The sequence below is a fragment of the Pholcus phalangioides genome, unplaced genomic scaffold (assembly GCF_987345545.1).
Source record: "Pholcus phalangioides strain wild (caught in Gottingen) unplaced genomic scaffold, Ppha-v1.0 ptg000003l_1, whole genome shotgun sequence".
Lineage (NCBI taxonomy): Eukaryota > Metazoa > Arthropoda > Arachnida > Araneae > Pholcidae > Pholcus > Pholcus phalangioides.
Window position 1 is genome coordinate 45,592,099 of NW_028301596.1, and position 121,896 is coordinate 45,713,994.

The window sequence follows — 121,896 nt, forward strand, 5'->3', positions numbered from 1 at the left end:
ATTTAATACATAGTAACTTTGAGTAGTCGCGGGCCGCACGAAATCACCTCAAGGACCAGCTGTTGACCACCCCCTGATCTAGAACATTCTTCAATCGTTGATCCAAAAAACAACGAGAGAAATAATTTGTTAACTTGCTGACAAACTAAGACAGAAATTAAAGCTAATATACAGGGTGTCCTGTAAGTGTTAATACGGCCTTTATCCTATAAACCGTACATCGTTTTAGTCTTCATCAACGTCCATTCTTCATCCGTCCATTAGGTCTTCATCAACGGATTTGCATGTGAACAATCATCGAAAAATGTTACTGAACGGGAATGATTTTCTTTTATTCGTGATATTCATATCCAGCAAATTCCTCATGTGTTCTAATTAGGGCCGTCACGGATCCCCAGGGCCAAGTGATTTTTCGGAGGACCCACCAGGCAAATTTACATTCATACTCCTCAAAAATTTCAAGTATATCTAATTTTTGTGAGGTTTCCCCTCTTCTCTTGAAGCCCCCCGGGCCGTGACAGCACTCAACCACGGCCCATACGATGAGATGGCACTGATTTAACACATTATTCATTCATTTACCAGCATACAACCACGACATAATCGATAGGAACCGGATCGGTTCGTATCGAACTTCCAACGAAGCCCACGGGGAACCAACTCATTTCTTTTATTAATTATCAATTCTGATTTGTTCTGAAATATATTTTTTTTCACTAATTCTGTGTAAAAGTCGATGAAAACAAAAAGATCGAAGAAATTCTAACCAATTTTGTTTGAAGCAACGGATGTCAGAAGTTGAGATGCGGTTGTTTTCAATTAAATTCACAGAAAATGAAGAGGGTATTTATTGATTTATTGTATTTGCCTAAGCCTCTCTCGAGTGAGTTCCTTGAATTCTGTCTCTTGGGAGACAGTAGGGTACACGAGAAAGGGGTCCTCCAATCTCCACTGGGGCGACAACTCTTCCTATTTCTCTATTTACTTTTCCTTTTCATTCGTGATAGCGACCGTTTATTTTCTTCAGTCCAATTATTTTGTTATCGCATTCGCTTCGTTCGCCCTTTTTAGAATCACCACTGTGTGGCCACCTAAGATACATACTGCAAATTACGGTGAATAAATTTGAATTTAAAATGAAACCACGTCATTCAATGGAAACCAAAAAAAAAAAAAACGTTCCAATTCTTCACTCGTAAAATTCTTAGAAAAATTAGGAAATAGTAAAATTCGAAGTAACAGACTCCAGAAGCACAGTTGGCCAATCGCACCCGACGTAAAGCGCTGGCGTGAGTCGTGTTGCGCTCTGTACAATCGTACTGCTTTTCCTGCTGGTGAGTGGACGGCGTGTCGCGCTGGGCAATTCGCGTTTCACGCGGCACAGAAAACGCACTCCTAGGAAAAGCCGGTTTCAAAAGCGATCTGAGAAATTTTTATAGAATACTTAAGCGGCTTTTGGTACATCTTTTGATCACTTAAATTGTGACACATTTCGAAATCGCTCAAATGGCCCACGGCACATTTTCAAAGTACTTCAGTGGCTCCAGATGATTAAAGTGGCCCGCGATGGGTTTTCAAAACCAATGAAGTGGCCCACACTCTCCGAAAGGCTGAGCTCCCTTAGTGCAATGTACATGGATGTTTGATCAGCTATACAAGGCACGGGTTCCCAACCTTTCAGACACGGCGAGTCCAAATTAAAAACTTCCAACGACGGCCACCAATTCATTTTATTATTATCTTTTATTATATAATTATCCTTTCTCTCTTTTATTAATTAGCAATTTTTTATTTATTCTGAAACAATTTTTTTCACTAATTCTGAAATTTTTTTTGATTAACATTTGATTAAATTAGTTAATTCTGAGATGAACTTTAATCTGAAATTATACAAATATACAAATACAACGCCACAACAGGCAAATTGCCCAATGAGGTGGCTGACTTAAGAACATCATGGATCTCAGAGCCATTTTTTGCAGGCCCTACCTACTACTGCTACACCACACATGCACCCCATGTGCATACATGTAATTCATTCATTAATTGATCATTTCAGCTATTAAAATAATCCACTCTAATTAATCAAATTGCTGTGGTGATGTATTTTTTCAACTAAAAATATGCCAACAGCACCAGTTTACATCCGGTTTTTTTTTGTAAAAAAGGAAGTTTTAAATACGTTTTTTGAGGGGTTAACCACAGAGGGTTAAGAACCCCTGCCATATAAAAAAATAGGAACAGTATATATATATTTATACAAGTTTTTCAAATTTTTCATTTTAAAATCAGTTTTCAAAAATCTAATTTCATTGCAAAAACAAAGTTCCACAGAAACAGAATAAAACAGAATCTTGATATTTCCAGTTAACTCTAGATAAGTCTTATTTCGAACTGTGATAATTGTGTAAAATATTTTCGCACCTCAGCTCAAGGTGGATTCAAATCACGTAATATTCGGCCACATTTCCGTGAAAATCTCAACATATATAACATTACAGAAGAAAAAGAAAAGTGGTTCGTGCCGAGAGTTTCGCTTTACCGTGTGATGGCGGCGCTGTTGTTTGGATGTTCGAAAAATCCAATATTACGACTACGAGCTTCGTTTTTACTCCAAAAAAGCCCCATCCCGACTTCTACTATATCACCCATCATCACCATCACCCCAGCCAGTGTGTAAACACGATGCGCTTTCACAAACTTGTGTGGAAAGACATTCGCCACCGCAGCCAATTTTAATTCTGCGTGCGATGCAAAAAAGCAAAAATTAAAAAAAACAAAAATAAAATTCAAAAAATTCTGCTCGAAAAAACTCCACCTTCGTTATCTATATTTGGTGCCGAACAAAAAAGAAATTAAATTAATTTAATGTCATAGAAATTTTAAGAAATTTAAATTTTTGCTTATGGATTCATATAGAAAGGTGATTCTCGTGTTCTTTTCGTGTCTTCTACTTATTAGGTAAGAATATTTTCAGTAATTTTCTACCTTGTGTTTGAATGCCATAAATAGCTATAAAATTTGAAAATTTTGATATGAATTAGATAATTTATAATTTTCGGCAGTAATTTGACATAATATTGCAATTTTCTGTGTCGTATAATTGAATTTGTATTCGTGTTTTAATTACACTGTGTAAATCAAAATGCTTTAATTTTCGACAGTAAATTTATGCTTAGAAAAAAAATTTAATTTGAGACTTAATTAACTTTACATTTGATCGGTATTATTTTCTTTGTTGAAGTCTTAAAGTTTATCTTTCTAAATTTCAAAATATTAATGAATTTAAAAATATTGTTAACGATCGAAAAAAATCTTTTCAACTCTGAAGAGTTATAAAATTCACTTGAATATAAATTTTCTGGATTTTCAAACTATATAGTCGGTTTATCATTGATAATGACTTGATAATAATTAGAGTGATAATAATAATGAGAAATAGTTTAGAATTTTTGGCAGGATAAAATTGAAAAAATATTATAATTTCCTATCTCGTTTATATCGTGCAAGTTTGTACGAAGTTTAAATTTGGAGTTCTAATTATACTGTATAAACAGAAATTTTCTAATTTTCGACGGAAAATGTATGCTGAAAAAAATTTCATTTGATATATATTATTGGCTTTGTTGAAGTCTAATTCAGCTAATTTTTTTTAAATTTCGAAATATTAATGAATTAAAAATATTGTTATTAATCAATTACAATAATAAATTGGAGTGTTATAAAATTCATCTGAATATCAATTTTATGCATTTTCAAAATAGGCCCCATATAGTCAAGGCTCATCATTGATAATTAGTAGTTAATTAATTATAAGTTTTATTTCTTATTGAATTATGTTGTTCTTTGGGAACTCTTACACTTTCAAGCTGAATAGTAAATTTTAATCGAAAAATAATTAATAAGCTCATTCAAATTTAGGCCTGTCTATGATATTTATATAGTTGTTGGCCTCAATTTAGTTGTTAGGTCTCAATTTCGATATCAATCTATATATATAAAATTGATTTTCTGTGTGTCTGTGTGTCTGTGTGTGTGTATGTTCTCTATACAAATCTACAATTTTAGATCGATCGTCGCCAAATTTTGCATATATACCAAATGGGACCCGACTTGAACGATAGGCTACTTTAAAATTTCGTCAGACCAGGGCAAGTGCCCCAAATGGGCAAAAAACTGTCCGGCAACAATGGTTTTTGGGCCTCAACAATCACTTTCCGAACGTTTACTTTGGTTACCGTGGTTCCCTAGCAATGCGTTCCAGACGTGTATATGCCTTTACAACGGTTTGTCACTTCTTTAATCCTGTTAGTATATGTATAATAGTTTATGCCTTTATAATGGTTTGCCACATTTTCAATATACTCTCAGTAATGAGGCTTTTTGAATAGACGTCATAATCATCATCAGCATCGCTTTGAGAGTCAGGAAAAGGGTGATCCTCATAGAAATCAGTGCTAAAATTGTCGATTTTACTGTAGAGATGCGGAAATTTGGTGGGTTTTCCGTCACACATCAATAATTTCAAAAATTGTATTGAATTCTCGATTTTTGAAATATTCAGTTCGCTTAGAGATATACGAAGCCCAGGAGATTAAATATGAAGTAATTAGCCAAACCTATACTTTTGAGTTGGATATTCGAGCAATATCATTGATTTCATTTATATCTTCTCAAGTATGAAAATTAATGTCTCCATATTGTCTCTTTTGATATTTATTTGCATAAATTCATGTGGGTTAGGATATTTTAAAATTATTTATGAGCCCGTGAAAAGTGCATCGAAAAAATTCCACAGCTTTAACTAAGGATTTTTGATTTTTGGAAGCTGGAACAGACAGATGGATAACTTGAAGTTCGGGGGGGGGGGATCGAATACCTAGCGCTCCTTAAAAAAAAAAAAAAATTATATTCATTTCTACGTTTCTGTGTAAATCTAGATTTGTTTATTTCATGAATCGCGCAGGTCGCCATATTGGTTAACTTGGACACGGTTTGTATGTCCCTCAAGAAAAAGAGAGGGAGATATCACGTGATCCAAAAAAGCCTCATTGAAGAAAACCCGGGCAGCGCCGGGTATTATAGCTAGTGCATTATAATAATCTATAATTTCTGGCAGTAACTTGAAATAATATTAAAATTTTTTTTTCTTCTCCTATTTCGTTTATATCGTAAAAGTTGGTATGAAATTTAAATTTGTATTGTAGCTTTAATTATACAGGGTGTCCTGTGAGTGCTGACGTGTTTCGTCGTAAAGTTATAGTTTCAATTTAAAAAATGCTCGAAATGTGTTCAAAAATTACCCTGTACCAGTTTTGAGAGTGAAAATACAGTGTGTAGCAAAAATAAAAAAAAATATCAAATTTTTCATACGGTTCCTCTTGTCCTCAAACTTCCAATTGGAAAGTTGTTGCTTGAGGCCAACAGAAAAATTCCATGTTTCTTAGTGCAATGGACAAGAGGGGATCGTGAAAAAATTTCGATTTTTTTTTTGTGGCACACTGTATGTTCACTCTCAAAACTGGTACAGGGTAACTTTTGAACGCATTTTAAGCATTTTTTAAATTGAAACTACACCTCTACGACGGACGTTTAATAAGATAAAGGCCGCATTAGCACTTACGGAACATCCTGTATATAAAATTAAACCACATATATAATTGCACATATATAAAATCAAAATTACTGTATAAATCCAAAATTTCCAGTTTTCGAAAGAAATATTTATGCTCTAAAAATTTTTATTTGATGCATATTTAAAATTTGATTTGATCGATATTATTGGCTTTGTTAAAGTCATAATTCAGCTAATTTTTTTAAATTTTGAAATATTTCTTGAATTTAAAAATGTTATCATTGATAAAATCTTTTAAATTGAAGAGAATTATAAAATTCACCTGAATATTAGTTTTCTGGATTTTCAAACTATGCAGTCTTTCCACTATTGATTAATGATTTGATTGTAATAACACTGGTCAACAATTTTGAACTTTCTCTAAGGCCGGTATTACACTATAAAAATTTTGTAAAGCTTGAAAAATGCAAATAATGAGCATATAGGTTACATTCGAGCAAATGTAACCAATAAACTTATTGGTTGCATTTTTCAAGTTTTATAAAAGAATTTTTTTTAAAATGTTACAGTGTAATTCCGGCCTTATAACATGAGTGAAATAAGGTTTATTAAGACTAATTTTAGGTAGCTGAAATCAAATATGAATGCAAAAAACCTCTATCACGTATTTTTTTCTGTACGCATGGTGGTGATTTTTTGAAATACGCTATGAAATACTTACGCATCTTGAAAATGGAGATAATTGGCATTATTCTTAATAACTAAGGCCGGGATTACACTATAAAAGTTTTGTAAAACCTCTTTGATAAAACTTGAAAAATTCAACCAATATAAGATCACCGGTTGTATTTGCCCGAACGCCACCGATGCACTTATTGGTTGAATTTTTCAAGTTTTATAAAAGATCTTTTATCAAATTTTTATAGTGTAATCAAGGGTTAATTGTGATATATTTATTACGACAGTTATTTTATCATATCCATACATTGTTATGCAGGGTGTCTTGTAGGCTTTATCTCATCAATCTTCCGTCATACAGTTGTGGTTTCAGATTAAAAATGCTCAAAAGGCGTTCAAAAATTATCCGGAACCTATTTTGAGAGTGGAAATACAGTGTGTGACAAAATAAAATAAAAAAATCTGAATTTTTTTTACTGTTCCCCCGTCCTCCAACTTCTAATTAGAAAGTTTTTACCCTGTCTTTTTTCTGCACCGAACAAAAGGGATATTATGTTTTTAGCTCTGATATTCACTGAGATATTCGAATTCAAAACTCGGAGAAAAGTTGGGAAAGAAGCGTTGTGTCAGGTAATTTTTGCTGTTCTCTTTCATAACTTTTCTCCGATTTCGAATTCCAATATCTTACCGAATATTGCACTTAAAAACGTGGAATTTTTTGGCTCAGAAGATATAAGGCAATAACTTTCTAATTGGAAGTTAGAGGAGAAGGGGAATGTATAAAAATTTAGATTTTTTTTTTATTTTGTTACACATTGTATTTTCACTCTCAAAACTGGTGCAGGGTAATTTTTAAACGCCTTTTGAGCATTTTTTAACTTGAAACCATACCTCTACGACAGACGGTTGATGAGATAAAGGCCGCATTGCCCCATGCACAAAAATACAGTGTTGCATAACATAGCATATAATACATCCATACACAGTGCACATGCATACGCGCAAAATGAAATTTATACTCATTTTTTAAGTATTTTATAAAAATTCATTCCTTTCTTTTTAAGCCGGTATTACACAATAAAAGTTTGATAAAATCCCTTTTATAAAACCTAAAAAATCCAACCAATAAAGATCATTGGTTACATTCGAGCAAATGCAACGAATAAGCTTACCGGTTGAATTTTTCAAGTTTTATAAAAAGACTTTTAGAAAACTTTTATAGTGTAATACCGGCTTTTTATGTATTGTGTTGTTTTCTTTCTGCAAGAAAAGCCAACAGTAATCACTCATCATTGAAAGCTCCCACCTGCCTTTACGCCCTAAAAATCCCTTCATTGCACATGTGAGCGATTGCCATGCAGCGTGTTCTGTGTGAAAACAAAATCGCTCGTAGTTTCCTTATTCGAAGACTCAGTCTTTCTTCATGTAATTACGTAAAACGTGTGGCACATTTCTACGAAAATATTTTCTTTTCCCTCCAACCATTTTTTTTTTGTTGTTGATGTGGCCACGGACCATGGGCGGAGATATTGTGGGGGGAGGGCGCCCTCCCCCCAGCGTCAATGGAGGAGCCGACTGATATAATGTATAGTCATATATATCAGGCATATTCAACCCGTTCCTCGCGAGCACCACGGTGCTCCCTGAAGTACTCAGAGTGCTCGATGCTCGTGTCTGATTTCGTGCTCGCGAGCACTTGATCAAGGTTCCAATCAAACACCAAAGAGGAATTTTAATCAAGGATTGAAATAACCGTCATTTCATGCATTCGTATGTTAAACTTGCTGTAAGGGTGCTCTTCTTTTGATGATGGGTACAGGCAGTGCTCGCGACTGGAAAAAGGTTGAGAAGACCTCTAATTCTGATATAAACTACTTCACCGAACACCAGCTCTGGCCATATCGCTATATTGCAATTTACTGCCATTAGTGAGATGGGTTGGAAGTGAAGGCGCTGTCTATCGGTGGTCGCCTCGAGTTCGTTAGGGAAAATATCTTATCTATATCCTCCCTTGGGTTCGAACCCTGGACCCTGACAACAACCTTTACGATGGTAGACGAGCATCTTACCACCATGCCACTCGGGCAATATATATATAAACTGACATCATCTCATCACGCTCTCCCCCCACAGCTTTCCTAGTACATCCCCCAACCTTTAAAGTCTATCTCCGCTCATGCCTCGGCCCCCTCCAAAAAGGGGAGGCTAGGATCAATTAATGTCGTTCATAACTTTTTTTTACATGATAAATTTTCTACAAGATTAATATTGCCGATGGGCTCGATAAAATTCTTTGCTCTCGGTGGGGATTGCCATAAATCGCCCCGCTCAAATATGTGGGCCCAGGGCCGTAGTTTATACATCCCGATGGGCTTGTTTACTGGAAATTGTTATATTTAATTAATGAAAAAAAGGCTATTGATTATATCACCTATGATCACTCACTGTATCATAGTCTATATTCGATTATACTCAATTATAATACATTGTAATTACATTTATACTCATGATAATCTTTTGTTTTTATTTATTGTTATATTTAAATCTCACAATTTTAACAAATTACTCCATATATCGAGACAATATATGATATTTTCCAATATTTTAATTGGAATACTAATGTTTTCTCGATAATATATTTTTCGGAATATTAATACTAATTATTATAATAATAACTTTTTTAAATATTAATATTTTTATACTACTATTTATTTGGAATATATAAATATTTCTCCATAAATACTAATTTGGAATACGAATATTTTTCGATTACCTTTCATCTATAATATGAATATTGTTAATATTTGTTTGAAATATGAATATTTCCCCATTAATATTCATTTGAAATACAGTTTAAATATTTGAATGTTTATTTGGAGTACGAATATTTTTGCATTACAACTTATTAATATAATCACAGTTATTAAATATGTACTCATTTTGAATGTAATCATTAATATTTATTTTTAAACAATTGATATCATAAATGTTTTTGTTTATCTAATTATAGATACAAATATCAAGAAAAATATCAAGTTTTATATCATTATTTTTTTAAATATAATTAAAGTATCCGACTACCTTTCTTGTCACTTTTCTTTAAAATGGTTCTGGAGTGAACTTTAAATACATTTTTTGATAGAAAGTGTCTCGAAATGGCGAAAACAGTGACAAATTTTGGTCTATCTATTATATTTTCTATGAAAAAGTCGTTTTTATGTCAAATTTTAGGCGAAATTCATGTGATATTCGAAACACGATTGCAAAAAATTTTATTAATGAAATGCTTTGTGATTTTCACAGTGCATTCAGCTAGTAATGTTGCAGGTTATGAACCAAAATTTAAAGGATTGCATGATATGTTCATAAGTTACACCAAAATATGTTTAAGTACGTGTGAATTTTTTTTGAAATTTCATCCTACATTTTGTCAATAAAACAATGTAATTCAAAAAATATATGTGATAGACCTTAGATTTTGGTTCATAACCTCAACAATATATAGCAAAATATCACAATAAAATTTCGTGAGGATGCAATGAATCAATTTTTACAAATCATGTCACAAAGTCAAGTAAAATGTCAAAAATCGCATTCTTCGTAAAACACGTTTAAAGTCTTTATTCGCGTATTACTTGTAGGTAAAAACGCAACACTAAAGTCAACATAACTTTGATTCTATAAGCATCATATAAACAAAACAAGGCACGTTTTGGAATTACAACAAATAGGGCTTTTATAAAAAATAAAAAAATGAAAATCCATATTTTTTCTTCCAAAATGGCGTTTTCAACGTAGTCTCGGATACCTTAAGTTTAAAATAATGAAAAAAATGAAATAAATGAATTAAAAAAACTTTCTTAAATAATTCATGATTTTTAATAATAATTTAAATTTGTTATTTTTACGATTTTTTTCTAATTTAAAAAAAATGAAATAAATAAATTTTTCTTTTAGAATGTTCTCTATCTATCTATGTGATAGATTTCACAGTTTTCAAGCTTCCCACGCCGAACAATAAATGACCGGATAAATTTTTGGCTCGAAGGTCATCTGGTCATTGCGTGATTAATGACGGAAAAATCGAACTTTCGATAAGAATGATATGATTTATGTTTTCCCCAGGAAATGGGAAAAATTGGTAAATCGGAAATATATTATTGATATTATTTCAGCCTTAAAATAAAAGGGAATTTACGAAAGTTATAAATGCAAAATTTTCCCGCGTTACTTTTATATTACTCACGACTGCAAATTCGCGTTCATTAATCGGAATATTGAAAATATTTCCAGTATTATTAAGGGTAAATTTTCGAAATTGATTCCAAGATTTTCAGAAAGATGTACCAATTGTTAAAACAAGATATAATAAAAAACTAGCTAATTATGTAGAGATACTGAGATTTTCGGAAAAATTTCACCTCTGCTGCTTACAGGGGGACGCTTATAAACAAACCCTACATTCATAGCTACATTATAGAAATTTAGCGTATCGTGATTGGCCGAAATGAGTGATGAACCATTAGGTCACTCATAACGTAATTTTTCCAAAAATCAGTATCCCTACATAATTAGTTAGTTTTTCAGTATATCTCGTACAGCGGTCGAAATCATTGGTGGTCCGCTGGTCCGCGACCACTGATTAAACAATCGGACCACAGGGGAAAAAAATTGTGGTGGTCCACGTTACCAGTAGCGAAAAACTTCGCGCTCCCCTCCCCGCGTTGATACATTGATCGCGGAAAAATCTCCTATGAGAGAATCACCGATCCGCAGTGGATTTTTTATGGCTTTTTTTTGCACCCCCTTGGTTGTATATCACTCTTCTACATGCTGATATATTTGGGAAAATTAATTATTTAGAACAGATTTCGTTTAGCGGACCAGTCACGATGTCTGTGGACCAGTAAGTTCTCGAATAAACAGGTCAGTGGGACCAGTGACTTTAATGTTCTAATTCTAACGCTGTCTTGTAGTTCCAAGATGTTGGCGCGCTTACAAATCGGTGTCGAGACAAGACTTTGCGATTGTGTTGTTACCGTGGAGCCCCACTCCCCATCTTTGTTCCAGAAGTGTTGGTAGAACCTTTAGAAGTTCCACAGAGGAATATGGACGAGGTGCATGTCTGGTTTAGCAGTACCCCTGGCCGCCACAATGGTGGTCGGCTAAAGTTGATTTTCAGTGGTTCCCAACTTCGAGGCGCGAATGTAAGCCGATCTGCCCGTTAAATAGTTTCACCACAGAAAGTTAGAACAGGCCTACACCGGTACAAATATTTAGTCCCTAGCTGAAGTACCCGGCGTTGCCCGGTCTTTACGGGTGACGTAAACCTAACATGGGTGACGAGTGCAGAAGATGGGTGTCGTAAGCGTAACGTTATGATATAAACTCCCTGAGTGTGGACCCCGTGGGGGTAGGGTCACTAGACGTCCCCTTTTTTGATGTCATTTCAAGCGTCCTCCTACATTTCGGGAAATTCGCCCCGTTGTCCCCTTTTCAGGTTTCTGGAATTATTTTCCTTCTTTTCTTGAAGAAAAAAAAAATTCTCTCTCCACTCTTTGAAACATATATCAAATGGGGGGGGGGACTTGGGGGTCTGGCTTCCCCCCCCCCGAAATGTGAGAAAATGACCGAAAAAAGGGAAAAAGATGGCCAAATCCATTGTTCTGATTTTTGGTCCCCCCCTGAAATGAAAGCGGTCCCCCCCCCCGAACGAAATTTCTGGCTACGCCCCTGGGCTGACCCTAATTTCTCTACTACTGTCACATCTCACTACTACTCTCCCATAGACGCTACTACGGCCCAGACACGCACATATCGTACACCGCGAGTCTCGTTCTTTGCAGGTAATCTACACATTACTTACTTTTTTCATAGCTTTCCAAACGCTATGTCGTGTCTCGAGTGTTTTGTTTAGCCCATATTAGCTTCTACGGCCCAGAAACGCACAATTCACTACTACTTTTGATAACCCTAAGTTGGGGGGGGGGTGGTTTTTCGAAATCTCGTGTAGACAGTGACCTTCCTCTTCTTTTGAAGGTAGTGTGAGAAATTTCATCAAGATCGGAATAAAACTGTAAATTTGTATGAATTACACACAAGCGCGAACGAACAAACAAACAAACAAACAAACGGACACGCTTCCTTATATATACATAGATTCCACTTCACTCATAGTTCGAAAAATAGATGGCAGCACTAAAAACATTTATGCACAACACTAAATACACGCACTTATATTGTTAGGTAACCACACACACGCGGCGCAGCTCAATCTGTAGTGAATCGCCCATAGCGATAGCTCCTAACCAGATCATTGCCCGCCGCTCTTTCTCTATGAGGAAATTTTAGAAGGTGACATCGTTTCTGTGTAATGCTTGTTATAGTGGCAGGGCTGGAGCCCTGTTATCTCCACTCTTATGGGGGCCATGACTGGAACTGAGCGAGTTTCGATCTTTTGTTGACCTAGGCTATGTAGGCCTACCCTATATTGTTGAATCAAATATTTTACGATTTTTTTTCTCTTGTTACACTAGTTTCAAAATTTCAAGAATGCAAGTAAGAAAATTGAAGAAAATTACATTGTGTACAATAATTAGTTTTCTTCATAATATTTTTAATAATTTTCCAAATAAAAATTGAATCAACGCTATCTATAGCGGTAGTTATAGGAGGTGTTGGCATAACCAACACGAGAAAGTACGCCAAATTGACAATGATCCCGAATCATGTCTTTTGTAATCGGACTTTCGCCAGGCATCACCAGCCACTTCGTGAATTGGCAACCACTTCATGAATCTGCCAATATTTAACGAATTTGGCCAATTCGTGAAGTGGCCAGCCCCGTCACGAATTGCCCGATTTCGGGCTTTGAGAGTAACATATATATGTTGGCCAATTTCGTTTGCCCGGCCATTGCCTGAAACTCGGACATTGGCCTGCCAGTTCGATAAGTGGTCGGTGATCCCTGGCCCGAAGTCCAACAACAAAAGACATGATTCTGAATCATCGTTAAGTTGGCGTTTTATATATTCCCGTGTTATGCCATGAAAAAATGCCTCAAAATGACTGAAAATAATGAAAAAATGGCTCTATCGTGAAAAAAAGTGAAATATCCAAAATGCATAAAAAATATCCAAAGTCATACAGAAATCCTAGCCCTACTCGTCGTAACATTTCAGATTTCCATACCAATAAAAAACCGGACCGAAAACGGGACAAAAAATGCCCTGAAAACGAGTTAAAGTATCATTAAACCTTATTTAATACCGTATTTCTCCAGTCAGGACGCATATAATAGATACAATACGATACCCAGTATCGTAACAGAAGAGAAATGGCTCTCTCTTCCACTTTTTCACGAAACTTTGACATCCCCCCCAAAAAATGAGAGAAATATATTCAATATTAAACTTCTCGTGTTTCTTTGTAGCGAAGGGATTTCTGGAAAATCCACTGCCATATTTTTTCCCGTGAAAATTAATAAAGTTTCCTCTTAGGGGGAAAAAATATATACACCCGGAAGAAGATATACACTGTATATAAATAAATACAGTATGAAAAGGCTTACAGGAGAGGAGATATTATGACGAAACTTTGAAAAATTGCTTTTAGTTACATCCCTCCGTAAATAACGCGAATAAACTGAGGTAACAATTCAATTCTTGCCGGATGATGGCTTTCACCAATAACATACATTGCATATTCTCTCGCGTCTAAAACCATGTAAACATGTACATGATGTGCTCGTAAGCGCGTATGTTTTATTGGACATTCTTGTTTTTTTTTATCGGGAATCACGTTTGTATTCGTACCGTAAAGCGGTGGATTTAATCACTTTTTCCCTGGCTTCGTGTTTTCCCGTAATGCGAATTAATAGCGCGTGTCATTATCAGAAAGCGTTTAAGATGTATAATGTGTATGTATTTATATACATGGGTAATGTATGAATATTTACATGCAAACGAACATTAAGCTTGAAATATTTCGGAGTAGAAAAATGAATATTGATCGGAGTGGCGTGAGATTAAACGTTGCTGATTTGATGCTTCTCGTCGATATGCTTTACCTGGTATGGATTTTTCAAGTTAATTCCGAGTTTTCAAATATATCAAAGTTACATTTATTTATAGCATATATTCATAATTTTTTTTCAATATATCAATTCTCATGGCGGTGTTCTAAAATACACTTTTTTATTCGTTCCCCAATATACTGTCTTTGATCGTGTTCATTGTTTTTCATGACTCAAAAGAATTTCACTTGGACCCATTATTCACACACACGCGCACACACACACACACACAAAGTGACGTTTCTGGAGAATTTCTATTTTACACGTAGAACTTGGCCAATTCAAATTTTGGATAATTCGAACTTTCGCGCGCGCGCACCCCCCCCCCCCTACTTGAGTTTTTCTATTTAATTTTATGTTAAAATTTCTTAATTAATTCGAACTATTTTTGAATTGTTTGGATAATTCGAAGTTGGAGGTTCGTTGATTAATTCATTGTTTGCATTCATTGTTTAACAGCTTGATCGAGAAAATCAAAGTTTAACTTCCCGTACAATTTCCCAATTTGACAAATTTAGTTTTGGGAAATTCTATAAGAAGCTAAACTTTGCTTTTCTCGATCAAGTTGTTGAACAATGAATCTTAAAATTGAACATGACAAATAAAAGTTTGAAAATTTTGTTTTACTCTACTCTTTTTTTTTGATAATTTAATACTCATTTTCACATTGCTCAGCTACAGCGCATCGAGACTGTACACCTCTTAATACTGATTATGCTTTCAACCCATAGGGGCCATTCAAGTATTACGTAAGCAGATTTTTAGCCATTTTTGACCCCCTCTCCCCCCCCCCTCGTCAGCAAAATTTCGTCAGCAGCTTAGAATATTTCATATCCTCAAAAAGGGTGGTTGCTGACGTAAGCAACCTTCAACCCCCCCCCTCCCCCCTTGTCATCAAAAGTCAGCAAATCCGAAACCCCCCCCCCCCCCTCGATGCTGACGTAATACTCGAATGACCCCATAGATCGAGGTGTAACATTCAAAATCTAAATGTTTTTGTCGTCATTAAGAGTATAGAAAGTATCGGAAAGTTCAGATTGTGAAACGTTTATGAAAGTATATTTCCTTGATAGCATAAGAATGATAAGAAAAATTTTGGAAACAGTTTGCTAACGGATGATCATGAATTGTTTCGGTAAATAAAGCTTTGAACATGGTCAAGAAATCCTGCAGTTATGCTAATTCCAGAACAGTGGAAGCTAAGATCAATTATATACATAATAAAAAACTAAATTATTAAAATTTGGGAAACAGTTTCGTAACTTATGATAAAATTTTAATAATTGATAATTATTATCCAATGTGAATGTTGACGATTAAGTTGCAATTTGCAGTCATTTTACGGATCCAGGATAGATTAATTGGATAATTCGAATTTTAGAAAATTTGAACTTTTTTTCCAATGATTTTGAACTACGAATTAACCAAGTTCAACTGCATTTTTTTAACCAGATTTATGACATTCTTTTTTTTTAATTGCCGTATTAGAATCCTAAGTATTGTACCTCAAAACCAAGCGTATACGGTGAAATTTCACGAAAAATGACGTATCTCGGGCAATTTCTTACAACTTATAGTATAAATCTATATAGAGCATTTTTGATACACAATTCTCGTATGAAAAGCATTTTCCTAAAAGAAAAAGTTATGTACACAGAGTTTCGATTAAAAAAAAAAGTCTGAACGTACTTTTATATAAAATTTCCGTAGTATGAAGCATTTTGTATAAAAAAAACTACTGTACGCAAAGCATTTTCATAAATAAAAAAAAACTGGTATGCAGAATAATTATATTTTTTAAGAAAGTGACGCTTACATTTTGATTTTAAAAAAAAACAACAAAAAACTGTCGTATGCAAGGCATTTTGATAAAAAAAGTGCCGTATGCAAAGCATTTTGATTTTGAAAAAAAAAGTGTCGTATGCAAAGCATTTTGATTTAAAATAAGTGCCGTATGCAAAGCATTTTGATTTAAAATAAGTGCCGTATGCAAAGCATTTTGATTTAAAATAAGTGCCGTATGCAAAGCATTTTGATTTAAAATAAGTGCTGTATGCAAAGCATTTTGGTAAAAAAAAAAGTGCTGTATGCAAAGCATTTTGGCTAAAAAAAAAGCGCCGTATGCAAAGCATATTGGTAAAAAAAAGTGCCATATGCAAAGCATTTTGGTTAAAAAAAAAGTGCCGCATGCAGAGCATTTTGATTAAAAAAAAAATGCCGCATGCAAAGCATTTTGATAAAAAAAAAAACTGGCGTACTGAAGACTTTTCATTTACAAAACTGGATTATCCTAAAAATACGCGTTTAACTAAAAATTGGAGTTAGAAACGCATTGTCCTATAAAAAACTGGCGCATCGTAATATTTCCTTCAAACTGACGTACCTAGAGCATTCATTCAGCTACAGCATTTTCTTGAAACTGGCATATTGAAAAACAAACGTTATTTGGAACATTCCTTCAGAACAGACGCATGCGAAATATTTTCATCAATTTGACGGACGTAAAATTTTTCCTAAAATTGCTGTATCCGAAGATTTCGTCGTCAAATACTGACGTATCCTGAAATGACGTTATCTTTAAAATGGCGTATGTAGAATATTCTTTAAAGAAACAATAACAAAGAATGGCCATGTTGGTAGCATTAGACTGGCGCAAACAAAACATTTTCTTAGAGTTTTCTTAATATACATATATTTTTTAAATTCGTGCATCTAAAACATCGAAATGCCTATATAGACAGACCTCAAGGACATTTTCTCAAAATTGAGGTATATCTATTATGGGGATCTAAAAACACCTGAGAGAGAGAGACACATTCGGAGCAATATTAAATAAAAACAAACTTCGGGAAAAGGAAATACTTTTTGCTTCTCAGATCAACCACACAGGTCTGCAATGAAAAAAACTTTCTTAAAACTAGTGTTTTTTAGTTTTTGGATGCTATTTACTGGAAAAATAATTAAAAAAATTCCATGACTTCTAGTTTTTGAGGTAAAGTGAAAATTAAATTTCAATAGTAATGCATAGGCAGCGTATAAACCACATTGAAACTGTGCATTATAAACAAATATAGTGAATCATATCCAAAGATATACAAGTGATTTTAGGATGATTTTTAGGCGCTGATTCCAAATCTGACATTGATTTTGTTATACTGGCTCTATTTTCTGAGATAGAGTGAAAATCAAATGTCAATGGTACTATATAAGCAGTATATAAATCCAATTGAAACTGTGTGCTATGAATAAAATATATTAAATCATTTCCAAAGATATTTTATTGATTTTCGGACTTATCATTATAATGACAGAGCTAGGATATGTATTTATGAGGTGATAACAATAAAAATTCCAAAATATTTGAGACAATTTGAGTTATTTCCCCCAAAATATGAAATCGTTTTGTGAAAAACCCTTACGTGATAGAAAAAAATGGGTTTCATTTTTGTGGAATCAGCACTGAAAACAATATAAAAATCCCTTCTTCCTTCTTCTTCAAACCGAGCACAACTCAGGTTTATCGCCATTGGCAATTTACTACCTAGTGAGTTGTGCCGGAATTGTGTGTGTACCTAACAGTCTGAGTGCGTATCTAGTGTTGCGTATGATTTTTCAGTGCTGCCATCTATATCTCAGAAGTGAAGTGAGTGATGTGTAGTGACTGAATATTTGTACTGTTTGTAGGCCTGTTGCTCTCTGTGGCGAGACTTTTGAACGGAAAGATCGGCTCGCATTTGCGCCTCGAAGTTCGGAACCACAGAGAACCAACTTCGGCAACCAACCAACCAACTTCGACCACCACAGCGGCAATATAAAAATCAATGACCAAAACTAAACAATTTTTAAAAAGTATTTTTTTTGTAGAGCTGTGCTATCTTAAATTAGTTAATCAAAAATAAAGAATGGCTTGATTATCATCATCACAATAAAAGATATAGATTCCAGCAATATTTTAATAGTCATATATATGCTTATAATTCAATATTGAGCCTTAAAGAAAAAACATTGTTTTCCCAGAGGGTATAACTGATTCGAAAATAATTTTGTATCCTGAAGTTATAATCTAATTATAAGTCTATATTTACGAAAAAAAGAAATTGAAAAAAAAAATCCACGTAAGTTAATATATTATTTTCAATGTTAGAGGATTATTTCGAACAAATTATTGCCAGAAATGAAAGATCTTAACAATATCATTATTTTCAAAAAACTCAGAGAAAACGTCGAGGTTTTTAAGCTTTTTATTCAATGAAAAGAAATTCCTCTCCGCACGGTTACATTTCACTTCAGTATAATTACGTCAGATGTAACAATTGAACTGTAAAAAACCCTTTTAAGAAAATTGTAAAAATTCTGAAAGGTTTCCTTAAACGTTTAAACACTGAAATTTTCCCATGAAAAAAGAAACTTCTCAAGACATGAAACCTTTCAAATAACGGACTATATCGATATCATGGTAACAATAATAGAATTCAAAAGCCCATTGTTACTCTGCGCAGTCTGGAAAACTATTTACTCATTTTCTGTATCATTATTATCATGGAATGATCAGTTTAACAATGGTTATAGTGTATGCAATATTCTCGATTGATATAGCCACAGGATTTTTGTAGAACACAATGCATAATGCCGAGATTACACTATAAAAGTTTAATAAAAGGCTTTTACAAAACTTGAAAAAAAAACTACTACAAAGTCTATTAGTTACATTCACTCAAATGTAACCGATACGCTAATTGGTTGTAATTCCGACTTTAGGCGCAATCCTCTGGTAAACAATGTCAGAATCATTCCTCTAGAAAACAATGCGTAACCACAATTCTCCGGTAAATAATGTACAGATACAATTCTCCTGCAAACAATATCGAGGTACAATCTACCTCCAGACAATGCCTAGACAATACTTCAGCAAATACAATCCTCCTGAAAACAATGCGTTAGACCATTGAACTGTGTCTAACTGTATGATAAATTGTATACTGTATGATAAATTGTATACTGTATGATAAATTGTATACTGTATGATAAATTATAAACTGTATGATTATTGAACTGTAAATAAAGCGATAGACACAATCCTCCTGCAAACAATGCGTTATGAACATTCCCCCCGGCAAAAAATGTGTAGATACAATCCATCCGGCAAGCAATGCATAAACCCAATCCTCTAGAAAATACTGCATAGATGTAATCCTCCTGCAGACCATGCATTAGATCCAATCTTCTGAAAAAGACTTAGACGTAATTCTCTGGCAGGCAATGCGTAACCACAACCACCCTTCGGACAATGCGGAGACAATCCACCGACAAACAATGTTTAACCACAATCATGCTTCAAACAATGTTTAACCACAATCATGCTTCAAACAATGTTTAACCACAATCATGCTTTAAACAATGTTTAACCACAATCATGCTTCAAACAATGTTTAACCACAATCATACTTCAAACAATGTGGACACAATCCTCCGGCAAATAATGCGCAGGTACAATCCTCCTGCAAACAATGCGTTAGACACAATCATGTAGCAATCAATGCGTTACGCCAATCTTATGGAAAACACTCCATTAGACACAATCTTCCGGCCAACAAGGGTTGACACAATCCTCCTGCAAACAGAAGCGTTAAACCAAATCCTCTAGAAAACAATGTGTTAGACACAATCCTCTAGAAAACAATGTGTTAGACACAATCCTCCTGCAAACAAAAGCATTAGACCCAATTGACTGCAAATAATCTCTAAAGATATTCATATAACGTTGAGGGATTTTTGAAAAAATTTCATTCCTCTCCCGTATTTATTTTCTTAAGAAAAGCTCCATTGATAATGTTTTTCCATAAAATGCAATGCAAAATAATTGTTTTTAAAGATATAATTAATCTCTAATTAAACTAGCCTTCCACAGACCACCAGGCCGAAGAATCAATTGTAAAGTCATCTTTATAAATAACGAATTTTTCGATAAATTATTTCCCAGTCAAATTCTAATTAACAATATTAATCATTGTAGTTGTTAATTAGCTCGAACGAAGCCTTTAACCTCCCAAGATAATAATAATGGCGATGGATTCGGAAGATGTGATTGTCGGGCTCATAGGGGAGTTGTCTAATTAGAGCTTGACTCGGCGTAATCTACTGAACTAATTAACGTTGATTCTGATGGATTGGTAACCATTCCCGTGTCCAAAACTTTGTTTTACGGAGAATTATTCATATATTCCGTCACTAATTCATAAATCTTCTGTCCGTTTGGGAAATTCACCCCGAATTAAAAATGCGCATTTCCCTCATTAAATAAGTAAGATGAAAATTCTGCTCAGAATCAATATTGGATTTTAAGAATAAATATATGATTTCCATTCATTTAATTTTTAATGTTCGGTGTTGTTTGTGTTTGGATCCATTGATTTAGAAAATAAATATGCTCAACAGATGACCCGAGGGCAAAATGTGACCCTCGGACTCATTTTTTGATGTGGCGCGTGACCTCAAACCAAATTTTGTGAATATGAACCAAGTTTGGGACATTTACAGATACTTAAGTGACCCTTGGCACATTAACAGAGCACTTGAATGACCCGTGGCAAATTTACAGAGCACTTGATTGACCCGTGATAAATTTACAGAGCACTTGATTGACCCGTGACAAATTTACAGAGCACTTGATTGACCCGTGGCAAATTTACCGAGCACATGAATGACCAGTGGCAAATTTACCGAGCACTTAAATGACCCGTGATAAATTTACAGAGCACTTGAATGACCCGTGGCAAATTTACAGAGCACTTAAGCGACCCCGAGCGCAGTTCCACATCACTCAGGTGGCCCGCGACATATTCAAAAATCACTTGAGTGAACCCTGGCGCAGTTCCAGAGCACTTAAGCGGCCCGCGACACATTTCCAGATCATTTCTGTGATTCTGGTCACATCCACAGATCAATTAAATGGTCCGTGGTTCAGTTTCACATCACTCAAGAGGTCAGTGGGACACTGAGAGATCTTAAGTTACCGGCGGTACATTCACGAATCACCAAAGTCTTTCACGACATATTTGCAGATCACTTAAGTGACGTTTGGCACAGTTCCAGAGCACTCAAGTGGCCTGCGGAGTAGTTGTACATTGCTTAAGTGGCCCGCGGAACATTTCTCGATCACTCAAGTGTCCCATGGAACGTTTTCACGTGACTTAGAAGGCCCGTGGCGCATCCCCAGATCACTTCAGCGACCCACTGCATATCTGCAGTCAACTTAAGTGATCCGCTGCGCATTTACAGATCCCTTTAAGTGGCCCGCGACAGGCTTTCGGATTCAATGAAGCGGCCCGCGCTCTCCTAAATGTCGATCATTCTTGATTTGGAATCAATGTAAGAGAATGCCTTTTCACAAAGAATTCTGAATAAAAAAAAAAAACCAACCAAATATGGAAATGGATTTTCGATCCTTTTATAAAGCTTTCACTTAACATGTCAGACACAGGAACAGGTAATCGATGGAATTTTCCGGAAAAGACGCGAATAATGTTGAGAAATAATTTATGGTTTTTTTTTGTTCAACATTCAATCATGGATCCCACGGGATTGGACGGTATATTTTCTCTAAATGTCACATACATCAAAGAAATGTAGGAAACCTTCCGAAAACACGCGATAATATTATTTCATTTGTTCTAACTTCAAATATGAATTTTTTGCACGTTTCAAGTCACGAAATCACGAGGAAATCGATGGCGTGCCTTTTGTTCTCCATTTTGAATATAATCCTTCTTTCTTTTTGTTTAAAATCTTTCCTTTGTACAGTGTTTGGATATTCTTAAGTTTTTCGTGTCGGACGTGCTATTGTTAATATACAGGGCGTCCATAATTAAGAGACCCTATTTTATCCCACAGGTGAAACCAGTCATCAGAAAAGTGTGAAATTTTGTGGAGGACTTCGTGAAGTGTGACGGGAATTTGTTTCGGGGGGGGGGGAAATTAGTTGCACATGTCGACACCAGAAGGCGTTTCACTTTGAATACCTGCAGTAAACATGTAAATTTATGTGATGTCACGCAGCAGCTGTTATAAAACCTAGAAACATTCGCGGAGATCTTGTTCCTCAATGTGTTTGCTGCTCACACTGACGATAAGTTTACTAAATCGCGCTTTCTTATACAAATACAAATACAACGCCACGCCACAACAGGCTAATTGCCCAACGAGGTGGCTGACTTAAGAACATCATGGATCCCCGAGCCCCTACCTACTACTGCTACACCACACATGCACCCCCCCACGCGGAACCCCCCAACGAATCGGTACATGCGGGAATGTGCGTGTACGTGTAGTGCAACCTGACGTAAAGTTTGTTTCTGTGTAATGCTTGTTATGTGTAGTGCTGTCATCTGCTCCCAGTTTTACTAACTATGAGTGAAGTGTCATGGTTGAATGATTTACCGTTGTAGGACTGTTGCTCTCTGTGGCGAGACTTTTTAACGGGGAGATCGGCTCGCATTTGCGCCTTGAAGTTGGGAACCACAGAAAACCAACTTCAGCCGACCACCACTGTGGGGTTCGAACCCGGATTCTCGCATCACGAGTCCGGCACTATAACCACTCGACCACCACAGCGGCTATACTAACCACATCAATAAAATCACCAGTTGCATGGCTAATGCATCACAAAAATGGTCAAATTGTTTTACCAGAACAGCAATTTCGCAGTAAGTGCATTACATAAATATCGGACTTGGAAGAGGATTCGAAAAGGTCCAATGACTTAAAAACCTTCGGAGTATGATAACGAAATTTGAAACCACAGGATCGTTGGCTGTTCGTCCTGAAAGAGGAAGAAAACACGTATCTATAGACGCAGTACAGGAGGTTTCGCTCATAGACTAAAGATATAAATCTTACTCTGTGGTTTCGCTTCAGGTGGAAGAGGACAGAGCTTCAAATTCTCGTGGTAGCACAGGTGTTGGATAGGCCACGTTCAACTGTCCATGAGATCATGCGGCATATCCTCCGATATTATCCGTACAAACTTTCACTTGTACAGCGGTTTATTCCACATGATTATGACGCTCGACCCCCGGTTCTTATTGCAGTTTCTAGCTCGCGTTGAGGTCGATTCAGAATGGCCTTGGAATATCCTCTGGACAGACGAAGCGCATTTTCACTTGGATGGTGCAGTCAATACTCACAACTGCCGAATTTGGGAACCAGAAAATCCGCACGCTATCTTAGAGGTTCCGTTGCATTCACCAAAAGTGACGGTATGGTGTGGATCATTTATTCTCGGTCCCTACTTCTACGAGCAGTTACGTTCTACAGGTCCAGTGACATGTTCGATCATCGGGAAGCGATATGCGTTGCTGTTACAGAACGAAATTGTTCCGGCTCTGCAAGCACGTCACTGCCTTGCAGACACGATCTTTATGCAAGACGGAGCTCCTCCACACATTGCAGTGTGTGTTAAGAATGTTCTTAAAACACATTTCACAAAAGAACGTGTCATTAATTCCCTTATCCATGGCCGCCCCGATCCCCGTACCTTAATCCATGCGATTTTTGGCTTTTGGGGCATTTGAAACGTCTGGTAAATCGTGACAATCCAATAACTTTAACTCACCTTAAGGGCAGAATTTCACGCCACGTGCTGAACATTTTCCCGCACACACTTCTGTCAGTTGTGGAACATGCCATCTTGCGATTTCACATGGTATCTGAAAATGGTGGTCATCATGTGGAACATGTTTTGTTTCAGTAACAATTGTTAAAATTGTAAACGTTTGCCTAAATGTGTCATTTCTTAATAAAATGCCTTCTGGTGGAGACATCTGCACCTAATCCCCCCCCCCCCCGAAACAAATACTGATACCGTACGAATACATAGTACTGTGACCATCTTTGGCCTTGACCATGGATTTTACGCATCCAAGACATTGAATTTATGTCTCCAGTACATATCTGGCTCGGACCTCAACCCAAGAATCCCATCGTCGCTATTTTTGAGCTGATGGCAGCTGGTTTGGAATTCATTGGCTTTTTTTTCCTAGCACAACTTTACAATCTTTGAATAGGATCAGCATCAGGTACAATCATCAGATATTACGAAGCCATCGAAGTATCGATGATGTTTGATAGACATTGCCGAATTCTTGATCCAATCTTCGTTTTCCATATTCAAGCAAAGTCTTCAGCTGCTGGAACCAAAAAATATAGACCAATGAATCAGAAGACTTCTCTGGTGGAGGTGTACGTTATAATATTCATCTTCTGATCCCAGAAGTTGAAGACTTGTATGGAGATGGAAATTTCATTTGCCATCAAGATTTTGTCTATGTGAATTTCTGCAGCATTGATATACCTTCTTAGAAATACAGTGGAACTTCGGTTAACGAGCTTAATTCGTTCCACGAATGTGCTCGTTATACGAATCGTTCGTTATTCGAATCGAACTCCCCCCATAGGAAATAATGGGAACACGGATAATTCGTTCCACAATTATTCATCCGCATAAAAATGACTAATAAGAACGGCATTTAATCAATAATACAATGCAACAATAATAATAATAATATATAATACAATAAAATATACGTAATGTAATAACGCTATAAACAAACATGCGATACGATAATGTATACAAATTATACAAATTAACGTACTCTAAACAACGAGAAAGAAGAGAACTGTTTCGTGTTGGACGATTTACGGACTCGCTGATGTTTTGCATTCTTATTCTTTTTGTGTGATTTTAAAAAGAACGTATCCAATGACACTTGCTTTTTGCCTCCTTTTTAGGATTTCTCGGAGATGGGAAATTACATTGTCGTTGGACAGATTTATTGCTTGCTTTTCTGTGCTTCTATTTCATTGGTAATTTTCTACAGAATTTTGCACAGATTAACACATTTTACACATCTCGCACTAATCACATTTCGAAAATGCGGGACTTCTCTCTTCCTCAGAAAAAGATGCCCTCAATATAAACTCTTGCTGCTGCATACAATGGAGGACCACCAGTTCGTCTATGGTCAACTCCTGGCCGAGCGGAATTTATATAAAAAACAAGAGCACACCTACGCGCGATTGCAATGCAACGTCTTGTTTCTTGTAGTAGTCACACTCAATTTTTCCAGTGAGGCACGCTGACCGGACACTGTAGGAGAGAATATTACCTACAATTCCACAGTACGTGCGTGTGTGTGCACGAAAGCGAAAAATCATCAGCGTAGTTGTGAAAACGCGAAAATAAATAAACAAAGAGCAAATTTTTACTCGTTATGCGAATTGCTCGCTAACCCAAGCGCTCGTTAACCGAAGTTACACCGAAATCTTGATGGCAAATTAAATTTCCATTTCCATACAAGTCCGTTTCCATACTTCAATAATCCATTTCAAGTCAAATGTTCTAATTTTTCGAAACAACTTTCGGAGTGTTGTAATTTTATGAAACAATGGGAAAAAATAATTTGTCTCTTTAAGAAGCATCCGATGTACTTTATGAAATTTTTTGCCGCCTATATCCTCAAGAAAAATCTCTTTTAGGGGAAAATACAAATTACAACAGTACCCTTAATTTGGACTTTGCAGCATTTCGTGAACTGCTTTCGTAAATTTCTGGGGGGGGGAATGTTATAATTTTTTGAAAAGGGCGTGTACATTTTTTCTTTTTTACAAAACCAATGGTTTAAAAATTTTAAAAGTAACTGTTAGGAAATAGCTTTAGAAAAATCTTCTATAGCAAAAGTGTATTTTTTAAACTCCGTTCTTGTAGTATATTCCCTCCCACGTTCTTATTTAGAAACAATATAAGCAGCTTCCAGTAACCACGTCTTGTAGTGACAGTGCTTTGAAACTTTTTCTCCAGCCAAATCCTTTTCCTATATTATCTAAAACCAATGGCTTTAAGTGCTTCCTCTGTGAATGTTTTTTTAAGAAACACTTCAGCGACAATGCTTTCGAAACTCTTTTCTGTCTATAGTAGTAGTCTTTCTTTCTTTCTTCCCGCTTTCTTTAGGACTGTCGTTTTAAATAATCCTCCAACAAGCAATGAATTTCAAACAAACGTTAACGAATAATGGATTATTCAAGCTTCTCTGGCAACAATGGTTCTTAACATCTGATCTAGAGACAAAGAATTTTAAAGAACGCTCCAACAAACAATGGGTATGTGGTCAAAGCTTTAACCAGCTCGGGGTATAAATTTTTTTATGACATGAACTTTATTATATAAACAATATATAAACAATCAAAATTAACAAACAAAATATAACAATAACAAAACAACAAATAACGATATTTATATAAACAGTCCTTAAAAAATTTGTGCGTCTCCACTAACAAAAATTTATTTGAAACTACCCCCGGAGAGGGACGAAACATTGGGTTTTAATATCTTCTCCAGTGAAATTGGGTTTAGGGGCCATTCAAATATTACGTAAGCAGATTTTCAGCCATTTTGACCCCTCCCCCTTGTCAGCAAAAGTCAGCAAAACACTGACCCCCCCTCCCCCCTGTCAGAAAAATTTCGTCAGCAGCTTAGAATATTTCATATTTTCAAAAAGGGGTGGTTGATGACGTAAGAAACCTTCAAACCCCTCCCTCCCCCCTTGTCATCGAAAGTCATAAACTCCTTTGATGCTGACGTAATACTTGAATGACCCCTTATACATATTTTCTGGTTATAATGGTTTGAAAAGAAGAAAAAAAACAGTTCTATAAATAGGCCTACTCTAGAAAACAATGCGTTCGATTCAATACTCTAGAACAGTGGTTCTCACCCTTTGGAAGCCCGCGGCCCGGTTTCATTCATTTTTGTAAGTGGAAGGCCCGGTGAAACACATGATTAACGGAATGTGAATGCGGGAAAAGGAAACGGCAGATCAGTCGCGGCCCGGTACCGGGCCGTGGCCCGGCGGTTGAGAAACAATACTCTAGAAAACAATGCGTTCGATACAATACTCTAGAAAACAATGCTTCGATACAATAGGCCTACTCTAGAAAACAATGCGTCCAATACAATACTGTAGAAAACAATGCGTTCAATACAATGCTCTAGAAAACAATGCGTTCGATACAATACTCTAGAAAACAATGAGTTCGATACAATAGGCCTACTCTAGAAAACAATGCTTCGATACAATCCTCTAGAAAACAATGCTTCGATACAATCCTCTAGAAAACAATGCTTCGATACAATCCTCTAGAAAAACAATGCGTTCAATACAGTCCTTTAAAAAAATGTATTAGACACAATCCTTTAGAAAAAATAATGCATTAAACCCAGTCCACCCAGCAAACAATGGGTAAGACACAATCCTTCCGTAAACAATTCCTTTGACACCATCCTCCGGTAAACAATGTGTTAGACCCAATTCTCAGGTAAACAATTCGTTTGACACCATCCTCCGGTAAACAATGTGTTAGACCCAATTCTCAGGTAAACAATGTGTTAGATCCAATTCTCAGGTAAACAATGTGTTAGACCCAATTCTCAGGTAAACAATGTGTTAGACCCAATTCTCAGGTAAACAATTCGTTTGACACCATCCTCCGGTAAACAATGTGTTAGACCCAATTCTCAGGTAAACAATTCGTTTGACACCATCCTCCGGTAAACAATGTGTTAGACCCAATTCTCAGGTAAACAATGTGTTAGACCCAATTCTCAGGTAAACAATGTGTTAGACCCAATTCTCAGGTAAACAATGATGTGAAGGTGACATGACCCTTCATGTTGAGGATGAAGTCATCCTCTTACCAAATAGTAGGAGGGGGAGGGGTTGAAGCTATTATCTATATAAAAAACAATAGTTTTGAATATTTCAAGAAACGACCATTTTGAATTTTCTATTTTGTATAACTGCGGTTTAACCCAACCACTAGCGAACGATGTGTCTAGAAGCAAACCATCTCGCAAACAACAGATTTTTGAAAACATTTCTTAAACAAAATTCACCGTTCTATCAATAAAACAGCAAGCTCTTAAGAATATATTCCGATCTTCATTTCTAGATAAAGATGAATTTTCAAAAATGCATTTTTCTCTTGCAAATTTCTTCCGCATGCGATTATTTCAGTGAGTGACAATTCATCAAGCATATATGACTGTCGTAGTTACAAAATTGGCGCCAACCGGGGTTTCTACAATGATTATCGTCAGTCCTCCTGCTGCTGTCTGGGGATACCGAATTTGGCAATTACTTGCGTCATCTTTACACAGAACAGAAAAGAGAAATTTCATTTTAAAATATAATAACACCATTTTTATAAAGCAAAGGAAAAATCTTATATATTTCGAGCTAAAAATTACTTTTTCTAAGTGAATTATGAAACACGTAATCTCATTATAACGAGTGAAAAGTAAACTAATGATAATATTTCGTTAATCTCGAACACAGACCGCATTTCGCCGCCATTTTTTTTTTTTTTTTTCATCATTTCATGTGAATTTTACGTTATCACCAGTAAAAAGAGATTCTATTGTTGAGGGAGAGAAAAAAGAGAAGAGCATTTTTGCCTTGAGATGATAAGATCTACAAACATTCACACTCGCTTGGTCTTATATTTGTTTCTTCACCATATTTTTAATGCAGGAATAAGATAAAATGCCGATTACGTAATTTAAAAACAGAAAATCATTAAAAAAAGATCAATATTTAAAATTTAATTATAAAATAATTCCTCCGAAAATCGTCAATATTTATCTGGGACTCATCGTCATCGATTATTAATTGCAAGTTTTCAGCCAGCTTTTAGTATCTGGAGTCAATATTAGGGAGACTGTTTGGTCACCGGAGGCTACGCGAATGATATTCGGTCAACATTATCGATAAACATGGCCCTTCATGTGAGGATGAAGTCATGTTTGAATGCAGCCGTAGTTAGAACCCCCTTTGGCCCTTTATATATAATGTATATATATATATATATATATATATATACGAAGGCGTCTTAGCCGTAGTCAATTGCGGGTAACTAGCAGTCCATATTCCCCCCTCGAGATGAGAGAAAATGACTGATGAATATGAAAATCGAATAAGGGGGCCATTCAGGTATTACGTCAGCATCGATGGAGGAGGGGTTTGGATTTGCCGACTTTTGATGACGGGGGGAGGGATGTTTGGATGATGCTTACGTCATCAACCACCCGTTATAAAAATGTGAAATATTCTTAAATGACATCTTTATACTGGGAATGCCAAAAACAAGAAAAACCTTTCCTTAGTTTGTGGACACCTCAGAACTAACACCCCCCCCCCCCTAATGACATGTCCTGTATCGACCTTCTCTAGTAGACCTCTCAGACCTCTATAGATCGCACCTCTCACCACGTCCTGTCCCAATTAACGGGGGGAGGGGAAATCAGAATCAGGCTGAGAGAGAGAGGGAGAACTGTTTGTATCAAGACCGTAGCAAGGGGGGCTTGAGAGGTCTGGTCCCCCCCCCGAAATGTGAGAAACCTATTGTTCTATCACTTTGATCCCCCCCCCCCCCCCGAACGAAATGAAAGGTATCCCCGAACGAAATTTCTGGCTACGAACCTAGTTTGTATCTACTCAGCACGTTCACTCATCGCTTGGGCGATTTGCTGGATTCCCGTACATATGTGGACACATGCTCTTCGAACGGAGGGGGGGGGGGGAGCCTACCTATGCCAATTACACAATATTTTGTAAATGACGACCGCCACTCTCTTCCCCCTCCCTCCTACGCTCCCGTATGATGTGGACGAGAAAACGGGCTGCGTTGATTTACGGGATAAGCAAAGATTCTAGTGTTCGCAAAAGGGGATTTTATTGTATGATTATAAAGTTGCGACCGCAACTGTGGTTTGTGCGTAGGTGGGACATTGAAAAAAAGAAGCAACCGTTTTTGTGGTGTAGTTATTTACTATTCCCCTGAAATATACTTGATCACGCGTGATGTGGGGCCCCACCTTGCACTCGGAAAAAAAAATTGTTAGTTCTCAGCTGCTAAATATACAGGGTGTCCTGTAAGTGCTAGCACGGCCTTTATCTCACCAGCAGTCCGTCGGGTAAAACGGTTCTTCCCGCATTTAACGGTGTTCTTTCTCAAATTTCCTCTGTTTATCAAATTCGAATATCCCTATGAATATTGCACTTAGAAACATGGATTTTTTTTTCTTCATCAGAAGAGACTGGGCAACAACTTTATACAATCATGTGAATAATAATCCCGTGCATGTGCATAGCAAAGTTCACTACATCAGTGTCAGACTCCCCATGTATATTCTCGAAAGGTACTCGAATCAAAGGAGTACGCAGGATCGTACTTTGGAGGTGGCACAAAAGGCTTTGGGGTGGCATGGCCCCCACAAGGGGGAGGCTGACAGGGCTCCGGGGACGATTCTCAACATTTTTTTGTTTTTTCACGCTATAAATTAACTATAAAGGGGCCCATGAAAAGTCTGGTCTGGGGCCCGCCAAAGGTCCCATCCTAGGGGCCCCGCATCAGGATGTGAGGCCACGGGGGTGGGCATAATCGTCAAATTCATCGCAATGAATATCTTAAAGAGAAATTTTGAGTCCTTAGACTTCAAATACCATTGAAATTAACAGAAATTTGTTATAATAACATATAAAGGTATTTCCTTCCGATATTTTAATTTCTTGAAGAAATTTCATTTTTTGCATCAGAAAAATAAATTTTGAATCGTCTGGGTGGAATAGGGGGCTCGTGCTCCCCCCTCCCCCGTGTACTTTGATTTCGATATGCGTTTAAGGGGAAGTGCTGACGAAATTTTGCCGACAGGGAGGGGGGGGGGTCAGACTTTTTGCAGACTTTTGCTGACGAGGGGAAGAAGGGGGGGCGGTCAAAAAGGGCTAAACATCCGATTACGTAGTACTTGAATGGCCCCCCAGGGGTGGCTCGAGATTACCTGCCGCCCGGTTGCAAAGCCTCATGTGTGCCACCCTAAATACGACCATGGCAGGAGGCGCCAGGCCTGACATTTTCAAGTACAAAGCCATACATCATGGTTTACTGGACAAAAATTCATGTGAAAATACATCCCGCTTTTAAAGAATTGTCCCACATTTCGGTCTCGAGGATTATTTCACCCTTCTTAACTACGCCAGATTATTTGATCAACATTACAGCTCTTACTGATGAGCAATCATCACCAATCCCCCCCCCCCCGCCTGCAACAGGGTTCCTGGTCTGGGACCTTTGCCGCCCCCCCCCTATAGTTTGAATATTTATAATAATTATATTAATTGAATAATTTGTATCCAGGTTTCACAGTACTAAAAAATTTCCATTTTTGACAAAAGTGTCCATTCTATTGTTAATCCGGAGAACTTTTTACATTGAAGTTTAACTATTAGCGCATTAAATATGAAATTTCAAACGCTTAGTTACTTGGAACAGCTAACATGAAAAAATTCAAAATAATGATATATTTATGTCTCATTAACATTCGTTGGTATGTAGAAGTTCGGGTGATGTCCTCAAAACAAGCTTCGTAAACGATAGAAATAAATCACTACATATATTTTATGTGCACCCCTATAAAACGGAAACCTTTCTGGAACGGAAAATAGTTTCAGTCTCTTGACCTTCCGTTCTATAGAGGTTTCACTGTATTACGATTCCAGGTCCTGTCTCTGTCTCCCTCAAGTTTTCTCAACATCTTCATCGTCAAGGTATAGCTCAAAAGCGTTATGCCGTTCGTGTGCGTTTTTAATGTCGGAAATGTTTAAATTTTTTTATTTCCAACTGGAGCCCAAGCTGCCACCCACTTACAACCTGCCGCCTGGGTGCACCGCACCCCTGGCACCCTTGCTTAAGCCGCCACTGAACGGCCTCTAAGTCTTTGCGAAAAAAATTTCCTAGCTACTGCCCTGGATGCCAAAACTCATTGTCTGCTGGAAGATTATGTCTAATGTATTGTTTGTCAGAGGACTGTTGATTGTGTCTTGATTTCTAGGTGGATTGTGTCTTGTCTTCTACATGGATTGTGTCTTGTCTTCTACATGGATTGTGTTTTGATTTCTACATGGATTGTGTCTTGATTTCTACATGGATTGTGTCTTTATTTCTAGATGGATTGTGTCTTGATTTCTAGATGGATTGTGTCTTGTCTTCTACATGAAGGTTATGTCTAATGTATTGTTTGTCAGAGGACTGTTGATTGTGTCTTGATTTCTAGGTGGATTGTGTCTTGATTTCTAGGTGGATTGTGTCTTGTCTTCTACATGGATTGTGTCTTGTCTTCTACATGGATTGTGTCTTGTCTTCTACATGGATTGTGTCTTGTCTTCTACATGGATTGTGTCTTGTCTTCTACATGGATTGTGTCTTGTCTTCTACATGGATTGTGTCTTGATTTCTAGATGGATTGTGTCTTGTCTTCTACAGGGATTGTGTCTTGATTTCTAGATGGATTGTGTCTTGATTTCTAGATGGATTGTGTCTTGATTTCTAGATGGATTGTGTCTTGATTTCTAGATGGATTGTGTCTTGATTTCTAGATGGATTGTGTGTAACCCATTGTTGACTTCTGGGAATACCCTTTTATGATACACTAAGGTTCTTGCTACCAAACTCCATTGCATCAAATAGCGACGAATGTTTCATTTGGTGAGCAAATACAAGATTGAATTCGCCAAATTAGGGGTGCCAATTCGCCAATGTTATCAAACATGAAGTCAATTTGGAAGATTTTTCCTTTTATTCTTCGCTGAAAATGTATCCGTCTGATAATCCAATAATTAATTAGAAGCCAGTGGTAACCTTGAGATGCAATCTCTGAGGATTGCAATCTTCATGATTGAACTTGGTGTTATCGGACAGCGCCGTCTTAACGCATTGGCCCACCCGGGCACTGACTGCCCGGGAGTCTCAGGAGAAGAGGAGGCCCCACAAAAATGAGATCTCGTTGAAATTTTGAGAGTTAGCGTGTATATTTATTTGCCAGGCGGAATATTGCCGCCTCAGAAAAATCACTTGTAGCGGGGGGGGGGGGGGGTGCATGATGCTCTTAAGACGACCCTGTTATCGGATTGTGCCGAGAAATTTTTAGCAGGACTCTTGCTTGTTTCGTATACAGTCAAAGGAATAAAAAGAATAGTCTTTCGTACGAAAAATAATATTAACACTTGAGGATTATATTATCGGGTGTTCGGTCCGTGTAATGGTGCCATCTTTTGCAGACAGGGGCCAACAATTTCCGACAAGTGTGCGTTATAATTTACGTCAGTTGGTGCAGCCATTTATCTTTCAAATTGGTAACTTGCGCCGAGATAAACGTGTTTCGTAGTTTAATTTTTGGAATCCGGGAACCCAAAACACACACGCACACACAGAGTCCATGAATTTAAGATTCTGTACCTTCTAGGAGGTCCAATTCCAGTTAAAAGATGTTTAAATCTTTTATGAATGTTTTTAGAAGGAAGAGAGAAATATCTCGGAGCAAAAGTCGACTTCACTCTCTTCTCTGACGTTTTAAATAAAAATCAGCGTTTCATTAAAGGCTTGTTTGGTTGCCTTGAGTAAATATTGAGACTATATTTGTCGCTGAGGAAATAGGTTCCGCGATGTTTGCTCGCAAGAGCTGTAGCTGCTGCCTTGTCGATTAGAATTTCAGAGAGAGTTGGTTCTCTTGCAATATTAAGTACGTGGATTTTAAATGGAAGGGAAGAAACGCGTGAATTTTTCATTACACGGTAATCCTTGACTTCAATCTGAGTTGAGACTTCCTTGAAACTTTTCAGCATTACGAGCAGTTTACTGCTGGGCTACTACCATTCCGCCTGAACTCGTTGCAGGTAGATTAACACAGCGTCCAATATCATTTGATGTCTCAACAACAAGGATTTCAGAGTAGAGTGAGACAAAATTCCCCCACCATCAATTCTAAAGGAAGCATTTTCACTTGTGATTAACACAATCTGTCTCTCACCTGTCTGATAAATTAAACTTTGTCTTGAGATAAACGTCTTTGATGTCATAATGTATCTTCCTATTTCAAGCACTTGCACAACGAAAGTGTAGCAATACATGAAGTGATTTCAATAATTATGCTGATTGTAATTGATGTTAAAAATTACCCATATCTTACTTTCTGCCTTCGTCCATATCTTAATTTCTGCCTTCGTCCATATCTTAATTTCTGCCTTCGTCCATATCTTAATTGCAGTCTGCGCTTTTTCTATTTTTTAGTTTCTGTCTTTGTCCATTTCTTATTTCTGACTGCTTTTTGCCCATTTCTTAATTTCTCCTCCTTCGTCCATTTCTTAATTACAGCCTGCGCTTTTTCCATTTCTTAATTTCTGACTGCTTTTTGCCCATTTCTTAATTTCTGATTGCTTTTTGCCCATTTCTTAATTTTTCCTCCTTCGTCCATTTCTTAATTACAGCCTGCGCTCTTTCCATTTCATAATTACAGCCTGCGCTCTTTCCATTTCATAATTACAGCCTGCGCTTTTTCCATTTCTTAATTACAGCCTGCGCTTTTTCCATTTCTTAATTACAGCCTGCGCTTTTTCCATTTCTCAATTACAGCCTGCACTTTTTCCATTTCTTAATTACTAACTGCTTTTTGCCCATTTCTTGATTTCTGCCTGCTTTGCTGATTTATTAATTTCTGCCTCCTTTGTCCCTTTTCAAATTTATGCCTTCTTTGTTCATTTCTTAATTTCTTCCTTCTTTGCCAATTTCCCAGTTTCAGCTTCCTTTGCCCATTTCTTCATTTCTGCCTCCTCTGTCCGTTTCTTAATTTTTGCTTCAATTTACCTCCTTTTTTTCCGACCTCCTTCGTCGATTTCTTAATTTATGTCTTCTTTGCCCATTTCTTCATTTCTGTTCAACTTTTCTAAATTTCTGCCTCCTTCGCTTATTTGTGTTTCTGCTCCCTTTGCCTCCCCCCCCCCCATTCTCCCCCCATTTCTGCCTGCTTTCTCCATTTCTTAATTTTTGAAAGTTTGGTGAAAATTGCCCATATGGAGCAATATCTGAAGAAGGATTGTCGTAAAAGCAGACTCTTAGTTTCTGCAATCCCGTTGATTGTTTCTTAAGCGGAACTGCAATGTTGCTGCACATTAAATCGGTTCTGTAATGGAACTTTTAACATATTCAACAAAATAAAAAGCAGTGGTACCATCGATACCTCTTTTTTAAACAGAGCACCAATCCGGCCTACCGTCATTGAACAATTTACTACCATTTTATCCGCTTTAAGATGTGAGTTGAGCTGAAAGTGTGTGTATATGTTCCATACCTAACTTATACCTGGTACACCTAACCACCGTCTACTTGCGTATCTAGTGTTTTCCGTGAAGTTAGTGCTGCCATCTGTATTTCGAATTGGGAGTGAGTGTAATGCTCGAATATTTCTACAGTTGTAGGCAGGACCTCAACTAGAGGAATGTAGTGGTGGGGGAGGTATAGAATCTGGTGTGCTCCGTGCGTTGGGCAAGGAAGACTGCCAAGTTTGCTTTTTGTTCGCTTAAAATTATGAGAAGGGGATGCCAAAATATAGGAAAATAGGTACACATCGGGCGTAAATTGAGTTCGATTGCGGCCTTGGTTATAGGATATGTTGCCAGATTTTTTTTTTAACGGGGAGATAGACTCCCCATTTGCACCTGAAGCTGGAAAATAACAGAAAACGAAATTCGGCCAACCACCACAACTGCGCCACCGTTGGGATTCAAACACAGGTCTTCGTAATGCGAATCCCTCCCAATGCCCATATGACCGCACAGCGGCCACCACCATCGGTGCTGAAAATATTCTCCCCGAACTCCTGAGAAAATTCCCGTAACTTTTTTTCCCCCTCTGAACACTTAAATTTAGACAGCGCCAGAAATAAGGTGGGGAGGTGGGGGCAACTATCAAACTTGAGGGAGTATCAATTTTAGGGGGGGAGGAAAAAATTAAAAAAATTGATTTTAACTTCAAAACATAATGCAAAAAAAATTGTTATTTATCTTTGGAGTTTTACAGTGTCGGGGAACGGTGGCATAACCAAGTTTGCCCTTCCTGTCACAATTCCCCCGTGTTGAAGCACGATTGAAATGCATTGAACGTGAAGATTTCGAGTGTCCGAATGAATGACATCTTTCGCAAGTGCTTGGCTGCCATTCCGAAAAATAGCGAAAGGATCCTCCGAGAACAAAAAAATGGCTACTGGGAATGCAAAAAGTTCTTTTCCAAAAACAAAAGAACACCAGAATTCATTGTAAGTGCATAACATACTACATCTCTGAAGAAAATGCTTACGGATTAATATTTTCGGTGGTAAAATGACGAAAAAAAAACGATTCATTGCTTGAAAATTCCTAAAATGTGACCGATCGCTCGAAAATTTGAGCGGTCATAATAAGACTTGTCATGAAAAAAAATTTGACGTCATAAAAATCCGAGCCCCAATGATAAGTATGAATATTGGTAGATGGGTCATTCACTTTGGGGAGGGGGGGGGGAGCCTAGAAAATTACTTTGCCCGGATGGGCCACAGTGCTGTTAAGATGGCGCATCTTCAGCTGCGAATGGAATTGGGACAGATATGTTCAGCTGCGAATGGAGCGGTGACATGCATCTTCAGCTTCGAATGGAGCGGAAGCAAGCGGATCCAGCGTAATGTGTCGGGGAAACGACTTATTGTGTAGGTTCATTTGATCATCCCGTATTTTACGGGACAGACAAATTTCCCCCATACTATTCTGCTCTTGGCAGGGGTGATCAGGATCCCCCATTACCCTTCCCTTACTGGATCCGCGTTTGCCGTTAAGATGGCCGTGACGGTGATGATTGATGATGTTGACGGCCCCGTCATTGCGAAGCTCGTCAATTGACTGTTCTACTGTCATCACAACTACATAGCCCCTTTACGCAATGGCGCAGTATTGCAGATAGCCCATTATTTTCTAAAAAGGAAGTTTTAGAAGAACGCAGTCTCACCCCCCCCCCCTCCCTCCCCTCCCCTCAACACGAGGCACGACGAGTAAAGTCGTTTTTAAACGATGCTTAAATAAATACATATTTTAATATAATCTCCAGATTCTAGCTCACCGTCTAATATTGCTTCATAAAATAATTTAAACCGAACCTCCTACCCCCCATAAAACGCCCCCACCCTCCAGCTTTTTGAGCTCGTAAATACTTTAGGCGTGATTATGGCGTTTCCTGTGCTAATGAGACGTTATTACGAGACTTGGTTTTGAAAGTTAATTAATTCGTCCTCCAGAAACAAAATACCTTAGGGGGAATATTTCCTAACCGAGAGTAATAGCGAGAATGAAACATGTCGTCGTCCCTCACGATTATTTTTCATGTGTTTGAGTGGGGGGGGGGGACCCCAGACCCTTTTTAAATTTATGGCACTTCTGGTGTTCCCAGAGCTAATCACGTTCGTGGAACAAACACTGCTTCCGGTAATTAACGAAGTGTTACGTTAGGGAAAGTTAAATGACAATGTATATATAAGTGTACGAGTATTGTGCCCTTTCCCCAAGGGTTGAAGGTTTCCATCTCTGGGCATCAAACATACCGGTTAAGGGACGCGGCACCAGGATTTGGGAGGGGGGGGGGGGTGAGTGACATAATGAAATCATTAATGATATAAATTAAAGTTTTGTATATCTTGTGACTTAATATCGGCACACAACCGGGCTTCCCTCTCATTTCAGGCTGGACCCATTCTGCTCTTACTGGAACTAATTTTTGGTAAATTGGGACTTTACTAAAAATAAATAACTTTACTAAAAAGGAAAGAATAAGGCTTATTACATCTTAGTCCTCCCCCCACCCCCCCCCCAAAAAAAAACTAAACGCCCATAGCGTGTTTTTTACATGTGCATTGTGAGGTTAAGAAAAAGATGCTGTGTATGTTGAACAGCACCTACTATGTTTGACTCACGGCCGTGTTCACCGACACAGTTTCAACTACAATTCCATTTGAAAGGACTAAAGATGACACGGATTGGTTAAATTCAGAATTTTAACCAATCCGTGTGGATCTACACTGCTCAAAACAATTAGGGGAGCACATGGTTTTAACAAAATTACGCAAAGATGTATACCGATAAGTAGCATAAAATGAATCATCCATAATTTAAAGCCTAGCAGGAAACGGAAGAAGAAAACTTCATATGCAAATCAAAGTTCATGACGTCAAAAACCAGAAAACGGAGATAAGGGCAGAAATCGGGATGTTGCAGAAACGTCTGTTTTACTGCCGTAACTGTGAAATTCGATTGCGCAGTATTTTCTTTTGAGACAAGGTGACTTGAGGATGTCTCAACAACGTGATTTACCGGAATCCATGGCATGACGTGTTATAGGCAGACTGGAATCCGGGCAAACACAACGTAGTGTCGCGGACGCTGTTGGAGTCGCCAGAAGTGTTGTTGTTGCAAGGCTGTGGAATCGATTCCAAGAAACAGGAAATGTTAGACGTCGACCAGGGCAAGGTCGGCCACGCGCCACTACAGCAACTGATGACCGGTATATACGGTTAACAGCCCGTCGAAACAGAACAGAGAATGCTACGCAGCTGCAAAGACGGTTGCTCTTGGCAACAGGACGAAGGGTGTCCAGCCAAACAGTACGTAATCGGCTTCATGAGGGAGGGCTCTATGCACGTAGGCCAATGGTCTGCATTCCGTTGACCCTACGCCACCGTGCGGCCCGAAGAAGATGGGCTGCTGAACATCGAGATTGGTAGCAACATGATTGGAGCCAAGTGCTGTTTACAGACGAGTGCCGATTCAGTCTGGAGTGTGACACCCGACGTGTTCTGGTATGGAGGGACAGGGGCACTCGAAATAACCTCGCATTCGTTCGTGAAAGGTCACAATACAGACGAGCTGGTTGGACGGTATGGGGTGGAATCAACATAGGCGGACGTACGGACCTGCATATCATTCGGAATGGCACTTTGACGGCCCGAAGGTATGCAGACGAGATACTGCGACCTCATGTCATCCCTTACGCTGGAGCCATTGGAGATTCCTTTGTTTTCCAGAATGATAATGCCCGACGCATAGAGCTCGTATGGTGGAGAACATGCTTGAAGCTGAAACAATACAGCGTGTGGAATGGCCGGCGTGCTCTCCTGACCTGAATCCAATCGAGCATGTTTGGGACATGCTCTGATGGACGCATTGCTGCGCGACCAAGGCCGCCTGTTACTGTCCGAGACTTGCAGATTGCACTTCTTGAGGAGTGGAACAGTATTCCCCAAAGTCCTCATCGCATCCATGGCAAACAGGTGTGCAGCAGTCTTAGCTGTTCGAGGAGACCACACGCCCTATTAAAACTCATGCATCATGTCTAAACAGTACTTTTTTTTATCGTTTACATGTAACCAAATTGTTGCCCTAAATCATCTTTTCATGTTTTTTCCATATTTTCAAAGAATTAAAGCGTACGCCAATGGCTGAGTATATGAGGCTTTTTGAATAGATGTCATAATCATCATCACTTTTAGGGATAAGCACAGGATGATCAACATAGAAATCAAATTAAAATTGCTGATTTTACAGTAGAAATGTGAAAATTCAAAATGGGGTTTTACACAACAATAATAATTTTAAAAAATTAAATTGAATTCTTTATTTTTGAAATATTAAGTTCACACACACACTAAATACAAAGCCCAAAAATCAAATATAAAATAATCTGCCGGACCAACTTTCGAGTTGGAATATCCATGCAATAACATTGATTTTATCTTCCTATTTATATCCTCTCAAGTATGAAAATGAAAATTAACATCTCTTTCTTGTCTTTTAATATTCAACTGCATCTCTCTCTCTCTCTCTCTCAATTTATATAGTTTAAATTTTTTTAAAAATTGACAGTGGTCCAATAATTATATTGAAGAAAAATTTCGCAGCTTTAATTGGAGCCTTTTTTTAAACAAAAACAGGCAGATCGATAACTCGAACCTCAAAAACAACTTTCGAAATATGTTTCACCAATCACAAAGGAAAAAAAAATTGCAATTTTTCTACATTTCTTTAATCTAGATTTGTTTTTCTCATGAGCCTCCGAGGAAGTCGCCATGTTGGTTACCATGGATACAGTTTGTATGCCCCTCACACTCTTCACTGAAAGAGGGAAATATTACGTGACCCCAAAAAAAACCCTCATTGGCATTTTTTAGCTGACTATATTTCATCGAGAAAAATATGGTAATAGAAATGCTGAATCCGTGATATCACAAATTCTTGCCAAAACATATAAAACATTGCCAATTATGGGTAAAATTACTAAAATACGGCCAATTGGCGGGAAACAAAGGACTACTGCAATCCGAGGTGTATTAAATTATGTTTCACAAGAAAAATGTTGTGCATGGCAAATGTGTGACATTGCCAAGGTGCATTGGCCGCATAACCCTGAAAAATTGTTTGAGGCATCATTCGGACACTTGTATCAACCAAGTCAAGAAATGGATCGAAGGGGATGTTTCGGGTGGAGGACAACTTCGTGGTGGAAAAAGATGTGATGAGCATACATCAAGAGTAATTTACGGGACTGAACTTATTATCTTCCCCATATCAACTTTTTTTTAGGCCAAGCACTATACCGTGCGGTTTTATAACATTGCTAATGCTATTGAGATACGAGTAAATTTTGCGACTTTCTTCGTTAATATATATTATTCTTTTTTTTTTCTTTTTCTAGAGGAATCGTCAATTGAAGATGACGAGATGTTGGCCAAAGACGAAATGTGAGATGGCATTCAGTATGATGGCGACCATCTTGGTTGGTTATTCTGATGAGTCACAGCTGCACGCATCATTGAGATGCTCTTTCAAACCTTCTTGTGAAAACTCACAGAACTAGCCATGCCAGAAGTCGCTCCAAATGAAGTCGACGCTATGGAGCGGATGTCGTCGAACTGGACAAATGACGCCTATAATACCAGTGTTGATTCATTCCAACGTAAGAATTACTCGTACCAATTCGATTTCATCTACGCGGTCGCGGATTCGTGGAACGATAGTGCATCCGCTTTGAACCACTCTTCGCCCGACGATGCTCCTTTCCAAGCTCCGCAATTCACCTCGTCAACTTTGGTCAAAGTGATCGTCCTTACGGCGATCGGCCTGCTGTCATTGGTGGGCAATGTCGCGACGCTCGCGTCCATCTTCAAGACGAGGAGGCACAGCTCGTCGACGGTGTACTTCCTGATAGCTCATCTGGCCGTGGCCGACTTGATGGTGACGTTCTTCTGCATTATGGCGGAAGCCCTGTGGTTCTACACCGTCCAGTGGTACGCGGACAACTTCACCTGCAAGTCCCTGAAGTTCCTGCAGCTGTTCTCTCTGCACCTTTCCACTTTCGTGCTTGTCGTCATCGGGATCGATCGGATGTGCGCCGTCAGGTACCCGATGAGACAGATGCATTCCAGGCGCATCGTACGCCGTGGCGTCGTCACTGTTTGGGCTCTCAGTGCTGTCCTCAGCATTCCACAGGTTACAAATTTTTTGGATATGTATAAATGCGTGAAAATATTCGTAATATGTCTTGCTTATAATTTGATTTTCATCATTTACTGGGAAGATTGAAAAAGTGACAAACCATTATGAAGGAATGAATTATTATGCATAATACTGGCAACATTTAAAGAAGTGACAAACCATTGTAAAGGCATATACATGTCTGAAACGCATTGCTAGGGAACCACAGTAACCAAAGTAAACATTCAGAAAGTTCTGAGCCCAGAAACCGTCGTTGCCCGACGGTTTTTCGCCCATTTCGGGCATTTCCCTGCTCTTACGAACTTTTACTTAAAGTATCCCTTTAATTTTGGGACTGTTTTCCTTTAGCTGCTTATGATTGTCTTATGAGTAGATTTCATTTGCTGATCAGATCATGCCCCCCCCCCTCCCAAAGGCAAGGCTGACAGGGCTCCAGTCCTGGGGCCCCCTAGACGAATCTCAACATTTTTTGTTTTGACCCGCTATATGATCCCAGCCTAGAAGATCTGCTCTAGGATGTGGGGGAACCATGTTGCTGATAGTTTCTATTTGGATTTCTCAAGGATTGGATCTAATGTTCTTATACTTCTGGTCTCTTCTTTATAACTTTTATGTCTCTTCTTTATACCTTTGATGGCTCTTTATCGTAACTTTGATGGCTCTTTATCATAACTTTGATGTCTCTTTATCATAACTTTGATGTCTCTTTATCATAACTTTGATGGCTCTTTATCATAACTTTGATGTCTCTTTATCGTAAGTTTGGTGTTTCTATCGTAAGTTTGGTGTTTCTATCGTACTTGGATGTCTCGATCATATTTGGATGTCCCTTCTTTATAATTTGGATCTCACTTCCTCATAACTTTGATATCTCTTCCTTCTTCCTATTAACTTTGACGTCTCTTCCCTCTTCCTATTTTAACGTCTCTTCCCTCTTCCTATTTTAACGTCTCTTCCCTCTTCCTATTTTAACGTCTCTTCCTCCTAACTTTGATGCCTCTTCCTTGTAACTTTGTTCCCTCTTCCTTCTTCCTCATAACTTCGATGTCTCTTCTTTATAACTTTGATCTCAACTTCCATAACTTTGATTACTCATCCTCATATCTTTCATGTTTTCCCTCATAACTTTGATGCTTCTTCCTCATAATTTTGATGCTTCTTCCTCATAATTTTGATGCTTCTTCCTCATAACTTTGATGCTTCTTCCTCATAACTTTGATGTTTTTTATCATTTCTCATAACATTGATGTTACTCACTCTTCCTTTCAGTAATTGAGCTGGGAAGATACCATCCCTTCTCGCATCTACACCCGTGACTCTGATCTCATTTCTTAGTATAACATTTAGAGAAAATTTTCGTCTCCTCTTAACTTTCATCTCTTTACTACCCATAACTCTTATTTGAAAATTACTTACGGGCTTGTGCCTGACAATACCATGGTCAGTTTAGAAGATCCTTTAATAATGTCTCATATAGAGTATAACGTTAGTGGAAGCTTATAATTTTGATAGTACCTTTGATCTCAACTGCAATTTTTTTAAATTTTCTTTTAGCACGAAGAAAATTTTAATAGATTAAAAGTCACAGCTCTACTCTGTTTCTTCATTATTTCTCAACTTCGAATTTCTAATTTTATCAGTTAAAGAAAAAAAACCCAAATCTTTATCAAGGAAAACGTTTCGATCTTAGTCGTGAAAACTGTGGAAGATTTACGAGCAAATCAGTAATATAGCCTTTGGAAAAACAGGAAAAAAAATAGAAATTTTTGTTTATTTTTCAGTTCTACCAAGAGGGAGAGAGATTCATTTCCATTCATTCATCTAGGTAAGGAAGGAACAATACAATCGGGGCTCCCTTTATCAGGTGCGGGGTGTGAAAGTAATTTCGATGTTCTTTAACACCGATTTCACATATTTGGTGAATGGAGGGAAATCGGCATCCATAGATTCATGCATTATCACAGAATATTCAGAAATGCTGAAAAATATATTCACTCAAAAAAAAATATATAGACGCAAATGAACGAAAAATTGGCGAAAATGTTGACGCCATGAAAATTCAGAACTAAAGAAAATTTTATACGAATACAAATACAAATACAATGCCACAACAGGCAAAATGCCCAACGAGGTGGCTGAGAATTGATAAAAGATATTATTTCAAAACTAATGAAAACTAGGGCCTAAGGATCTGCGAACTAATAATAATTTAAAATTGATGAATTAAAAATGAAATAATTCTAACACCAATGAGAGAGAAAATTCAGAATTAATGAAAAAAATTCAGAATTAATGAAAAAAAATTCAGAATTAATGAAAAAACAATTCAGAATTAATGAAAGAAAAACAATTCAGAATTAATGAAAGAAAAACAATTCAGAATTAATGAAAGAAAAACAATTCAGAATTAATGAAAGAAAAACAATTCAGAATTAATGAAAGAAAAACAATTCAGAATTAATGAAAATTCATAATTAATGAAAAGATAAATCATCTCAGCAATGATTAATTTCAGAATTAATGAGAGAAAAATTGTAGAATCGATGAAAACGCAGAATGGATGGAAATTGAGATCTTTATGAAGGAAATACTTCGAGAATTGATGTAAGCTGCAATCCTAGAATGAAATCAGCCCTGTCGCACGCACCCAAGGGCGACTCTGCATACAATAAGTCTTGTATGGAACTTCAAACACCTGTTAGGTACGGTCTGTAAGGAAGTAAGAAGTGCTATTCAAAGGGGTATCTTGAAGGACAAAGAAAGGGTGAAATGGAAATATAACTTTCGATTCTCACAAAAGAAATTTATACGCATGTGTGTGCACATCTATTTTTACATAATTCATTTTATGAAGGATACGCACGCGAAGCAGAATTTCGTAAAGGCCCCGTAGAGTTCTTCATTACTTTCAGTATCGATGATGCCCTTTCCTTGGAGAAGTGAAAAGATAAACAATGCTTTTTCTTTTCTCTCTTGGCGAGCGTTTGCGGATTCTTGATGATTCTGTTGTTCGGATTTCACGGATTTGCATATAAGGTAAAAGAAAAAATAGTAGGGAGTGGAAATCTCCGCATTTGAATACAAATGGGATCGGTTGAGACGAATTCTATGTGAGCTCTAGAATAGATATATATTCTTATATGTTTTTTTTTCTTTCTTTCCTCGTATTTTCTTGGGAAAGGTCGTTAAGGGAAGAGAAATCATAAGCAAAAGGCATAGAAATGGGAAGACGTGAAGTTTAATGAATCGAGAATTGAAGAATATAGCGGGTTTTATATAGGCAATGATGTTGTTCGTGGTGAGCTGATTATAGAAATAAATGGCAGCAAGCTTTCAGTATGACTCTACATTCAAAGATGACGAGTTACGTCATAGCACTTTTCTCCTTGTATCTATGGTTGCAGCGTTAAAAGACGAAGAGCGTATTCCAGCTGTGGATATCACTGTTCCACAAATAAAAATGAAAGCCCTTTTATCTATGGATAACAGTATTTGATTCTTATGGAAATTTGCCTCCTGAATTCAAATATGTAGGTTTTTTTTTTCCTCTGTGTCAGACATAGTTTTCAAGTTGTAGGCAATTTCAGATTTTTTTAAATATTTTTTTGTCCACACTGTGTATCTTATACAGGGCGGATACTATGGACCACCCAATAATTACACACATGATTCCTTGTGGAAAACTAATATGGAAAAGTGTTTTCCGTTTTAGGATCGGACGAACATTAAGAGATTTATAACGTTTTGAAATTTTGTGGCGTGTCAGTTTTGTAATGGTCAGTTACGCGCCAAACACCCAACGAAACAAAAATTTTCCCCCATGCAGCTGGTTGCTGCTAATTGAAAATGAACTGAAATATTCAACCCCGTTAGAAGCCAAGTTCAGTTTTTTTCTTTAACGATTGGCGATTTTTTCCCTCTTCGTATAGTGTTGTTAACTTTGTTATTGCGTGTTACCTTCACCCCGCTATATTGGCAAATTTATCACCAGATATGTATAATGTTAGAAAAACGAGATCCATTGGAAAAATTGCCTTCCCAAAATCAACTTTTTTGCCAAAATGCGGTAACTTTTTATTCTTCACTGTTAAGCGAAATTTTTTGAGGAAAAAGACAAGGGAAAGAAACTAGTTTTTGCGCAGCTTTAGCTTTTTTGATTACGCTCAGGGTTGTAACATTGCTATCAACTTAAAAACGCCAAGTTGTACGTTTGGTGCACGTTCGGGGAATTCGGCAGGATTCGATAGTGACATCCTCAATTTTTAATGCGTTATAACTCCATAATTATTAGTCGAATTAAAAAACTGGAAAACAATTCTCCGTATTGGTTTTTCACAAGGAATCACGCATGTAGTAATTGGGCGGCCAATAGTATCCACCATGTATAAGCAAAATATGGAATAATCCCTCTTCTAGTCACTTTTGAAATTGTACAGGCCTATGAATTATATCATATAATGTTGTGAAAAAAAACTCATTTTTACTGATAGGAAATATCGACAAATTTATGTTTTTCCCCAAGAAGTTGAAAGGCTTATTTTGTTCTCTTGCGATCACTGTTGGTCTCTGAAATAATGTTCCAGCAATAGTCAGCAAGCACTGAAGACATCCATTTCTCTTCATACCAATTTTCTATGGTTATTATGTCTTTATAAAACCTTTCATCATGTTCATCGGAAACATCACTGCAGTTCTCAGGAAAATAATACAGACGTGAATCTAGGAAATGCACTTTTAGGGACATGTCGCATCCTAAATCCCTGCACGCATTTATCAGCTGTTGAACAAATTTTTCATATAGTTATTAGCTCTTTTCTTTCCCAGAAAGTTTTGCGTTACATTCTTGAAACAAGTCCATATACTGTTGTTCTCTTTTGGTGCCAGGCATTATTCAAAATCTGCGTCTTTCTGAGGTTCTCTAATTTGCGGACCTACCGACAATCTTTTCTTTATTTTTGCGGCTGAAAGACAAGGAAACTTTTTGAAAGGTACATGAACCCTTTCCCACAGATGGATTTATAGGTGGTGGATGGCAGGAAGGAGTGACGACATCTTTTTATAAAAAAATATATTTTAATTAAAATGTATACGGCATGACTACAACGTAAATGAATATCAAAACTTTCCTCTCTCAACAACAAGCGCGGCCATTCCTCCGCGCGTTCGAAAACCAACTAACTCAGTCTCCTTGACGACCTTCCTCCTGTGGTAAAAAGACCGACGACCACCTGAGGGTCCAGGCACCCCCAATTGGGAAACGCTGCTATAGGCAATGAAAACTATGACCCACTATGAAAACATTCTACCACTTTTTTTATACATTTATACATTTTTTTACTTCTGGTGTTTGTGTGTGTGTGCAAGCGCGTGCGTGCGCGTTTTGGGGAGAGGGATTGGCTTCAAGTCCATGAATGTCGTGAGATCACGTATCAGTCAAGAATTTAAGGATATGGTCGGAAATTGCGGTTTAATTTGCAGTGAAGTTTTTGCTATTGAGCGGATAACATAAATCAAATTTGGTAAAGCGTTCATTGAGGCTCTGCACTCAATTAGATGCCATATGAACGTTAAAAAAAAGTATCCTATCTGTTGTATCTGTGCTTTCCCGTCTTTAAAAAGAACGTATTCCAGCTATAAATATTCAATAAGGGAAGAAAAAGTTATGATATGTGGGAACAAAATCACCTACAACGTTTTCTGACAAGAATCATTTTTGGAAGAACAAATCATCTTATTTCAATCGTGGTGGAAGGTAAACACCCCCTCGTATTGTTTGTTTTTGGGTAGGACGGAGTCTAGGCTCCTGGTCTACGAATTTCTTGAGAGATCCTTTTCAATATTGAATGAAACTCCTGTCAGTGATCTCGGAATTAAAAAAAAAATACATTCCAAGAATAAATGATACTTTCTAGTCTTTCTCTACATTCCAGAAAGATCTTCTTATGCATAATACACGGTGTATGAATTTCTCATATATGTGTCCCTTTTTCTTTTTTTAAAACCAGATCATATACTGGCGAACGATATATATTTTACCCCATCTCCGGGTACGAGGAATGGCCGTTTCTGCTAACAACTGCGAAATAGTGATAGTTTCTATCTACTTTAGCTCAGGAATATAACTCAAACTTTACCAAAGGCGGCGCATTATTCGCAATTTTTTTCCCCTTCTTTTATTCAAGATCCTTCCTAAGATATTCTTTTCAGGCAAGACCTTTGAATTTGAATTTCAGATGTAACCATAAATATTTTCGTGTTTTTATTACCTCCGAGCCTGGCGTTTGTATGTTCAGCCTCGATAAGTCTTCATAGGGCACGGGTGTGTGTGTGTGTGTGTGTGTATATATGTATATATATATATATAAAATTTCTAACACCAATATAAATACATAACTTGAAATTATGGAAGAAAGTATTCTTGGGAATTCTTTCTTCTCTCCATAGACGTTTTCCTGGATAACCTTAACGTTCTTTTTTTTTTTCTCTTGTGAAGTCGAAATCGAACAATAAGCAATGCATAATCTCTTCTTTTTGTGTCCCACAAGAAAAGTCATTTGCGCAGCATAGTATCTTTTTCTTCTATTTCTTAACATTATTATAGAGATTTTTCTTACTGACGTACAAAAAAAAAGGCAGAAATGGAGGGAAGAAAATCTGCAGTTTTCTCTGCGAGATCTTTTAAAGTGATTCGAAATTATTTTGAAACTGAAATTTGAACTTGTCGCCAGTCAAAATGAAATGAATCTCGGGGGAGAAGTTTGTGATCTCTTCTGGCATTTTTTGCTTGGTATGAACAAAAAATCATGAAGATTTTTCTGTGCTCTTTTCGCATGCTTTTATTTTCAATAATTTTTTTTAATATTTTGAATGTTAGGTTTGAGAATTTGTCTAAGGAGAAAGAAAAATCGTCGAAATTTCCGATGAAAGTTCAAACCATGCAGATAAAGTAGTTTTCGCCTCGCCTCCCCGTAATTAAAACCTTCAAAAAATCTGTCTTTTAAAATAAAAAACTTATGTATTTTTTTTTTGTTTTTCTCGTGTGCATCAAGTAAAGCAAACAGACATTTTTCTCCCCGATGCACAGTGTATGTCAATGTTCATCTTACATGCGATAAGTCATTAGAAATGAGGAGCTAATTTCCAAAAGGGAACATTTCCATTTTTCCTAACTTAATAGTAGAACTAAAAAACATATTTCTTCGAGATGGACTGCTTTACAAAATAGCGCAACAGGAAGAATACGTGAGTGGTATAAGAATATTTAAATGTTATGTTTCTTGATCAACATTCAATGGAGTTAATATAAATTTTAGAGATGTTTCGTTCTGAAAAATAAGTGGAAATGTTAAGCGGTTAGAATTTCATTCAAAACGTAAGTCGAAAACTGGAAATTTCTACGCCACCCGGGCACGTCCCGGGGAGCCTCAAGAGAAGAGGGGCCTCACAAAAACGAGATCCGGTTGAAATGTATGTATTTGATCGGTGACTTAAACATTGATATTTTAAGATCTGAAGACAAATATTTTTTCTCATGTGAATTTGATGTCAAGATCTGGATTTGAATCGTTAATTAATTCTTCAACTAGAGAAACCGATGAAACGTCAACTTGCATAGATCATATTTTTTTGTAGATCCAGAAATTTAAATTCAAAAAAAGCTGTACTTCTCGATTTGTGCATAATTGATCATAAAATGGCTTTATTTTATTTAGAAACAGATCATGACAGCAATGACTCAAATTGTGAAACAAGGTGCTTTACCTATCTTGATAAAAATCAATTGATTGATAAAAATGGTTACGTGGGATACTGTTTACAGTTGTGAATCTGCAAACTCGGCAATGAATACTTTCTTGGATTTAATTAAGAATCGTGTTGATGCTTCTACTAGAGTAAAGTATAATAAAAGAATAAGAAAACCCTGGATTACGAAAAAAAATTATGAAAAAATTAAATTTAAACATAGATTATTGAAAGAAATTAAAAGGAAACCGTTTGATATTGAGCTGCGATATAATTTCAAGACATTTAGAAATACGTTAAACAATGAGATAAAACAAAATAAGAATAACTATTATACTGCAGCATTTATTCAAGCAAACGGGGATTCGAAATCTCAATGGAATTTAATTAACAAATTAATGTGTGAGGATAAATATAGCAGCATTGACACGGTTTTTACTGAAACAACTGGTGAAATAATGAATCCAATTGATATTGCTGAATGTTTTAATGACTTTTTTTCTAATTTTTGTAACAATGATCTTCCTAATAATTGTAATTCATTAAATTGTTCAAATTTAAATTTTTTTGAGAAATCCTTTTTTATATGCCTTACGGGTAGTCATGAAGTATTGAGTATAATAAATTCTTTATACTCCAAAAAATCGTCAGGATTTGACAAAATTAATTCCATAACATTGAAGTGCATTGCACCATATGTAAGGTGATGTCTTATCGTTTATGTTTAATTTAAGTTTTATCATTGGCGAATTTCCAGAGTGCCTGAAACTTGCAATCGTTTCTCCAATATACAAGAAAGGGGACAAAAAGAATGTTAATAATTACAGACCGATTTCTTTACTATCTGTCTTCTCAAAGGTCATAGAAAAAATAATTAAATCCAGAATAATTAAATTTCTTGACAGCATTAATTTTTTTAGTGAGAACCAATTTGGATTCAGAAAGGCAAAAAGTACAGAGGGCGCTCTTGTTAATTTTCTTTCAAATGTGTATATAGCAGATAACAATAATTGTAAAGTTGCGTCATTATTTTTAGATATCAGCAAAGTTTTTGATACCGTGAATCATAGAATTCTTCTAACCAAACTAGAATATGCAGGAATTCGGGGTTTACCACTTAAATTTTTCAAAACATATCTTACTAACAGAGTTCAAAGTGTGAAAGTAAATTCCGTTTTGAGTTCTAAAAGACAAATTATATCTGGTGTACCTCAAGGATCAGTACTTGGACCTATTTTATTCCTAATATATATAAATGACCTGTGTAACTTTAATTTGAAAGGAAAAATCACTGCTTTTGCTGATGATTTAGCTCTTTGTTACTCTGAAAGTTTTTCAATCAACTTGAGGAATAACATGCAAAATGATTTTAACTCAATAAATATCTGGTTTATAAATAATAATTTAAAATTAAATATAGATAAAACTAAATATATGTTATTTGGTTCTAGTACTTTCGATGATTTTGGTGTCCTAAAATATCATAGTATGACAGATGGCTATATCTCGGATTGTATGCGCACAGTTGTAAATAGAGTAGACACCTTTAAGTATTTAGGGATTTTTTTAGATTCAAAACTATCCTGGAAAACACATATTAATTATTTGAGTGTAGAACTAAATCAGAACATTAGGAAATTTTATTTTATCAGGAATAAATGTTCCCAATCAATTTTAAAACTTCTTTATTTTGCATTAGTAGAATCTAGATTGAGTTGCGGCATTACATGTTGGGGTGGGACATACGTCAGCAATCTTTCTTCACTTTTTGTCACACAGAAGTCCTTCATCCGTATCATTCTGAGTAAAAATAGACTCACGCATACATTTCCACTTTTCAATCGATTAAAGCTACTCCCTCTGCAACATCTGTACGTTTATAAAAGTTTAAAAATGTTTTATAAAAGAAGTGGCCATCTCAATCTGAAATTACATAAGTCTGGAATGCAATTTAGACGTCATACTATACAGGTACTAAGGCCAAATAAAACTCGTTTCCAAAAATTTTTCCTTTATTTAGCTCCCAAAATATTTAATTTACTTCCTCAGTTAATAAAAGAACAATCATCTTCATGTACATCTTTTTTTATCAATTTAAAATCTTGGTTGTTAACTCAAGAAGATTTAAATTATCTGTTTCATATTGTAATGTAATCTTCTTTTATCTTGCATACGCTGCTAAATGCCGCTATGCTGCTAAATTTTTTTGTTTATCAATTCCATTCCTGTTGCCACCTTTTTCTTGGTGTTGTGTGTGTGTGTTCACAAGCTTGCTTAGCCCCTAAATGTTTTGTAACTGTGTTTAAAAATCTTAAATAAAGGAAATTTAAATTTTCTAGAATTCACCAGGTAGGACCTGAGAAAAACACTTGGCTCGGGAGCCCATGATGCTCTTAGGACGGCCCAGCATTCAGTTGATCATTTTTATTGCACCCTGGTCATTTTCTGCGCGCGAGGAAACACTATCATTCACGGTGGAAGCTCCCTTAACGCCAGAGAAGGACAACCGCTTTGTTATGTCCCTTTTGAGTGAAAAATACCGAAGTGAATAAACAAGGTAGATATGTTCCCTTTTCGATAGAAACGACTAACTTCAGATTGTGATTTCTACCAAAAATATTCCCGTTTGAATAAACCCTGTTGCATAATCCGATAGAAGTCATCCCAAAGATTTGGAAACCGTTAAATAGCGTATTTAGAAGAAAAAAAAACGGAACTGCACTGTCCTTTTTTTGAAAATAAGCTCCTCAAATGAAGTTAAAGAGGAAGGAATCTGGATGGAGTACGACCATAGACTAAAGATATAAATACTAGAATATTATTCTTACTCTGTGAGTACGACAGGTACTTTGAAACGACGGAGGACAAACCGAGATAACGTTGATTGAGATAGCGAGAAATATCTGAGTCAAAAGAAAAACATAGCAGAAAAAACATATGGTGAATATGAATCATTGCAGTGGAGTAGAAGATAAAGTTTGGACAAAATGATGATTAGTAGAGTTCGGAAGTTTTGCACTAAAAATTGTCGAAATAGGCAGGCAAAAAGGTTCTAAAAATGCCTTTAATAGGCACTAAAAAAAAGCACTTATAATTTTTGAAAGGAAGAAAAAATAACTAAAAACAGAAAAGAGATATCAAGGGTCCAAAAACTAACTGCACTGAATCCGTCTATTGTTTTAGTTATAGTTTATAATAACTGCATTAATATCCAAGTTAAATTGATTTCAAGCCCAAAATAAAATGTTAGCAGACCCTCAGAATTAGGCCAATTCCAGGGCCACCATTATCAGACGCGGAGCCCGTAGAGAAAATTATTTGTGGGGCTCCCTTGAATTTGCGAATAATTCTCGTTTATTTGTTTTATTATTTGGAATAACCCCATTATCATTTCTATAGCTGAAGCATGGCTATCTTGTTCTATTGTTGTAAAAATATTACCACGTATGTGCGTAATATTATGATGATACGTAGTAAAGATAAAATCGAAAAACATCTAATTATGATTCGTCATTGGGAGTCTAAAGAGGGAACATCGTTCACAAAAGAAAATAAAGAATAAGAATCTGGTTATATAATGTGAACGGTGGGATGAAGTTATGCACAATATGGGATATTGGAGGGTAGGTGCTCTCGAACCCAAATATTTTCATAGATATATATTATGGAGAGATGGTGGCAAATATATATATATATATATATATACAGTAAAACCTCTCTTTTTCGGACACCGGTGGTTACAAAAAAAAAGTTCTTCCGTAAAAGAGGGGTGACCATTAATGAGGGGTTTGAAATGCATGCTTTTGTATTATGTAAGGGGATCTTATTATTCTGCCATAAAAGAGGGGTGACCGCATCTGAGGGATGTTTGTTAAGAAGGGGTTTTACTGTATATTTTAGGGAAATATCGAGCTCTATGCAAGTTGATATGTGTGTGTGCCATTTGAAGTGGTAAGAAAGATTACTTGTATGGAACGAATCGTGGTGAGAACAACACAATAATTTATGATAATTTTTCAAAAGTGATCGTTTTTCTATATCATTCACATTCATTTTTATTGCACCTAAAATTGATATGTAATGCCGTGATCATATGTATAAAGTCCTTGCTGTTTCGCAGTTGGTGATATTCAGCGTGCAGAAAGGACCTTTCGTCGAGGATTTCTATCAGTGCGTGTCACACGGTTTCTACACAGCCAGTTGGCAAGAGCAGATCTACACGACCATGAGCCTAGTCGTCATGTTTGCGATCCCGCTTCTCATCCTCATTGTCACCTACACCTGCACTTTTTGCACCATATCCAGTAAGAGATTTCATTTTTTCCATGAACTAATTAAAATCTCCAATTTTCGAAAAATATTTATTTGCACAATTTGATAATAAATTATGCTCTAAACAGGATATTTGAGATTTGATAATAGATTACATTAGGGGCCGTTCAAGTATTACGTAAGCAAATTTTTAGCCATTTTTGACCCCCCCTTGTCAGCAAAAGTCAGCAAAATGCTGACCCCCTCCCCCCCCCCCCTTGTCAGCAAAATCGTCATCAGCTCTGCCCCTCTGAATCCTAACTCATATTGTCATAAAGGGTGGTTGATGACGCAAGCATTATCCAAACCCCCCCCCCCCTTGTCATCAAAAGTCAACAAATCGGAAACCCCCTTCCCCCATTGATGATGACGTAATACTTGAACGGCCCCTTATATGTAAAGTCACACAATTCTATTTTGCATTTGGTTTTCCATATTCTTTCACATTCTCTCCGCTAGAAACAGGCACGAAACTCAAATAAACGTGAAAATTCAGGCATATATGCCACTTTCACTTCCGATGTGGCAGCACTTCTTAGACAGGGAAAAACACTTAATGGGCAATTTACTACCGATTGAGTTGTACCGAAATGTGAGTAGTATGTGTACCTAACAGTCTGAGTGCATATTAGTGTTATGTGTGAGTTTTTAATGGTGCCATCTATATTAAAAATTGTGAATGTTACCTCTACCATTCGGAAATAAAGAAAATAAAATGCAAAAAAACAGCATGCTGAATGCTGATTACTATGGCGAATCACCTCTGGCCAAAAAAGCAACGCGGACGAAAGAAAAAGAAACCTTCTGAGGGTAGAGCCTAATAAGGCTATGAGAACTTTCAAAAATCACAAGGAATGTAACAAAAGACAAAGTTCTTTATGAAAGAAAACCTCTTGCCATGGTCCAGGAAAAGCAATAAAACTAATCCGATGGAAGGAACAATTCATTATATGCAAATAGAGATGGATTGTTGTTTGTTCTTTTTTTAATGGTTCTTGTTTAGTTGGGAAAAATTATTGTGATGTTGGATTTTTTTTTTATCATTATAATGGCACCATCTGTTGGGAAAATTGGGAAAAGTGACATTACAAAGGGTGTGCGTGCAGGTGTCCTCCTTTCTCAGTTTTCGACCTAACACTATGTCAACCTAAATACGTTAGGGCCACTCATGCACTTAGAACAGACATTCCGGAATGTACCAATTCGTTACAAATTCTTCAGAGGAATCTTCACGAGGCGTATGCGCGGTTAAATCATAGATTTTTCCAGTATACTCAATTATTAATTTTATATTCTCTTTTATTCATACCATTTGTTCTTCGTTTAGGTAAGGAAGACGTTTTCGGGTCCCATCTGGCCCACTCCCCAATGGACGGCATGCGGAGGAAGATCATCAGGAAAGCAAAGATGAAGTCCTTGATGGTAACCGTCGTCATCGTCGTCGCGTTCATCGTTTGCTGGACGCCGTACTACGTCATGATGATCACGTTCATCTTCCACGATCCCGGCGATAAGCTCGCGGATGACCTCAAGTCGGCGATCTTCTTCTTCGGCAGCTCGACCGCCATGATCAATCCTCTCATATACGGGGCTTTCCATCTGAGCAAAGGGAAACGAGGCGTCAGGAACATGAGCAGGACAATGACCACCTCGAAGAAGAATAACAGCAGCAGCAGCGCCATGTCGACTCGGCTGGAGAGCAGTTCCGCTGCAGCGGGAAGCAGCAGGTCCTATCACAAGAGGAAGACGCACGTGGTGCGTTCTCCGGAAGCGAGGGAATCTTTCCTGTTCCTGCCCGACAACTGCGACGTGCACCACGACTTCGCGAAATCCCCGAGCAATGGAGGGAAGCAGCACCAGCAGCTACTGGCCATAGATCTGCGATGTACTGCTGGTCGTGCATCGGCTCGAACGAGCGCGAACTCGAATATTTAAAGTGTTTTAAGATGCTTTCAGAATTTGATTACACGAACTTAGAAAAACTCTTCGAGTCAATGGACATCCCAATGTAAATTTTTCTCCCCTTAAACACACGCCATGTGTATATCATACCATCGTTATGCCGTAGACAATAAACTTATCATTGTAAGGAAGGAGAAGCTTGATTTTCTGAAAGGAAATTCGACATTAACCTTTGGCGGTCCAGAGGTTTTTTCGGCACTTCGTTGGTACAGTCAGCACCTCCTAGAGATAGAAGGCCTCTGCACTGTTTGCCACAAGCGTCATTCACACTACCTAGCAAGTTTGCCACATTTTGAAACACAGCATCCTATTTCGTTTGTTCTTATTTTGGCGTAGAATCTTCCTGATTGGCTCGCAAATACCACATAGTGATTGGATGTGAGGCATAGAAAGTGCCAATTCTGAGCCCTAAATCATTTTTTTTCCTCACAACGATGATACTGGCACGAGCAGGGAATTTTTTTTCCCTGAATATTCTGAGGGAAAATTGGACTACTTACTGACGTCACAAGCAAATTGCGGAGGCCATCTATCTCTAGGAGGTGCTGGTACAGTTCGCACTTCATAACGCATCCCCCACGATGAGAAAGACCCCTGTATGATTGTCCTTATGCGGTTTTTGTATAACTTATGAGTTCTGCTAGGAAGCCGAATTCACAAAGGCCTTTCTGTCATCGTAAGGGGCCTTTGTAATAATGAAGTACAGGGTGGACCGCAAAAGGTTAAACGTCAGTGATGGTAACCCTATCGAGCAAAATTTCCCTTTTGAATTTATTCTATATAACCTTTAATTCATTCTATATAAGCAGTGTTTGTCATCTATGAAGGAAGACGCAAGTTAAGTAATGAAACCACCGCTGTGGTGGTCGAGTGGTTATAGTGCCGGACTCGTGATGCGAGGATCCGGGTTCGAACCCCACAGTGGTGGTCGGCTGAAGTTGGTTTTCTGTGGTTCCCAACTTCAAGGCGCAAATGCGAGCCGATCTCCCCGTTAAAAAGTCTCGCCACAGAGAGCAACAGTCCTACAACGGTAAATCATTCAACCATAACACTTCACTCATCGTTAGTAAAACTGGGGGCAGATGACAGCACTACACATAACAAGCATTACACAGAAACAAACTATACGTCAGGTTGCACTACACGTACACGCACATTCCCGCATTCCGCATTCTCCGAGCCTGGAAACCGGAGAGTTGTGGAGTTGTCCAAGAGAGCCCGTAAACTAGTAGAACGAAAGTTTTCACGGTTTTCTGAGCTCTCAAACCGGAACTGGTGCTGTCCGCGCCAGTAAACCAGAAAGCAGGGGAGGCAGGGGAGGACATAATAGAAATAAAGTTTCTTTTGCTGCCAACCAGTACGGAAATTTGGTACCTCTCGCGATAGGAGGGGGTACCAAATCACAGGGGGTTAAGAGAAAAAATAATGGCTGAAAAAATTTAGAGGAAAAACGGTGTATATATGGTAGAGAACTGCACATAAATATTGCCTGAATGATGGGACGCCTGGTGCCACCTATTAGATAAAAAAACTATCTGTTAGAATTCTTAAAATGGTTGTTGGATTTTAACCAATGGTAGAATGATAATGAACAATATGTAGTATGAAATTTTTTTCCCTTTTTCGTGCTACATAAGTGTAAATTTTATGCGGTAATATATCGGTCACTATGCATTTATGTTTTCTGTGGAAAATGATTCTGCGGTAAACTTAAAAATATAAAGACTGATAGTATTGAGCAATATATTTAGTTTCATGCCACATGTTGTTCGTTTCCATGCTACACACCAGTTTAAAACCAACAAAAATTTTATTTTAAAAATTAGAACAGATAGTTTTGTTTTTATTCAACAGGTGTCAGCATGGGTCCTAACTTCCTAACGCGATTTCTCGTATTCACATAATAGGAAAATAAAACTATCAATTAATAGGAAATATATAAATCAGAAGGCCAGTAAAAAATCTCTGTGGGTTCGCGAAAACTTTCATTTAATATCAGCGGTCTACAATGAGAAAAATGTTGAAGGCTGAACAAACCGTATAAGGCAAAGGCTTTTGGTGTCAATGGGAGTACTTTGGTGGCCCAGTGACAGGGCTCCGCCCTTACTGCAGCGGGCATGACTGATTGAAGGTGTCAATGAGTAATTTTATCCATTACCTTATAATTCGAGACTAATGTTCTCTGAACATTTTTCTTCACGATGCCTCAGTTTTTATCAATGAATTTGGGTTTTTTTTGTCCCGGTTTTTATCAAGATTTGTGCCGGTTTCTCAGTCGCATGGTCTGGCCATCCTATCCTGCGCCTGCTGTTCAGTCTCGTACAAATAAAATCAATTTGTTTTCAAAATTTCTTTAAGTAAGTAAATCCAGTGATAACATTTCTCGGGCATTATTTCAGACTACTGATTCGGGCATCTATTATTTTAAGTTAGATGCCTGACCGGTCATGTAAATTTTAGGAGATTTGTCCAGCCCGATCTTTAATCGGGTCAGAGAAGATCATTGCAAATTCTTCCAGATAATGTCTCAGTTTCGGGATGGGTAAGGTACGAAACAAAATGCATGACGTCACAGATTTATTTAGGACAGCTATTTACACGTATTCACAAGCAGAGATTTGACTGTACAAGCTAAAACACAGAATCCTTAAAATTGGCTTCTCACTATAACGCAAGAATTACACTCGGTTTCTCTTTAATGTTGCGCACATACTCGAACGAAGAGGTACGAGGATCGCGACTAAGAAGAAACCGCATAGCGGTGGAGGAAGAGATGTCCGCACGTACTTAGTATGGGGAGGATATGGCCACAGAGGGGTTATGAAGGGTGAAAAGAAATAGCGGGAAACATCGTGTTAACTAGCAACCCTATCAGTGCGAATCGTCAAATCCTTCAATGTGCGCAGCCTACTCAACCCAATTTCTCATGCTAGCCTACTCAGCTTACAGTTACTCAACTGAACTGCCACGTTTCACTTTGATGGTCGCTTTTATAGAGGCAAAAGAAAAGTCGAGAAGTTTATTATTCTATCTCACACACACACACACACACACACACACACGGGATTCCATTCTTTCCTTTTCTGTCTACAAAATTCTCTTTACGCCATGACGTCGCCAAATTATCTGAGCTGTCGCCATACTCGCCAAGCTGGCACAACCTTGGCGAGATTAACAAGCAAATGCTTTAATTTTTATTTTTTGAACGGAATATAGCCAACCTGTTTACATTCTTTACTACGGAAAATGACGTAATGAATGATAAATGAAAGGACTATTCACATAATTCTCGTAACAGTATCGATACATACTCAAGGGGCCGTTCAAGTATTACGTCATCATCGATGGGGGGGGGGTTTCCGATTTGCTGACTTTTGATGACAAGGGGGGGGGTGGATAATGCTTACGTCATCAACCACCATTTATGAAAATATGAGTTAGCATTCAGAGGGGCAGAGCTGATGACGAAATTTTGCTGACAGGGGGGGGGGGTCAAAAATGACTAAAAATTTGCTTACGTAATACTTGAACGGCCCCCAAACCGTTTTTAAATTCTCAAAGGTATTATCAATGAGAAATTGTATTTTCTGGATGTTATGCCGAAACAGTCTCTTCGTATTATCAATGAATCAGAAATTATAATGCGGGACAAACATCTTTTTATGCACTCATCTAATATTGCGGGAAAATGTTGTTCCTGGTAAAATAAAAATTATAAAATATCAATGAAAAATTATGATTTAAAAATTTCTTAGCTTCAAAGTTCCAAGAATTTTATTTTTAAAAAAAATCGCCTGACTTAACAATAAGGTCTTGTTAAGATTGTTACAAAGTATCGTTTTCAAAGATAGTATTTATTTTCACGGAGAGCGAGTTTTCTCGAAAGTATTTTCTAGAATTAGATATACTAACAAGGGTATCACACTTTTTAGAGCCCTAAGTATATAAAAAAAAAAAGAGAAAAATTAATGATCCATAGGAAGATTTTAGTTTGGCTTTTTATAGACTCTTATTAACCGCCAAAATAGATTTCGTGGACTTGTTTAGGAAATATGTAATATGACGGTTTTTTTTTCACTTATTTTCTCTTATATTGCAGTTTTTCCCGTTGGCGAGGACCTCATATACGAGTTTTATAGAGATTTATAGCATTTTATTGAACTCCAGCGGAATCATTTCTCATATATTTCGCATTTTATTACTTTAGAGGAGAGTGGGAAGACTCGAGAATAAGCTTTACGAGAGCTGAAGCTTATTTTCTTATTTTTACTCTATATCCAGCAAAAACGGGAAGCTGCTCCGAGAATAACGCAAATACTGTACCTACTCATATGAAGTCAATATTGGTACGTACATGGGTAGCAATATAGTATTGGAGACGTTTCCCTGATTGTAGATATTTCGAGAAAATCACGTTTCTTGTCATAATATTGTCGCTTTTTGACGTAAAGTACGGACGGTACCCGGAAAGTATTTCTCCACATACGGGCTATAAACCGGAATTCTGTTGGATTCAGGTTTCAGATGAAAAATGTCCAAGGTAAAGACCGATATTTGATTCTTTCTTCTCCCACATAATTCTTTTATACGGAATACATACAGGGTGTTTCAGGAAGGACTCACAAACTTTGAAACAGTGATAAAAGAAAAAAAGTTGAACAAGTGGTATGGGCACGATAGGGATTTGAAATAAACCGGTTTGAAAAATTAGTTAGAGCTTTGCCTGGCAGATGGCACTACTTTCTACTTATCCATGTACCTGTAAACATTCCTCCTGGGGAATTTCTAACGAATTGGTACAGAAACGTGTTGCGTGTATGCGTAGATGCGTGACCCTGGCTTATTCATATTGTTGGAATTATATGACTGTTTCGTGTTGTACGAAACAACTCCGGTCATATCGCCATGCAGGAATTTACTACCAAACGAGTTGGGTTAGAAATGAAGGCACATCTATCGGTGGTTCCCCTAGGCTCGTGAGAGAACTTGTTATTTTTGTGTTCTTCCCCGGGATTGATCCTGCGTTCCTGACGGAAACATTCTTGATGGTGGACGAGAATCTTAAGACTTCACCACTTTGGCGCTTGTTCGTGTTATACTGTTCTGTTATACGTGTTATACTATCAATCTTCTGTATTTTGAAGTGGAAATTGCAAATACCTGATTTTTCATGTTATGTGAGTATACGTGTTGAAGGTCTGCTTTGGTCTCTGCGGAGAAGCTTTATTTTCCAATTGATTGGAGACCGGCTCGCATTCGTGCCACGAAGTTGGAAAGCCACCAACAGATGGCACTACTATTACTACTATTAAACCACACATGCACCTCGTACACATTCCTCCACGGAATTTCTAACGGATTGGTACATGCCGGAATGTGCGTGTACGTGTTGTGATCCTAGCGTAAAGATTGTTTCTGTGTAATGCATGTTATTTGTAGGGCTGCCATTAGCCGTAAATTTTTCTAAATATGAGTGGAGTGTAATAATTGAATAATTGTACCGTTGTAGGCCTGTTGCTCTCTGTGGTGAGACTTTTTAACGGAAAGATCGCTTTTTTTAACGACAGGTGGCACTGCAGTCTCTGTGCAATGTGGTATTTTGAGTAGTGGGTAAAATTAACCTATACAAACACTTGTCACACCAGTACCTCCTAGAGATGGAAGAAGAGGACGAAGTCTTCTGTAGAATGCACTGGTCAAACACTGTTACAACTTGAACAGCTCAGTCTTCAGAAAGGGTAGCATGACTTAAGATCCTGGGATTATGCAGGGAAAAGCTCATAGGTGGAGATAGACTTGGAAATCTGGGGGGAACGGTCATTATTGCTGGGAGGGGCACGATGATGATGATGTCAATTCATATATATACATAGATACATTAAATCAGTTGACTCCACCTTTGACGCTGGGGGGAGGGGGAATGCCCTTCACGCCCCTCCCCCGTATCTCCGCCCATGGAAAAGCCGTCCCGGTGCCAGTCTCTAAGAAACAAAAGCTGGTTGAAATTCTATTCTTCTCTTATTGCAGCTTTAGTTTAGAGAACAAATTCTCGCAATGACCGAAATGTTGGGATATTTTTCAGATCAAAACTTTTTTGTTTACGAAAACGTGAAAACTTCGCCTTGTCTTCGACAAACTGTGACTTAATCTTTGACAATCCAATATAAGGAAGTTAAGTTTGCTAAAATTAATACATGACTTCATCGAATTTCCTACATCACCTTTTTCAATGTATTATTTTCCAGTTTCGTTTTGGCAGTGGAATAGCCACGTCTCCTATGGCGTCGGAAGTTTGTCGAACCTAAGGGCAGTGCCGTCTTAACGCATGGGGCCCCACCCGCAACGCCCGGGGGGGGGGGAGCCTCAAGAAAAGAGGGCCTGAGAAAAATCATTCGGACCAGGGCTCATGATCAGTGCCATCTTAATGCATGGGCCCACCCAGGCACGACCCGGGGGCCTCAAGAAAAGAGGGCCTCACAAAAATGAGAACCGGTTCAAATTTCCGAGAATTCGCCAAGTAGGGCCTCAGAAAAATCACTTGGCCCGAGTCCGTCACAATGACCATTGGCGTACACAAGGGGGGGGGTCTACCCCCTCCCCCACCCCTTGAGTCAAGATTATAGTGTTATTTTTCAGGGAAAAAAAAGTAAACCCTCCTCAGAAGGGAAAAACATCTGAAACCCCCCCCCCCTCGAGAAAATTCTGCGCACGCCTATGACTATGACCACTCGACCACCACAGCGGCCGATCACATCGACTGCAGCTACGGTGCCATCTATTATCCTAGGGCTCTTAAACTCTTAGCCCGCGGGTCACATGTGGCCCATGAAGCTTTTTGCTGGGAGCCAGTCGATGAAAAGGTTCACACAAAGAGGATTTGTAGAAATGTCTGGAAAAAACCCTCAATGAAAATCCTCCAATTCTAAAAAATACATCTTAAAATAAAGAAGCACATGATTTAAAATTAACTTTTAAAACATTTCAGAATTAATGAGAAAAACAATTTCATAATTGAAACAAATGACTTCATAATTATTGAACAGTTTTTAGAATTAATGAGAAAAGTCACATTTCATATTTATTGAAACTAAATAATTTCAGAATTGGTGTAAAAAAGTATCTCGTAATTAATGAAAATTCATAATTAACGAAAAATTATTTCACAATTATTGGAAGAAATACTTCAGAGTTATTGAAACAAATAATTTCAAAATTATTGAAACAAATAATTTCAGAAATTATTTGACATAAATATTTCCGAAATTATTGAAAGAAATATTTCCAATATTATTGAAAGAAATAATTTCAAAATTATTGAGAGAAATTATTTCAGGATTATTGACAGAAATAATTTCAAAATTATTGAAACACATAATTTCAAAATTATTGAAACAAATAATTTCAGAAATTATTTGACATAAATATTTCCGAAATTATTGAAAGAAATATTTCCAATATTATTGAAAGAAATAATTTCAAAATTATTGAGAGAAATTATTTCAGGATTATTGACAGAAATAATTTCAAAATTATTGAAACACATAATTTCAAAATTATTGAAACAAATAATTTCAGAAATTATTTGACATAAATATTTCCGAAATTATTGAACGAAATATTTCCAATATTATTGAGAGAAATAATTTCAAAATTATTGAGAGAAATAATTTCAGAATTATAGGAACAAATAATTTCAGAATTAATGAAAAAATATTTCCGAGATTATTGAAAGAAATGATTTGATAATTATTGACCGAAATAATTTGAGAATTATTGAAATAAGTAATGTCAAAATTAATGACCAATTATCTTTGTTTCAATCAGTGTTTGTTTCGGTACCCTCGAGTAAAAGCGAATTGAAGGGATTCACAATTTGGCAATCTATGGTTATATAATAAAGAGTGTTTCAACTTATACCGTCACTAGCCTGTATACTTAGTAACATGCTGAAAATTTCAAAAAACTTGCGAGTTTGAAAATGCTAAAAGAAACTTTCATAAAATAGACAGATTTTACTTAACCTGCAAAAAATTTATCCATAGTATAAATTTATGGATACTTACAAGTCCCGGTTGATGCATTTTGAATAAAATATAGCTACTTTGACTTTTCGGGTTGTAAATTATTCAGAATGACCGGGAGAAAAAGAAAATGCACAGACATGTTTAAAACAAGGCACGTTTCAAAATATTTCACCTCAATACGAGTCATAAATAGCAAAAAATGTTTATTGAAAATGTTTCCCTAAAATATTGTAAAAAAAAACAAAAACAGTATTTGCAGTGTACTTACGTACAGGGTGCCAACAAAAGTAGGGAACCAGAATGTCACTCTAACACCAGAGGCGTATTTATGGTTTTGCCGCCTGCGGGCTACACGAATTTTGCAGACCTTCCCCCATTCTGGTCTAATTTTCTTGACTACTCTTTCATCGAATTCGCCACCCTGTGCAATAACCCGCTTCGCCTCCCTCCACTCCTTCAAGTAGTACACCAGTGTTTCTAAGTCACTCTTTTGTGGTCATTCCCATACTCACACACTCTTTTGGTCACTCCTACGCTCATAATACTCTTTAGGTCACTCATTTGGTCATTCTCATGCTTGCACAAGCTCTAGGTCACTCTTTTTATTTCTCACTGACATGGTTCTTTGCTGGGTCACTCTTTTAATGATTCACTATTCATTGTAGTCATTCATTATAACACAATTTAAAAATTTTGCAAATTAACTTTATTCCTGATTCTAGTAAATATTGCGAATTTAAGCGAGCTTCGTTGAAAAAAAACGAAGCATTTTTATTTTAAAAAACTCTGCGTGAGAATCTCGTGCGATGGAACTTATAGGCTGTTTAACCCCTAGGCTGCTAGAACAGTGTGGGAACACACACACTCCTTCCCACTTCACCCTATATAACCGAATTTTCTTTTCTTCCAAACTTTCCAAACTGTGTGCATTGCCAATTATACTAAAGAAGAGGACAGCGATCCTCTTTTTTGTCCTCCTCCTTTTGCTCTTGTTACCGGTTCATTTTGAATTCGACTCTTTTGTCTACATCAGCGAGTAACTCCCGTTATAAGCAGTATTTTACGCTATTTCTGCTACTGATGAAGGAACTTCATATAGTTCCGAAACGCGTATAGCCGTGGCTCCTTTTTGCAATTTTGGGTCAACTAACGTCGGTCGTTGCCAAGGTTTCTAGAATAGGGTCGTTGCCAAGGTTTCTAGAATAGGGTCGTTGCCAAGGTTTCTAGAATAGGGTCGTTGCCAAGGTTTCTAGAATAGGGTCGTTGCCAAGGTTTCTAGAATAGGGTCGTTGCCTTGTATTAAAGAAGAGGACGTTCTACGATTCCAGCGGCGTGCGTTATTGGGGAGGAGGGGAAGGTAAAAAACCCTGTCTTTGTCCGACACAAAGCGTCCAAACCGACCGACCCTCCCAAGTTCATTTTCTTACACTACCACTCCCCCCCCCCCACAACCACAACCAATCTGCTTCTTGGAACTTCAGTACACAATCAGTCATTCCTACGAATCGATTTTAATGGGGAAAAAAGCGTTCCACTTTCTGTGACGGGATTTTCTTTCCCTCGGAAAATTTCACTCTTGTGTCCCTAAAGAAGTTTACTTCAAATAAATAGTCGGGAAGAGTTTTGTATGGGTGGTTGTATCAATGAGGGAGCGTAAAACATGCAATATAAATCTTCTTTTTTTAAACGCACTAGGAATTGCTTATTTTATTTATTCTGAATTTTCATCGATATTCTGGAATTACATCTTTAATTTATTCTGAATTTTCGCTAATTCTCAAATAATTTCTAGCATTTGTTCTGAATTTTCGATTCCCCTCTCTCACAGAAGGAAAAAAAAAATCGGGGCCAAGGGACGCCCCATTATTTTGGATGGACCCCGCGTTTGGTAAGAGCGGCCCTAGTTCTAGAGCCGAGGTATCGTGACAGTCAAGATCGTCATAACCATAGCAGTAAGAATAAGAATACTACATTATACCCAAATTTCCTAATTGATTTTTCTTTTAGTTTCAGGCCACATATGGGAACTATAATTTTTATATTACAATTCATCGAAAGGATGGACACTATTTCTTCTCTTTTTACTGACCGTTTATCATATTTCCCTTTAATTTTAGAGCACATTTGTATTTTTATCGGTAATTCTTTACACTTAGTGTATGTTCTTTTAACTACAGGCTCCGAAGGGATTTTCCCCAAATAAAGCGTTATCAGTTATCTGTTATCTCACTCCGCACGACGACAAACAAGCTTTTCGTCAGCAGAAAAAAGCTCTAATTTAATAATAATAACTTTTCCTTTGCCAGACGGACACACAACGCATGTCCGCGTTTCAACACTTGATGTTTGAATTCACGATTCTTTAGAACACGTGTTGCTAGGTTGCGTGAGCCGCAACATTATTCCAATTCCACCGGATATCTTTGTTTCCTTTCCAGCTGTAACCGAATGGATATTTTTCTCGTTTCTATCCCCGTATTCGTTACGACAAAACAGAAAGGCGGCCATTTTCTTTTTATGCTTTATCGTTTAGTAACATAGTGAACAACAAAGTGATAACCATGTTAAATGAATTCAAAATGATGTAAGTGCTAATCGTTAACTGATTTGGAGAATTTCGAAAAGACAAAAAGTAGAGTAAGTCATTTAAATAAGGTCAGTATAGACTTTATACTATAAAGTTTAAAAAATTATAATTATTAATTATTTCACCATTAAATGATAATCATTATTAAGAAGTTACTGCATGATTTTTGTTTTCAGGAGCGCCTTAAGCGAGTGTGCAAGGGGTGCGGTGCACCCGGGCGGCAGCCAAAGCTATTGTTTAGATAAATGCAATTTTAAAAATTGGATCAATGAAAACTAAAAGACACCACGCACTGTCACTCTTTTGAGCCATACCTTGACAACGAAAATGTTGAGAAAACTTGGGGTAACAGACAAAGCCTGGGCCGTAAAACAAGAAACAAGAATGGACTCTATGACATGGTGCAAGATAGTCTGCATTTGATTCGGCCAATGCCCCCCCCCCCATTCTCCACCAGGACCCCCCATGGGCGGAGATACGGGAGGGCGTGCGGGCATTGCCCCCCCCCCCCCAGCGTCATCGGTGGAGTCGACTGATCTAATGTATATATGTATATATGAATTGACAGCTTTTTCACGGGGAACTTTATAATAAATTTACAGTACAAAAAAAGAGGAGATGATGATTAGAATCGTCTCGGGCTAGAGCCCTGTCAGCCACACCCAGTAATTTTTCAAGAGCGGTCAAATAAAATCAAAGAAAAAAAATTAGGTTCGCACTCTTGTCCGGAGTCTGAAGCACCAGGAAAACCCCCAAACATCCTTGATTTCCGCCTTCGGAAGCTTGGAGTAAGTATATATTTTTTGGCGTTAAAAAGGTTCAACAGTATTTAAAAAAAATTTAGAATAATTAAAAAATTAAGGCCTAACACAGGAAGGAAAATATGAGGGTTCATCAACGACAGCCGAATGAGGAAAAAGTTATGGGGCATAATTAAGAACAATAAAATAATTCTAAACAAAAAAAAACAGAGCTCCTTTAAAAGTGGGACGTATGGTCAAGAACATTTTGGTTAAACATTGATGTGCGGTTCCGAAAAAAAAAATCAGGCTTATCCCAGGATCCCCTTGGCCAAAGCCCTTTCACCCTCCCACCATGGAAGTCTTTAGGGGAGGCACCATATCCCCCGCAAGGGGTGGGCTGGCAAGGCTCCAGCCCTGGAGCCCGGGACGACTTTCATTATTTTTTTGTTTTTTCACGCTGTAAATCGATCATAAGAGGGCCCGTGAAAGTCTGGTCGGGGGCCCCGCAAAAGTTCCCAGCCTAGGGCCCTACTCTAGGATGTGGGGGCCATGGGAGGCACACGAGGTTTTGCAACCGGGCGGCAGATGAGCTAGAGACCTAGGACGTGGGTTCGATTACCCGCAGGGAAAGTTGAATTTTCTCTCTTTCCAAAATATATCTTCGCATCAGCCACATATTAGAAACCTTTGCATGGATAGCGGAGAGTGACATCATCCTCGTATTGAGTCTATATCAGCGGTTCTCTTAATAGGCGGAAGGAGGACGCGGGAAGGAGGGGGGGGGGGAACAAAAAAAAATTTTTTTTATGCAAAAAATATTGAAAGAAAAAAAAATTAAAATTTCTTAAGAAAATACTTTTACATGTTATTATAATCACTTTCTGTTCATTTCAATGCTATTTGAAGGCTTAGAACTCAAAATTTCTCTTTTACGAAATTCGTTACGACCCACCCCTTAAACCCGCTGGCCCAAATTGGGGCTCTCGGGGTTATCTGATATGGCCCGTGACCTCAAACCTAATTTTGTAGAAATGAACTAAGCGGCACATTTACAGATCGCTTTCGATGTTGCTGCCGTCGCGGTGACTGGATGCTCTACTTTTCCTTATAGCTCAGAGCCAGTAATACTCGTATAAGCTTGATGATGCTATTAAAGTCCATACAGATCTTGGCAAAACTTTCTCGCGTTCCGCATAATCCATACGGAATGAAAACAAGATGATTATGCAATTTCAAAATTTTCACGTTTTTAAAGCATAATCCGCGGATTATACGCGCAGTGTATATTTAAAATAAAAATTTAAAAAAAAAATCGAGTTATTTTCAGTTGGGATAATACAATATAGATACAAAATATTCATGGATGATTTGCCAAATATGGCCCATGGATTCCTGGGTATGTACGCTGATGATGTAATCCTGATGACATCAGACGATGATCCTCAAAAAGCACTAAAAATGGTTCAAGATGAAATATATGAAATAGAACAATGGAACTATTTCAACAAAGCAAAACTAAATCCAGAAAAGTGTGAAATGGTATGGTTTTCTTCTAGAATTCTACCCACAAACACTTTTGTTAACATCATGGCACATGATATACCCTTCTGAAGGTATAAAATATCTCGGAGTGTACATGGACAACAGACTAAATTTCAAAAGGCATGTTGCAAACAGAAATAAACATGCCACGATAAACATTGATCAAATTCTGAGATTCTGCAACCTCAGAACAAAGTTGAGCATAAAAAACAAAATACTAATGTATACGCAGGTAATTTTTTCGACTATCCTTATTGTATGCAGCTCTGGCGTGGGCTTATGCCTCAAAAGGAAATATTTATACACTACAGGTTTTTCAGAATAAGGTCCTGAGAAGGTTCACAGGAGCGCCAACGTATTTTAAGGTTACAGACCTACACAAGGAATTGAATGTGGAATCTATATATAAGTATGTGAAAAGAACTGCAGAGAACTTTTTCAATAGGTTGGAAAATTCGAATGTTGAACATTTTCAGGAATTAGTCGCATACAATCATGAAGAAAGAATGAGTCACCTAAGACCGAAAAATGTGCTAATGATTCAGTACAGAAAAGAGTTTTTTTAAAAAAAAAGGAGAGGGAAAAATGGAGACACTTTCAGAAAAAACACAGCAAATAGGTAAGTAGTGATAGGATTGTAAGGCTTTCTAGAATAAAAGAAAATTAGTAAAAATGTATAACTAGAGTAGCATTATATAAACCAGGGGTTCTCAACCTTTGGAAGCCCGCGGCCCGGTTTCATTTATTTTTGTAAGTAGAAGGCCCGGTCAAACATACGGCTAACAGTGAATGATTGGGGAAAAATTAAACGACAAATGACTCGCGGCCGGTTTTATTGATGGCAGGGCCCGGCGTTTGAGAAGCACTGATACAAACATATTCATTTTGTAAATAGTTTGTATTGCCAATTAAGAGACAATTTATTGGTAAAGAGTATAAGAAAATGGGTCTGGCGCTCTATTTAACTGTTTCACGATCACGGTCACAATATAGATGTCAGCACTCTGCGCTTGTATTGTTTGTAGTTATCATTACACAATATAGATGCCAGCACTATTTGGCGCATGGAGTCAATGTTTACGTTCAGCAGCGCTGTCGTACGGCTGCTCTTGAAACTGCTTTAGGGAATTTTCCCTTCCACCAGATTTGAGCCAAGGTCGCGCTTACTACGATTGTAATCGTAATGAAGAAGTTTTAATCGTAACATGTTGGTTATTGTATCGTTCTTTCCGGGTTACGACGCGCACGTGACGGCGGACTGCACAACAAAACCGGTCCGTAAATCATTGTTTTGGACTTATTAGTGAAGTGTTAGCCATCAAGTGAGAATTATTTATTTGTGATTATTTACATATCATTGCTGAATAGAAATCGTGTAAAGTAAGAATATGATCTCTTCAAACACACTCTTATCAATAGATGGCTCCACGGGAAATGGTGAAATTCATGTGGAAATGGATCTTGATTCATTATATTAATTGTCTCTGTCGTAGCCCCATCTCCATTGAGTTAGGCTGCCAGTTGCATAGACTTTCTTCCCCCCCCCCTCCAGGCAAAGTGATATTCTGGGGCCCCTACAATGCAGTCGGTGGGGATCCAGAGAGGGGAAGCGATCGTCTCATCGCCCCAGGTCTGGAGCCCGGGACAATCCATTTATTTATTTTCCCACACTTATAAATTCACTGCAGGGGCCCCACTGCCAGGGCCGCAACTAGATGCTTGGTCACCCGGGGCAAGAGCGCATTTTGACGCCCCCTTGTAATGTTGAAGGGGAGGTTTCAGAATGAGAAATTTGCGCCCCCTCGGCAGGGCCGTCTTAACGCATGGGCCCACCCGGGCACGGCCCGGGGGCCTCACGTTCAGGGGGGCCTCGAGATGACTTCATAATAATGACGGGACTATATTGTAAAAATAAATGTCTCAAAAAAGAAAAAAAAACTTGAATCCCTTCTACAATTGTTTGTGGCGTCGCGTTCATATTGCCAAAAGGCATCCTCAATATAATAAAGGCCACACTTGTATTGCCCGTAGTGTACTCATTGAAAACGACTCTGGCGAAACCAGCTTTGGTATACTTCATTCCATTCGGAATGTAATCATTAACAAAGCAATTGGCGACCATCTGGAGCTGTTTCTTGTGTACGTGCGGCATTCGTAGACTAGCTACGACGAAAAGTGGCTTTGTCCTAAGGGAATTCGATTCACAATGGGCGAGACCAAACAGATCCAACTTTGACTAGTGTCCCGATTCCAAAGAATAGCTCTTTTCTACTAAGAGATAAGAATGGTTGCAAGAACTGAATAAAAAAAAAATTCAGACATTTTGAAAATAGGAGGAGGTTCACGGTAATAGGAGGCGAATAGTATGTTCTCCCCACCACTTGCAATGGTCCCTTCTCTATCAGCATTAAGATTAAACCAAGAATGCTTGTCCCCTTGAGACCTCTATCCCTTTTGCCGCGTCATATTTTTTAAAATCTATTTTTGTCTCCCCTTGCTTTCCCTGAAGAAGAACATTGATTGTATTCATGGATTTTTGTTTTCGGGAGATGTAAAAGGATTAGGCGGCTCCTTTTTAAGGTGTGAGAATTTTTAGTATCTGGTATCTCTGTGGTTCTTTGCTCGATGTACCGCGAAATTTCAGGAAAGCAAAACAGCCACCCCCCCCCCATACTCTTAGTTCATAATAGGGCTTTTTTTTCCTCAGAAATACTGAAAATATTCCTTGGTGTGTGTGTGTATGTGGCATGTCTTTATCAGTTCTTAATATTCATTTGAGGAGATTCGATCTCCTGCTCTATCTACAAGTCCATTTTTAAAAAAAAAAACAGATTCTCTAACTTTTCGTTTTCAATCAAATCAGTTTTTTTTAATTTTTTAAATGTTATTATAATATATCTCTCAACGAAAATGAAACGTAACTTTTTGAGTGGTGCGACGAAGAGGAAAAAAGCAGCAGAGAAAAAATAAAAAATTAATAAACTTCCAAAATTGAAATATTGGCTGAATTCGAGTTCCCCTCCATCTACCAGTACCACATCTATTGTTACACCCATTTCCCCAATTGAAGAAGATAATCTTATAGTTTCAGTACCAATTCACTCTGCTCAAGAAATCCCACGAGAGGAGTCATCATTTATATCAGTGAAAGATGTTACTACTCAACAGACTGATCCAGGATTGTGGAACGTCAAGGATACTACCACAGTGAATTATTGGATTCATGTTGGACCAACATCGTGCCAGAATTATGATAGTGACTTTTCGAATTCACGTAGAACATACACAAAAGCAGGTGGTGAGAAAAATGTAAAGGAAAGATACTTGACAAAAAATGTTTTTGAGCGCAAACTTCGAAATGGTGAATTCATAAAACGTGAATGGCCGCTCTATTCACCATCCAAAGGTCGTTTGTTTTGTTTTGTGTGCCGCCTGTTATCTGACAGAGAATCTCCTTTTGCTACTTATGGATTCAATGACTGGAAACATTCTAGTGAAGTTATCTCGGAACACGAAAACAGCAATGAGCACCAGCGATGCATGAAGGCATTTGTAACCCGTCATAAAGAAAGTGGATGCGTAAATTCTGCATTAATTGAGCAATATCACTCCGAACAGGAGTATTGGCAGAAACTATTAATGCGTGTAGTTTCAGTTATTTGCTTTCTTTCCTCTAGGGGATTGCCATTCCGTGGTGAAAATCAAATTATTGGGTCACCAAAAAATGGCAACTACCTCGGAGTATTAGAGCTATTGAGTGAATTCGACCCTTTTCTGAAAGAGCATTTGAGGCTGTATGGAAATCGGGGAAAAGGAAATCCATCATACTTATCAGCAAATATCTGTGAAGAATTTTTGGAATTGATGGGACAACACGTTCTCAGTGTTATTCTTAAAGAAATAAAAGATTCTAAGTATTATTCAATAAGTGTGGATTCCACTCCAGATATTTCACATGTCGATCAACTAACATTTGTTATTAGATATATTCAAGGATGGGAACCCGTGGAACGTTTTTTAAAATTCATTCCAATATTTGATCACGGTGCCAAGGCTTTAACTGAAACTGTTATAGGTTTTCTCGACAAGAACGAAATTCCGCTATCAAACTGCCGAGGCCAATCGTATGATAACGCATCAAATATGTCTGGACGCTACACTGGGTTGCAAGCACGTGTCAAAGAGCTTAATGAATTTGCTATTTATGTCCCTTGTGCTGGGCACAGCCTGAATTTGATTGGAGTTAAAGCGGTAGAGAGTTCTCTACAATCTGTAAAATTTTTTGATTTCATTCAGCGCCTGTATTCATTTTTTTCCGTCTCGACGCCGCATCGGTGGAATACTCTAGTTTCATCAATAGGAAAAGCTCTGGTTGTAAAGCATCTGTCGGACACAAGATGGTCATCACATTTTGACGCTGTTCATGCTCTCTGTGAAAGTTTTGAGAAAATTGGCCATGCACTTGATTCTATATCAACAGATGCCCAACAGGAAGTGAACGCAAGAGTAGAAGCAGCAGGACTACGCAAGAAAATGGAGAGCTTGGATATGATTTTCTTGGTAATTCTTTGGAATGACATTCTTGAAAGAATGAACAAAGTAAGTAATATTTTACAGTCAAAGGATGTAAATATACTTACTGCTGTGAATCTTTTGGAGTCTCTGAAAATATATCTCCAAGAAATCAGGGATAAGTTTAGTGAATATGAATTAAAATCTAGAAGTAGATGTCCAGATTTAGATTATAGTTACATAAAAAAGAGGGAGAGTAAGCGAAGTGTACGGCTCACTAGATACGATGGAGCAGAAGATGAGATATGTTTAAGTGCAAGTGAAAAATTTAAGGTAGATACATTTCTTCCAGTTTTGGATTATTTAACTTCTGAATTGATAAAACGTGCAGAAGCTTATTCATTGATTGGAAATCGATTTTGCTTCTTTGGAGAGTTGAAAAATATCGACGCTAAAGAGCTGCAAACAAAGTGTGAACATCTTGCTAATGCATATCCCCAAGATCTCGATCAAAATGACCTTTTCAATGAATGTGTTCATCTAAAATACTACATAAGCAACGACGAAAATTGTGATTCACGCTCTCTCTCTGAACTATATAAAAAAATAATTTCAGATAAGTTGAAATCCGTGTTTCCCAATGTAGAAATCGCATTAAGAATATTTCTTTGCATGATGGTCACCAACTGTACAGGAGAACGTTCATTCTCAAAACTTAAATTGATAAAAAACCAGCTCCGCTGCACAATGGGACAGCAGCGCTTAAACTGGTTATCACTGATGTGTATCGAAAGTGATATATTGAAAACCATAAATTTCGAGGAAACTGTAAAACAATTTTCTGAAAAAAAAGTTCGCAAATTTCACATAAAGTGATTGCTAACGAAAAATATAAATTGTAATAATTTTATTTTATGATTATATTTGATTCACACGGGGTGAAGGTAACAGGACGTATGGTATTTTACTGGTGAATCGTTGATCCTACAGGTATACTCCCAATTTGAAAAAGCATCCGAATAACGTGTAGTACTCAGATATGGCATCCATGTTGCAAGGGGCTGTATAGTGATTAAAATAAAAATGTTAACTTTTTATACGGACACCCTGTTCTCAAGAACCCAATTGCAATGTTGTTGCCCTGTCTATCCTGATGCCAACACAAAAAATTCCGTGCTTCTAAGGGCCGTATTCGCCGACATGGTTTAAGCCTGTAGTTACAATTTTTGGATAAGAGATCAACATAGATTGGTTAAAACCCTGAATTTAACCAATTCGTGTCGATCTCTTATCAAACAATTGTGACTATAGCTTAAACCATGTCGGTGAATACGACCCTAAGTGAAATATTCAGCGTTAATATTGGTAAAGACAGTGTTAATGTGAAAAAAGCAGCGTTAAATACGGGTAAACAGTTTCACCCTCATTTAATACTGTTTTCGCCCTAACTTTCCTCCGTTTTTCGAATTTGAATATTTCAGTGAATATTGCATTTAGAAGAGTGGATTTCTTTTCTTTCTTTTGGTGGCATCAGGAGAGACATGGAAACAGCTTTGTAATTGGGTTCTTGAGCACAGGATATCTCTATAAAAAGTTAACATTTTTATTTTAATAAATATACAATCCCTTGCGACATGGATGACATATATGAGTACTAGATGTTGCTTGGAAATTTTTTCTAACTGGAAGTATGTCTCTAGGATCAATGATTCGCCAGTAAAATGTCGTACCCCCTGTTACCTATGCACACTGTATATATATCTCGCATAGTATAGTATTAATTTTTATTTACGTACATGTTGAAATGTGTGTATCGATGAAATTTATTAACCAAACATTTTCAAATTGATTAACTTTGATTTACGCGGTAGAACCTCTCTAATCTGACATTTTCGGGAACTAGGCAATTCGGATTAAGAATCCAGTTTTTGTTATTTCCCAAGTTGACGTATTTAAAGCAGTAATGTTCTTCTTTGAGTAATTGGATTCATATTTTCCTTTAAAATAAAATTAATAAACCAATATATATATACAGTGGATCGCGCTTGTAAAATTTTCAAAACCTGTCTTAAAAATACTGTAAGCGGGAAAACGCTTTAAACGGGAAATCTCAATGAGAATTACTTAGAGTTGAGACCGCGAAAATAAATCGTACTAAGAGGGAAAACGTTATAAGCGGGAACGTTATGAACGCGATCGACTGTATATATGCATATAATAATAGATAATTTAATTTGAAACCATTTTTCCAAATTACATAACGTTACGTGTAAAAAGATCCCTTTACTTATTTTTTGTATGCATTCGGCTGATCTGAAAAAAATATTTCTTCTGAAGATTGTAATAGTAGATTTTTCTGATTCCAAAAGCTGAAACGGAATTTGAGTAAAGAAAAAACGTCAAAGTCCGCGGTTGAGGGAAAAAAAATTCTCGTCAGAAGTGTTCGGATCATGGATATGTTAGAGAGGTTCTACTGTATTTCAAATTCTTTACGCAATTGTATATTTCTGTATAATAAAACATCTCGCACGTGCATGAAATTTAATTTTATGTTTTAATTTCTTTTAAAACTTTGGTCGATTAATTTCAACATATTACATAAATTACATTTCCTTAATGCTTATAAAAATTTTATTTTATTTTATACAAGTATGTTCGAATGTGTCAATTATTTGTTTCAAAAGTTAATTGAAACGGTCATTGCCAATATGGGGGGGGGGGGTTATATCTGCTAGATATTTTTGGACTCTAATAATTTTTACGATTTCCTCATTTTGTTCGCAGTTTTAGCTTCCTGGAAACAATTTTCGTTTTCTTTCTTGAGAGAAAAAGAAAATTGCAGTATTGAGACACAGATATATCGCCTCTATCTCTGAGGGTGTGTATACATGTTTTTTGTATACAAATTTTCATTATTTGACCAACCGCAGCAAACATCCTGGAGTTTCAACGAGCTGTGTCTTCTGGGAAAAAGACCGGTCACTTCAGGCTAGAATAAAAATACACAGACTAAAAAAAAGAAAAACACATATGAATGGACAAAACCACAACAGCCCTCTGGAGGATAGCATCGTTATCTCTACAACAGCTAAAAGCCGTACAAGAGAAAAGGGAAGAGGGGTCTCTCCTCTATTCAAAAATGGATAAACAAGTGTGATGGGAAGTATCTCCAATGAACAGATGATACCTCCCACCCTCATTCCTGTCCGAATTTCGAGGGTAGTGCTTTTAATCTTTACCAGGTTTCAAAAGCTGAAATGTTAAAAAGACGCGGTTCTTGGCTCAAACTATGACTGATCAAACATTCCGACTGATTCAAAGCGAAAAGAGACCGCCATTTGTTCGCAAGCTATTTGATTCCTCGTTTTTTTGTCCTCTTCATACCTTCTGCGTTATGCAGAAGCTGCCAGATGCTGACAAAACATCGTTATACAAATTCACAAACGAAACTATTTAAATGTTCGAGTAGCTTTTGGTTTCTTCTCTTCTGCTATATACCTTTTTCATTTTCATCAGTGAAAAGCTTCTTCCAGCATGCTTAGGAAGACGGATATACAATATATAAATTCTAAATTTTGACAATTTTTTACCACTGAACTTCTGAAAAAAAGGTAAGGCATTTATCTCTGATTTTTTCTTTTTCCTAATTTAATTATTTGAAAAGTACAGTACCTATATTAGAGATATTTTGTTTCATGAAATATGAGTTCATTCATACATTTAGAACACAAAAGCCCGAAAATTTAGGATATAAGCTACGTTGCAGCCCTGGTAGCTCATCATCTGCTAAGACAATGAGTTTGCTACTATTAAATAAATTATACCTGAGGTTTAATATGATTACAGCTGGTGTTGTTAATATTCGACAACCTATACTAGGGCATATTTTTGACTTATTCAAATATTGAAATTGCAATCTTGGATTTTATTTCTGTAAGAAACTCTTGGTTCTAAACAAGTAATAGCATTAAAGAGCTCTAGTAATTTTAAATTAATCTACATTTTCAAATACAGTCCTAACGTGTTTCATTCAAGGCCGCAGCGAGAGGGTGGACCAATTCAATTCGCCGACAATAGCCCCGGCAAATCGTCTAGGGACAATTTACTGCCGAATCCCTTTCGGGGGGGGGGGGGCTAATGCGGGTTTTTTATTGTTTATGAAGAAATATTTACAAAGCAAGACAAAAAATATGTACATGATATATACATAAAGATCTCATGCCACTATGTAAACCGACATTTTTTTTTTTAATGCACAACCATTCATAGCCCTGATCACAGTTTGTCCCGGGGTCTCTTGGGCCGTGACTTGGTCGCTCACTTATTGTTCAATGTGCCGTGTTGCTGCCTGTGCTGCCAGTCTGCTGGATCTTCTCGTAGGCTGCTCTGGTCTAGATGTGTGGGTGCCTATGTCTATTCTCCTCCTGTGTAGTTTTTCAATGCCCTCTTTTTCGAGGTAGCGCACGAGATTCTCAAGGGTTCGTGATTCTTTTTCGAGCCGGCTCATCCTCCTAAACCACTCCTTCACCAGCTCTTGCCTTGGTTTGATCAGGTGGAAGACTTTTACTTTTGTGTAAGGGCAGCTGGTGGCATAGTGGAGTGGTGTGCCGACTTCTCCGCACATACATTTGTTGTTGTTAGACGAGAGGGTGGATCAGGGAATCCCATTCCCCCCTACCCCCGAAATGTTAGAAAATTACTGATTTTTATGGGATAATATGGAAAAATCTATTGTTCTCTATCACTTTGGTACCCGAAATACTAGTCCTTCCCCTCCGAAATAAATTTAATTTATAGTTACGGTCTTGCATTAATTCAACAGAAACAGATAAAAAAATTCGAAAAATAATCAAAGTTATCAATGAATGAATGAAAAAATGATGTTATCGAAAAATTATCAAAGAATTGCAACATTTGATGAAGATGAAATGCTTTAAACATATGTTAGTAACGTATGCCTGTTCAATATGATTCGACCCACAACGAAGTATAAGTAGGTGGACCACTCTAACCATTACTAATTGTTTATTAATTTTGTCAAGTTAATAAAAATTCCCTCTCAATGGATCGTGTTTGATTACGATTCAAACGATGAACGCGATCCTGAAATAACGAAAAAATGAGTGTAATGAGATGCGGTCCCTCTTTCTGAACAATATTTTCCCTTTCAAGATTTATGTTCGTAACTGGAAAAGTTTGTCAGTCGGCAGTCGGGGAGCTACTACAAAAATTTCTTTTAGATGGGGTCGCAAAATTTCCTTTGCACCACACCGCGAAATTCCTAAGCCCGACCCTGAGGAAAAGTGAGGCGAATTTGAAGATTTTTCTTTCCTATCTGCTTGTCTTTTGTATTAAGAGATGGTATTTTTTTTCTGCTCGTAATATGTAGGGAAATTGAATTTTTTGGATGTTATGCCGAAACTAATACGTATTTGGAAAGAACAGTGATTTGTCTCCTCCTGGAATCAAAACCGGGTCCCCTTGCATACCAGGCAAGTACGCTAACCAATACACCAGAGACGCAGTTTTCGATTCCTTATAACACGCATTAGTAGCGAGAAGCACTGAGGTGTATTGGTTAGCGCACTTTCCCGGTATGCAAGGGGATCCAGGTTTGATTCCCGCAAGTGAGAAGCAAGTCACTTTTCTTTCCAAATATTAATTTCGGCATAACATCCAGAAAATTCAATTTTTCAGTATATTTGTCTTTTTTTTATATGCGACTCTCTAAGGCAGCTGTTCTCAATTGCTTGGGGCTTCGTGTGCACCTCCCAAGAGCTCCGCGGCAGCTCGAAGAAAATAAAATAAATCAGTAAACTTGTTAAGTAAATAAAAAAGAGGAAAAGGGGCTCCGCAAGTAAGACGAGATGACCTAAATAGCGGTATTGTATCTTGCCAGTATAGTGGCGCCATCTGTGCCAAACATAGAGAGTTAATTCTTCACAAGGACCTACCCTCGGGGGGGCCTCGGGTCACCAAGTGGCCCGGGGGCCTCCGATGGTCTTAAGACGGCCCTGCCCCTCGGATCTAGCGCCCGGTGCACGAGACCCGCCTGCTCCCCCCCCCTACTTGCGGCCCTGCCCACTGCAGGATTGGTGGGGGGGGGGAGAATGATCGCAAGAGCCGAACAGTATGGGGGAAAATTGGTCTCCCGTAAAAGACAGGATGAACCCCAGGACCGTCATTTCAACTTTTTCCAGGAGGGGGGGGGGGGGGCTAAGCACATGTACTCAATGCATGTATATATATATATATACCATTTTTAGTGTATTTTCAAAAGCCAGGCCCCCCCAAATGACGGGCCTGATGAACCCTACACAATAAATCACCCTTCCCAGCACGTTGCTCTGGATTCTTGCCTGCCACAAGTGTGGGGCTGACAGGGCTGTAGCCCTAAAGCATGGGATAACTTCATTATATATGGGATCCACCCTATGTAGGGGCTCCTGAAAATCTATCCTGTATGCCTGGCTGCAGGATGTGGGAGCCATTGGGGGGGGGGGCCTTATTACCTAGCTTATCAGTTAACATATTTAAATCTCAGGGGCTCCAGAAAATGCTTGAAAACTGGGTGCTCGGCTTTCACTTCCGTGATCTCTAAACATTCCGCTGATCCTTTAAGTATTCTGCAAATGTGTCTCAGGCCTTTTAAGTGCTTTAGGACTATGCTGTGCGTCATTCAAGTGATCCCTAATTATGCCGCAGATGACTTAAGTAATCTAAGAATGTGTTGTGGGTAACTTGAGTGATGGAGAACAGATGGCGGGCTATGTAAGTGATGTGGAACTGTGCCTCATATGTTAGCCTACTCAAGAGACCTCTAAATGTTCTACAGACGGGTCACTTAAGCGATCGGTAAATGTGCTGCCTAGTTCATTTTTACAAAATTAAGTTTGAGGTGGCAGGCCACATCAAATATCCCCAAGGGTCACATTTGGTCTGCGGGTCATGGGTTTAGCAAATGGCTTAAAGGGTGGTTCGAAATGAATTTTCTAAAGCAAAATTTTGAGTTGTTAGCCTTCAAATAGCATTGAAATTAACAGAAATTGATTATAACAACATACAACGGTATTCTCTTCCAAAATTTAATTTTTTTTGCATTAAAAATAAAGTTTTTTTGATACACTTAAAAAAAAACTGATTTGACTGGTATTTGAGATTATCTACAACAGCGGTTCTCAACCTTTTTTGACTCGCAGAGCTCTTTTTTAGTAAAAAAAATTCTACGGCGGAGCACTGTAGGTCATTTTTTTAATTATTCATCTATGTTAATGATTTATTACTATTAAAAATAACTATTTAAAAATATTTATAATTATTTTTTAATTTTACTGTTTTTTATATTTTCCTCGAGCGGGCGCGGAGCCCCTGGAGGGTGCATGAGGAGTCCCAAGGGTTCCTCGGAGCACTGGTTGAGAACCGCTGATCTACAACATTATAATTTTGTTTTTACAAGTGGTCCAGGTTTTGTTTTTGATGAAATGAGCTTTAAACTAGAAACCATAGTTAACAATCACACGGCAACATAAACCATGGATTACCCCAGAAGTAGTTGATCTGACTAAGATAAAGCAAAAACTTTATTAAAATCTAAAAAATACCCATTTGACGTCTTAATTCAAAATGCTTACAAAAACGTTACAAATTATCTCAAGAATAATTTGATTCAAATTGAAACAGTGAAAAAAATATATATTATTCAACTCAATTTTCGAACTGCGCTACCCCATCAGAACATTGGAAATTGATAAACACAATACTTGAATCTGATTTTTTTTTTTAAATCGTACACTGCCTTCCGAGACTAATTTACAATTGCTAACAAATAATTTTAATTACCACTTTATAAATATTTCACAACAAAATCATGAACATGATGATAGTTTTGAACAATTCATTACTCACAGCGATAAATCCACTTTTCTAACTCCCACTGACAGTAATGAAATCCATAGAATAACAAAATCACTCAAAGACAATGCCTCTTGTTATAGTATTTTAACCCTAGATTCATAAACATTCGTCTCACAGACCGCGCAAAATACGTAAACACTTGTAACTTTTAAAGTGAAAGATATAGGAAGATGAACTCCTAAGTACCTTCCTAGATCGTTCAATAACTAGTATTGTGCCTGTCGCATGTCAGAGTGCACGTATGCTAATGGAGTTACAGTGAGTAGGCCGTCCTACAGACAAATGTTTATGAATAGTGTTGCAATTGTAGAACGAGTGCAATTATTTGAAATCATTTTGAAATTGCAGAAGTTCTTGGTGAAACTTCTTCTGCTGATCAAACACAACCCTGTGGATCTCAGAAAAAAATTTGTGCCTTCTGCGATTATAAAAAAACATCGAATGACAAGGTTCTGTTGTACCCAATGTAAAAAATTCATGTGTATGTATCACCACGGTTTATTATGTGTAGATTGCTCAGAATAACTATTGTGTTAATTTTCATTGCAGAAAATTAATGATTAATAAACAACTTTTCAGATTTAAAGTGTTTTATTGCTCCTTGTATTCTATAAAACAAAAATCATCAATATAATATGTTCATCTGAGTGACGAATGTTTATGAATAGTGTATCTCTCATGCATGTTTATAAATCTAGGGTTAACTACAAAAATTCTCCAAATTCTTCCTGAATGTATGTTTCAACTACTGGCTGACCTAATTAATAATTGCATTGAAAGAGGAGAATTTTCTGAATCACTTAAATCAGCTCTCGTTATTCCTATTTTTAAAAGCGGTGACCCAAATAACATTAGCAACTACAGGCCTATCTCAATATTATCACCTATCTCGAAATTAATTGAAACACTAATTAAAGACAGGACAAATTTCTTTTTAAAATAAATTATTTTCTAATAATCTGCATGGTTTTCTCCCTAATAGAAACACAGAATCTGCTCTCTTAAACTTTTCTGAATACGTCTACAGGAATATTGATCAATCCAGAAATACAATAGGCATTTTTCTTGACATAAGAAAAGCATTTGACAGTGTAAATCATAAAATATTGTTATTAAAACTGTATTCCTATGGAATAAGGGGCAATGCTTTCGATTTTCTCAAATCTCATCTCGCCAACAGAACTCAAAAAGTAAAATGCAATAATTATTTAAGTAATGCCATGGAGATAATCAGAGGAGTACCACAAGGATCTAATTTAGCACCATTATTATTTATAATTTTTATCAATGATCTCTGTAATTTGAATATTAAAGGTAAAATCATCACATTTACTGATGATACTGTAATACTTTACTCAAAAGATGACCTCCCAACACTTATAAACAATATAAATACTGACCTAATAATAGTTCGTACTTGGTTCATTGCTAATGGTCTCCTAATCAATGTCTCCAAAAGTAAATTTATCAAATTTTCCTTACAAAACATTCCGCCTATTGCCTATGACATAACTTTGCATGAACCAATTTGTACTATCTATAATTCATGTAACTGTCAAAGTCTAGAACAAATATCCACCATAAAATACCTTGGTATTTATATTGATCAAAATTTAAAATGGCTCTCGCATTGTAATTATTTAAAAGCAAAACTCTCTTTGTTTCATTATTTACAAATTGTACAATCTGAAACCATATGTAAACCAATCTTTTTTGTTAACGTATTATCATTCAAGGGCGTAGCGAGAGGGGGAACCTGAGGGTCTGGTCCCCCCCCCCCCGAAATGTGAGAAAATGACCGAAAAAAAGGGTAAAAGATGGCCAAATCCATTGTTCTGTCAGTTTGGTCCCCCCCGAAATGAAAGTGGTCCCCCCCCCCCCCCGAACGAAATTTCTGGCTACGCCCCTGTTATCATTCAACGTTCCAATCACATTTTCTTTATGGTCTGCCACTCTGGGGTAGTGATTATCTTACCACTATTGCTCCCTTAATTTCCTTACAAAAAAAGCTATTAGAATTTTGATGGGAAATTACATCACTCCTTCAAATGAACTTTTTTCTGCACCTAAATATCCTACCCTTGAGGCATTTATATTTTTTGAGATCCATACACTTATAATCAAGAAAAAAACAGTTTGCTTTACCTATGAATTCGTCACGAACATCCAATAGACATAATTTCATATATACTCTCTGCCTTTATTTCATAAAAGTATTCTCAAAAAACATTTTAGCTTCCTCATTCCTAAATTTTATAAAATGATCTTATACAGCCATCCACATTTTCGATTTTCAAAAAACTTCTTAAACAATACTTATTTCAAATAGTCAATAGTGAAAACTACTTTTGATTTCATCCTCAAATTCACACTCCGTTTGCTCCAACTGGTTAATTTTTCATTTAAAATTCCCTTGTTTTCAACTCTGCTGTACTATTTCAAATCATATATAAACTCATGTTGATTTATAGATTTTTTTTTTTATAATAAGTAATAAAGCACCCCCTGCCCATGGCATCATTATATTGTATTTTATATATAACTTATGTATTATATGTGTGTGTGTGTGTATACTTTGATTTTTTCATTTTATCATGATTTTTTTCTCTCCAAACTTACTAAACACCATAATTATATTTTATATTGTCAATTGTAGTGTTTATAAATTAACTTCATTGTAACAACCAGTATGGGAACTAGATTTCTCCTTGGTGGTTTTCATTAATCAAATGTAATCATTTTTATTAACCTTATATTAATTAATAAATTGATTTGATTTCATCTGGGGGGGGGGAGGAAACGAGCTACCCTTTGCCCCCTTCCCCCCCTCGTGCATTTGTGATCCCAATATGCATTAGGAGGTTAGGGCAGATCTGATTAATTTTCTTGACCACTCCTTTCTCAAATCTGCAAATACATCAATAAACTTGCAATTTAGTATTTTTATAATTTTCACTAATCAGAGCAAATGTTAGAATAGTCAGCATTTCTCTACAACACATTAATTGTATATACAGTGGAACTTTGGTTAACGAGCAATTCGCATAACAAACAAAAATTTTGAAAAAAAAAATTATTCGATTAACGAGCGATGATTCGCATTATGAGCAAAAATTTTGTGCTTTATTTATTTATTGTCACGTTTTCACAACTGAGCTGATGGTTTTTCGCTTTTTTGCACACACATACTGTCGAATTGTAGATAATATTCCCCTTCGGTGTCCGGTCAGCGTGCCCTCACTGGAAAGATTGAGTGTGACTACTATAAGAAACTAGATGTCGTATTGTAATGCGCATATGTGCGCTTGTTTTTTTATATAAATTCTGCTTGGCCAGGGGTTGACCATAGACGAACTGATAGACCTCCATTGCATGCAAAAGCAGGAGCTTATATTGAGGGTATCTTTTTCTGAGGCAGAAGTGAGAAATCTTTGTCTTTTCAAATGTGATTAGAGAGATGTGTAAAATGTGGGAATCCGTGCAAAATTCTGTAGAAAAGTACCGATGAAATAGAAGCACAGAAAAGCAAGCAATAAATCTGTCCAACGACAATGCAATTTCCCATCTCTGAGAAATCCAAAAATGGAGGCAAAAATCAAGTGTCATTGGATACGTTCTTTTTAAAATCACACAAAAAGAATAAGGATGCAAACAACAGCGAATCCATAAATCGTCCAACACGAGATAGTCCTCTTCTCTCTAGTTGTTTAGAGTAAGTTCATTTGTATACATTATATATCGTATCGCATGTTGGTTTATGGCCTTACATTATATATGTTTAATTGTATTATATATATTATAATTATTGCGCATTGTATTATTGATTAAATGCCATTATTAATAGGCATTTTTATGTGAATGAATAATTGTGGAACGAATTACTCGCGTTTCCATTATTTCCTATGGGGGGAGTTTGATTCGAATAACGAGCGATTCGTATAACGAGCACGTTCGTGTAACGAATTAAGCTCGTTAACCGAAGTTCCACTGTATATACATGGACACATTTAATTTTTTATCAGTGCAGTAAAGCATGGATTTTCCGAATACCGGTTAACCGAAAGCGTTCTAGTCGGCAAATTCAAATTTAAGTGCCAAAGAGCCTAGCGACAAAGATCGTGCTGAAAAAGGACTATGGAGGAAATAGAGGACTAAAAGTGAGGAAGCTTTTTCACTCCATTGAAACGGCTATGAAGTGGTTAGAACATTATTAAAAAGAATGTGATGCTGTCCGATTGCTGTCTTTGTAATACGTCTGATTTTCCAGTGTTGCCATCAATATTTCAACTTGTGAGTGAAGTCCAATGATTGAAGATTTGTACCATTGTAGGCCTGGCCACTCTCTGTGGTAAGACTCACATTCACTCCTCTAGGTTGGAAGCCACAGGAAACTAACTTCAGCCGACCACCACTGTGGTGTCAGCAGTGCGGCTTGAACCCGGGTCCTTTGTTAAGAGATAGGCAAATCCGACGAGGCATTTTGTTTGCTTCAGCACCTAAATTGATATTAATGCTTGACAATCGCAGGGGCGGATCTATTGCTCGCTATGTAGAGGGATGGGTTTACAAATCACCGGAAAATTAGTCACTGCAAAATTAAAAGGATGACCGTACGTCCTACATTTTGTTCTGTGTTTTCCTGACAGTCCCATTATTTTTCTCCATCCCGAGTTTTTGAAAAACGTCACGGTTTTACCATTTTTAGTGGAGGATTTCTTGAATTTGTTGTTACAATATTATCATATAGAGGTTCCGAAACTTTCATGAATTATCACATTTCGCACTCTTCCGCCCCCCCCTCCTCCCCCCTCCAATAGATTCACCCCCCCCTCCTCCCCCCTCCAATAGATCCACCCCTGGACAATCGCAGCATGTTCCATCTGTTTTCGTAGGTTATTTTCAACTTTCTGTGTTTCCAAGAGATGCACGCTCAAAGCAAAGTCTATAGATGAACCATTAATGCAGCTTGATATTGAAACCAAGAAATTTGGATTTTTTTCTTTACTTCCCTCAACTTATGGTCCAACGTCCCTTCTGGTTACCTAATGCCGGAAAAAAGACATTTTTACATGTTTTGCGACACTGTTCTGAAACCAAGCATGTTGAAAACATATGCTTTTCAAAGTCAAGACGTGGTAAAGTGAAGGTAATTTTCAATTATGTATTTCTCACAAAAAAATGTAGCCAGGAGAAGGAAATTTAATAAAAACACTCGCCTCTTCTTTTTCCTGAATAAACCCAATTTGTGAATCGATTTAAAAGGAGGTTCAAGTGACGGCTACACTCTTCTTAACCTTCTCAACACAAAATTTGATAGATGGCAACAATTTTACTGCACACCAACTGTTTTGTTTTAAGTTTTGTGTAATTGATACTTTACCGCACACCAACCCCGGTCATTATCACAGGGGTGAGAAATCTGTGCCAATTGCGCCGCCCTGTGCCAAAATTAACATCTTGCGCCATCCTGTTCCAATAGTGTATTTCCATATTTTTCTGCTCCGAATAGCGAATTTTGCTTCAGTGTGCTCAGAATTTCAGAAAGGACGACAAAAAATTTTAGTTCCTGCTTGCCGCGAAACGATTCTTTCCGAGAAGAGCGTGTTTTATTCCACTGCACTCAAACTATCGGCCTCTCATTGGGCTTTCCATCGTGAAACCCAGATGATATCTGTGATCGTACAACTTGGAGATGGTTTGCAATGGTCTTTCAGCTTTAAAGCGCAAATGTGAGTCAGTTTCCGTTTTCAAAAAATAGTCGCCATTGGAAGCAGCGGAAATTACTGTAGTCGATCGTCATTGCGTCAAATCCTGATGTTTCGTGGAAAAAATTTCATTCCAGGAGTAAAAAGAGCATGTCCGCCGAATTACGAATGCTAATTTAGAAACTTTGCTGAATAATGAGCATTAAATCGCCAATGTTGCCGAATAACGAGTGTTAAATCACCAATCTCGCCAAATAATGAGTGCTGAATCGCCAAACATCGTGTTGATTCTTCCGAAATTTTCTCCCATTTTGCAACAATTTCTTTCCGGGTATAAAAAAATTGAAAACTTATAGAAAGATTTTAGCCCATTGGAAGTGCTGCTGTTCCAGACAGCAAATAGTGCCCTCAGTAAGCAAAAATCATCTTAAATAGACTGGTGTGAAAAATTTTATGACAGCCGCTCTTTCAAACAAGATGTCAAAAGCGTGAAACGTCAAAAACAAGCTGATGAAAAGATGTTTGATAACAAAAGACAGTGCAGTTTGTTTTTTTTTTGAAATGGAATAGGGTTAACGAAAATATTCTTGTTAATTTCGCTGCTCCAATTTATAAATATCTGCTCAGAATCCTATATTTTGCTGCTCTGAAATGAACTTTATCACTTCCCACCCCTGATATCGCCATACTGCAATTTCCAACCAGTAGAATTGGGTGGGAAATAAAGGCTCTCCATCCATCGGTGGTCGCCCTAGGCTCGGTAAGTAAGCAACTTGCTTCTGACGTTCTATGCCTGGATTTGAACCCATGGAGTTTGATGATAACCTTCATAGTGGAACAGTATCTCACCACTACGCCACTTGAGCGCGATAGCTGGCAGCTAGTGTTGTAGGATTTAAACCAGTGATTCCCAACGTGGGCGTTACTTAACGCCCCCCGAAGCTGCGGGTATAACATAGGATCCTATGGGTTAGATTGCGTTGGGGGCGATGGGAGAAAAACATTTCTGAAGAAGGGGGCGATGGGGGACAAAAAAGGTTGGGAAACTATGATTTAAACCAATGTCGTCCAAATTTCATGATTTAGGGGGGGGGGGAATTTTCATTTGGCTAATAAACTATTGATAAATTAAAAAAAATACATATTTAAAATTATGAAAAATATAAAAGTATACTGTTCCTAAAAAATACATGTTATTGAAAAAAGAATATACGCAGTCTATCCCACTTATAACGTTCCCACTTACAACGTTTTCTCGCTTAGTGCGACTTATTTTCGTTTGCCAACTCTTAACAAATTCTCATTAGGATTTCCCGTTTAAAGCGTTTTCCCACTTAAAACTTATTTTTTCATGACAATTTTTTGCAAAACGTTATAAATAAGCGGGATCCATTGTATTTTTGTTTTGTGACAGAAAGTTATTTTAAAATTTGAAAAATGGCTGGAGACAGTGAGGAGGAGGACATTTCTTTAACAAATGAAAATTTGTTCAACTTTGTTCATGGCGACTTTTCAGAAACGATTTTTTTTTTTTAAACGTGATCCGCACATATTCGCAAGGGATCAGCACTATCCGTCCAGGGAATTTGTTATTGTTAGTAGACATCCATGCCCAAACCGGGCTTCTAACCCAGACCTGCACAGTCAGAGGCTAGCTCCCTAACCACTGGACTGCCAGGCGGCAAAAATATAAATAGAAAATGATTTAAAAAAAGTTCTGTGTCAAATATATTTAATATAAATTGCTGGGAGCACAATTTAGATATCTCAGTGAATATTGCGCTTAGAAACATTGAATTTTTATTTTCGTTGGCATCAGGAGAGATGGCAACAACTTTTTAATTGGATTTTGATGCACACAAGGACTGTATAAAAAGTTTTTTTTTTAATTTTTATTTTGATAACTGTACAACCCCTTGAAACATGAATGACATATCTGGGTACTACACGTTAGTTGGAAACTTTTTTTCAAACTGAAAGTATACCTCTAGGATCAACTGTTTGCCATTAAAATGTCATACCCCCTGTTTGCTCGGACCCTGTATACAGCAGATTCTCGACTGTTCGGCCTAGTTCAAAAATACAGTAATAATACATTGATGAATTACAATATTACCTTTTTACATTTGTGCAATCATTTATCAATGAACAGTAAAATAAGTTTAAACAATTTGTGTAACAACTTAGCCTACGTCGTATACATTTATGTTTTGTTCATTTTGAAAGTGTGTACCGTACAGCAGTGTCTCCCAAACTTTTTGATATAGTTGAAACCTCCCCCCCCCCTTTAATGAAGGTCAAGGCACCACAGATTGCCTGTATCGAAGATCAATTTCCATGCTGCCTCCTATAAAATCAAAAATGTGTTGTTTTTATAATTTGCATATCATAAAAAATTGAAGCAGTAAATTACAATTTTACAACACTAAATGTGTCTTCAGGCAATAATAGTAAATGAAAATGGCTTCATGGACCTTCAAGAATCCGTTGAAAAATACTATTACTACTTAACTGTACATGCACTTCGTACACATTCCTCTGCAGAATTGTTTCTAACGAATCGGTATGTGTCGGAATGTGTGTTCTGAGTGTATGTGTGGCCCTAACCTATTTATGTTGTCGAGTTGCGCTTGTTCCGTGTTCGAATCTGTCTTCCATATTCTGAAGCAAAGATGGAAATGGTTGCATGTTATGTCAGTATCAGTTGGTCAGCCTGCTCTTTATCAAGAGACTTTTTCAAATGGAAGACCATCTCTCTTAGTCACACCTCAAAGCTGGAAAACCGTACAAAACCAACTTCAGCTGTATACTACTGTGCCTTCAACAGGGTTCGAACCTTGATCCTCAGGACGTGAGTCCCGCGCTATGCCCACATGGCTGCACAGTAGCTGTTAAAAACCAGTGCTGTACGGTGTACATGTGATTTTATGTTTCCTGCAATTAAGTTAGGCAAAGTTTTTCTTGAAATATTTGCGATATTTTTATCCTTGGACTTCCGTTTTCTGTGGTAAATTTTTAAAACAGCACATTTCACAGAAGTACATAACAAAGAACTATTAAGTACTCGCCTGTACTTCGAGGTCAGAGAATATGAATGAGAGCAGGTTTTTGTATAAAAAAGGTGTTTTTGATGATAAGGGTGGGGGTAGAGGAATTGAGTATTCTATTTATAGAACTCTGGCCGATCTGGCTCACTCTTTCACCACATTAGACCGGATAGTCTGGAGCCTATTGTAATTGTTTCGAGAAATTATGTATCTTTAATAAATTAGCATTTCAAGCAGTTTCAAATTAAATATAAGTAAATGTTAAATATAAGTTTAAAAACCCAATTAATTTACTTTTTTTGGAAAAAGAAAAATCACAATTTTCATCAACCACGATGTCAGTGTCCTTGAATTTTTAAATTTCCCCTGGAAAAGTGGATTCAAGCATTAAAGTTTTTTTTTACTTTAAAAGAGCATGAAGAACTATGAATGTATTATATGAATGGTCTGAAATTTGATATGGTACATCAAATTTCAGTTCATTATTTTTCGTTTTTCTTTCAAGATTGATATCATCATATATTCGATTCTGACATTTCCCTTCCCCCCCTTTTTTTATTGTTATAGGTAGTGCAGAGGAACAACAAAACAAATGAAGGGGGCTAGTCGAGGACAGAATCATGGTAATTCTGGTCAGAATAGGTCAGGCCCAAACAAAGGAAATCAAAGCCAGAACAAACCAGGTTCAAACAGAGGTCAACATCATGGAACTGGTAGTAATCAAGAGCAGAACAAACCAGGTCCAAACAGAGGTCAACATCATGCAACTGGTAGTAATCAAGGGCAGAACAAACCAGGTCCAAACAGAGGTCAACATCATGCAACTGGTAGTAATCAAGGGCAGAACAAACCAGGCCCAAACAGTGGTCAACATCATGGAACTGGTAGTAATCAAGGGCAGAACAAACCAGGTCCAAACAGAGGTCAACATCATGCAACTGGTAGTAATCAAGGGCAGAACAAAGGGAGTCAAAACAGCGGCCAGCATCATGGAAGCAGTGGTCATCAGGGCCAGAACAGAGGACAACATCATGGAAGCGGTGGTCACCAGGGCCAGAACAGAGGACAACATCATGGAAGCGGTGGTCACCAGGGCCAGAACAGCGGCCAGCATCATGGAAGCGGTGGTCATCAGGGCCAGAACAGAGGACATCATCATGCCTTCCATCGGTCAACTTCGGGAAGTGATAGTCGCATTGAACATAATTTTCATATAAACCCTATGACTGCAGGTCCCCAACAATTTATTCGTCCCTCTTTTGCAAACTCTGGTTGTAAGGTCAAAAATACGAGTCCGGCTTTCTGTGGGGGAAAAGAACCCAATCGTCAGCAGGCAAAGTATGTTAAGAAATCAAAAGTGGGATCTAGCGAAAGTGGGAATCAGTACGCTAAAAGAAGCAGAAGACAATTTGGACAGAGGAGGTTTTTCAGGAGAAACAAATCGGTTACAGGAGAGAAAGACTTGTTGAGTTTCACGAGGGCTCCAGAGAGAGCGGGCTCTTTGATATCTTGCGATTCCAATGAAGCTGATTTTAGTGATGACGATTCGAAATCTACAGTTTCGGAAATTTCTAGTCGCTTTGCTGGGGCTTCAGACGCAGAATCCGACTCAAATTTTGATCTTCAAGACGATTGGGAAATGGTTGACGATAATTCTAATAAGATGACTCGAGAAAATTTCAGTTCCCAACGATCATGGGAACCTGATCATTACATACGAGAGAAAAAAGGTGTCATCGCCGTTTTTTGGGACATTGAAAATTGTCCAGTGCCACCAAAAAAATCGGTGGTGGATATAATTAGCAAGATTCGAGAGCAGTTTTACCAAGGGCGCATAGAAGAGGGTTTCACAGTAGCATGCGATACACGGGGAATGAACGATAAAATTGAGAGAGACTTGCAGGAATCACTCGCCACTATCGTGCATGCTAGCAACCAGGCGAAAAATGCAGCGGATGTAAAATTGCAAAACCTTCTTATGAATTTCCAGTTTAAAAACAGTTGTAGAGACGCAGCAGTGGTGGTGATAACTGGGGATGCAGATTTCGCTATATTTCTGCACGAGATGCGCCATAAGCATCAGATCTATATATTTCTCATTTGCAATAACAACGCGCGTGAGACATTGAAATCAGCTGCTCATAAGTGGGTTTTCTTCGATGATTTTGTTAGGGACTTACCAAATGTAGAAGCGAAAGGTAGCTGGCAACATTTTATGATGGTATCGAACTTACCGACGAATATCAACAAGGATGCCATCAAAGCTTTCCTGGAGTACAAAATAAAAGGGATAAAAGGAAAGGTACACAAAATGTCTTCTTCACAAGCAGAGGTGGTATTTTCGGACGAAGCCGCTTTCAAAAAAGGTGTTCTCTGTCTTCAGGACACGGATGTGTTCGGTTCGTTTGTTAAAGTCAAGAAGAAGAAAAATGTTTCGAAAAAAGTGGCCCATGAGCAAGGTGAGATGAAACAAAAAAACGATTCTCAAACGAATCATCAACATAAAATTTCGACATTAGAAACTTTACCGAAAAATATCTCTACGAATACTGATGCGAATATACAGGATGTGGAAAGCACGGCTAAAGGTGCAACTCTTTACATCTTCGTTACTTCTTTCTTGGGAAACATCGAACACTGGAGAAAACAGTTTGAAACCATGTTCAAACACAACGAGATGTCTGTTGATTGGTATGGAGTTGGCACCGAGTGCTATTTCATGGTCAAGTTCCAAAGCGTCAAAAAAGCTAAGAATGCGAGGAAGATAATAGAGCAAAACCAGAAGATGGACGCCAATGCTCCAAAATTTTTGAAACTGGTAAGGGATGATGAAACCCCCGATCTTCTCAGTGGAAGCATTTGCAACATTGTGGACCTGAAAAAGAAAAATATTGAAGATTTTTTGAAGCGGCTCGAAGGAAAGAAGACAAACTTATTGAACGAGTTTGAAGAGGATTGGAAAGAGATGAAACAGCGACAAGCCTCGGCGTCGAAATTGGTTGAAGGATCGCAGAATTCGCATCTTCAGGAAGCATACAAAATAAAAATATCAGAAATGAATCAGCAGAAAGTAACGTTTTTGAGTTATACAGAGTTGATTCGTCAGAAGGTGACGAAACTGGATAAGGAAGATCCAGAACTCGAAAGTAATATTTCGCAGCTGTACGAAGATTATCATTCCGAATGTTGTAGTTTCCGCTCCGGTCTTACTCTTTATTCGAGGAAAAACTTGATCGTTAAAAAGTTGAAGAAGCATCAAGTAATAATAGTCGAAGCACAAGTGGGATCCGGTAAGAGTACTCAACTCTGTCAATATCTGTGGAGAGAGGGTTTCGCTCAGGACAAAGCCATTGTCTGTTCTCAACCGAAGAAATACCTCGCAATGTCGCTGGCGAAGTTTGTCAGCCAACAGACTGGCAGCCGATTCGGTGATGTAGTTGGCTATGATATCGGTTATTTCGAAAAGAAATCGAAGCAAACGAAAATACTTTTTACAACTGACTCTCACTTACTGAATACTTTCCTGAACGATCCGCACTTAAAGGAAATATCGTGCCTCATCATCGATGAAGCAGACCACCGAACTCTTCACACTGATTTTCTCGTCGGCTTCGTGAAAAAATGCCTGACCTTGAGGCAGGACCTTAAAATCATCGTCATGTCGTCATTGGACTCGCAGACTAATTGTTTCCAGAATTTTCTCTCTTTGAGCAGCGACGCTGTTGTTCGTGTACCGTTTATATCGTTCCCTGTAGAAGACGTGTGGTTGAATTACGACGTGCAGTTAGGTTGGGATCATTTGGCTATGACTCTCAAAATAACGTCAGAGATATTGAATAGAGGAGATGGTGATGTATTGGTGTTTCTCGCGTCTGATGAGGAGATCCAGAATGCCTCGTTCATGTTTGACAAAAAATTGGAAGCGACGGGAGACCATTGCAAAGTCGTCATACATACTCTGCACGATGAAATCGACGTCTCTGACCTGCATAAAATACTTGAGAAAACTCCAGAGGGTTGTAGGAAAGTCATCTTCTGTACGAAAGATGCAAATTTTTTCTTGGTTCCCGACATAAAATATGTCGTGGATTGTGGAATAGTCAGAAACCTAAATTTTGATGACGAACATGGAATAGACGCCAGTGTGCTGAATTTTGAGGACAAAATCACGGCAGAACGTCGTAGAGCTCACTTGGTGTTGGCCGAAGGAGGAGTGTTTTACAGATTATACAGTCACAGAAATTTTGAAAAGATGGAAAACGCTGCAACGCCTGAAATATCAAGGGTAGGTCTCGGTCAAGCTGTTCTGAGAATATTGGCAGCAGGCCAGAAAGGAGTGGATAATCTTAGTTTTCCCGACTCCTTGCCCAACAGGTCGATTAACGATGCATTCAGGAAACTAGCTTTATTGTGCGTGGTCGACAAGACGAGTGGCAAATTAACTGAGCACGGATATAAAATGGCGTTTCTTCCTTTGGATATCGGTCTCGGTCACATAGTTCTGAAGGGAATCGAAAAGGGTATGGGTTATGACGCCCTCGTAGCCGCGGCCATGGCCAAAGTGTGTAGGACCATGCCTCTGTGGTTGGCTGGCACGAAATCGAATCAGATGCGGTTCTTTCAAAGCGAAAGTGATCTTCTGACGTATCTTGAGGTCTTCAAAGAATGGATGGACGTTCCTAAAAAAAACAAAATGCAGTGGTGTTCCCTGAACGGCATCAACACGAAATGTCTACAGGCTGCTCACGATTTGGTGGTGGAAACTAGTTACATCCTACAGAAAGACTTGAAAGTGGAATTCAAATCGAAGTGGAGGAAGGATGATCTGGTATGGAAAAACCTACCGTCCATCATTTTGAGTAGCTTTCCGGACAACGTCGCCGTCATTTCTGGCCTCAATAGAAATGAATTCTTGTCCCCTAACATTCAAGGAAGCATGTACATACATTCATCATCTTCAGTATCGTGTCAGGAAGGCTCCGACCATCAGTATGTAGTGTTTGACTCGATCGCTAAAAATTCGGTAACTTACCTGATAAACATTACCTTCGTTGATGGGAATTTAATTCCAAGTTCTTTGAAAACCCGTCTGAATAACCTTACGAGTACTTTCGACGATCCTTTGGTGATCGAACATCTCGGAGTAGAAATGATGAGAATCTTCGTGGGAAGGGGATTTTCAAACTTGAGGTCGTACGAGGACAATTTACGCAAATTGACGGGCAATAAAAATTGTAAAATAGCCGCTGACTTCGCAAAAAACAACGTAAAGGTTTACGTTCCTCGTGAGTTCCACAAAGACGCTACCGAAATAATCATGCCCGCCATACAATCCATTCAATCGAGGGTTTTCAAGAAGGATCTGGAAATCGAAATCATTTCTGGAATTCCTCACATTCGTGGCGTGATTGGCGCTGGTTTGGCACTCGAGGAACTGATCATGCCTGGTGAATACAGGAGCGTGGCCGTGAGTCCGGCTGATTGCGATGAAAAGTTGGTGCTGGATTGCCTTTCACAGTTCGGCGAAATAATTTCCAGAAACAAAGGCAAATTATTCATGCAATGCACTTACAAGTCTTGTGCGAGCGCCATGAATTCCGTCAAGAAAATGGCCCACGAAAATAGATTCCGGGTCAAACCGATCGTTCCGAAATGCAATTCCCAACCGTCAGAGTACCGTGTCCTGGTTTATTTCTTACGCAGACCGTGTGTGGGCAGGGCGTTTTTCAGCGTCGAACCAAAAAATATGGTTCCGAACGTAGCTTGTATTTTGATGGTGCAAGATATTCATTTCAAGATGGAAAAGTTGAGCTTTTCCATCAGCAAAACTAATCCAGAAGACTTGTGCATCGAAAACTTGCCTCCCGAAGTAGCAGAGTCTGAACTTCGGTCGCTCATAAAAACATTTCTACCATCGACGGTAGAAATCTCCAAACTCGTCATTCAGCATAAGAAGGAATACCCGAGTACCAAACAAGAGACGAAATCTATGAAAAGTAATATAGTATCTCTGTTTTCCCAGTTTGTGCCGACAAGTAATTTCCATCTTCAGATGAAGTCGCCAAGAGACACCGATGAGGTGTGGAGGACCATAATCGTTTTCACAGATGCATTAGAAGGACCGCAAGTTGTTGAGGAATTGAAACACCTCAAAGAGAATAGTCAGGATTTGGCGAAATACATCACCTACATTAAACCTGTGATGGAGGTCACCTTGTTCTGTGAGAAGAAAATTTTCACTGCAATAAAAGACCAAGTAGAAAGCAGATTGCGGACCCTCAATTTACATAACAACGATATGCTGAAAGTGAATGCAACCTGCAAAGGCGATAACGAAGTCTGTATATCGATTCTGGGTGAAAATGTCATCGACATGAGCGAAATCACGAAATCTATTCAAAACTTCATCAAAGGTTTCCAAATCGACTGCAGAAATTACGATAACATGAGCAAATCAAGCATGAATAAAATGAAGGTCTTCTGTAAGGAGCTCTGTGACGACATCGAAAACGTTCACGTGAATGTTAATCTTCATAGCAGAGTCGTGTCGATCCACGGTCAAGAGTCGTCCGTCGCTGCCGCAAAGTCCAGAATTCTGGATTATTTGCATGAAATCAAGAAATTCAAGTCAGTCCAGGTCCCTCTTAGAGCGCCGAATGCACAAATTAGCCTGATCCGAGAGCTGGTCAAGAATTACGGCTGCAACTTGGATAGACTGTGTACCACATACAAACTTTTTTCCGCTGTGATTAATCCGTATGAGAAAAGCTTGAAGTTGACAGGAAGTCCTCCTTCCGTTGCTCAGGTAAAGATTATTTATTGATGGTACTGATATACTAGTTTCAATAACTAATTTGCATATAACTTGGATCTTTGATATTATTTTAATGCAATTATAACACAGCCAGAAATTTCGTTCGTGAGGGGGACAGAAGTGATAGAACATATATTTGGTTATCTTTTTCCCTTTTTTTCGGTCATTTTCTCACATTTCGGGGGGAGAACCAGACCCCCAAGTCCCCCTCCCTCGCTACGGCTTTGGGTGATCACCCCTCCCCCCAAGCGAAGTATGAATGTGATAATATTGCATTCAATAAATCCGTTGAAAATTACTTGTGTATCAATATTTTTGATTAAATAATAAATGACAAATTCAAGAAGAAAACTTCTACTAAAAACCGGGGAATTTTTTTTTCTCAAAAAAGTCGGAGCAGAGAGGGAAACAATGATTGTGTCCCGGAAAATGTGGAACACATGGTCACGATATCCACAATAACAAAACGCCCCTCCCATCAGTGAGCTCTGAATCCGTAAGGTCAGCGGTCCTCAACTTTTTTTGACTCGCGGAGTTTTTGTACATAATTTTTATGACAGAACCTTGCAGGCAGGGCCGTCATTTCAACTTTTTCCGGGGTGGGGACAAACAACGTACTCAATGTACGTATGTATGTGTGTATGTATATATATGTATATATATATATGTATATATATATTTCTTTTATTTATCTATCAAATTTACTGATTTATATTAATTTCTCCTCGAGTCGCCATTGAGCCCTGGATGGTGCACGCGGAGCACCGGTTGAGAACCCCTGACGTAGGGTGATCTGATGTCCATCGAGCTTATATTACATCCAGCGCCGCGACGGCAGCGACATCGAATGTAATGAAATCACGTGACTCGGTGAAAACAAAGTTCCCGCCTGGTAATTTGCACATAGAAATGTACAGTTCGGTCTCTAAATATTGGGTTTTAAAGATTACAAAAAGGGATAGAGAACTCATCTAAAGTTGAAGAAAGATTAAATTATTTATTTCATTAATACTGGAATCATTTCTTTCATTAACGCTGAAAAATTTCTTTCATCAATTCTTGAATTTCCCTTCATTAATTCTGGAATTTCTTTCATTAATTCTGGAATTGCTTTCATCAATTCTGGAATTGCTTTCATCAATTCTGTATTTGTTTCTTTCATTAATGCTGGAATTTTTTATTTCTTTCATTAATTCTGGAATTGCTTTCATCAATTCTGTATTTGTTTCTTTCATCAATTCTGTATTTGTTTCTTTCATCAATTCTGTATTTGTTTCTTTCATTAATGCTGGAATTTTTTATTGCTTTCATTAATGCTGGAATTTTTTATTGCTTTCATTAATGCTGGAATTTTTTTATTGCTTTCATTAATGCTGGAATTTTTTATTGCTTTCATTAATGCTGGAATTTTTTATTGCTTTCATTAATGCTGGAATTTTTTATTGCTTTCATTAATGCTGGAATTTTTTATTGCTTTCATTAATGCTGGAATTTTTTATTGCTTTCATTAATGCTGGAATTTTTTATTGCTTTCATTGATTCTGAAATTATATCTTATTAATTCTGAAATTATATCTCATTAATTCTGAAATTATATCTCATTAATTCTGAAATTATATCTCATTAATTCTGAAATTATCACTTTCATTAATGCTGAAATTATTTCTTTAATTAATGCTTCTTTCATCGATTCTCAAATTATCTCTTTCATTAATTTTGGAATTATCTCATCGATGCTGAAATTATTTCTTTCATTTATTATTTTAAATTCCTGTGGATGCCATAAGAAAATAACAGGGGATTGTGCTTGTTTTCACCGAGTCACGTGATCTTCCGGCGAATGATGTTGGGGGACACCCCGCTGACGTTATACTCTCTCTCCAGTAATATAAGCTCGATGCATACGTCCCATATTTCCCGGGACATCCCGGTGTTTTTGTTTTTCTGACTGTCCCGACTAAGTTGTTATTAGGCAACAGGATCTACGGCAGCAATTAGATATTTCATAGTGGATGCTACAACTTCCGCCTTCTGCTTCAATTCTGCGCCAAAAACAAAATTTTCCCTCAAGCAGGGTCTCCCGAGGAGTAAACTTTCTGCGCAGTGTGCAGCGTGAAAACGCTGATTTGGACTTGAAATTCAGGTTTTTTGACCAATCGGCGTTCTCACGTTGCACGCGCTGTAGAAAGCTGCTTCTAGGAAAATTTGGCTCTAGTAAACTTTGAAGTTGCATCCTAATAGAAGCAGACTTTTCGATGACGTCATTTGTCCTCCTCGCAATTTTATTCTTTGGAGCCACAAATGGAGAGCCAACACCAGTATTCGGAGCGTAGATGTATTTTTAAAATTGCGTTGATTTTTGCTGAGGGGCCATTAAATTATTACGTCAGCATCGATCGAAGGGGGGTTCCGATTTGCTGACTTTTGATGACAAGGCGGGAGGAGGGGTTTGGATAATGCTTACGTTATCAGCCACCCTTTATGAAAATATTAAATATTTTTGATGGCATCTTACTCGGTGAGCCAAAAACGGGAAAGACCTTTCGATAGTTTGTGGGCATTTGAAGTACTTTAGTGATCTCTAAACGTTTCACGGATCCAAGTGGCTGGAAATGTGTCCGTGCCGCTTAAGTGCTCTGGAACTGTGCAACGCATCACTTAATTGATCCATAATTATATGCCGCGGGTAACTTGAGTGATGTAGAACCGTACAGGGCTAAAAATTTGCTTACGTAATACTTGAACGGCCCCCGACTGGATGTACTTAACGAAAAATTCATGTATCCAGTGTTTCAGTGGATTTCAGTTTTTCAAAATGTGCGTCACCAACCTTTGTCAGGGGCGTCGCGGTGGGCTGGAGATATTGATTTGTGTGCCTATTTATACCTTGAAGCGATTCTTTTATACGGAAAAATATGTATCCGCCGCCGATCGACCATGAATCAGGCAAGGGAGCCGCAGGTGACAAAGGTTTGAGAACCATTGCTTTAATGCATAGATTCCCAAACTTTTTGTCCCATCGCTCCCTTCTTCAGAAATTTTTTCTCCCATCGCCCCCCAACGCAATCTAACCCATAGCCGCTGCGGTGGTCGAGTGGTCATAATGACGGACTCTCATCGCGGGGATCTGGGTTCGAACCCCACCGTCAGCGCAGCGCAGTGGAGTTGAAGTTGGTTTCCTGTGGTTCCCAACTTCGAGGCGTAAATGCGAGCCGATCTCCCCATTAAAAAGTCTCACCACAGAGAGCAACAGGCCTACAACGATAAATCATTCAATCAAAGCACTTCACTCATAGTTATAAAAACTGGTGGCAGATGGCAGCACTGACACATAACTAGCAGTACACAGAAACAAACTTCACGTCAGGTTTCACTTCACGTACACGCACATTCCCGCATGTACCAATTTGTTAGAGGTTCCACAGAGGAATATGAACGAGGTGCATGTGTGGTTTAGTAGTAGTAGTAGTAATCTAACCCATAGAATCCTATGTTATACTCGTAGCTTCTACCGCCCCCTGGAACATTCTATCTCCCCCCAGGGGGGGGGGTGTTAACGCCCACTTTCGGAATCACTGCTTTAATGGAAAAGTTCGCGAAAGAACGTATTATCGTTCTTACTGGAAAAACAGCAATTTCGAATCAGTCGTAGTTGCAATGCCCCAAAGCAGGTCGTTAAAGTGAGCGTGTCCAGGATCATGGAAAAGTCCCGGAGAAGTAACGAAATGAGAAAAGGGTCTCGAAAAAGTCATGAAAAATGAAAGAGGTCACAGATTTTTAAAAAATGATTTTCGGATTTTCCCGGCAAATCTGATCGATTCTACCTTAGAAAACCATATCTTCTTATCAGGCTCTCCTAATAGCCGGGGTGGTGCATCGGTGGTGGGCTGAAAATGAGTTTTCCAACTTCGGTACGAACATAGGTAGCGGCTGGTTTTCGATTCTGAAAGTCAGCGCCGGTATGGAGTGGTTGAAATTGGGTTAAAAACCTGAATTTCAATTCTTTTTTGACTAAAAAAAGCCTTCCGCCAAATAGCGATTATTTTTCCAATGCCGCCAAGTAATTAGTGTTAAATCACCAATCCCGCCGTCAAATATCAAGTGCTTAATCGCCAAACATCGAGGCCATTTCCCCTAACTTTTCTCCCTGAATGAAAAATTTCAGTAGCCAAATCGCAAAAATTAACAAAATCCAACAGGAATCATACCCACAAAATTGGGAAAAGAATATTAAGCGTAAATATCCATCCATCATCATTTCTGATTCAGATACAGTGATGGTAACTCGTGGGAAAAAGTGGCCAAATTTTGTTCACGTGGGAAATTTCTTGGCATTTGTGGGAAATTATGAGTTCATCAAACAAAAGAATTTTTGTTGAAAAAAAGTACATATTTCCACCGATAGATGATAGCACAATTTTCGGAACGTGTGGGGAAAAACGAAATTTTTGAAGGAAATTTCGCTTGGCAGGGTCACCATCACTGATTCAGAACATAAGTAGCACCTCCTGAACACTGCTTGACACACCATAGACCATTTTTAAGTTTCCAAAACTGGCTTACTTTGTGTCGAAATCTTTTTGACCAGAGTTACCATTTCTACGTGTGAAAGAAGGGTCATGCCCTGATTATACAAACCATGGGCAGAGATACGGGGGGAAGGGGGGGGGGGGCATTCTCCCCAGCATCCAAGGTGGAGTCGACTGATTTAATGTATATATGTATATAAGAATTGACATCATTATCATCGTGCCCCCCCCCCCCAGATTTCCAAGTCTATCTCCGCCTATGACACAAATGCATGGCTACACCTCAATTGGGTCCTCGTACTAAGTTGTTGCGAACCAACCTCTCAACTATGAAAGAAAATAAGCCCAGGATTATCTATAAATAGTAAATTCTGGTTCAGTTGCCAGTAATTGTAGGAATACTAGACAAATTTAAAAAAAAATTCTATTATATTAATTTATTGATTGCAGCTTCTAAAATGCCTGCTTCAAGTGATGAAAATTTCTTGGGCCTGTGTCTAATTCAGTACAGAAATGTGATCTGGTTCAACCCTATTCTTCTGCCGGGATCTCGAGAAATGAGTCAGGATTCCTGGCTGCATTTTAGGTGCGGGATCCCAGGATAGATACCCTAGTGAACAGTGCTCTAATTTTAGTGATCGCTGTCGTCAACTTCTCTGCACAATAAACTACTTTCATGTATGCCAATAATTTTGCCTCTTTCTTTATTTGCATAAAAAAATTTATGAATTTATTTTGATTAATAGATTTTGGTTATTTGTTTCGCCCTTGTAATGATGTTCACTGTCACTGTATTACTCATAAAGGTGTAACATCGGCAAACTCACCAGCAATTTCTGTGATCAGGTGGAGCAAAATAACAAATTCTGCCAAGATGATACTACCTTCTTAAGGGTGAAAACTAGTGAAGAATTTAAAAATACAGTAAAACCCCTTTTTTGCGGACACTCATGGACAAAAAAATTTGTCCATAAAAGTGGGGTGACCGTATCAGAAGGGGAGTTCCTGTATTAATTGTATTTTTTAGTATTAACAGTAACTGAAATGGTTCTTTATTTGAATATGAATGAAATCCTGACAATAGGAGATGCATTTGAAGTCATGAACATACATAATTATTGCATAGATACGAAATTAAAATTACAAAAGAAATATTATACAGTACAAAGTTTACATACTGAATCTATTGGAAAAACTGATCAGTCGCAGTGTGATGGGTTTTGCTGAGAGTATTTCAACTCCTTCAAAATGTATTTTAAGCAGAAAGACTGAATCCAATGACTTTCTGTCATTGTGTTTACAGGAAAATGTATTTAATCAATGCATTGAATTCTTTTGCTAGAGCTGGAACTTGAATTTTACGTTTTTTACTGTATTTGAGACATCAATTTTCTTCTCTTAGTGATAGGGAGCGACGATTATACTAGAGCTGGCCATATTAAACAGAGGGGGGAATAATGTTGAATATAGGAGCATGATCAGCAACACATGATTTCAGATTCTAAACAGACATTAGAGGTGCCAAACATTAACAAGCTTCCAACCAAAATTTCCTTCGAATGTAGCCAAACATAAAAAAAAGTTGATCACATTTATAAATTTTGCCGCCATCTAGTGATCATAATTCAAGTCAAAATTTCAACTATTGGTGTGTTACAGGTCCGATGCAACAAACGAATGATGAAAATGGTGTATATGACCATATCGGAGGGTGACGTTAAACTTAGGTTCAAAATTCATTATTTTAATAGGCTTTTTGCCGGGATAGATTTATTTGGCTGTAAAATTGGTGACCATTAAGAGGATTTTAATGTATATTGAAGACGATTTCTTGTGAGAAATAATAAAATATCATTGTAGTAGTTTGAAAAATTCTAAAAATATCATTAGGGATTCATTGTTGTGGTAGATACCATTGTATTGAGAGAAGTTTAGTGTTAGACAAAAAGAGCAATTCAAAATTAAATTTGAAGAAATATTTTAGCGAGATATCTCTCTTTATATTTCGAGTATCATGTTGTTGAGGGTTTCACTGTATATCCTGTTGTTGTTTTTTTTTTAGTGCCAGCTCAAGATTATTGAACTAGAAGTTGCCTCTAGATCGCAAGTTCCTGAATCTTCTCCTGAGGGAGGAGGTGATCCCTGTCCTGTTTGTTTGCTTCCCGTTTCATCACCGTGCTATGAACTGGAGCATTGTGGCCACAAGTATTGCGAGATGTGTTTCATTCTGCTGTTGCAAAATTCCGCGAAACTGCCGATAGTGTGTTGTAGTGAGGTAAGTCTTCCAAATTATGCAGAAACTGTTGTTTAATGTGAATGATATGAACATTGATTGATCGTTGTCGATTGATGCCATCATTCCAAGTTGCATAAAAGAGTTTTAACTAATTTTCGAGTTAAAAACTTTTTGACTCAAAATGATTTTCAGGAAAAAAAAAACATATTTTGACTCAATGATTTTTGAAGGGAATTTTTTTTGACTCAAAATGATTTTCAGAGAAAAACAATTTAGACTCAAAATGATTTTTTATCACCCACTTATGTAATTTTCAAAGTGTGTTACTCGAGTCGGTGATTAATCCCAAAATTTGCATTTGCTTATCTTTACTAGGGTTGTAGCAAACCAATATCTGTCCAAGATGCATTGCATGTCGTTTCGAAGTACAAGTACATGAAAACTAAATTGAACGAAGTTCTGCTGGAGAACTGCTTGGAACAGCAGAAGGACTTGAGATTCTGTCCGATCCCGTATTGTCCAGCAGTTTACAGAACCACGTCGGACGAAGACTGTGAATATTCGTGCCCATCTTGTGGCAACGGTATATGCAAAAGGTAAAAGTTTGACGAGGTTCTTAAACAATCTAGTTAAAATTCTAAGTATGTGAGGTGAACTTGAAAAGAAAAGTCAACTTGTCTCTCTGCCAGGAATCAGACCGCCTTCTTGCAAACTGGGCAAGCGCACTGTCCATATACACCACTGGAGAAGTGGCCAATCCTTCCTTATTTATGACTGTAGTGTAAGGTGCTGGAGTAGAGATGTAGTAGCCCCTCCACTGAAATTCAGCAAATAGCACCCCCCCCCCCCACTTCAGCAACTGCTGCCACCTGCGGGCCATTTACTGAAGTCAAGGGAGGCTACTATGGCTCTATTTCATCACCTTATGCCACAGTGTTTAAATAAGGACAAATTTGTCACTTTTCCAGTGGTGTATGTGAATAATTTGCTTGCCCGGTTTGCAACAGGACTGGATTCTATTCCCGGACGGAGGTAAGTTGACTTTTTCTTCCGAGTTTACCTCTACATAATATACAGAGAAAATTCTTTCCTTCATCTATTGGGTTGACTTCATCCCGCTTTAATTCTTGTTGATGTACATATGATGGAATGATTCGTTTATCTTAGGTGCTGCACATTCTATCATTTTGGTGAGAGTTGTGATTCAGAGCAAAATGTTGAAAGTTCCAGTTCTTCGAACTCGTTATTGGTGAGTATTTTCAGATTTGCAAAAAATTTTAATTCGTCAAGAACAGAAATTGAATAATAACAAGTGGTAAATGAAACTCTCTTGAACCCTTTTATTTTGTGGGGGTGTGTTGAGGTGCATGATTTACCCCTGCGTTATAATGAGTTTATGGAAATTTTGCCTCCAACACTTTGCCATTGACATTTCACCTACCCTGACCCTGAGTGCATGAATGACCAAGTGAATGTGTGCGTGACCGTATGAATGAACAAGTGAGTGACTGTATGAGTGAACAAGTGAGTGACAAAGTGCATGACTTATGGTCACTCACATACCCAGGGCGGCAACTAGGGGAGAGCAGGCGGGTCTCGTGCCCCGGGCGCTGGACCAGAGGGGAGCGCAAATTTTGTTCTCAAAGATCTCCTTCAACATTACAAGGGGGTGCCAAAATCCTCACTTGCCCCGGGTGACGAAGCATCTAGTTGCGGCCCTGCTCTTACAGTCACTCACTTGGTAACTAATATGGTTACTCACACATTCACCCAACCATAGTCACTCATACTATGCGGTCATTCACACGCTCGATTGGCCACACACTTGGTCACTGATATGATCACTTGCACACTCACTTGATCACAGTCACTCACTTGATCATTTATACGGTCATTCACTCAACCATAGTCACCCACTTACTCATGTAGTCACTCACACAATCATTCACTTATTGGTTACTCACTCTGTCACTTACGCAGTCATGGCAGGCAAGCTATACTGGGGATGAAACTTCAGGGGCAAAATGTCTGAGACGAAATTTTTGGATCCTGTTATAATGTAATTGAGTGAAGCGAGATGTATGAAAGTGGATTTTTCTCGGTTCAATGAAATAACCAGGGCACATGATTGAACCATCAGTACATCCAATTCAAGGGTAATTTTAATCCTTATAATGGAGTTCTATCAGAATACTTGTCTAGTATAGTGAAGAAAATCAACCGATGTTATTTAATGAATAATTTGCGATACATATTGCGCATGTAGGAAAAAAAGGGTCTCATTGTGAAATTCTTCATTGTATTTTCAAGGTCGAAATTGACGAAAATCTCCCAGAAGATCAAAAACCATGTCATATGTGCAACCAGCCTGTGAAAAAGATTCCAGGGAGCGATATCCTCACTTGCAGAGTATGCCTCATCCATATGTGTTGGAACTGTTCGAGTTTTTTCTTTGACATGGCTGAAGCAGTGAGCCACCAGCCGAAATGTGCTTCTCTGATAACATTCTAGTGAGTTGTGATGCACCGCCTGCTTTTTGCCCCCCTTTTCTATATGATATAATTGGCAAAAGGCTGTGAGTTATTTGTTCTTTTCAATATTTAAAATTTTACACAATGGCGGTGTGAACAGGGGGGGGGGGGGAGATTTCTTGTGCCTTCTTCAAACCAGTTCGTAGCTGATATAAGGTGTTCCAGAAGAAATGAGATGGATTCAAATTGTTTTTTTCTCCCTTGTTTGATACACTACTACATTTGAAAAGTTCCGAGACTCATTTCTTATTACAGAAGAATGGATACAGGTGAACTTGTTTATTTCATGTTTCCTTCAAATTATCTACCTTGTGCAATTATGCATTTTAGCCATTGTTCATACAAAGATGTAAATTCAGATTGCAAGCCTCCTTTCCATCACACCCTCCATTGCCTTCGTCGCTGCACCTCTTCAGAATCTGAGAATCGTTACCCCCCTTGAGCAAATTCTTTATCCGAGGAAAAGGGAAAAAAGTCTCATGGAGAAAGACCAAAGAAATAAGCTGGTTGCAGAAGTGTTGGAATGTAATGTTTCGACAGGTAATCTGGCATCAGAAGGGACCCCTGAGTCCTTAAGCACTTACATCACTCTGAGAGACGCGAGCGACCAGATCTTTAGAAGGCTAAGTCGTGGGTGCTACAAGGCACCCATAGCCCCCACATCCTGAAGCAGGGCCCCTAGGCTAGGATCTTTTACAGGCCCCCCTTTATGATGAATTTATAGCGTGAAAAAAACAAAAACAAAAAAATGATTAAAATCCTCCCGGGCCCCAGGGCTGGAGCCTTGTCAGTCCACCCCTTGTGGGGGCCATGCAGGTACCACCTGCTGTCAGATTAATACTTCTACAACCAGCTTATCCACCTGATGTTATCCCCATGAGACTTTTTCCCCTCGGATAAAGAATTTGCTCAAGGGGAGGGGGGCAATGATTCTTGGGTTCCGAAAAAAGTGCAGCGAGTAGTAATGAAGGCACTATAGAGTATGTTACGAAAAAAACTTGGAATCTTCATTTACATCTTTGTATAATCAATGGCAAAAATGCATAATTGTACAAGGTAGAACCGTTTATTTCGTTTCTTTCAAATTATCTATCTGTAATCATTCTCTCGTAAAAATATAAGTTTCAGAATGTAACTTTTTGAACGTAGTAGGACATGTATTTGGGACTTTCTTTGGTCATGTTCCTTTAAATCTGTTTTTCGGGACAAAATTTCATGAATATGCATGTAGCTTTGGAGTTATTTTCAGAGATGTAAGCGCTGTGCGCTAATACAGAGAAGCATAGTTGTGTATACTATGTTCCATGGTATGCATATTGTTCATGTTTGTCCGAAGATTGTTATTACATGTATAATATGTGTTACTGTTGTTGTACTATCATGGAAAATGAGGCTTGTGAAGTTTTTTGATGTTTTTATTTCCTATTTGAAATATTAGAATTAGATTGGGGTGGAGCATGTGGCGAAAGCTTTCGCATGCATAGCAGGGTGCTAATGAAGCCTGTTGTGCATTTGATAGCAGTTTTTTTCCCCTTCAGTTTTTACGTATTCAAATTGGGACTGGCGAGTTATATCGAGACTGGTGAATATTAATTGTTATAACTGGTTAAAACTGGCAACAAACCACTTTCCAATAACATTAAATGGAGGAAATTCTCAATCCCATGCATTGTGTCCATATCGCCGGTAAATATCTTCAATTGAGACAGGAACATTTGAATTTTTTTTTTCTTGGTTGTATTGTTTGCAGATGGCTAGATTTCTAGACAGCCAAAAAGCTCCGATCTATCCAGGGCTCGATTTTCACATGGGCAACATGAGCATTTGCCCAGGGCCCCCAAATTTTTATAAATTTGTTAAAATTTTGGAAAGTCAAATAATTTTCCTTAAATCGCATCATACTATTTCAAAAGCGCCCGTTGTTGGAAAACTCTATTAAATATTAATATTGAACCAATCAGTAATAGACTTTACAAAGCATGTATAATGCCCATATTGCAATATTAACTCTGCTACAAAAATATGTTTCAATTGCGTCAGTCTTTTGTTCGATTCCTCAATTTCACATCTTTTGCCCGAAAAAGGTTTATGAAACAATAATAAGAACGTTTGCGTGTTTGATCGACATGAAATCTTCATGAAGATTCTGTATATAAGAGCAAATTGCAAAACTTTATGCGTCTGATCTTGCAAGCATTTTCTCAAACGAGCTGTGACAATTTTCGTCCTTAGTTCAGGTTGGTGGCACAATGTCACAAATTTGAAATGACGCTAGAAGTTTAGAAGAGACATTTCCGAATGGCGAGACAGCATTGAACCATCAATGACAAATATCAAACCCGTTCTAGAGGAAGCTCAGTTTTTCTTATTAAAAACGATAAAAATCATCAGTTCGCTCAAATATTTTACAAGAAAAACTGCTATATTTTTTGCTTTATTGTGTATTGAAGCGGAGATAACTCAAAGATTAGATTTTTATGACATTATCGATGATTTGTGAGTGATTGAAGTGTGAAAAAACACATTTATTGTAAGATATTTCATGGAGAATTTTAAATTACATTTTTCATTCAAAATAGTGCATATCATTTTTTTATGTGTTTACAAACAATGTGTACTGCATTTATTCACATACCAAACCTCTTCAACCGTAGTTGGGGAGGGGCAATACCTTTTTTGTCCAGGGGCTCCCATTAAGTCAAAGTCAGGCCCTCTCTGGATCAAACCCTCTCTTGTATCTGCTGAAGATGTGTGCAAAACACTTGGAATCAGAATTTCTTCTCAAGCACAACTCTGTAGTCCACAAATGCAGTCATTGTCCTATGCTGTTCCAAACACAGTGAAAACCCAGGACATTCTATGAGACCAAAAACTGTCTTTATCGGAATCGAACAATAGTCCTGGTGATTAGTGCCTTGATGTCCAACTTTATGAAATGGAAAAATATTTCAGACGTTTCATTTCATGCAGGTTTCACTGTATAAGTTGCTTTTAATTCATTGATATCACAATGTATTTTGATTATTTTCTGTGTATTTTGATCAATTTCTACTAGTTCTAGTTTAAACCAGTTATATATTCAGTTTTTTGCCACTGTCATCCGATAACTACTCTATGCCATTCCTGATACGAGCTGTTTTGTTTGGGGTATTTTTTTTTATTTTTATTTCGTTTTTTTATTGAAGAATTGTGGAGAATTATGCTTGCTGATACTTTACTGTGAGGTTTGTCACAGTGGTGTGGTGAAATATGGTTTTTTTTAAATGTCTTCTGTACACAATGGCGGAAATCAAGGGATGAAATCGTATTGAAATGTTTGACTGTTTTTATTCATTTTCCGTCAGTGTTTTTATAGCCCTACGAGTTGGCGTTATTTGAGGGGGGGGGGTTGAAACAGGACTAGGGCAATCACAGCAAGGCCTTTAACCTCAAAAAGACCAGGTAAGGTCAGATAAACCAATCAGATGTAAAGAGACCAACATCACATCTGGTTGCAAGGTTTTTAATCCACCGCTGGGTTTATTTATCCCACTATTTTGCCCGTGTATCAAAAATTACTGTTCTTTTGCAGTTCAAGCAGATAAAATAAGGATGGGGCATCCCTTCTGTTATACCAGAAATCTCTTTGCTCTCAATGTTGTATAAAAAAAACATTTGCGCATTCATCCTGACATCAGAGCTTTGGATGCTAGTATCATGGCCAAGGTTTCCCAACTTGTGCTAGGTAACCGTGACCATGTGTCAACCCCCCCCCCCCCCCCACCAATGAGACAGTTTTGGTCAGTTAATGATAAGGCGATTGTTAGTGCTTCTTGAAATAACCCACTGAGTTGAATACCTCTGTAGAAGGACTCTTGATTGTGTTTAGATTTATTTCTTTGTGTTTTATGTGTATTTCGCTTTTATGAATGATCATGTGTTTCTGGTGAAGGTTTTTACACGTATCAATTTTTTGCTCAGGAGGTGTACATGGATGTGAAATTCCAGTTCAAATTTGGCTGATATTTGTTATTGCCTATTTGGGTCTCGCTCAGGTTTTATGGGTAATAGCAGAGGTGGGCATTGGATGCTATTGGTTGTGAAATGGGAAGATCGTCATTGTTGTTACTCATGCATTGGTGATTTCCCCTATTTTTCCAATCATGAAGCATTGTCTGACTCTGCGACAGGGGTAACTTATATGGTCTGAGTGGGTGTACATTTCCCATTCGTTTTGTGTTATAATGTTGTGTCGTTTATATTTGAGTTGTAATTATAATCTAAAATACATACAGTACGTTACAGTAAGAATGGACTGCAATGAGCCAAAAGCTTTGTTTAAAGCTTATGCACTGAATTGAAGAGACGATAATTTAGCATCTATGCTATCTTTCTGAATATTTTTTGGCACTACCTTGGCCAGTTTTGGCTAGCATCAATACCATTTTTCAGTTCTGCCAACCTTCAGAAGGTAAAAATCTGGTAAACATACTTTTGCACCCCAAACCAGAATGTTTTGTATTGTCCTGCAACGAGCCCTCGGCTGAGCGGAAATGTTCTGTGCTAAAAATACCCAAAATTGTGTTTCTTAAATTTCTTTCAGACTGTTCTGCAGTGGCGAAGTATGTTGCAGATTTCGACACATTCTGCTTTGGGGCCTTCGCGTGCCAATTTTTATTTGGGGCCATAATAACAATCAACATAAGAAGTAACGCATAAAGTGACCATATTTATCGGGACATTCCTGTGTTTTTCATTGTCATTTGCCATTCGACTATTCTAAAGGAATGTTCATTTTTTAATAATGCTTTATTCATGCTTCCTTGAATGACATTTACTGGCCATTTTTGTTGCTAAACTTAATCATTCCAATAACCACAGATTTATAGAAGCCCTCAATTTCCCTCCCATTGGCAATAAATAAGGAATTTTCGCCCACAACTAGCAACGTCCAATATAGATTTTACATAATTTTTGCTATTACATATTAGCCAGCATAGTAATATCTACTGAATCATCCACCAGCTGTCTTACAATCAAACACGTATGAAAACACATTCATCGTGAACAGGTTACCATGCTTGCTTACATTCATATATTTAAATGGCTTTGATCACCCTTCATACAGGTTACTGCACCTAATGTTCAAGTGATGTCGCTAGAGCTTTTTCATGTCAATGGGAGGAGGGGGGGGGGGGGCATTTTTTCTTAAGAAAAGAATTAGTGGAAGCAGAAACCACAAGCAAAGCTTCTTTTTTTTTTCATGTTGATGGCAATAATTGAAACCCGGCAATATGAATCCATGACCCGGAAGCCCTGTAAATGTTCTAAATTCTGGCATTACCAGGCTAATATAAATTTGGCAGGTCTGCATTTCCGAAGATGATGCCACTCTCCGCTATTACTACGAAGGTTTTGGCAGCTGGTTGATGCAAAGATAAAATAAATCCAAGAAAGAACGCACACGAGCTCTAAGGGAAGAGGATTCGTTGGCTTTGTAGTCTAATTGTCTAGGGCACTCACCCGGCAAGTGAGAGGACGTGGATTCAGATCCTTACAAGACTTTGCATCAGCCAGCTGTCAAAACCTTCTTAGGTCTGCATTCTTCCATTTTAAAGTCACTGCAAGAAATAATGTATGCATCCATTCCCTTGTTACAATAATGGGATTGATAGTTTGGTCTTGGCAATTTTCTTTTTCAAATGCTACTAACAAAAACACTTTTTAAAATCTTTGAAGCCTAAAAAATTGCTTTTTCAATCATTGTTATGATGAGGAGGAGCTGGTGGCCCAGCGTGATTTAGAACTTCCCGACATATCTGCCACATCTGTGATGGACATCTTAAGTCACCATGGGAGCAGAGTCACTTTGATATACTTGGCTGACCTTAGATGACTGACAGAGCTACAGCTGCGCTGGTATCTACAAGGACAGCAGTTTTACGATGCAGCAGGCTTGTATCAAGCTTTTGTACAAGACTTGATAGAACTAACAACCTGTTGATGCGTGAACATGTCGGCCATATAAATCCCAGCACAGCTGCAGCCTGAATCATTTTTTGATGGCCAATGTCTTCATTGAAGTTTCTCCTATGTAGATTGGTACGAAACGCCTGCAAATTCTGCTATACTGCCGCTCCTTAGTCCAAAACTAACTTCTCAGCAGTTGAATTCTTGAGCATTTTACATGATTTACTCATTCACTTGATATATTTGTCCCTGTTGAAAATTTACTGTGAGAAACATTTTTCTGCTTCGTTCATATTCTTGTTAGCAAGCTTGTGTGCTCTAGTGGGGAAGAATTAGTGAGTCGTTAGTTTGATAACCATCTTTGAAAACATTTTTTGTCAGCTGCCAATTACAATCATCCTTTTTTGTCAATTACATATTTGGAAGTAAAAAAAAAAATCTGGCACTCTCTTTATATTTGCTATCGACTCTGCTGGTGATTCCATGGTTGTGATCCTGTTCAAGGGACAAACCAAATGTTACTTAGGACCAAATAAGGGTGAACTACATCAGTTATGTTTATACTGTGTTAGTTGATATTGCATGTATTCTGTTGATTGATGAAGTCTTATTTATCACCATATTTTATATTCGATCAATGTTTGTGATTTTTCATGTTGAACATTTGGTATGTCTTTGTTGATTATTTTTTTCCCCCATATTATTTGGTGATAAGAGTGATTCTTTATATTCTTATGTACTTCTTCGGATACAAGGCGAGTCACCTGGGATTTTGAACACACCTGAGATAGCATGTAAATGCCTCTGTGTGCCTTCATAGGAGCTTCCACATTGATGTGACATGGTGTGGACAAATTTCCGATACTGTTGCATTAAAACAATGTTGTCTTTTAAGTGAATGGTATCAACTACCTTGGGCGGCGATGGAACAAAACAGGGTTGAAGGCGTCAGAAGCTAAAAGTATAGCATAGGATCCTATGGGGGTGGCTTAGCAATGAGAGAGGGCAGCAATATTTTTTTTCTGTAGGGGAGAGGTAGATGCAAATGTACTGATCTTGCCGCCTGTGGGCTAGGCATTACAGTCTACATTTTTTCACCACCGATTCTTCAAATTCGCCACCTCTGGGTCACTTTTCGTCCTTTGCTCACTAGGCCACCTTTTTAGTCACTCAGACTCCCTACATCACTCTTACTGGGCCCCCTTCTCTTAATGCCACACATTTTCTATGTCGTTCTTTCGTTTGCACACCCTCCAGGTCTCTGTTTTGTTTGCCCACTGTCCTGGTACATCGCTCTCTAGGCAGCATAGGCAAATAAAGGAGGAGTGATTGCCTCACCCCCCAATTAAGTGGAAAAGTTGTATTATTTGCATAGGCGGTAGGATGAAAGTGGACATTCAAACCCTCCCTCGTTCACTATCCCCACCCCAGTTCAGAGAGTCTATATCATTTTATGCTAGGCAGAGGTGTTTTGCCGTCCTCTCTGAAGTTGCTGCCCAGGGCTAAAGGCCATTTACCCCCCCCCCCACCTATATATGCCTCTGGGAAAGGGGGTGCCACGAGAGTAAGTTTAGAAGACTCTGAATTAGAAAGTTATGAGGTATGGCTTAATTGCAGATTTCCGTGGCATCATATGTGTGATTCTCACTCCTGGGCATTAATTTTGTCGATCGTTGCAGACTGATGAGTGCTGGCATTCCTTTCTGGGATGAAGAACAAATGATGTAAAGCCAATGCAAAACTTGTTTGTCTAGCTAATGAGTATGGGCAGTCTTGTTTGAATTGCAGGTCATCTCAACCAACAAAACACATTTCCATACAGTTGAAAGCTTCTCCCTTGGAGCAAAGATTCATTGCACAAAGTCCTCTTCAAGGGCTCCTGAAGTCTCTAATGAAAATTATGTGTGCAGCGTGATCTGCACTCAGCTAAGATCATGATTCAACTGATACATTTCCAGTTTTTTTTAATCACTGCATACAGGTCTCTTCGATCCATGCTGCTAGGGAAGCATGCAAGACAGCAACAAGCAAATCTCTTAAAGGCACTCTGCTTCATATGTTCGCAGTGTGCAGATTTCTGTAGAGTTTTCCTCACCGCAGATGAATTGGTAACAAAATGCAGATAATGTCTAGATCTTATGGTGATTTCAGCCATGAAGCATTGGGAACAAAATTCTAAAGACCACAGTGTTGATAGTCTGTTACGACACTACTGTAGACGAGGGTTTTTGTCACTGCTTATGGACTCGTATCTAGATGTGCCCGCAAATGATATTTCTTTCAAAGTACATCAGGCATGACCAGTCACCTATTTTCGTCTTTCTGTGACGTTTGTTTTATGTCCCATTGAGCATACAGCAAATGAGGAAGACAGATTGTGGTACTATGGCTACAAACATTCTAAGGATACTGTCTTACGGCTCTAAAGCCCTGTTTACCTAGGAAATAGAAAAAGCAGGTTTAAAACCTGCTTCAAGAATTTTCACTAATGACTGCTTGACATTTCGTGCCTTATGAAGGAAAAAATTTGTCAAGCGGGTGCTAGAACTCCCAATGCTACCGCAATTTCAGCACATGTAAATGGGGCTTTCGATGATGATACCATGGTCCTCCTTGCTCGAAGTAATGATCTGTGGTGGGTGACCCCTCCATTAGTTGCGGTCCTGATTAGAAGGAAAAATTATGGGGGAGGGGGGAATGCCGAAATGCAAACTGGCCTTCCGCGCAACAGAAATCTCCATTTCTAGTTCTGATTAATTCTAACAGGTAGCTGATGTCTTTGTCCGAAGAAGTACTTGTATAAAACTGTTTACTTTGAGACTGTATTAAATATATATTCAAAATCGATTCGTAAATCTATATAAATCAAACACTTTAAATAATATATTTATATGCATTGGGAGGAGCTCCCCTCTATAATAAATTTAAAATGCAAGAAAAATTGGAAGATTTAGCCTGGGCCCCGTCCCCCACGTGGGGAGGGGAATATTGTGTTTACTTGATTTGTTACATGGAGATTTACTTCGAGAATTTTCAATAAAATTTGAATTATTTTTTTAATGGAGTTTGTGATTCCTATCTATTTATTAGTAAAGGAAACGTTTCGTAGTAGTTGTATTGTCTGTTTTAGAAAGCGCTGTGTCATATTAAAAATGCAGCACCAACTATGCAGTTTAAGAGAACGACGTGGCAAAGAAAAAGACGTCCTGATTTGTTTTTGTTACCTAAATTTCGTGGGTGGGATAGGGGTGTGTAGTACTTGCATTGTCCGAATTTATTTTCTGAATTATTTCTTCTCATTTTTTTGGTGACAAAATTTATATATATGTTTCCCCACTTACCCCTAATTTCTTTGCTTTCTTTCAAAAGTTCTTTACCAATTTTTATTTTGAATTTCTTTCCCAACTTTTTGCAGAATTTCTGAATTTCCTACTTTTTGTAGAATTTACCGGATTTCTTTTTTTTTTCCTTTCTGAATTTCTCTTGGCTGTTTTTTTTTTCCCTTAGTTCCTTCTTTGATTTTGTTTTCTGCCATATTTATTATGTTCTGATTTTTTTTTTTTTTCTCTTCTATAATTTTCTTCCTACGGTTTTTCTGAGTTTCTTGTCTGCTTTTTTACTTCCCTGTTTTTTTAGTCTTTATTATTATTTTTTTTTTAATTTCTTCCCAACTTTTTATTCAGATTTCTTCACTGTCTTTTTAAAAATTCTTTCTTTACCTTTTTTTCTGTGAAATTCTTCACAATGAATGAATTAACGCCAGAACTTTGCCACTGGACTTATCCAGTTGCTGAGATCTCTTCCAGCCCAGCTTCGTGACAGAGTCTAGAATACTTTATTTTTTGTCAAAAAAAAGAAAAAAAAAACATACAACATATTTTCCACTGACAATTGGGTGCTGTCGTGATGAATAAATTTTGTGGTGATTACAGACGAGATGGGATTAGGAGTTGGAGAAGTTTCTGGGTTTAGTTAAGATGAATGTATACATATTAGGATTGAGCCGCCGCCCCCCCCCATGCCATCTCATCTGTTATCTTACCACTTGCCTGAAATTCTTCACATATTTTTTCCTGCTTTTCTTCTGTATCGTTTGAGTTTTTTATGCTGAATTTCTTACCTGATTTTTTTTCCAAAATCTTTTTTTTTTCTTCTGAATATATCTTTTCTTTCCGGAATTTCTGTCTAGTCTTTTTTACAGAATTTCTTTTTTCTGTGTTTCACCTTTTCTGAATTTCTTCCGATTTCTCTTTAGTTCATTTTCCTGGTTGTTCTTGGCTTTTTGCTGAATTCATTCCTTCACATTTCTTTTCTGAACAGTTTCCTCTGCTTTTTTTCCTGAATTTCTTTCCCCATTTTGTTCTAACATTTTTTTTGCAGAAATTCTTTCAATATATATTTTCCCCCTTGAATTTCTTCATTGATTCTTATTTTTCTTTCCCCAATTTTTTCCTTAATCTTTACTTTTTTCCCCAATTTTTGATAAATGTCCTTTTTTTTCCAGAATTTCTTCCCTGATTTTTTTGTTCAATTCCTTCTCTATTTCTTTCGTTGACTTTCTTCCACCTTTTTTCCTGAATGTCTGCCAGTTTTTCCGAAATTCCAGTTTTTGCTTGATTTCCTCCCGACTTTTTTCTCAGAATTTCTTCTGCTCATATTTAAGGGAGCCAATTTTTCATACCAATAATTGCAGCCATTGATTGGTTTATTTCTCAACGTTTAACAGCACATTTAGGCGAGACATGGGGTCATAATTTTTTGGAAAAAATATGATCACTCCAAGCTTTTATGGAAAAATTCCACAACCTAGAGTGGGCCATATGACCCTCAATTTCCGGTAATTCTGCACTATCTGTGCAGAATAGTGCAGAATGCCAATTATTTTAGCAATAATTGGCAGCTTGCTTGCTTTGGACATCATTTTGGTGACAAGAACTGTAAATGAATTTCACTGTACGAGATCACAATTTCCAGCATTTTTCTCTAGCAATATGATCGGCATATTACTGACAGTATTTGAAAAGAAAGGCTTAGAACTTAAAACTTGTGCTTTTATCTACCCCTGAAAACAAAAGACTGAATGTTACATTTTGAAAAAATGATAGCTTTTAAACCAGTTTGTCGTATGAAACTGGTGATTATATCATGGAAAAAAAAAATTGAAGCGAAGCAATTAGTCATATTTCATTTCTGATTGTGCCAAGAAATTTCACCGTAAAATGGAGGTGTTAAAGCCTATAATAATATACAGCATAGAATTTTTTATATTTTAGAGAAACCATGATGGCAGCATAAATTCCAGTATGATGATGCAGTAATGTGACCATATTTCGTCTAGAAAAAAAGGGGGGAAATGTGTCTTCAGGCCGCTCAGAGGAGGCATATTCAATACTTCCTCAAAGGGATGTGTTTTATCAAATTCTGAAAATTGCAAGTACTGGGAAAAACTATCAATCTAACTAAAAAGATGGGAAAAGAAGCTATGGATAAATAAAATAGTATTTGCATCCATAATAATCGCAATGTAATTTATGAAAATTAGCTTCGCAAACGCGACAAATTGGAATAAGTTCTGTTGGATAAAAAAAGCGGGTACAAATAAATGATTCCCAGCGTGAGAGAACTTCTAATAAATAATTCCTAGGGCAAGAGTGCCTCGGTAAATGATCAAGACAAGAGAACCATGGGTAAATGACACCCCCACCCCCGGGCGAGACTGCAGCTAATGAAAGATTCCCAGGACAAGAAAGCTACGGGTAAATGACAACTGAGGGCTGCAATTAGATGAACCCCTTCGCTGGACATTTCCATTATGACAATATGGGCGCAGTAGCCCAGTCCAATAAGATTTCCAATTTCCAGTTCAATAAGTAGCCCAGTTGAAATCTCGCCTAAAGTATAAAAGGATGTTTAGGTGCCACAAGTTTGATACCAGGTTCGTCCTTCTCAGAAATTTTCCTGACGCAGGGGGTACAACCAAAACGGCGACATGACCACAGAAAAATATTGCTACCGCAGGAAGTCCCACATCAAGGGGTTACTGCACAAACTTCTCGTTGAGTATAAAAAAGCTAGTTCAGAATCAGCAATAAATTGCAAGTCCAATTAGCCCTCGTGCAGAAAATGACAGTGGTGCAACAAAAATGATCAAATGAACCCATGACAAGAAAGCCACAGATAAATGATTACCGGGACAAGAGTTTCATCGCAAATAATTCCCAGAGCAAGAGTCAGTGGGTGAATGATTCCTAGGACAAGATAGCCATGAGTAGATAACCCCGGAATCAGGACAGCATTAAGATGATCCCAGGGCAAGAAACCCCCTTTCCCAATACACAGTATTTAAATGGAGGTTCCTCTTGAAAATTCCAAACTCAACCTGTCGCAACTTTATCAAATGGCAACAAAAATGTGAATCTAAACAATCAAAAACTCATCAACGATATCCATAAGAAACTCACAAGAAAAAAATAATTTTTATTCTCTCGATACACACGAGAAGAGTAAATTGCATTAAATTAAAAAGCAAAACCACATTTTTTTTTCAATGCAACTAAATGCACTCGTAATTCACATTTACGAAAAAAAAAAAATACTGACGAGAAAAAAAAAATTTTTTTCATTGTAAATATAAAGCACTAACAAATATATATTATATATGTATAATATGATGCTTGCATTGCAATATAATATAAGTATGGAAGTAACAAAAGTATCGTTTCAGCACATTTAGAAGCACCTGCTTCGAAACATTTACTCGTCGCTAAAATATATAATCAGTATTTTTTATAAGTAGCACTTGTCAAAGGCACGTTTAATTTTGCTCGTTACTTCTTCGATTCACAAACACACACACATGCACTTGCATTTTTATATTTTTACAGCAACTGGAATGATTATGAGAACAAATATAGAACGCGTCTACACTCATGAAGCTTTAATTACAGCTTATTTCGGCGATGGAAAGAGGACAAGATAAACTGCCACTTCATCAGCTCTCGTTGCATTCAATTACACTGCTGTAGTCTGAATAATCACAAAAATAGTTTCGCAGAATCAGAATACTAATGTGAGGGTCCCTCCGCAAGATGACACCATTATAGATATCCTAGGGGTGATAATCTGGGAACTTTCGTCCTGGTGCATATTTTAGGAAGGACGGATTTCTTCTGCAGTAAGATGAGGCAGATATGCCAGCATCTCCCCAGGGTGTCCTGTAAGTGCTTTATGTCATCACCCATCCAGCGTACAGGTATGATTCCAATTTATAAAATTCTCAACGGTGTTCAAAAATTACTCTGTACCAGTTTTGGGAGTGAAAATACACTGTGTAACAAAATAAAAAAATCTAAATTTGTAAACGGTTCCTGTATCTCCTGAGGCCAACAAAAGTTGTTTCTAAGTGAGATATTTGCTGAGATTTTCGAGTTCAAAAGTCAGAGAAAATTTGGGAAAGAACAGAAAATACTAATGGACAACGCTCTTTTCCCAACTTTTCTTTGATTTTTGAATCTGAATATCTCAGTGAATATTGCACTTAGTGAGTTTTGTTGGCCTCGGGAGAAACAGGGCAACAACTTTCTAATTGGAAGTTAGAGGACAAGGAGAACAGTATAAAAATATATATATTTAGATTTTTATTTTTTTTTACACACTGTATTTGCACTTTCAAAACTGGTACAGGGTACTTTTTGAGCATTTTTAAACTGAAACTATGCCTTTATGATCAACAGTTGATGAGATAAAGGCCACATTAGCACTTACAGAACACCCTGTATAGTAAAGGTTGTCTCATTTCTTTGAAGTTGCTCTTGTCGCCTCGGTTCAATGGACGGGGTCTCAGATCAGGTGCATGATGTCACTACTCTGATGCTTTTTAACTAAAGCAATTTTGAAATACCGGGGTAGCCAATGGCTATAAACCAGTTCTGTAAGGGCTATGTTATCAGCTGGTACCGACTTTAGGACACGTCATGAAAAAGCCCTTATATAGCCCTGAGGATCTCCAGCATGGTTGACCCTCGTAAGGCACTTATATATCGAGACAGAGCTGCAACCACATTTGGCTTAATTAAATATAATAGGATGTAGTTGGGCGAACATAGATGTCATGATTTTGAATTGTCTCCAACAACGCTTGCAAATCATGAAAAAGCCCTTATATAGCCCTGAGGATCTCCAGCATGGTTGACCCTCGTAAGGTAATACACTTATATATCGAGACAGAGCTGCAACCACATTTGGCTTAATTAAATATAATAGGATATAGTTGGGCGAACATAGATGTCATGATTTTGAATTGTCTCCAACAACGCTTGCAAATCATGGATAGTTTGCATAAGTTTTTTTGGAGACATTCAGACAGTCAAGAGCAACATTTGGAAATTGGTAATATGGCTTTTAAAGTTGGGGGACAGAGTCTGTGTAAGATGATGTGATAAGTAAGGAGAACGGAACTTGATTAAGGTAGTTCTGGTGGTCAGTAGCAGCCAGACAGAGCTGAACAAAAAGCATTGGTTTGGGCCTGGAAGACGGAGATGCCCCCTTCACAACTATTTTCGTAACTTGTAATTTTTGGTGGTCTTGTAAAAACAAATGTCCCTAACCTCACAAATCCTACCTACACCTGCTACTGGTCTATGCGTCTTGAGAATTAACAGGATTTTAACATATCTTGACAACAAAAATTTATTTTATCAAGATATAATTACATCAATACAGCAAGGATCAGAGCTGATGGATCGGCAAGGTTGCCATCAAGAGTATTATCTTAGGATCTTTACTTTAATCATTGCAAAACATTTTTTCTGGGACAGATATTGCAATTTACACATGCTATTACAAGAGTAACGCCAAAGAATAAAACTATTTCATAAAATATTGTAAGACATGTTAGAATATGCTATTGATTTTGCAAAACGTTTGTACATATTGTCTACTAAGGCCACTTCCATATTGCTTTTGATATTTTCGAATACACTTTTCTGACATATGTCCTAATCATATCAGATACAAGAACACTGGCACAAACTAGATAGTGCCACATTACACTCAAGCTTTATGTCATATGTAAAAGCTACAAAAACTTTTTTCCCATCATCATGGAGATTAGGAAGCATATACAGTTGGACTTGACAAATCAAAAAAATATTTTTTTAGGTGCCGACTGAATTTATTAGGAGCCAAGAATAGTTTTTCCCCCCTGAAGAAAACTGTCTTCAATAATGAGATTTTTTTCCGTTTTTTAAGGGACTTCATGACCCCCTTCCAGTGTAGGACACACCACCATGAAATGAGGCTATCTTGTGTGTTACGCTTAAGATAGTCTAAATTTGCATGGTTTAGCATTAATGAATGGTTTGCTGAACTTCCCCGTTAATATGTAAGGATGCCTCAAAATATTTTATCGAGTGACAAGCACTAAGTGAATGGCAAACTTGAGTGGATCAAATTGCTGTAAGTAGATCATTATTGAAACTGAGATGATGGTTTTTCGCTTTCGCTCACATGCGCGCTATGGAATTGTGGGTAATATTCTACCCTAAAGTATCCGGTAAGCGTGCCTCACTTGAAAAATTAACACACATGTGAATACTTTTATGATACAAAACTAGATGTAGCATTGTAGACATGCGTATGAGCACTTGAAGTTATTTTTTAAATTCTGCTTGGAGAAAACTGTGGGCTGATTGCATTATTGAACGTGGACATTTTGCCTGTTGTGGCCTTGTATTTGTGACTTCAGGGTCTAGCTCATGAAAAGGAGCCTCTACTTGTCGAAGAGAGATTGTGGAACAGCGTATTGATGTTTACTTTATTTATGGCGTTATTTATATTATGTGTATTATTGTGTTTAATTATTGATCGAATGCTGTTTTTATTAGTCATTTTTATGTGAATTGTGAAAAAAATTATTTGAGTTTCCATTATTTCCTATGGAGAAGTTAGATTCGAATAACGAGCTATTTGTATAA

At 37.7% G+C, this 121,896-nt stretch overlaps 2 protein-coding genes across 5 annotated transcripts; both read left to right on the forward strand.

Annotated features, from left to right (window-relative positions):
• The first annotated feature begins 2,670 nt into the window (after positions 1-2,670).
• LOC149088684 (gonadotropin-releasing hormone receptor-like) lies at positions 2,671-55,917 on the forward strand. Its single transcript, XM_089248892.1, has 4 exons — positions 2,671-2,961; positions 40,974-41,767; positions 53,637-53,820; positions 55,155-55,917. Exons 2-4 carry the CDS (start codon positions 41,138-41,140, stop codon positions 55,760-55,762), a joined length of 1,422 nt encoding a protein of 473 aa, XP_089105018.1. The 5' UTR covers positions 2,671-2,961; positions 40,974-41,137; the 3' UTR covers positions 55,763-55,917.
• Positions 55,918-66,127: 10,210 nt separating this feature from the next.
• On the forward strand, positions 66,128-117,431 carry LOC149088685 (uncharacterized). 4 transcript variants are annotated; one of them, XM_089248920.1, is made up of 7 exons: positions 69,943-70,007; positions 90,431-96,668; positions 103,269-103,481; positions 103,818-104,038; positions 104,610-104,691; positions 105,753-105,952; positions 117,196-117,431. In XM_089248920.1, coding segments are annotated over exons 2-7 (6,930 nt in total). In that variant the 5' UTR covers positions 69,943-70,007; positions 90,431-90,455; the 3' UTR covers positions 117,197-117,431. The 4 variants fall into 4 exon arrangements, with proteins under 4 accessions (XP_089105030.1, XP_089105046.1, XP_089105027.1 ...); XM_089248904.1 differs by lacking the exons at positions 69,943-70,007; positions 117,196-117,431 and adding an exon at positions 66,128-66,468 and having other exon boundaries at positions 105,753-114,982; XM_089248901.1 differs by lacking the exon at positions 117,196-117,431 and having other exon boundaries at positions 105,753-114,982.
• The last annotated feature ends 4,465 nt before the right edge of the window (positions 117,432-121,896 follow it).

Coding starts and splice junctions, on each gene's coding strand:
- LOC149088685 (XM_089248904.1), top strand. CDS start 90,456: ATGAAGGGGGCTAGTCGAGGACAGAATCATGGTAATTCTGGTCAGAAT. Junction 103,482..103,817: donor CGATAGTGTGTTGTAGTGAG/GTAAGTCTTCCA, acceptor TATCTTTACTAG/GGTTGTAGCAAACCAATATC. Junction 104,039..104,609: donor GGCAACGGTATATGCAAAAG/GTAAAAGTTTGA, acceptor CGTTTATCTTAG/GTGCTGCACATTCTATCATT.
- LOC149088684 (XM_089248892.1), top strand. CDS start 41,138: ATGCCAGAAGTCGCTCCAAATGAAGTCGACGCTATGGAGCGGATGTCG. Junction 41,768..53,636: donor CTGTCCTCAGCATTCCACAG/GTTACAAATTTT, acceptor GCTGTTTCGCAG/TTGGTGATATTCAGCGTGCA. Junction 53,821..55,154: donor CACTTTTTGCACCATATCCA/GTAAGAGATTTC, acceptor TTCTTCGTTTAG/GTAAGGAAGACGTTTTCGGG.